The sequence below is a fragment of the Magnolia sinica genome, chromosome 19, assembly GCF_029962835.1.
Source record: "Magnolia sinica isolate HGM2019 chromosome 19, MsV1, whole genome shotgun sequence".
Taxonomy (NCBI): domain Eukaryota; kingdom Viridiplantae; phylum Streptophyta; class Magnoliopsida; order Magnoliales; family Magnoliaceae; genus Magnolia; species Magnolia sinica.
The window spans coordinates 30002033-30146211 of NC_080591.1; the positions used below are offsets into that span (position 1 = coordinate 30002033).

The following is a 144179-nucleotide window of genomic DNA, read 5'->3' on the forward strand; positions in this document are numbered from 1 at the left end:
TGGTTTAAATTTAATTAAAATCAATAGAACCCTTAACATTTTCTATCGGACTGAACATTCAACATTCAACATTCAACATTCAAAAAAAGCGGTTCTTCGACTACAACTTCTTCTACGGTGAAGATAAGTATACATTTACATTTTGTATTTAGTTTTTCTAAGATAGCTAGAAAATCTCAATGTTGATTTTTCTGAGATAAGCCAAAAAATCTCAGTGAAGGGTTTCTTTGTTTGTGATTGCCCGATAAAATCACAACTGTATCAAGTTTTAAGGTGACCATATGAAAACCTTATTCATAGTGAAAGCCAAGATTACGTGGTTAGTAATTCTTAGTGTTGTAGTGAATGCTTTTATTACTTTTGTAGTGAATGGTTGTAATTTCATTGTAGTACAAGTAGTGAATGTTTGTAATAGTTGGTTTTATTTACTCTTACTCAGTTTGGAGTTTTGATTCTTATTACATTCGTGAAATAAGGTTGTCCTACTTAAACTTGTTTGGGTGAAGGTTGTCTTACAAATCAGTTTGAATTAACTTTTCAATACTAGTGCAATTGAGATTTCTGATTTGTTTATTTATTAGCACTTTATTTAATTATTTGGCATAATCCTATTCACCCCCTCTAGGACTACTTCAGCACTCCTTTTCATAAATCCATTATATTAAGATCTCCCATTCTTTTTATTCCTATTCATTCTAATAGGGGCCTACCATTGATATCAATCTGTTTGGGTATTGATCCGATCTTCAAATATTTTGAATCTTTGTGATCATAATGAGAACTTTGAACGTCTTTGGAAAAATCTTTCATTTTAGAAGGTTTGTAAGAGACAACATTTATAAGTGTATCATATTCAGATCCATAATAGAATTTTTGCCATGGTAGGTTTTCTATAGACATGATGAGTATGCTGCCTCGTTTAAATGCCACGCGAATCACAACCACCTGTCATTCAATCATAAAGTCATGCATACGGTTTTGTGCCAATACATTATTAACATACATTATTAACAATAAATGTATTGCGTCGTAGAAAAGACACTGAATTATATCCATAATAGAGAGTACGATTTTACTAACATCAAACCCATAGTATTAACACATGGCAACTTCTTAATGGTCTAAGTCGGTGCAAACACAAGTTATGTAACATCCGCCCGTAGTGTGCATGTGAAATCCAGACCATGAATTTAGAGTGTTCAGAGTACATGCAAAGAGGTACCCCGTCCAAAACTCCGGCGGAACACACCACAAGAAACAACGAGCAATCACAACCAAAATTATATATTTACGTGGCGTTGCCCACCTGAGCTTTGGAATGTCCTGCATTTTTTTGTTTGCCTTTATCGTAGTGAAGCTCACCTGATGAATGGGTTAGATGGCATAAACACAGCACGTGGGACCTCATATTCCTCTTTGATGTAGCTCTGTTGAGTTGTGAGTCGGGACGAATTTTGGGATCGGGACCTTAGAGCGGGCGGAGAATCTAATAGACAGGTTGAATGGAACTCATATGTCACGGTGGGGCCCACACAGCTAGCACGCATGGTTATTTCCGGAAGCGGATTGGCTGGTGTACCATACACAAGCAACTAGCTGGTGTGGGTACGTGTCGCGCGAAGACGAGCGCTGAGCTACTCGCGCTCGAAGTTGTACGAACTGTTCAAAGGAGATCAAAGTTACATGGGCCCACAACGATGTATTTATCATATCTACACTGTCAATCCATTTAGCAAGATCATTTTAGATCTTGATCCAAAAAACGAGTAATTTCCAAACCTCAAGTGGACCACACCAAAAACAGCAGTGGTGACAATGATTTTCACCCTTAAAACATTTGTAGGGCCCACCGTAACGTTTACTTTCCATCCAATCTGTTCATAAGGTTACACAAGCCTAGATGAAGAGAAAAAAATAAATATTGTATTGATCCAAAATGTCTGTGTCTCCCAAAAGGGTTTCAATGGCAGGCGTTCAATCCTCCACTACTGTTTACAGTGTGGTCCACTTGATTTTTGGATCTGTCTTATTTTTAGACTCAAGCCTTTCGACTAGCTCACAAAGTGGACGGACGGTTTGGATATAACTTATACCTCATGATGGGACCACAGAACTTGATGACACATCAGCTACATCGGTGGTGTGTGGTACACCAGCCAATCCGCTTCCGTTATTTCCATGCAATCAGACATGTCCCATCATCCGCTAGATTCGGTAGTGACCCCTCCACTACCGGGTCGGTACTTTTACCCACAATGTTCATTCGTTTTACCCCCTAATTTTAGGGCATAAGCCCATAATAGAGGCAGATTGAACCCTCAGGTGTACTATGCGGTGGAAAACAGTGGTAATTAAACACCCACCATTAAAAACTTTTTAGGATTATATTTGCCATCTAACATGTTGATAAAATCATCAAGAGTTTTTAATAATGGGCTTCAATCACCTTTGTTTCCTGTGATGTGGTTCACTTAAGATTTGAATATGTCTCTTTTAGAGGTCATGTCCTTAAAATAAGCTGGCAAAATGGATAGATGGCAAGGATAAAACAAATGCAAGCATATAAATAAGTTTTCCAGCACCAACCTATACTCCCGTTGGCACTAAAGGGTCACTACCGAATCCCCTTTCTAACGCATTTCCAGGTATCATTCACTAAATTTTCATCGGGAGGGCCGCGGGGTTGCGTCCTACCCTGCCCGGCTCCAACTGGGAGCGGTCAGTGGCTTTGAGTGGCCACCATGATGTACGGGTGTTAGTCACAGTGTCTATTATTCTCACTGATGAAACTTTTCTAGGGCCTATTATGATGTTTATTTTCCATCCAACCTATTAATAAAGTTATATAACCCCGTATGAAGAGAAAATATAAATATCAACTCCATCTTAACTTTTGTGCCCCGATAAGTTTTCAACGGTAATAATTTAATACCCATCGTGTAGTCCACTTGAGCTTTAGATCTGCTTCATTTTTTAAATTATACTTAAAATGATATGAAAAAATTGGATGGATAGTGTGGATAATACCCATACATTACGGCTGCCCATTCCAGTTGGAGACGGAGGGTGTAGGACGCAATCCGCGTCCTATAGGGAGTGGAGAGCCGGGACTCACCCATGATAATTTTAGAGGATTATTTAAAAAAAAAATAGAGATCCAATTATCAAGTAGACCATATTGGGGAAAATAGTGGTGATTAACAGCTTACAATTAAAAATTTCCTAGGGATCACCTTAATGTTTCTTCTGGGTATATTTGCCATTGAATATCTTGATTGGGTCACATAAGCATGGAGGAAAAACAAAAATCAGCTTGATCCAAAACTTTTGTAGCCCATTAATGCTTAATCACCACTGTTTCCTATGTTATGGTCCACCTAATAATTGGTTATTGATTTTTGGAATAATGCTCTAAAATAATCTAAAAAAAATGGACAGACAATGTGGATACAAAATACATACATCAAAGTGGGCCTCATGTTAAGAGCCGCACAATCTCGTGTTAGTCCAGGGTCTCACCTAATCCTCTCCATGTTCTAACGTAGACTGCACCGAATCCTTACACACACGTGAGTGTTGCTGAGGAAGGTCTGTATTTTACGAGGACCACCATGTTAATCACATTGGAGATGAAACTTTCAGGCACTCAGAAAATTATACACGTAGCGTATATAATAACTCAAATAAAACCAACAAAATGGTGCGGCTCCAGATCAAATTTTGATCAAACAATCCTGACCTTTGATTTAGAGACTTGTTTGTGGAAATAAAATTGTTGGATATTTTTCACTGTAATTATTCAGTCGATCCAATAGTTAGATGATGAAATAAGTTTAATTTTTTTACCCATGATACATCGAAATTGCCAGAGAATGAAGTTCTTCCTGGAGTATTTTTATTTAGACTACTATTTTTTGCACACGGCGTGGATTAGGTGAGTCTTGTATAACAACTCAGTGGGTGAGCCCTTGACCATGTGACTCACCTTAATCTATGTGTTGTATAACGATTCCCTCCATCATTTTGCCGGTCCATTAGCAGATCTGAATCTCAAGTGAATCACGCCTCATTAAACAGTGGTGGTTGATCATTAAAAACTTCTTATGAGCTATAAAAGTCTTAAATCAAGCTGATATTTGAGTTTTTACTTCATTCAAGTTTGCATTACATTATCAACATATTGGATGATAAATAAACATTACAGTGTATCCTAAGAAGTTTTTAATATTATACATTCAATGACCATTGTATCCCTCGTTGTGTTCTACCCGAGATTTGTCTCTGCTTCATTTTTTAGAACGTGTCTTAAATTGAACCGGAAAAACATATACATCCAAGTAGGTCCCATGGTCATGGACTCACCCGGTAAGCCATCATCCCTAAGTAGGGAGCTTTAATTTATCATAATATTATTATATTTTAACCTGAAAAACCATCTATAAGTGAAAATAATTCATTTTTTTCAGTACATATTATATTTTAAAATTTATTTAATAATTCATAATAATACTTTTTAATATTTATTTCTACTAGAACGAAACGAATCAACTAACCATCCGGAGACAAATTCTGTTGGTGTTAAAAACTCAAAAGTGGGGCCTACTTTGGATGGGCCAAGTTGACTGGTTGCGTCTCCGTGCACCATGGCGCACGTTAGCTTTTCCGAGTGAAGACTCGAGAGAGTAGGAAATTGGAATATAGAAAGCGGAGTTCACGATACTCAGGCTGCGTTTTGCTCTTGATACGCAGGCACTCAGAAATTGTATACGTTGCATATGTTAAATCAAATAAAACCGTTGAGACTGTGAAGTCCACTGTCTCCAACTCACAATCCCACTACGAGACTGTTCGAACAATCCTAACCTGTGATTTGTGGACACTTGTTTGTGCGAATAGGACCGTTGGATATCTTGATTTTAACCATCTAAAATTTCCAACAATCTGAATATCAGATGATTAAATAACCTTGATTTTTGGTCCGTGACACGTCTACAATAAGTAATATGATGTGGACGGTCTTGTTTTACCAAATTGTATTCCCTGTGTACAATTTATAAGTAATTTTTAAGTGCCTGCGTATCATCTATCATACTCTGCTAGAGTATCAAAGTTTTTCTCTATCTTGCTATTTCCATGCACTCAGACCTGTCCCATCATCCCCAGATTCGGTAGTGTACCCATCATCTATCATACTCTGCCAATCTATCATACTCTGTTAGAGCATCAAAGTTTTCCTCTCTCAACTACGATGCGCCCAGACCTGTCCCATCATCTCAGGTTTAAATCCGGGATTGGCCAGGTACCAAGCAGACTCGATATAGCAATCCCATGGATCTTAAGACAATCCACTAACAACACCGCCGTTACCCTGAAATCCATGCCAACAATCCACTAACAACACCGCCGTTACCCTGAAATCCATGCCATCCACCCTAATACCATTCAATTCCTTCCAATCCACCCGGCCAAACAGGCTTTAAGGGGCCGGTACTGGGAGGTGCTGCAAGAGCTTTCGTAGGTCCATGACTATGGATGTGCTTTACGGACGCTGTTCATCCGTTTTGCAAACTCATTTTAAGGGCACGAGCCCAAGGAATAGGCAAATCCAACTTTTAAATGGACTAACCTCTAAGAAACGGTGGTGAATGAACACCCACCATTAAGAGCTTCTAAAGGCTCAGTGTAATTTTTATTTGCCATTTAACCCATTGGCAAGGCCACATAGATAGAGTTATATATGAGTTGAGTTAGCTCGCCAGCTCACTCAACTCAACTCGCTTCAGCTTAAAATTAGATTTGGACCAAGTTGAGCTAACTTTCTAAGCTCAAAAAAATTTCAAGTCGAGTTTGAGCTTTCCCGAGCTCGACTTGGTGACTTAGTTATTTTGGTATTGGCGTTGCTCGCGGAGTGTTTGAAGAAATAACTCAACAAAGTATTGTTTTAGGTGCGTACTTTTTCCACGGGATCGACTAATGGCGATGAAGGAATGGATATGAAACAAATCATTACAACAAAAAAAAAAAAAACTCTATAAGACAATCCTTATCTTGATTTTGATGCTACTCATCAGGTGTTGGATGAAATACCTATAAAATACTATTATTATTTTGCATCATGTGAGAAACTGAAAATAGACTTTATGTGTTTCAGAAAATGCGCACAGGCTCGAAGTGGCCTGAGCACCTAACTGAACGGAGTTGGGGTTAGCAACCGGCCGAGCCAAGTTGAAGTGTGCCAAGCTTGACTCGGTTCAACTTGTGTACAACTTTGCACACAGACATAAACAAAGGAAGAACACAAATATCAGCTTGGTCCAAAACTTTTGTAGCCAAAGAAATTTTTAACGGTCACCATTGTTTCCTATGACGTGATCCACTTAAGATTTGGATACATCTTTTTTTGTAGTGTCATGTCTTTAAGAAGAGTTGGGAAAATGGATGGGCAGAATTGATAAAACAAATACGGGCCCACATAGCCTTTCCAGCACCAACATGTAGACCTGTGGGTAGTGAAGGGTCACTACCGAATCCTCTTTATAACGCATTTACACACATACCTCACTAAATTAACAAAATTTCCAGATTTTAACAAGGGCTGCTCTAACGGAGCGGATTAAGTGAGAGCCGGGATTCACCTAAGATGGTGCGGTCCTTACTGTGAGGCCCACCTTGATGTGTGTATTTTGTATTTGAAGATATATTGTCCATTTGTTTTTTCAAATCATTTTAGAGCATTGTCAAAAAAAAAAATCCAATTATCAGGTGGACCATCTTGCAGGAAACATGAGTGATTAACACCCTACGATAAAAAATTTCTTAGGGATCAGCTTAGCGTTTCTTTAATGTTTATTTGCCATCCAATCCTTTGATACGGTTACATAAGGCTAGATGAAAGGAAAAACAAATATCAGCTTGATCCAAAACTTTTGTAGCCTATTAATGGTCAATCACCACGGTTTCTTATGGTATGATCCACCTAATAATTGGTTCTAATTGATTTTTGACGTAATGCCCTAAAATGATCTGAAAAATGGATGGACAACATGGATACATAATACATACATCAAAGTGGGCCCCATGTTAAAGGGTGCACAATCTTGTGTGTGTCCATGGTCTCACCTAATCCTTTCCCTCTTGTAATGTAGTGTGAATAGAATCAACTTGGCAGGTAGGCACTCAGGAAATTATACACATGACATATATGTTGACTCAAATAAAACTAACAAAATGGTGTGGCTCCGGATTAATATTTGATAAAACAATGTTGACCTTTGATTTATATACACTTGTTTGTGGAAATAAAATTATTGGATATTTTTCATTGTAATTGTTCAGTTGATCTAATAGTTAGATGATGAAATAAGTTTTTTTTTTTCTCTCTCATGATATATCTAAATAGCCAGAATATGAAGTTTTTCCAGAGTATTTCTACTTAGAATATTACTTTTTAAACATGGTGTGGATTAGGTGAATCCTAGGTAACAACTTAGTGGGTGATCCCTTGACAATAGGGTCCATCGTCCATCATTTTACTGATTCATTTTAGAGCATGGATTAAAAATGGAGCAGAGCCTAATCTCAAGTGTATCACACCAGAATTAAAAATAATTCATTTTATCAATACAAATTATATTTTAAAATTTATTAAATAATTTATAATAAATACTTTTTAATAGTTATTTCTACTAGATTTTCCTGATAATATCATTAAAAAAATGAAAATCTCCCGAGAAATTTCGAGAACGAAATGAATTCCAGACCAGATATTCAACTAATTACCCGGAGACACATATTCTGTTCGCATTACAGTGTTAAAAACTCAAAAGTGGGGCCCACTTTGGATGGGCCAGGTTGGCTGGCTACGTCTCCGTGCACTATAGGCGCACGTTAGCTTCTCCGAGTGAAGACTCGAGGGAGTAGGAAATTGGAATATAGAAAGAGGAGTTTATGATACTCGGGCTGCGTTCGACGCTTGATAGGCAGGCACTCAGAAATTGTACACTCTGCATATATTAAATCAAATAAAACCGTTGAGACTGTGAAGTCCACTGTCTCCAACTCACAATTCCACTACGAGACTCTTTGAACAATCCTAACCTGTGATTCGTGGACAGTTGTTTGTGCGAACAGGACCGTTAGATATCTTGATTTTAACCGTCCAAAATTTCCACCAATCTGAATATCAGATGATTAAATAACCTTAATTTTTGTTTCGTGATACGTCTACAATAATTAATATAATGTGGACCGTCTTATTTAACCAATTGTATTCCACGTATACAGTTTATAAGTAATTTTTAAGTGCCTGCGTATCATCTATCATGCTCTGCCAGAGCATCAAAGTTTTTCTCTAGAAAGAAAGAATCCAGTGATGGTCAATTTTGGATGCGCCTGCAAATTGCAATTAGATTATGTTTTTGTACCTAATTAATGTAATATCTAATCACTTACCGTAGTCTGCATGCTTAAGTGGTCCTGAACCGTGGATCGGTGGATGCCTGAATGTGGGGCCCATATTGATGTATTTAACTTATATCCACTCCGTCCATCCGTTTCGACAGATTATTTTATGGTATGATCACAAAAAATAAGTAGATAAAAATCTCGGGTGGACCACACCACAAGAAACGGTGGTGATTGACAATTAAAAACTCGTTGTGGGCCAAAAACTTAATATTTATATGATCCTTTCATCCATGTCTTTGTGACCTTATCTACGGGTTGGATGGTAAATAAACATTGAGGTATGGTGAGTATTTAATCACTTTTGTTTATGTGGTGTGGTCTACCTAAGATTTAGATTTGCTTCATTTTTTTTATCATGCCCTAAAATGAGGTTTCAAACTGGATGGATGGAATGGATGTAAGTAATATAAATAAAGGTGGCCCCCACAATCAGGGATCCGCCGACCTTGGAGGATCCGTGATCCACTGAAGCCGTACACGTGAATCCGTTCCATGCGAAAGGTAGGATTGCCGTCAACGGGCCGGGCGTGGGGTTGGCGGTTTTTGAACTGTTTCAAATTTTTGATTTTGATAGACCCGGGCCGGGCCCATTTACAGACCCTGGTGAATTGTACTTTTCTCGAAAATCAAGCTGGTCCATTCATTACGTTGGCCACACCTCTACGATGAATCTGACCATTGGTTGCCTACTGATTGAAAGGTCATTATTATTTTAAAAAGCAAAAAAATAAAAATACTTCCTATCATTTAATTATGGGATTAGATCCTAAGAATACAGTAATCCGCACCGTTCATTCATTTTGAGACTACAGAAATGGACCATAGACCAAAAATCTCAATGATGGACAATCCTCACCATTAAAATTAATGTATAATCAGTAGCCGCATTTTAACGATGCTTATCCGTTCATCAGGTGTGGCTACACTGGTCTGTTCCTCATACACATGTTTTACCAGCCCCATGGCTGGATCAAACCTCATGTTTGACTGAGTGATCTTCCTGGTGGGCCCATCCTTTTGGACGGATACAATGTCATACACGCATAACTTAGATACCTTGAGAGTTACAAACTAGTTGGACCATGGATACTAAGCCAAGTAGCTGACTTTTGGTTGGACACTGATTGCCTGCGACAGGAAGGTAGGTGGGGCCACAGTGATGTGTGTGAGAATCCACACCGTCCATCCGTTTTTCTAGATCATGTTAGGGCATGGCCCAAAAAATAAGGCAGATCCAAAACTTAAGTGGACCACACGACAGGAAAAGTGGGTAAGGAAATGTCTACCGTTGAAACCTCCCTAAGGTCCACCTTGATGTTTATATGCCATTCATACCGTTCATCAGGTCATTCGTACTGAGATGAATTGAAAACAAAAAATATCAGCGTGATCTATAACTTTTGCGGTCACACAAATGTTTCAACGGTGGAAGTTCAGTCCTCCCAATATCCTTTCCCGTGGCCTACTTAAGTTTTGAATTTGCCTCATTTTTCAGTCTATGCAGTGACATGATCGAATTTCTCATAAACATCACGGTGGGCCCACCTAACTTCGAGAACTGATCATATACATATGGTACTGTAGCTGCGTCACCCAGCTACAACTTTCCATGAAGAAGCCACTTGTGTAGGAATATGTACCATGCAAATTTTATACCCTACCTGATAAGGAAATCGTATGTCCACTAATCAGGTGGACCACATATTTGGAATCAATCGACAACCAGAAATCTGACTCAAGAGATAGGTATGGCCTACCTGGCCTGATTTCTGTGATAGGTGATGCCTATGCTGGTGTTGCCTCTCAATTTCAATTTCGATCACCTGGTTTGTGCATGTGTGCCAGAATCGGATAATTCAAATCAAATCTAACATCTAAGACCCCAAGCGTCAAGATAGGTAAATATATCCAAATCAACCGTATATAACAAAGATCGAATAAGGACGGTCACCTATTCAACCACTTGCACAATATTGTTTAAGATGATTAGGCGATTATTAGAGGGTGGGGTTCATTCGCTGAAAATGAATTATACTCTTGTCTTCCAAATGAAAAGACTTTTTCAATATACATAAAATAAAAAGAAAACTCTTACAATTAGCCGCAAAGAGTAACCGCAAAGTACATTTCTAAATAGAGAACTTGCTTGATATTTGAACTAAGTCTAGCGTGTGTGCGTAAACTCAGATTACAACTAAAATTGATAACTACTTAATTACTGTTACCGATTACACTAAGGAATGTAAACGGCTGATAAGGAGCACAAAGTAATTAAAAAATAGATTTGATTTGATTTGATTTGGTATGAGACGTCTTCTTCTATTCAATTCTTTTGTTATTTATAGTCTTACACTGACCATCTGGATGCTTCTCATGTTTTGACAATTATTGTAATCGTTTCAGTACTAATAGCCTTTGGAGATTGTTGAGACTCAAATATTGCATTTTTAACCCTTCAATCACATTAGTTTTCTTGACATTTAAGTGTTAATTCGATTTAATTATATACATTTTTATCATGCAAGGTGATTCAGAAGCCTAAGATGAATATATGCCTAAAAGAATGAATTTAGAGATCAAAAGAACATAATGATAATTTGGATATATAAAGAACAACATTGAGATCAAAAGAAAATAATCAAGATTTGAATCTATGGATAACAATGTTAAAGAATTCAAGTACTAAAGATCCAAGTAAACCAAGTGAGTAAGAAATGAAATTAAAGATTTGAAATAAAGAAACCTAGGAAAAATAATCCTTAAAATTTAAGATTAGAAAAATCACATTATGAAATTTCAGGACCAGAAAGACAAAATTCTGAAAAACTGCAAAAACAACCATTCGATGCCATCAAAGGTGCACGTGACTGCGTAAATTCAAAGTCAATTTGTAATTTTTTCAAAACAATGCGAAAGATGGAGTTCCAAAACTATAAATTTAGGTTCCTGAGACGTTCCAAACCATTTTATAGAGTTTGGAAAGAGAGAGAAGGCTTAGGTAGAGCGTCGATAACATTCTTCCGCTTCAATTTTTTCATGGGTTCTAATAGATGTTTTAGTTTTTCTTTTGTTTTTGAGTTAGTTAATCTCTTAGTTATGACTAGCTAATATTTTAGCTAAGACTTAGGGATGAATTTTGTAGTTAATTTCAGTATTTAGTTTATTGGATTCAATAACATTATTTTGAATGATGATATTAGATTAATTTTATTTGGATTTACTTTAAGTCTTTAAATTGTTCATGTCTGGATTTGTTATACACTTCGAGTACAATGAATGCTTTCATTTAATAATTATTTAGTCTGAATTAGAGAATGATTTAATCTATATAATTGATTGATCTATTATCATCTATGGGTACTTTAAATGCTTTCAATTCTCTATGATTGAGATTTGAATACTTCATGAGAGAACCAATCAATTGAAATCATATTCTTATTAATGTTTATGAATTATTTAACTAAATTATCCTCTGATTATATATGATAGGACTTCAATTTCAATTGAGATATACATTGAATTGGTAAATCGAATATTGTGATTGCTATAAGTGGATTCCTAGATCCCTAGTCTTTTATTTATTTATTTTAAAACTCTTTCCTAAATTGCTAAATTAAAAACCCAGACCAACACATTATATTTAGATTAGTTCTAAACCGTTTTTCCTATTCCATGAGGATTCAACATTGATCTTATCGAGTTATTACTACTTTGCAACCCTGCACTTGGGATTCGTGAACAAGTTTTTAGGGTCGTTGTCGGGGAGTGTCGCGAACACAATTAAGTTTAGGTTTATTAAGTCAGATTTTTTTATTTTTCTTAATTTTTCTAACATTGGGTTTTTAGGATTTATTTAATTTTTTTTCTAACATTACTAACATTGTTTATTGTTTCTATTTTATACGATTTTCACTCTAGTTCCTCTCTTCTGGTAACATTCCCCCTTATTCCATCTACTTGCTTTTCTTATTGCTGTAGGAATTTTCTATAGATTTTTTTTTTTAGTTTTTTTATTTTTTTATTATTAGGATTTCATCATGTTCATTTTAGAGTGGACACGTGAATACTCCAATCAACTTCTAAGAGACGAGAGATTGGTTGAAGGGTTGTCATATCATTATGTTACGAAACGCCCTATGGCTTGTAAATTAATTAAATCTATGATCGGGAATCGACCAGGATATGATAATTCACCAATTAAAAAGTCACTACGTAATTATAGGAGGAAGAACAACCATCATCCATCAGTTAAAAAGATAATACGTGATTATATTATGGGTGATAACGCTTACCAACAACCATTAAATATTACCACATATGACCCGTATGACTTCAATTGGTGAAAATATCAAAATTTAAATTGGAGAGGTGAACCAACCATGGATTCTAATGAATATCCCCTTGGATCCCCTACTTATAAGATTCCATCAGAAACAACCCAAGAGGATTCACCTTAGAAATTTATGGATGTTCAAGAACAATTCAACAAAAACACTATACAAACATTTACAAACATTAGAGTATCGTTGGAAACGTTTGAATCCTCCATTCAAAGAGTTCAGTCATGCCTCATTGATTAGGAAGAAGCTTGCCTAACCCAACCTCCGCCCAATCTAGAAATACAATACAAGGAAAGTGATCCCACATCGCTTGTTGAGTATACTGAATTTGAGAATGATGAGTTGAAATATGCTCAAGAGCTTACGATTTAGTTTTCCCAAGAGTCAATCTCAATTAAGGTACCAGTTAATGATCGAGAAGCACATGAAATTTTCAAACATAGTGATGTTGATCCGCTCCACCTACATTACATGTTTGATTTCAACATAGAAAGTGAGTCCCTTTCAACTGAATATCCCGACTCTATAGAAGTTTGTTTGGCGCAGTTTGAGGATTTTAATGATAATATGATTAAAGACATAATGGATGCTTTACAAGAATGTACCTCGGTAGTTGACACTGACCAAGAGAATCATTATTTTGAATAACTCATTTGTACAGATCCTGAATATTTACCATTAAAGGTGGAGGAACTAGAATTTGAACCAAAGTATGAAACTTTAAAATTTGTTGAGACTGCACTAGCTAAAGAAAATTTTTCTAATTTATAATTAATTGTGGTCTCTGATTCACCGTGGTGTACTAACATTAAAAAATTTTCTGCCACATATGAATATTAACCACTTTGGATACCTCAAGGGATTAAAATAAGATTTTATGCTGAAGTTCATAAAATTCTCTGAATGATCATGGTGCAAGACATCCAAGTCTACTACATAATAGATCTCTGGATGATCTTGTTGAAAAGTTTATTAAGAAAATTACTGAGATATTGGCCAAAGGAAGAACCGATGCTTATAGATGATTGACAGTTAGGATTAGAAATTTATTTTCTTTCTTAAGATTAAGTTGTTTTAACTTGTTTTGTTTTATTGATAAATCACCAATTTGATAGGAAGTTCGCACTCGCTTATCTGTATGTCACCTTTCAATTACTTTTCATCTACTTATCTTTATTTTCGTTGCTCTCAAGTTGCTCTTATTACATATGTTTATGCGTTGAGGACAATGTAGAATTTAGGTTTGGGGGTAGGTTTATTTTAGAAATTCTTCGAATTTTTTAACTATAATTTTTTTTTCAAAAATTTTAAAATTTTCTATAAATTTAAATAATTTTGAAGATAATACAAATATTAGAATGATAAGATGCATAATGTTAAGGATTTTTGAAATCTGGATTTTAGCTATTTAATAGATTTTAAAATTAAGTTTGAAGTTTTTAATATTTGAATCGAGAGTTTTAAATATTGACTGAGTAATGTAATTTATATATCACATTTATCTTACATATTAAAGTTTAAGTTTAATATTGAATTATTAACTTAATGATTATTAAGAATGAAAAGAACCAAACCTGAAGAATTTATCCATCATGCTCAACGAAAAGAATTAAAAAGCAAAAAATAAAAGAGAAGTAATACCTAGCTAAAAAACAATTGGCATCGAAAAGAGGCTACCTATTAAAGTTATATTACTGTAAAGAATAAGAGAAAAGAAAAGTGAAAATAGTGTGAAAGTCGTCGATGGAAAAATCAAAAGTTGTATGAGTAGAAGGTTGACCTATAAGGCAAGTAATTTTGAATGTTCTTTGGATCATTCTCTGGACTCTTCACAGAGACTTCTCGAATCCACAAGGAAAGAAAGTAGGAAATAGAAATAAATTCTAATAAATTCGAATTTGATTAATGAATGAATAAAAACGACTTCACAACCCTTTAAATAGGAGTACCAAGCAATGGAAAAGAAATCAGAATCAAACTACAACTAAAACTCCTAGAATTCGCGACTTACTATAAATAGTAAACTTACTATTTATAGACGGTCGGAATGTCTACTAGTGCGCAAGGTTTTCAGCCAAAAATAGTAAGTGTCCTATCTAGCTTCACCAAACCGTTCTCCTAATTATTCTAAGCTCTTTTCATGTTGGGCGCAACTTCTAAAGCCCGACGGATGAAGAGTTATAATCAAATTAAAACTTACTATTTATAGTAAAAACGAAATTAAAACAAGGAAACGACCATCGATCCAGGGGTTTTTTGCAATTCCGGGCTGCGTAACCCGGCGTAGTGGGGTTGGTTGGCTAAAGTAGCTCGTTCTACCCCAAAATCATATATTTTACGTCAGATAACTTATTCTGGACTGTGAGATATGCCTGATCTAAGGTCCGACGATCTGGATCACAATGGTAGAGTAGAAAAGTGAAAATAGTGTGAAAGTCGTCAATGGAAAAATCAAAAGTTGTATGAGTAGAAGGTTGACCTATAAGGCAAGTAATTTTGAATGTTCTTTGGATCATTAATGTTATCATGAAAGTAGAGAACTAAACCTTTTGTTGTGATAAGTCTGGACTTCACTATGTACCCATGAAACTCATTGTTTAGAAATTTTTTAATTATAGGATTAATGCTTTGAATTTAATTATGACATTTATAAAGTGCTAAAGTTTGGGAGAAAATAGTACTCAACATTAATGTATTTTGGATTTTTATAATCTGGATTATTTTTAGAATCGTTTGAACTTATTAAAAACAAAATCTATGAAAACAAAATGAATAATTCCCATAAGCACAGGCAGTTTTAAAAGCAATCTACAAAAGTTTTGGATTAAGTTGATATTTGTGTGGTCCATTCGCAAGGGTTTTCATTACCCGATCAATAGGTTGGATGGAAAATAAACATTCTGAAGGCTTCCAAGAAGTCGTTAACGGTGGGTGTATTCAATCACCATTGTTTCTTGTGGTGTGGTCCACCAAAGATTTGGATCCACTTCATTTTTTTATTATGCCCTAAAATAATCTTTCAAAACAGATGAACGGCTTGGATTTTAAAGCACACACATCAAGATAGAGGGATCCCATTGACGTTGGCCAAGGTGGGTGAGGCCCACCTTGATGTATGTACATTATATCCACGCTGTCCATTCATTTTGAAAAATCATTTTCTCCTGATCCCAAAACTAAAGCAGATCCAAATCTGAGGTAGACCATGATACATGACAGGGATTGCAACGGAGATTGCGGATGCAGATTGTCGTTTGATTGACAGTTAACGATGCCATTAGGAAGGTGGTTAGTGTATGATTATACATAGCCCCACCATGATGTATGTGTTTTATCCATGCCATCTATCCATTTTAGATAATTATTCTAGGGCATGAGTCCAAAGCTAAAGTAGACCACACAACAGGAAAACAATAGTAATTGAACAACTACCATTAAAATCTTTCTAGGCCCACTGTAATGTTTATTTGTCATCCAACCCTTTGATTAGGTCACACGGACCTGGATGGAGGGAAAACACAAATATCAGCTTCATCCAAAACTTTTGTAACACCAAAGGAGTTTTTAATGGTGAGAGTTCAATAACCACATTTTCGTCTGGTGTGGTCCCATGAGATTTGGCTCTGTTTCATTTTTTGGCTCATCCCCTGATATACAATGGAAAATTAGAGAGACAACATGGATTTCTCATAGGCATTAAGGTGGGCCATCTCATTTTTTTATGATGGCCAAGATGTATATACAATCCTTGGGCGGATTGCATCATCACAAGTAGAGCTGGGCAGAATCCGACCCGATCCGAAGGCCAGTATCGGGTCGGATTGAGTAGGCCCACTCAAATCCAACCGTACATCAATTCGAGTTAGGATCAGTGGCTAATCTAGACCAATTCGATCCGGTCAAAGTTCATTCAACACTGTTTCTTGTAATGTTGTCCACTTGAGATTGGGATATACCTCATTTTTGTAATGTTGTCCACTCAGATCCAACCATACATCAAGTCAAGTTAGGATCAATGGCCAATCCGGACCAATTCAGACCAATCCGATCCGGTCAACGTTCATTGAACACTATTTCTTATAATGTTGTCCACTTGAGATTGGGATATACCTCATTTTTTGTTTAATACCATAAAATGCTCTAGAAAAATAGATGGACGACATGGATGAAATAAATACATCATGGTGGAGTCCACATAGCACCGAATGGCTGGGAGCAAGGGGAGTAGCCAATCCATCCTCTCAACTCATGGCTCAAGGTGCATTGAGCACCGAGCTCTGACACAAGAAAAGAAAGCGGACTGGTAGGTGTATCAGCTACTGTATTGACGTCAGCAAGTTTTGTGGGTCTTATCATGAGGTATGTGTTATATCCAAACCATCCATCCATTTGGCGGGCTCATCTTAAGGCTTGAGCCGAAAAATAAGACAGATTTAAACATCAAGTGGACCACACTGCAAAAAGCATTGAGGTTAAACGTCTACCATTGAAACTCTTTTAGAGGTCATAGAAGTTTCGAATCAATATGAAATTTGTTTTTCCTCTTCATCCATGTAGTTGTGACCTTATTAATAGATTGGATGGAAAACAAATGTTATGGTGGGCCCTACGAATTTTTTAACAGTGAAAATCATATTTATTTTTAAAAAAAATTCAAAAAAAAAAAAAAAAAAAAAAACCCTTAACAGAAGACTCAATTCGAACCATACCCAACCCGATCAAACTCAGTTTCCCTAACTGAGACAGACTCAGTTCGTGCCAGGCCAGCAGTGCAATGGATCGGATCGAGTCAAATAACCCGAACTCAGTCCCAGATCGAATCGAATTCAGGTTAGTTCATTGAAAATTTCGGACCGAGTTGAGTTGGACCCAATCCGGTCCGACTCGATGCTCAACTCTAATCATGAGGGGATGGCACGTATAGGTTATTGAAGGGGCTCAAGTAGACTATTGAAGCGATTGAGTGAAGATACCTCGTTTCAACATTGAGGTCTTGGTATCGATTCCCTAGTGGGGGTGGCTAATAGTGAAGTGTGACCTGATAGTGGGGTGTACTAACAAGCTAACAGAAAGAAAAAAAAAAAAAAAGTGGATGACATCACAAGTAGAAGAGATTCAATTCCTATTTTTGAAAACTTTGTGATGTTTATTTGCCATCCAACCTATTCATAAGGTCACATAAACATGTATAAAGGGAAAACATAAATATCCATAATTAGATGAATACGATAGGATAGGAATTCAATCCTACTACTTTCTGTCATATGGTGCACTTGATCCTTTAATCTGTCTCATTTTTTGTATCATGCTTCGAAATGATTTGTCAAACTAGATTAAACATATACATCACAGTGGGCCTCACAGAGCACCTGCCAGGACTGTCCATTCCTAGCTAAGTCGGGTGGGAGTAGTACCCAATCCATACCCATATTTAGATCATACCCTAAAATGAACTTACAAAAACATTCAGAACGTCGTGAGATTTGTATCAATGTGATCCAAAACTTTCATGGCCCACAAAATTTTTTTAATGGTCATTGACCACTGTTTCCTGTGGTGTGGTCCACCCGAGATTTGTATCTGCTTCATCTTTGAATTCATTTCCTAAAATAAGCTGGCAAAAAAGATGGACAGCGTAGATATAAGATGCAAACACTGAGGTATGCCCCCACACACGCTTGTTTTGGGTCACGGCCAAGTCCCATCCGGTTCCAACTGTTGTGTACAGGCACGGGTTGCCTGGGGAAGCCTTCCTATCTGGACTGAAATTAGATGGGGCCCACTGTAATTTTTGTGTGAAATGCACCTCATCCATCCGTAAAACAGATAACGTTGGATCATGGGATAAAAAATGAGGTAGATCCAAAACTCAAGTGAGCCACATGACACAAAACAATAAGCAGGGAACCGTGGTGTTTTGCCATCCATACTGCTCATAAGGTCATTCCTACTAGGATGAACTGAAAACAATATTGAAGAGTATAGCACATGGTCTATCAATTGAGGTGTATGTATTAGGATGGGGTAAGGTAATAACACGTTGTTACTCATATTCAACAAAGGATAGAAATTGAGACAATAAAGACAAATATGATAAATTGCTAATTTTCAGAAATAAATCCAAGTCATCATGAAACTTATAGTGAGGACTCTGACTCAAGCCCAGAGTTCTAAAACTTGGTGACTCAACTCATAACTTAGTTGAGTAAACTCAACTCAATTAGAAATCAACTTGGTGACTCAACTCATAACTTAGTTGAGTAAATTCAATTCAATTAGAAATCAACCCAAGTCACTGTGAAACTTGGTGAGGTGTTTGACTCGACTCAAACTTAGCTTGAGTCATCGACTCAACTGGCCTACTTGGTTGATTCAATGTGACTTGAACCCAATCACTCATCCGAGTCAAAAGGACTTTAAAAGTAGAAAAGGAACCAAGTCATCTGAGTCAAGAGACTTCACGAAGAAGCTAGTAGCAGACAACATTTACCAGTTGACAGCTTAGTTATTAGTGTAATTAATTCCTGGAGACATGGCGCTTGACATGCGGAATTATTTAATACTCTTAACAGAGCTTGAAGCTTGATACTCAGGCACTTAGTAATTGCACCGATAGAATTGTGGACTTTGTTCATTGAAATAGGAACATTACATATTTTTTCATTTGTAACCAACCTAATAGTTGACTAATCAAATATTCAAGATTCATCTAAACTGAAACCCATAATTTGGACAGCCTAATTTTAATGATGTGTACGCCTACGTGTATACAATTTCCAAGTGCATGCTTAATCATCCATTCCGGCTAGGACCGGACGGGGGTTGGGTGATTGGGTCCTAGACTGGCTCCAAGTCCCTAAAGCCCTGGAGATAGCCGGTCCAGGGCAGGACCGGCCCTACTCAAAAAAGGGAGTGAAATGATCGACGGTTTGAAACATTCCAAACAAAGATTTTTCTTACAAGTACCTCTCCATCCACCACAGAGTCATCCAAACAGGACCTGAAATCCCAAGGTGTACATTGAATGAGAACTTGTCCCAAGTATCTTTAAACTGTGAAATTATTTTGTATAACTGTGGCCCACTTGATCACTGGACCAGGCCAGCGGGTTAGAGTGGACCATTCATCATCTGTCCAGCCCAGGCCAGGCCTAGACCAGCCCGGTCCATCACCACACCTAGAGATAAGCTACTGTGTCCGCAACGTACATCCTCTCCTATCAATTGGCACACCAGAAGGGGAAAAATCTCCACCGTTCATTGGTTGTGCATTAGATTCCCAGTTCAAGTTTTGAGAAAGCCGGGCAAAAGTCCCATTTCAAATGGGCATAGGATTCCTGCTTCCCACCAATGGACGGTGGGATATCTTGTTATAGCATCTCTTGTGTAACAATGGGAATACATGACTTGTGCTACTTCTTATAAAAGAATCTGACTTTGATCATTCCACCGTCTGAAATCAAAGTCAAAACGATTGCTATTATAGAAGATTTTCGGTGTGGAAACAAAGTCAAATTTGATTGCTCTTCTAGAAGGTTCTGCTTCTGAAATCAAAGTCAAAATGTTGAAGTAGCCTTTGGATCTGATGTCATCTTTCAATGGTCCAAACCATATAGGCCTCACCTTAAATGAATGAAGCCTACCCCAAAAACATAAAATAAATCATAGATGACCATCATCTAAGCCTTATCCTATCTAACTGGGGCCAGCTATACCAAACATGTTATATAGTATTTTACTCTATCAAAGACCAAATCCTTTGTAAGATTGTTAGGATTCATGATAAAAAGTTGAGGCTGGAGTTTGATAACAGCTACAGACCTAATGCAATTCTCCTTTACCGTTTGGATGCACCGTCGAAAGGGCTGTTTTAAGTCAAAAAAAAAAAAAAAAAAACCAATGTGTTGTGCGTTTGGATGCACTTATGCAAACCCACTTCTGAGTAAGCCGACTGAGCAAGTGGGAAGCACCTTACAAGGAAAACCCTTTTGCAGTTATTGCATCCAAACTCGGCCCTTATCCAGGCTGACTGGCATTGAGCATGTGTTTTACACACCATCTCTAGCATCCAATAAGCTCACATGCCCATCTATCTTAACCGTTAATTGGGATGTTTAAAAATAAATAAAATAAAATAAAACTCTTTAGATCGGAATGTTTAATCCTTTGATTGTTTTATTCTTTTCGTCTGAATAATTAAACGGTTGAAGTATATGATTCATAGCACCATTAATGCAATGAGCTTACACTAGCATTCTACATTAGCAAGTTTCCTCAATTATATGGATGTTCTAGTTTGGTTTGATTGCTACACAACTTATTGGAAGTCTTAATTTAGTTGACTTGTTACAGAGCTTATTGAAGTCCTAGGTATAGTCTCTATAAATAAACAACAAGGCTTCCCACTGCAATAGGTTGGCAAGGCATTCTATGCGAAGTTGAGTGTGATTAAGATTGCTATGTATAAGACCTATAAATAAACAACAAGGCAATAAAGAAAAACAGAGTTTTTTTTTTTTTTTTTTTTTTTTTTTAAAGGTCAGAAACATTGGAAAGGATCTCAGCTAAAGTCCTACTTCCCATTGCAATAGGTTGGGAAAGCATTTAGCAAACCCCATATTGCAGACCCCTAAATGACACTTCAATTCCCAAAATCCTCTCCATTCCTCCACTGTCCACACACTCTACAATCCAATGAGAAGATGTATTAGAAAATGCTCAGGAAGAGATTGTGCAGTAGGTTTGAGCTCTCAGATGTACCTGGTATGAATGGGGCCCATGAATCTTGATGTGAAGGGAATCACAGTCACGCAATGAAAATACCCATATTAGAAGATTATAGCCATAGGGTTTTAGGCCTTCTATTGGCCAATTTGGAACCGTTTCTATCATTTACTTAATTGTTTCGTAGTCAACTTCCATCTGGGAGATTGTTGGGCACTGGACCCCTTGAATTGGACCCCTATCCATCCATTGGAACAGCACCGCTATATTGATGCCCAGCGCAAGAATCAGGCTGACCGACTGGTCAGGTGGATCAACAGTTTGCAAAACAAATGTACGGCTCTGAAAAAACTTGGCTGAAGTTTTCTAGCAATTGTTTCCAAAATTGGGGCCCACGTGCTGATTGAACCAGATCTTATTTTTTGGGAAAACATGTACAAGGTTGGACCAACCTGATGGTGGATTAAATCTCAAATGACTGTGCCATGCTGGCACGCATATGGTGTGTACACCAGCTTTATTGCACTTGTGTGTGTGCTTAGCAAACCTACGGTAGGACAATACAAGGTTCTTAATTTTCTGATTAGTAGACAATTGCTCACTGAATTTGGACCAATGACTTCTTTCATTGTAACTGCCATGATAATGCCACCAATCAGGCAGTTCAGATCAGCGAATCAAATCTAATTTAAAGGCCATGCCCCATCTAAAGTGGACCAATGACTTGGATGGTTTCAGTTTTGGTACATATCTACCATGCATACAATAGCTGCATGCGCATGAGTATGGATCACCACTCAGGCAGCACATCAGTGTTTTTCTCTGAAAAAGAACAGGTGGTAGAGATCCTAACTCTTCATATAAAGCTTGAAATGCAAACATAAATATTATTTAAAGGACAGCATCCAGTTTTATCATGTGGATAACAGTCAATCCATCACCAAGAGTACTCCGAGGGGAGGATTGTAGTTTACCTGGAAGAACAGGGCAATAAAATACCAGAGCTTTTGATCATTCCAACATGAGGGCTGACCATTGCCAACTAGTGAATGCAACAACCATCCAAAGAAGGTGAAATTTAGGACTTTGGAACTGTCACATTCAAGATCTTCACATCTTGGTACGGCTTGTCCCCCTTGTCTGTCTTCACCTTCTCTATTCCCTGCCAAACAGAAACAGGGTCATCGGATTCAGCTTACTAGAAATCAGAAACATGAACAGGACCCATGGATGTGAGGTACTCTTTGTGCACGTGTACAAGATCTGTGCCATTCATCAGGTGCGCCCACGGGAAAATGCCCTAGCCCAAAACCAGGCCAGCCAACTAGCTGCGCATTGAATATGGCCCACTCATCTTTTTTCCTTTATAACTGTCCATTTTTATCATATAGCTGTGGGCCATCTAATGAATGGTGCGGGCCTCCCAATTTCTGCACCAGGGCATGTTCAGGGTGGGCCAAACCATATGAATGCCCAGATCTCATGCATGTGCCATGTAGGTAAATGTACTGAAAAGATTCTATCACATGTATGCAAGTCCCACTAGCATGGCTCAGTAGAAAGAGGCAGAAAAAGGCAAGGCAGGGTTGAATGAGATCACATACCTGTACAACATCCATACCCTTTACGACTCTACCAAAGACAGTGTGCTTATTATCTAGCCATGGCGTTGCCACGGTGGTGATGAAGAACTGAGAGCCATTGGTATTGGGCCCAGCATTTGCCATTGATAGAGTGAACGGTCTGTCGTGCCTTAAGCTGCGGCGGAAAATGCACCTAAATGTTAGGCATGCTTACATAGCTTAATATGTCCGTATCATGCAATTATACACCACTTGATTATCAAATATTTTCTTTTCCACTGAATTTTTCTTCCCGAGAGAGAATGCAAATTGAGCTTGGTGCAGGTTGGCCACCGTTTGCTGAAGTATGGAAACCATCCACCAAAAATATGGGATGCAATGTACCTAAATCTAGAACATCCAAATAGTGGGCCCCACTATGGACATAGCATAACCTGAAAACCAATTGACTGGAAAATCGTTTCCATCTAAAGGACAGTAGAAAAGGATGAGATCAGGGGCCCAAATTCAACGGGTGAACTGTTTTCCATTAACAATTAAAGTCAGATTTTTTCAACTACGTTGCACACACGATGGGACCCACAATGCACATTGTCTCGATTCACTTACACATACAAATGGTTGCAAACAAACACCATAGCACACCCCATGTAAAATTTACAGCAATATGATCAGTACGAGCTCACAAAAAGAGAGTTTTTAATAAATAGAAGTGTTATACAATGCACTAGTCAAAAAGGTTGTACAGTACCATTCGCGTTGAGTTTGTGCAAGTGCAGCCTATGGTTTAATGATTCAAACCATTGATATGATGGACCTCATTGTGGATGGAGGATGCACAAAAGAAGCCCTGACTGCAAGATCCTAGCTATATATATTTGGCCTGGATGTGAGCCATAGCAATATTTTCTTTCTACGCCACTATGTATTGGTTGACCACCCACCATTTTAATTTGCAGAACTTTGGTGCATGAGCCACCAAGTGCCATAACATCAACTGTTTGGATTACTGAACCCAAAACCCAGAAGATACAGAACTAGCTTGAATACTGAGCATTGCTTAAAACTCTAATAAATATGCAGCCATATCTAGGAAACAAAGCATGATGCCTCTTGGTAGAGAAGACATAAAACATGGGACTTGCAGTGAGCCAGAGGTAAGTAAATAAAACTAAGAAAGTTGGTAAAGCCCATGCGCACATATCCACATGCATCCCTGTATGCAGCCACATGTACCAACCTGCTTGTGGCCAGCACATGTTTGGGCTCATCCGAGTCATGAAACAGGTGGTCCAACTATATAGATGTTCTGGCCCATAATTCAGGCCCTCCCGCTAATAAGACAAGCCACATGTAAATTGAGAATGAACTGTTGGTAAGCTTTTCTAAACTATGCATTGTTTTTGTACATGTGCACCCACATGATGGGTTGACCTGCCTGATACTAAACCAGGTTATCTACACAGTGGGGTCCGCATGATGCCACATCAGCATGTGTGGCTGCCTGTAGAGGTGCCAGTGGGATCAGCAAAAACTCGGGGAAACATTGATATCTAATTGTAGAGATGACTTGAAACTGAGGCTCATATACAAAAATGCACTACGATGGAAAAGTGTGGATTTGCAGAGTTACCTTTTGTGAAACTCATCCTCAAACTCCCTTCCCCAAATGGACTGCCCACCAGTGCCATCTCCCAAAGGATCCCCCGTCTGTATCATGAAGCCTTTGATAACCCGATGAAAAATCAGATTGTCATAATAGCCGTTTCTGCAGTGGGTTGTGAAGTTCTCCACAGTTTTAGGGCACTCTTCTGGGTACAGCCTCATGTGAATGTCTCCCAGTGTAGTGTGCAAGATCTGATAAATATAAAAGATAGCCCAAGGCATGTTATTTGAAAAGGAAGCATATATAATTCAAGGTTATGCTTAAGTTGTGCATGCATCCAGCCAGCCAAAAATAAAGTACCACAAAACCTAGACACTACTATAATTCAAGTAATACTCCCAGATCAGGTAGAAAATCATAAACATTTATGTAATGGAGGAATTACAAAAGCATACAAATAATGTCCAGCTGCATCCTTATGTGTCGATTTCGTATAAGTGGGCACAGGTTTGGTCCCAACTACTGATCTGAGAAAGGCCAATGTTTTTCTTTTCTCAACTACTGATCTTATAAAGGCCAATGTTTTTCTTTTCTTGATTTGCGTTAAAGGCCAATGTTGGAGTGCCAAAAAAACCATCCAGTTTGGAGGTTCCTAGTCATCCAATTTCTGGACTTCTTATCGTTGCTTTATTTTTTTTCTTACCCATCTATCTGTTGATCACTGATTAATGGGTTAGGAACTTCCAATGTAGGCCATTTTTGGGGCATCACCTAGCCACATTCCATCACACCGATGGTCTGCATCACTGAACCACACTACCACAGTTCCACTTCTACAGGGTGGCAGCAACAGGACACTTAAAATCCTAGGACATCAAGATTCTATAATTCCTCTATTTAATGATTATTTGAAATTTTGAATCACTCTGGCAGTGCCACTGACAAAAATGGTAACAGATGTGGATTACTCATACACCATGCAAAACGTTAATATTAACCTTTTTTCCCGAGTTTAATCTCAGGGACACCAATAAGATTACTTACAAGCAATGAGATTGATACAGGGAAAAGGAAACATTACCACATTGTCAGGAAGAGATGTGGTGACAGCATTTCCAATATCCGAAACAGCCAAAAGTTCATCAGGAGGTGGTTTTTCATTGAACACGTCTCTTCCCTTGGTTGCATCTTCAGGCTCCTCTGGTTCTCTCCGGCTGTTTATACCATACCACAATGGTCATAACTTGGAATCCAGAGACATTCATGATTAGTGATGAATCGGGAAAACAAAGAAAACTATAGCAGTTTGGTACTATGGTTTCATCATTTCTACGTTGGCCGGACTCTGCATTTTTTACCATCTCTCATCTAACATAAAGTTCATATATATGCACCTCAATCCAGACCAAGGTTACCTGGATTGTGTTGTGAGTCGCTTCGGTACGTGGTACAGGAACGGGTATGCGGTACGCTGTGACACTACGTTCTCCAATATGTGGTGTGCCTAGGGGTAGGATCATGTGCATCACTCCATACATACATTGCGTATGTAGTATAGTTTTATATACCAACTCATATTGCTATTTATATGTGGAGGAATGTTATTGTTTCATACCCTGCATAACTAGTGTTATATTATGACTAAATAAATAAAGGTATAAATCTCTACATTGTAAACATAAATTTGCATTAACTTGATCAACAGTAAGAAGAAAGAGGGAAAATTCGGGTCACTGAAAATAGCAATCTGGATAGCAAATGGCCCATAATCCGGAACGGAAAATGCAAAGGGGTTTCGCGTTTTAGGTGACATCGATCCAGACCATCCAAAACATGGGGCTTTTGTGGATGGCCATAGACCAAAAATCACATTCATCGGGAAATCTTAATCATCTAATATTGGTGATTGAATTTAAACAGCTGATAATTTTCTTTTCAAGCTTCCATTTGATGGCCATGAACTAGATAGCTATGATCATCCAAATTGGGATATGAACCATCCATGACGGGCCCCATAATTTGGATCGTCTAGATAGACATACATGTTCACATCCATGTGGATCAAGGTATTCAAACAGTAACGGGCAGCTGTTGGACCGTCATGTTAATGGCCTGTAACAGTAGAAAAATTACGAGAAGAAAAGAAAGGTGAAAAATACGAGGAAAAAAAAATAAAAATGAGAGGATTCCAAACTTGTATTCTTTTCTGGTTTTGAACATGATTATGACGGTGGAATGGGCCATTCTTCAGTAAGAATGATGTCTCGAGCTAACTAATGATATTATTTATCTGACAAGCTTAGACTAGCTTCATAAAAAAATTCTTTCAAAAGGAAACGAAACTTTTATTGAAAAGAATAAGTGCAGAGATGGTGCAGACTAAAACACAGAAAGAAAAAATAGAAAAAATAAATAAAATACACTTTTTCAGAGCATTTAAGACAAGAAGCCCATTTAGCAACATGAAAAATTACCCTACTCGCAGCTCACTCCTCCCTATAGATATAAATATCGGTATCGTATTGTATCCGTATCTGCACGAGACGATACGCGATACGAGGTCATATCGGCCTGAGACGAAAAAAGTGACCCATATCGACTCGTATTGGCAGATATGAGGCGCATGGCACCGATATGGCCGATACAAGCTGATACGCATATAAAAGCCCAATTTTGATTTTTTTTTTTTTATATTATTATTATTTTTTTTCAAAATTTCACTCATTTCTCCTCTTCTTTTTTCATTCAAATCATGGACGAATGTTAAAAACTCATTTTAGGCTAGATCTAAACCTATTTTGGGATCAAAACAAATTATTTGAATGGGATTCGACATAGCGAAGCGAAGTGGACTATTATGAAGAAATCAAAAAGAATGTAAACTTTCACTTTCTTTTTTTATATTTTCATCCTCTTTTTGTTGTATTTCAATGCAATGGGCCCTAGTTCACCAAATCATGCTTGATTTGTGTTCAATTAAGCCCATTTAGTTGACTTCAACAAGTCAAACTAACAAACAACATTCCCATCAAGGAATGGTCTGATACACCATTGAATACATGGTCAAAACACACAAAAAAAGGATAGATTCCTGGATATCTCATTTTTTTTCTTATTTTTCTAATAGTTTTCCATATATTTTGCTTTTAAAATTTTTTAACTGATACGGGCCGATACAGGCCTGATACCAATACACGACACCGTATTGTATCATTTTCCTGCCGGGAAGATATGCTAACCGATACCGACATTCGGCTCCTCCCTCTTGCTTTCACTTCGCAAGCACCTTCCATTTCTTTCTCCCCAAATCCCCCACAAAATGACCAATAAGAAAAGCCTCCGCAAGACCACTTCCTTTCGGAGATCCACACCATGCCATGCTGTGAAAAGATCCCCAATTGAGAGCTGCATAGACCAGGCTACATTGAACCCTCTTAGAATTTCATTCCACACTTGGCACATGAAGGGGCAATGGATGACCAGATGATTGATTGACTCGGCAGTAGACATGCACATAAGGCAAATATTATGAATCATCAATTATCACTTTTGGAGATTATCAACAATCAAAACTCTTTCTCTTCCCACGAGCCACACAAAGGTCGCAATCTTCCAAGGATCTCCATAATGCCACGCAACACTTCTACGTAAGCTCCTTACCCATCTTCATGAGCATGAAATAGAAGGATTGGACCAAGAAGCAGCATGACTTATCTTTCATCTAAATCAACTTATTGTGGTCATCGTTCACCAGGCACAAAAGATGCAAACAGTCCATTAGTGATACAAACTTATTCGCTTCTTCATCATACAAGTTCTTGTGACAAGGCAGGGACCACACGACAGACTCTCCACATATTGAGAAGCACTTGGCAACCACTATTGTGATCCGGGCCAAGGTGGACCATTTTCGGAAATCTAACTTGTAAGGGTAAATCACCCCTCCAAGCATCCTCCCAAAAGTGGATCTTCTCACCTTTCCCTAAAGAGAAGCCAATCCCTTCTTTAAATTTGGCCTTAACCCTTATCACTAGAGATCCTTCTCCAAATAGTTGAAGCTCCACACAATGAAGAATCCCTAGTCCACCATCTTCTCAACGGTTATGATCATTCAAACAATCTTATTTTGGGATTGTGATTTAGCAACAATAGGCCCCCACATTTTAATGGCTTTAGTTTGATTTAATACATGCCATGTGTACAAATTTCCAAGTGCAATTGTATCAAACTTCATACACCACCAGAGTGTCGTATAACTAGAAAAGAGGTCTTAAGTCAAACAAGTTGGACCCAGAGCTATGGTCCACACGCTAAATAATTTCCAACTAAAGTGCATGTGATTTCCAATAGATTGCCCCCAAAATGAGGGTCACCTAGTGTAAAAATCATCCATATCTACTCGTCAAGTGGGTGGTGGGCCACACCATAGAAAAAATAAAATTCTAACCATTGATAAATAGCAAAAAAATACAAGTGTGGCCCACTCGATGAGTGTATATGCCTGAGTTTTGTAAAAGGTGATCCTCGTGATGGGGACAACCTATTGGATGCCTCACACAAAAAAGGTTGGAAGTTTTCCACTGCTGGACTATAACTTCTAGGTCAACTAGTTGGACCTTTTTTAAATGTTATCGCTTATATATAAAGAAGCCACATTATGGCATGGTTTTGAAAAGGCAGAGAGAGAGAGAGAGAAACGCACTTGTAGAGAGACGTATCCAAGAAGAATAAAGGAAGAGAGAGAGAGAGAGAGAGAGAGAGAGAGAGAGAGAACTTTCTTCCATTTCAGAGAAGAGCGTTGATGGCTTACCGCTTATAGAAATCGAGGACGGGAAATGGAAGGAGAAGAAGCAATAGGTATGCTTTTTTCTTCTTCTTTTTTTCATTTTCTCCTCCGGTTACTGTACGTAACGGCCTTACGCTTGGCCATAACGAACCGTTACAGGTCTATAATGGGCAATATGGCCCTGTTATGATTCATGTGGGGGGGACCGTTTCAACACACCTTGCATCCCACTAATGCATATCACCAACCGTTTGAGACCACTTCTCTCAAGAAATTTGAGGAAACTATTAAATTTAAATTGAGATAAATAGTATCGGGCCGATTTAGGAACACTCGAATGCCCCAAAAATGGGCCGAAGTTTATGCAATTTGTGGGATTCATCCCACTAATGCATATCCCTAAGCATTTGACATTATTCCCCTCAAGAAATTTGAGAATTTTTTTTTAAAAAAAAAGAAGTCACTATTCGTTGCAAAAAGACCCGAAATTGTGTCTAAACTCCATACATGTATTTGAACAATCTACACCAAATATTTTACAAAATTTAAAATTTTAAAAAAAAAAAAGTGAAATTTGCTGAAAATCATATAAAACCAGCAAAAATACACACACACAACAAAAAAAGAAAATTATACAAACGTGACCAAACTGAATACAAATCTAGTAAGATTTGATAATATAATGTTGAATCAATACATTTGCAGCGAGATTTTGCCTTCTTCTTTTTTTCCTAAATTCAACCCCAGATGTTCAGTTCAAAATGGCTTAAATCTTATGTTTCGATCTTCAAAATTTGCACAAATCTGATAAAAAAATAAGTTAGTCTCGCGAAGCAAAAGTGTCAAAAAGACAGAAATGGTGGAAATAGGCGTTAAGACCCAGTATTGCAAAATGGCCCATGCCATTACCATCACGTAACCGCCATAACAAACATTACGTGACCGTTTTTGCATACCTTGGTGTGGATGAAGCACTATTGTTTAAGAAACGGATGAAAATGCATGCAATAGTCTAGCCCTTTTCACTAGTGAGAATTTAAAAATCATCACTTATGTTCATGATTCCAAAGAAAATTTCTTCATTGATTGGCTGTCTTCTTAATCACTATAGTGCCATTTTGAAGATTCAAGGGTTACAACAACTGATAGCCAGGTAAGAACAAGCAAGTATAAATTTCTAAGAATGCAGTGCTCAGTCTTGTCATGTATACCCAGGAATCAGGATAACATAGAAAAGATCCATTACCTGAACAAATAAATTCTATGCTTCTTGAAAGCACAACATAGGAGAGTAGGATCTGTCAAGGGCTCTTTGCTCTCATTGGCATTTGCTGAAGCAGAAGGAATTTTTCTTACTTTTTTACTGCTTCTGTCACCTTGGTATAGGGCAATTCTCAAGAATCTATCATTGTTCTCCACCTTTCCTAGTATCCGGGCAACTTTATTCGTATGCAGATTTACAATCTGTGGCAAAATGATACAAAGAACATTTATTGAAGTATACAAGTGCAACTAATGGAAAATTCTGGCAATCATCATGCCAAGTAATCGGAGATTGGTCAGAGCCATGTTAATAGCCGAAGGCACAACCAATGCTTGATGCCAGTCTCCCTAGTGTTCGCTTTTGGTTTAGTGAGAGGAGTTTGTCTTGCACTTGCTCCCATGTGATGGACGAGCAACACACATGCCAACATCAGACAAGTGTCCAAGATCTGGGCCATTCAACTGTTAGGGTGCACTGTGAGTATGCCCTTGTCCAAAAATTAGGAAGAGTCCGCTCATCATGAAAGCCACTCATGTAAATTGGATATGAGCCATTCATCTTTTACCAACAATCCATTTGCTCACACCAGTGTGCCACACGTGATGAGTGGATCATACTGATTTTTTGGCCATGCGTGCTCAAAGTGCACCCAACCTGATGTGTGGCACAAATCTCGAAATGTGTGGTAAGTGATCTGCAAAGCCCTTTTCAATCCCACAGAAGCAAGCTCACTCTGAACTCACACAGTCACATGCAATAATAATAGAACTATAGGAAGTGGGGGAGCTCCCCCCCCCGCCCCCAAAAAAAAAAAAAAACTAGTTTAGGAAACAATGTCAGATGTCTTCAGAAGATACTATACTACATATTGAGTCTAAGGGGGCGTTTGGATCGTTAGTTACTAAGGATAAACTGCTTATGCCCAGTGTTTCCATTGTCGATGAAAATTCGATAATATCGCCGATATTATCGGTGTCGCTGGACCAGCAATACCGAACACCAAAAATTCGTTTCTCTTCCTAATGTCAACGAAATATCGGCGATATTTTCGATTTTATTGGAAAAAAATAGTTACCAACGACAACTCTCACTATTATTTCAAAAAAAACAAAATAGATAGATAGATAGATAGATATATATATATATATAATCTCTTACCTTTTTTTTTTCTCAAAATCTGCCTGCAAGAGTGGCTTTTGGATGGATTTGGTGGGCCAATCACGGTCGATAGCGCTGGATTTTCAGAGATAAGAAATCTCCTTTTTTTCTTTTCTTTTTTCTTTGAAAAGAATAGATTTGAAAGAAACCCAATTTCGGTGAGGTTAAAGGGGATTTGGGTTGGGATTTGAAAAAAAGAGAAATTTTGGGAAGAGATATTCAGGATTTTTTATCATCGTTTGAGGTTTTCCAGAGAAGATGAGACGGGAAGCAGATTGACTAGTGTATACACCAGCGTAGTTGTGTGGGTAGAAGTCATGCGAAGACGAGCACTGACGCTCCTCGAGTTCCGAGTTGTACGAACAATTCAAAGGAGATCAAAGTTAAATGGGCCCCAAAATGATGTATTTATTACATCCATACAGTTCATCTATTTTTCAAGATCATTTTAGAGCATGAGCCAAAAAATAAATCATATCCAAAGCTCAAATGGACCACACCAGAAATAGTAGTGGGTAATGATTTTCACCGTTAAAACATTCGTAGGGCCCACCATAAAGTTTATTTCCAATCCAATCTGTTCATAAGGTCAAAAATACCTGGATTAAGAGGAAAAACAAATATCATATTGATCCAAAACTTCAGTGACCCCCAAAAGGGTTTCAATGGTATATGTTCAATCCCCCACTGCTTTTTGCAGTGTGGTCCACTTGATCATTAGATCTGTCTTGTTTTTTTTCGGCTCAAGCCTTACTACGAGCTCATAAAATGAATGGACAGTTTGGATATAACACATACCTAATGATGGGACCCACAGAACTTGCTAACGTCAATACACCAACTATCTAGTACACCAATCCGTTTCCAGACAAGCTCTCTTTTGAGAGAGTGAACTCAGTGCAACTATGGCTTTACAAACGATGGTGCGGCCCTCACGGCGGGGCCCACCTTGATGTATTTATTTTTTATCCATGCCGACTATAGGTTTTTCCAGATCATTATAGGACACTAGCCCAAAAATGAAGCAGATCGAAATCTAAGCTGGACCATATTTTAAGAAAGAGTGGTGGTTGAACCTCCCATTAAAAACTTCTTCAAGCCCACATTAATGTTTTTATAATGTTTATTTGTCATCCAACCCGTTGATAAGATCACGTAAACCTTTATGAATGGAAACGAACAAATATTAGGTTGATCCAAAACTTTTGTAACCCATGAGCAGGTTTTAATGGTCAATCATCACTGTTTCTTATGTAATGGTCCACCAAAGATTTGAATCTGCTTCATTTTTTAGATTATACCCTAAATTGATTTTTAAAGATAGATGGACAGGATGGATATACAATAAATATATCAAGGTGGGCCCCACCATAAGTGTTGTACTGTCTTACGTCAGGCTAGTGCCGCACATAATCCACTCTACTCCCCTTGCACCACTAGGTGGGAGTCAGTAGGTTGGTGCTATTTTATATATATATTCAATTCATCCCAGCAGGAATGGGACATGAACGGTGTGAATGTGATATAAACATCATGGTGGACCAGGGAGGTTTCAACGGTATGCATTTTCTTACACACTTTTCCTTATCATGTGGTCCACTTGAGTTTTGGATATGCATGTTTTTAGGCTCGGGCCCTATCATGGTCTAGATAAATGGATGGACGGAGTGGATTTCTCACAAACTTCATGGTGGGCCCCACTGAGAGGATGTAAGGGTAAGAAGACATATTTACACACCCAAAAATTTAAAATAGGAGTTTTATTATACTCCACCTGCAGTTAACCCTTCACACAAAAGCACTCGAAATTGTACACATGACATATATTCATTAAAAAATAAATTGAATTGAATGAGTAATTAACGCTTGTTTATAATTATACAACCATTAGATTTATTAACCGTCCAATAAATGTCCACCAATCTCATACGGAAATAATAAGATATGATGAAGTTTGGGTCTACTCAAATAACTACAGTGAGTACTATAAATAGGACGGTTTAATTTGATTAATTGTATGCCATGTGTGCAACTTCTCAGTATATGTGTATTGTCCGTGTCACACACTCACAAACACTTTGCCAGTATTTAACCATTGATGGAACGATGTGGGTCCTGATGCCATGTATACTTTTTACAATTTTTTATCCCTAAATATGTAAATTATGTGTATTTAGGCATGTCTTAAAGTTTCACAAAAAAAAAATTCATCACTTTTCCATGTTTTCTCCTGATTTCCGATTATCAGCGATATTATCGACAATAACGATATTATTTCTTTATCTCTGGCCAGCGAAACTTATAGCGATAACGACAATTGAAACACTGCTTATGCCTCAAGTAGCTTATCTTGGTTTCTACTTATTAAGCTGAAGTGATTAAGTACCTTTAAGTAAAAAAAGTTACTTATTATTGATAATAAACCAAACTTACTTATCTCAAATAAGTTACTTATCTACTGTTGTAAGTAGAAAAAGTAACTTATTTGGTGATATCCAAACAGGCCCTAAAGGACAGATAAGCCAAGCCTGCAACAAACATCTTAACATGAGAAAAGAGAAATGGGGGATTTTACCTTTATACCCAAGAGAGTTGCATATATTAGGAAATTAGAGCTCTCATCAAAAATTGCATTTGGTTGGGGCACATTTTCTGTTTTCTCTATCTCCCTCTCAACAGCCATTCTTCGCCCAAAATCAATTGCTTCCAGCCGATAGAGTGGAGCATCACTTCTTTGCAGATCCTGGGCCACCTAATGAGCACAGGGCAGCAGTTATTGCAGAGACATGCATGAAACAAATAGTTCTAAAAGGATGAGTTATCCATAAGCCTTACCTCGAGGGATTCATCATACACTCGCCTTAATTTGCCTGTTTTGAACCAAAATACACGCATCCTACGATCAGGAGATGAAATAGCAAATTGCTGGCCATTGGGACTCACCTGAAACAACAGCGAAATATAGTTGCAAACTTGCAATTGTAGAAGGAAAAAAAAAAAAAATGTTTATATACAAGATCATGAACTGCCAAAAGACATAAAAAGCACTGCAAGAACCTAATGCACATGTGTTGCATTGGACATGGAAGGAGGTGTCTGGCAGACTGGCACACACATCTCGAAGAACCAGATATGGTCAAGCATCCATAATGACATATTATATAAGAACATAAAACTGTGGTTTAGTATAATAACACATGCAGAAACTTTATTTTTAAAATTATATTTTCTTGAAAAATAAGTGACAAAAGAAGAAAAATATTCTCTTCATGATTGCTACAGAAGGACCACTTGTCTGCTGTACGTCTCTGACAGTAATTTCAAAGGAAATGTAACATAACCCGTGGTATGCAAGTCCTGGAAGTGATGGTCCAAAACCAGTATGTTGTGTTCTTAATTTAGAGTTTCGCTAAGCGCCAACACATGTGCAATAAAGCTCATGTACACCCCATCCATGTGCCAGCATGGCACATAGGTGCAAGATCCAATCCACCCATCAGCTTAGTCCCACCGTATACACGTTTACCCAAAAATATATTTGGTCCATTCAGCATGTGGCCCCAATATTGGAAACAGGTGAATGGATTAGAAAACTTCAGCCAAGTTTTTCAGAGCCATATATTTGCTTTGCTAACTGTGTCTCACCTGACCGGTGGATTAACCTGATTATTCAGCCAGGGCATCAATATAGGTGCCATTCTGACAGGTGGATTGGATCTTGGACCTATCATGCTATGCTGGCACATGTGGCATGTACAAGGCTTTACTGCACATGTGTGGACCTAGCAAAGCTCATTAATTTATTACTAAGATAGACAAGCCAGAGGTTTTAGCATTTAATATACTTGTCATTGAATGAGCATGATGAATATCTTGTAATCGCATAAAAGAAGCTCCGGTTTGAAGTGGAATACGAATAATGCTAATAAAGCTGCCTCATCTTAATATTCTTAGTTACAGACATGGATTTTATTTTTTTATTTTATTTTTTTGAGAAGTCACGAAAATTGTATTAAAACAAAAACAAAGATACAAGGAAGAGCCTAGAACGATTGCTGAGAGAGCAGACAAAACTAAACTCCAAGAAAAAGAAGGTCATAGCCCTTCAGAACATCAACATGAGCAGCCCATTCTACAATTAGACGTTTTGCCTTGGAGGCGACCACGAAACTACAGTTTGCAGTATCCGTAAAACAACCGCCATTCCTTTCTTCTCAGACTGACCAACACATGGCGAGAATGGCCGTTCTCCATAGCTGAGTGCTGGGCTTGTCGAAGCAAACCTCATGCCACACCTTGAGAAGACGATCCGCCGAATCAGGAAAACACCAGCTGAAATTGAAGCAGCTGCAAAAATCAGACCAGATTGGAGAGATGAAGGGGCAATGAATCAGGAGGTGATAAACCGTTTCTTCATTCTTCATGCAGCAAAGACAAACATTAACCAGAGGCATCCCCTTTTTCTCAAATTGTCCACCATCAAAATCCTTTTCTTTCCTACCAACCAACCAAAAACACAGATCTTGGGAGGGACCGAATACTTCCAGATTTGCTTAAACTGAAGCACATCGATAGGAGCAGACCTCTCCAGGTCGATGTATAGAGTTTTTATAGAGAACTTGACTTATCCAGTCTCCACAATAGGCTGTCTTCAAGTAATGGGTTCGGCGAATATTTAGAAATGCAAGCGAGAAGGTCCACATATTCTTGTATCTCCCAATCTTGAAGGTTCCGCCTACATTCGACGTTCCATTCTACTGTTCCGGCAGAGATAGAGTAACAATCAGCTACACGGATTAGCTTGATTAGGAGCAAGAAAGAAAATATTCGGGAATTTTTCTTTCAAAGGGACATCATCCACCCATCTATCTTCCCAAAATAGAATGTTATCACCCTTTCCAAGCTCAAAACTGATACCTTTTAGAACTTCCTTTTTCATTGTAAGTATACCTCTCCACAGGGCTGAGGCCCTATAACGAGATGTGTCTTTGGTCCACCAGCCACCCTCGGATTTTCCATATTTGCTTTTGATGATCATATTCCAAAGACTCCTGTCTTCAGAACCTAGTCTCCAGATCCATTTTCCTAGGAGAGCCCGGTTCATAAGCTTTAAATTTTTCACCCTCGCACCGCCATGCTGAAAATACTTGCAAACTGAATTCCAATCCACGAGATGGAACCTATTTTTCTCCGCCTTGCCATGCCAAAGAAAATCCCGTCTCAGTTTATCTATGGAATCCAAAACAAAGGTGGGGCATCTGAATAGGGACATGAAGTACAAGGGAAGATTGGAAAGGGCCGCCTTGATGAGGGCAAGGCAGCCACCCAAAGATAAAAAGCGACATTTCCATTTTGCCAAGTATTTGTCAAACCTGTTTATAACCTTTTCCCAAGAGGACTTTGAGGGCACACCTATACACAGCGGAAGACCAACAAAAGAGGAGGGAAGGGATGCCGCCACATAGTCTAGAGAACTCGCCCATTTAATAATCTCACCTTCCTCCATATTCACCCCGAAGAGCTTTGATTTCGCCTAACTAACAGTCAAACCCGAGACTGCCTCGAAACACCGTAAGGCAGTGCGCAAGTTGTCTACCTTATCCTGAGAAGCTTCGCTAAAGACCAGCATATCGTCAGCGAACTGAATATGTGATATAGGGGAGGGCATACCTTTGATACCGATGCCTCTGAGGATACTTGAATCTTGTCCCTTATGGAGAGGGCCTCCCCCACCATGAGAAATAGGAACGGGGAAAGGGGATCCCCTTGTCATAGGCCTCTCGAGCTTTTAAAGAAGCCTTTCGGAGAACCGTTTAGAAGAATGGAGAATCGAGCTGAACCAATACATTCGCCTGTCCATCTCCTCCATTTGTCGCCAAAACCCATACGCTTCATCATATATTCCAAAAACCCCCTAGTCCACGTGAGTGTAGGCCTTTTCAATATCAAGTTTGCAAATGATATATTTCGCACCGGACCTATGGCTGGAATGCAAGCATTCATTTGCTATGGTAGCACAGTCAGTTATCTACCTACTTGGGATGAATGCACATTGATTGCCTGATATGATCTTACCAATCACCTTTAACAGCCGGGTAGTCAGAACTTTTGCCAAGATTTTGTAGGGGCCCCCAAGAAGACTAATCGGCCTGAGGTCTTTAAAGGTCGCTGCACCCGAAAATTTAGGAATAAGAGCGATAAATGAGGCCCCGAGGTCTTTGGAGAGTTTGCCTCTGTCGTGAAATTCGTTGAAAAAGCCATAACGTCACCTTGTAATACTTCTCAGAACGATTGAAAAAATAAAATAGGAAACCCGTCTAGTCCTGGGGCTTTATCGCCTCCTAACGCATCAATTGCCGATCTCACTTCTTCCATAATGAAGGGGGACTCAAGAGAGGAGGCTTCTTCACTTGAAATTGAGTCAATCTGAAGATTGTCCAAACGAGGCCTGTCCCACCCATCGTTCTTGAGAAGGGAACTGAAATGAGCTACTGCCGCTTCCGCTATTAGATCTTTGTCTTCAATGCGGACCCCATTGACAACAATGTCACTGATTTTGTTGATTCTGGCATGCATATTGGCGATGCTGTGAAAGAATTTTGTGTTTTTGTCTCCCTCCTTTATCCATTTTGCCCGGGATTTTTGTTTCCATGAAATCTCGTCTTCAAGAACCCTAGATGATAGAGATTGGATCAACTAGATTCTCTTGGATAAGATATCCAAAGACACCACCCCATCTTCAATGCCCTCATCAATCTTTGAGATCTGAGACGTTAACAGGTCCAATTCCAATTGCCTTTTGAACAACTCCTTTTACTTCCACTGTTTTATTTTTTCTTTTAAAAGTCTTAAGTTTTGAGCATATCCTGAAGCCGGCAAAACCTTCCACTTTAAAGCTACCCCACCATTCAGCTATCAAGAAACTAAAACCTTCGATTTTAAGCCAGGAAGAGTCAAACCGAAAGGGTTTCGGGCCCCAATTGGGCACCTCAGCTGAGAGCTGAATCGGACAATGGTCTGAAGTTGTTCGCGGCGAAACACTCTGAGAGACAGAGGGGAACGCATCTAACCACTCCAAAGACAACAAGAATCTGTCCAATCTAGACATAACAGGAGAAGCTCTCCCGTTGGTCCATGTGAATCGGGAACCAAGAAGGGAGAGATCTACAAGGTCTTGATTGTCGATCCAAGACAAGAAGGCCCTCATTGCTTAAGAGGACTTATTGCCATGGGATTTTTCTTCAGTGGATCTGATCATGTTGAAATCCCCCGCTAGACAAACAGGGCCAGAGAAACGCTGTCTAATAGCACTAAGTTCTTCCCAAAAATCTTTTCTGATAGCTTCAAGATTGGGGCCATAGACTGATGCAATAAGACACCGAAAATCTGATGAAACATCTCGCAAGATGATTGTCACCGAAAAAGTCCCAACCCGACTAGATATAAGGGACCATCTAGACGAATTCCAGGCAAGCAGGACCTCACCAACACTGCCAATAGCATCTAATGCCACCCAATTGTATCTCTGGACTTCCAGATAGAACCCAACAAAGTATCATTGAACTAACGAACCTTTGTCTCCTGCAAACAGACGACATCCAGGTTGCTTCTCCCACAGGAGTATTTGATAAGCCTCCTTTTATGTTTGGACCCCACTCCCCTAACGTTTCAGGAAAAGACCTTCATCAGGAAACCGACCTGCCCCGTCTTCCCTGAGTGTCGACTAGTAAATTACTATCTTGGAACATAACAGAATTCAGCTCTTTGCATTGAAGCTCTCTGTTGCTTGCTGATCTAACAAGACGATTTCTGGGGGATCTCACGACATGAAGAGGTCTACCGCGAGATTCCACACATTGGAATAAGGCAATATAGTCGTCAAGACAGTCTCCAAAAGATAGGTCAATGGATCTTCCAATGTGACCAATAGCATCTCTAATCCACTTCTTCTTCTGGATTGCGTCTATCAGTTTAGCCCTGAACAGAGCATTTTCTGCAATTTTTGCGTGAGCTTCCTCCTGGTACGAAGCTTTTCCGATCTGCACCTGCAATGGCTCTGCTTCCATAATCCCATCTCCATCGTCATCCTGAAAGAGGGAAATAAGCGCAAGATCTGGCCAATCCTGGTTAAGAAAATGGGAAGAGATTGGAGAAATGGGAGTGACCGGATTTTCAGACATCTAGGACTGATCGTCAAATTCCATGGCTTCAGCTCCCACAGCAGGGACGGTCAAGAGGCTAAGAATTCTCTGATCAGCTTGACCCCTCTGCTCCTGATCCCCTGGATGAGCAGGGATCTTCTGAGGAATCGATGAGGAGAAAGGAGAAGAGGGAAGTTTTCCATCTGCTAGGTTTAGAGCTGGAATTAGGTAACGATCGGATCTTGGGTCGGAAAGGGGTGCGTTTTCCGAAACATCCGAGCCAGAACGGTCAGCTCCCACTTTATTGAAAATGGGCGCGCTCCTGAGCCATCATAGTATTTTCCGAGGCTAATAGAAGGCTCTCCCGAGCCATCAACTGCACTGCCGAGGCTGCCACGTGACTTCTGCGACTAACCGCAATCGGTACTGAATGTATTTCTCGCTATCGATAATAGGCCCTGATGACGTGGCTCGATCTCATCCATCCACGTCGGAGCTTTGCTACCACGGTTAGCGCGGGGATCAAGCGCAGCAGGCAGGGCTCCTAAAGCGTCGACACGCGTCTCGCGAAAAGACTGAAGACTGACATCGTTATTACTGTGGGCAACAGGCTAACGCAGACTATTGGTCTGCACTCCCCAGGAGCATGGAATTTGTATACCTTCATGCTCTGATGGCAACGGAATAGAGGCCTGAGAGGAGATTCGGGGTTCCTTTGTTCTCCAAAGGTCACCCCATCTGGGGTAAGGTTCACCATTTACTTCTAGCTGGACTGGTAGAGAGATCGTTCTATTATCCACGGAGACATTGATCTGGGATGGCAGAGGGTCTCCTTTTTTTCTTCTTACCCGAGCTCTAATCACGGCCATTTCTTCTCCGATCTTCATCTTGGAGTCGAGTTCTACGAGTAAGCCTAACACTGATGTCGCATCGATGAAGAACTTGTCGTACCACAATTCCAGAGGGATTCCCCATATGAGAATCCAGACATTTTCCATGCCGAAAATGGAGAACTCCTCCCATTTCTAGACTTTAATGACCGGGCCATCCAGATGTAAGACTCCTGCTATAAGCAGGATGTCCGGTTGAAGACCAGGACAGCTTAATCCATAGATCATTATAACCTATGGGTTTTATAATGCATTTCTCGAGCCGAATTCCACAGCATTCATCGATCCATGATTGCACTTGTGAGATGGATGCTCCTTCTCTAGTAGACACCACTAGCGCGTCTTGCAGATCCCTTCTTAATCGATCCAAGAGGTCCTGATTGACTCGGAGAACACCGTCTCTCAATTTCTCTTCCGATTCAACGAGCTTCTTTGATTCTATTTCCTTTTCGCTTTGACAGGTGATTTTGTGGACCTGTTGGAAGTCCTGCCCCTCTGAGATCCTTGAGGGGTTGAGTAATACCTCGCAAAAGTTAAAGACTGGAAATAAAGCAACCAAAAAAAAAGAAAGAAAAGACCTGCAGCATGCACTCTTTATAGAAAAACGCAATCCTAACTATACCAGCACTGATATGGTACCAAGATCAACCACGCTATTATCCTTTGTAAGGATTGGAAATATTAATTTCCAGCATAGGTATGATACCAAGATCTATCAAATTCCTCAAGGTATCTGAGTCCAATATGATATAACATGGGAACGCACATCGCTTCATGCTTGTTAAGGGCATCATTTCAAGTTGACACGAAGTGGGTAATGGCATCGTTTCATATGGAGTACAACCCGCTTTGCTCTAGGTCTGGCTGAGCCTAAAGCCCCTCGGGTTGTGATCAGACTGAATTTCCATGACTGGTACCTAATATGGCTGAGCCTGGGCTTGAGTTTGCCTCTAGGCCCAATAGGTTGGCCTGGCCTGACTTTTTTGACATTGTTGGGATAAGCATTTGCCCAAGGAGCCTGGCCCCACCCATCCCAAGCCTGATTGTTGGCTTGCGGGCTACGATGGGCAGGGATTAGTGACCTTAGTTCATGGGTTGGGTTTGGACACGCTTCAGCCAGCCCAATTGCAACACTACCATCATGGTTTTAAATCTGCTATGATTCGGCCATATCGGCCAACTCAATACACAATATTGGGGTGAACCAGTCCGCTAAAAAAGAGGGAGGGGATGCGACTAGTACGGCCATAATGGCCCCATATATTTTGTGGGCCCAGCCGATACAGTCTGATGCCAACAGTACCATATGTTTGGGCCCAGCCAATACACCAACTAATAGTGCTATTCAAAACCTTGACTGGTATGTAAAAGTAAAATGATCACTCTACTTGTAAAAGATAGCAAGTGAATCAATCATCATAACCAAAGCCTTATCCCAACTGATTGCCCAACATTCTATGAACATGTTCTTTAACTGCGCAACATTATGTCCCATAAAGCATGGTTTATCTTAGAGCTATCTTATAAAAATTCGCCTTCAGTTTGATTGTTAAGAGTACACAGCTCTGCGTGTATGTACAGAGCACCATACTGTAGAATACACTGTTTTGTGTGTACATGTATGTGCAATTCCAACGCCATGTCAGTTAACCACCTATATATTCACTGTCCCTTTGCAAGCCATATATGGGCATCTATTCTCGCTAAGTTCAATTTGAATTGGGTCTATGCCCTTTGACATGGAAGACCTCCTTATGGCATGGCACAGGTTAGCTCCACACAAAAATAATCAGGCCACGTGGAAACTGTCTTCTCGCCAGTTTATGGTCAATTTGGGGTGAAAGGAACGGAAGATGTTTTGGAAATGAAAGCAGGAGGGTAGATTGGGCTGCTAGCAATGTATGGCTTACCGTTGTTGAGTGGGCGGTGAGTAAGGGATGGATGGGGAATTAGTAATCTTTTTTTCCTTTTTCTTTTTCACTTTGTTCTAGCTTTTTGTTTATACCCTCCCTTGTCTCATAATCGAAACTATGTCACCTGCAAACAACATACACCACAGGACCTCTTCTTGTAAATGCCTCATTAACTCGTACATAACCAAGTAACTGATAACAATAATAATAATAATCACCATGAGAATTGATTCTAGCAAAGGTATCCTCTTATATGATATGTCATCCAATTTAATTGAAGTGAATTCTTCAAAGAATCCTTTTTTATCCCAAGGTGAAAAAGGAAAACAGTCTTACCTGGGAATCCAACAACTAAAGATCATCAGAAAACTAACACTATAGAAAAAGTTCATCACTGCCACTTGATCCAAATAACAAACTTATTGGGGCACACTTCTCCACTTCGTTCTCTCTCCTCCTCCTTTTTTTTTTCTTTTCCTTTTTTTATTCAGACTTGGCCAGATCAAATAAACAGAAGCAGAACTGGAGATGAGAAGAAGTGAATTTAAATTCCTATATAAAACAAAAGAGTAAAATTCAAGAAATTTGTACACGATATACCTCAATTGCAGACACGGATGTCTTGCACTTTGCAATCTCAAAGAGATTTGTATCAGTTTTCAGTCTGAAACTCACCCTGCAAGATGTATAAGAAGAAACAAAGTATGACATAACAACACCATTTGCAATAAACACCAACAGCAAAAACATATGCTTAAATTTATAATACAAAGGACAGATGTTCAATAATACATGAGGGTATTTTCCATATGCACACAAACATATCAAGATCCCTAAAGGCAAGCCTATAATTATAGAAGTACTGACAATATCCAATTCTCAACGATTTTCCACAGGATAACAGTGATCACTAACTATTCAATTAATCAAAAGCTCTATGCACCCAGACCTATAGTTAAGGAGCAGAATATAGAATTAAAATTATTAATAATAATAATAATAATATTAATAATTAATAAAAAAATTTTAAAAATCTGAAAAGAATATGGAAAAAATGACCACCATATGGCCATATATATCACAAAGTTTCAACAAAGAAGAAATTTCTGGGCAGTATTCCAGTCCAAGCCTGCTTAATGGGGAATAAAACATGTCAATTGGCCTGCCGGCACAAGGACGTGGCTAATTTTAGAGTCAGTGGCTCAAAAACTTTTAGACTACATGTATGCAAATGCATGAGCAAGCTCTTCTATTCATTGCTCGACTACCAAAGCTGTATGCGAGAAATAAATATACCGAACAGAGTTAAGCAGTCTTAAGGAGAACCAACCAATTCTTGTTCTCATGCTTGCAAACTTGGCTAACACAGTTAGCATAAAATATAGTCAAACCTGAAATCAAACAATATTTACTATCATAAGAAAATACCCATTTTCTGGGAACTGAAGAGTGGTAGGACACCAATACTCTATGACCCCCTTGCCATCTGCAGATATCACAATGTCAGATATATGGTTGAACTTCATAACTTTTATCGGGCCCATATGAATCTGCACGCAAAGGATAATGAAGTTGGAAAAAAGGCGAACTTTTTATTTTAAAACTTTTGAGGAATGAGAAGAATATTCGTGTGATGAAGATCGTAAATCCCATTTGTGACACATTTACATATGCATCCAGGCTGTTTCATCAGGCAAACCCACTTTGAACATGCCAAGGCCAAAAGATCAGGTTGGTCTGCTCATTGGAGAACATTTGTAAGACAAATGCTAAACTTCAGTCGATTTATATTAACCATCCATTTTTCATTGAACAGTTGCAGCCCACTACAGAGCAGGCAGGCATTTTTTTACCAAGTAATGTTCACAGTGGCGCCTACCTGATGGATGTGCCTCAAAGAGGATTCTCAATCCTCTTTGTACCAATATCCTTAGCATGGCTCTAAACATTTTTAAGAACTTAATAAAAAAATCAACGGATATACCTCTTTTGAAATAATAGGTTCATTCGAACCAGCACGTGCATCATATATGTGAACATAGGCCGAGTTCCGGTCACTAATGGCAAGCTTAGCTTTGACATCTCCAGGCTTGTAAACCCATTCAATTGTGCCAGGAACAAATGGTAGACGCATCATGAACATCATATCATAGTTGACAACATCGTATATCTTCACAGAATGGTCGTTTGAAATTGTACAACAAAGTAAGCCATCAACACTAACCTGCATTACTGAACCACATCAAGGTTGACAGCTGCTCATGAAATAAGAATAATTTGTCAACGGAATAATTGAATATTATTATTTACAACACCGGCTCACATTGAAACACACATTCTCTCATAATACATGAGAGGAGGATGGTCAAGGAAAAATGAGCATGAAATAAATATAAGGAGAATAAGACAAGTAACCAAACAGCAAATAAGGGAGAGATGAAGTGTTGGTTCCGGTTTGGAAAAAGAATAAAAAGGGAGAGGGAAGCTACTTTTATATGGAAAAGAAAATAGATGTGTGAAACAGCTGGTAAGACTTGAGAAACAAATAAGGAGAAATGATATTTCCTTTGCATGCTCTGATATAGACATCAATCCTATTGTCCAGTGGTTGCTGGTTTAGATCGCATGTGGAGTTTTGAAACTATACCTGAGTCTCAATTAATGTGGGTTACATTTCAACGTCTTCTTATCTCTAGTTGAATGTCCAACATTGGATTACATTTCAGTGTCTTCTTATCTCTATTCAAATGTCCAACATTGGTGATTGGGCGCATTGAAGAAACCTAGTGAGATTTTTTATGGCAAGCAACATAGTCTAAGCACAGGTTTCATATTCTCGATGGGAAAGAAGTATGCGAGCCAATAACGCAAGGAAGGGCTGGTATTAGACCGTTAAAAGCAACAAATGATGCTCTCTTAAGCAAGTGGATATGGAGATTTGCAATAGAAAAGGAAGATTTTTAGAGACGGGTGATTGTGGAAAAATATGGGTGTCACGCCGAAGGTAAATGCACCCCTCAATCCAGTAGATACAGATCCTCTGGTTGCTGGAAAAGCATTATGGCTACGAAATATGCAGTCTTACAAGGGACAGTGGTGCAGATAGGCAACGTCAGAGATACTAGCTTTTGGTGTGACGGGTGGTACACAAAAGCTCAATTGCAGATTGCTTTTCCTTGTCTCTCTCTACTCACAAGCGGTTCACAAGGATGCAAAAGAAGCAGACTACTTCGAAGAAATGAGTGGTACGATCGATGTTGTTAAATCGCATATGCGATCATGTGCAATCGCACAATCACATATGCAACTGCATTTTTTTTCGGAAAAAAAATATATATATTTAAGACACAGGGTGTCCCCATCCCTTTTTTTTTGAAGTGAGACTAATCCCTGCGGATACACGCAATCACCCACAACCACGTGTATCGGGTAAAGCCAAGGAGGGGAGTCGAACCCTCACCTATAGGGAGCAAATGTAAAAATATAAGTGTGAGAAAAATAAAAATGTAATATATATATATATATATATATAAAAGAAATTAGGGGGAACTTTCCTAATTTAATGAATGAATGTAGACTAGAGAATGTAGAATGTAGAGAAAGAGAGATAGAAATGTATAGAATGATTAATGAAGATTAGAAATTAGAACGTAGAGAAAGAGAGAGAAATGTAGAAACTAGAAAGAGAGAGAAATGTAGAATAGCTCCAATAGAATGAATGTATAGATTATATTAGAGAATGTAAAATGTAGAGAGAGAGAGAAATGTAGAAAGAGGGATAGAAATGTACAATAGAATAAGAATGATGAATGTAGATTATAGAGATTAGATTGGAGAGTGTAGAGAGAGAGAGAGAGAGAGTATGTAACTATGCGACTAATTAACTATATATAATGAATGAATGTAACTATCTAGAGAATAAATGTATGAGAGAGAAATGTAGAAACTAGAAACTTAAAACTAGAAAGAGATGGACGTAGAATGAGAAAGTTGAAACTTGAATGAGAGAGAAATGTAGTCTTCTTGTAGAATCTTCAATGTATTCTTGCTTTGGAATCTTGATTCTTGATTGGAAGTTTAAATTGAAAATAGGAAAGTTGGAGCTTGGAGACTTGGAAGTTGGAACTTGAGAGTTGAAAGATGGAGAATGTAAGAGAGAATGAGGGATTTGAAAGTATGAATTAAAGAATATTAGAGTGAATGTAAGTTGCAAATGGGAGGGATTTGAATGCCATTTCATAGGCAAGAAGTCAATTTTTTGCAAAAAAAAAAAGTTCCAATGGTCAGATTTTTAACCGTTGGCATGTATGCGATCACATATGTTGTATGCAACTGCATACATCGCATATGTGATCACATATTTGATATGCGAACGCATATGCACAGTGGTCGCATATGCCATCATGGCATATGCGATTTCCTTGGGAATATGAGCATATGCAATCACATATTCGCATATGCGATCGCATTTGACAGCATTGGGTATGATTAACTGGAACCCAGTGGTCAGAGATGTCACGGAAGAGGAAGAACCAGAAGTTTTGGAGCTGATGAATCGCCTGTCATCAATTATGGAGAAGGATGATTTTCTTCTTTGGAGATGGGACCTGTCTAAAACCTTCTCGGTTAAGTTGTTGGCCCAAAGATTGATCCCTGAGAAAGAGTCCAGCTCCGATGGGCTGGGTTTGGAAATCTACGGCCCCTCCCAGGGATATAGTGTTCCTGTGGCTAGCTGGTCATGATCACATCTTAATGGTGGATCGCCTTCAATGCCATAACATGACAATAGTCAACGGGTACAGCTTATGTTTGAGGAATGCTGAAAATGTGAACCATCTCATCCATTGCTGTTTCTCACAATCAGTGTGGACGTGGCTGTTGCGGCAGTTCCAGGAGGTTTGGATCATGCCAAGCACAATCCAACAACTGTTCGACACTTGGATAATTCAGCATTCGTGTAAAGGGCGCAAAGGTGGCAAATGTACTTCATTGCAGTCCTATGGGTGATATGCAAGGAGCAAAACAATTGCACCTTCAAGGGTCTCTGTTCTTCAGTTACATTCATGATCTGTAGAGTTAAACATCTTGTTTTCCCATTGGCAGAAGCAGTGGTTTTGCCTCCTCCATATCGTCTTGAGGAAGGCCCCCTCTCTTGATTGGTCTGCAAGTTTGTAAGTTTCTTCCTTTGGGCCTTTTCTTGCTAAGAAAAGTCCTTATTGCCGATCCAAAAAAAAAAAATTGTCTTCTATACGTGGCAGGTAGGATTTATACCATTAAAATGGAAAATGGCATCCGAGTGCTCTTTGGAGCAGAGAAGGCGGGAAATAGAATCTTGCATTATGCTTTGACGCTTCCCAAGCAGCCCAAAATGGATTGTGGCACACATTTTGGGACTTCAAAAGGTACCCATGCCACTCCGATGATGAGCAACATATGTGAAACTTAAATAACAATTTATGATATGAATAAAACACAATTATGACAAAGATACCCAGAAAGAGTGGGTAAATATATTTACACAGTGGAACATAAACACTCCCATAAAGGAATAAGATATTAAGCACTCAACAGAAAATTGTGTTGTTAAGAAATACCGAGGCAGAATGAGTAAAATATGACTATAAAAATTAAATATAAACACTTAATATGATATAAATACCCCAATGCAGAGTCGTACAATGACAAAGCTAACCGTAAAATATGAGTACAATAATGAAACAACATATTTAACAAATAACAAGAGGATTATCACACTGTCATCATTTATTTCAAGCATATTCAAATTCTAATGGAAAACAGGCTCAGTAAGATAAAGTAATGCCAGAAGGTAAGGGTCCAAAATATGTAAGATTTCCTGAACTCCATGGAGGAATAAACAATCCATTCAGAAATACAGGGTAAAAAAACAAAATATATGACAAATCACAAGTATGAACAGGATGATCACTCACAGCCAAGCCTTCAATGGCACCAAGGTGAGATCTGAAATGTTTAGCAAACTCTATGCCAATAGACTTTTTCTTCCAGAACTTCAAATGACCTAAGAAACAAAGAGTTAAAAATAAGTACGCTAACAAGAAACAGTCTGGCAACAGATACATTTTTATTTTTATTTTTTTTAAGGGCTTCTGGCAACAGATACATGAACGAAAATGCATAAAATAGAATTTCCTGGTTAAAATTATTTTTTGTAAATTACTTCTACTTTCAGGAAGCCTCGTGATTCCATCAAAATCAGTGACAATAGCTGCATTTATCCAAAAATAAATAAATAAGTTGCCAATTTAAACATGCAAATCTTATTTTTTATTCATATGAAGCATGCCACCCCTCTCTTTGTCGATACTAATAACTGCAGAGTATTAGAATCCCATATCATGTGCTCATGATTTGACTCAATCTTGTAATAGTTCCTCAAGGTTTTTTAAAATTTTGGAGGGAGAGAGAGAGTAAGATATCAATGTTGTCAAAATCATTATCGTATCACAAATCGTAATAGTATTAAATCACAGATCTTATCATAAATTTTAAGATTTTTTCTGATTTTCTTAAAAAATCAAAAAAATACAGATAGGTCAGCAAAACTTAAAAACTCATCAATCATCTATTTCGCATCAATATACACCAAGTAATACATATCATGATAGTGTTAAAGACTTCTAGTCTTTCCTTTTTTACCTTAAAAACATACAAGAATCATTTTAATAATTTATCTTCTTTTTACCTTTCTTGAGTGAAAAATCGTGTTGGAAAAAGTGGGATTTGATTTAGTGGACCAATGAAAAACTACATGTTGATTTCTAATTATCATTACCATAATACATATAGGTAAACATGTTCACAACCATCCATAAAATCATTTCAGATAACTCATAGATCAATTTGAGAAAAAGCTCCATGAATTAACGTTGAAGAAAAGATCAATAATTTAATCTCTTATAAAGAACAAAATAAAATAATTGACATGTTCCAAACGATTCTTAATGCCCCTACCAATTTAAAGATACAAAACGAAAGCCAATTTAGAGAGAGAAGGAGAGAGAACAAGTATAATTTGAATTGTAAATCGGTGTTTGAATTGCAAATCATAGAATCGTAGGATTCATCTAAAAAGGGATTCAAGATGGGATTCAAATCGTCTTGCCTAAGATTCAACTCAAATCTCCAATCGCGAATTGAAAATCATAGGATTTTGGCAACCGTACATCCTTAAAGATCATCACTTCAGGCAAACAAAATCATGAGTACAGTTTCTCAGAGCAGATTACCAATCAACATTAACCCAACCGAATCAGCACTTCAAGATGAAACCTTCATGAAAACATTTCATTTATTGCACAGAGTAATGCATTCTAGCTCCCTATTAGTTTTTCGAGATGAAAAAAGTTGCCCAAGGGCTGGAGGGAAGTGCTCAGTCTTGAATGCTTCATCAATTACGACACAATTGGTAAAGCGAGTAGAGGAAAGAGGGCTAGATCGAGGAAGGCACATTCTCAATGATTTTTTTTTTTTCTTTATTGAAGGGTAAAGTATAAATTTTATTCAAAGAAACTTGAAAAACAAGCCACAAAGACAAAAAAAATGGACTAATTACAACCTAGAATGGAGCATGCAACTGAAATATCAACATTACAGCAACTAGAAGCCCATTCTATGATATCCCTTTTAACTTTCCAACAGGATTCCTCCCAGGGGCTATCATGGAATGTCAGAGAGCTGGGGAACAAAGACAAAAGGGCTCAGGTAAGGAAAGTTTGTAAGAAATCTAAGGCGGAAATTATGAGTCCGAGTTTCAGACAGTGGACAGGAGCTTGATAGATTCTATCTGGGGTGTCGGGAACAAGGAATGGGTCACAGTGGATGCAATTGGGTCTGCGGGAGGCATCATTGTTGCGTGGAATGCTGATCTTTGGAAGAAGGTGGATGTTTATACTGGTACTTTTTCCATTTCTATTCAGTTCCGTGAGATTTCTTTTGGATTCCAATGGGTTTTCACAGCATAGTATGGTCCTTGCACTCCTAGTCTGAGGGATAGTTTCTGGCCTGAGCTGGACAGCGTTAGTCAGAGATGGACTGATCCTTGGTGCATTGGGGGGGATTACAATGTCATCAGATTCAGTCCTGAGAAATCAAATGGAAGCAGAATCACCTGTGGTCTGTCTAATTTCGCAGATTGGGTGACCCATAATGACCTAGTGGATCTTCCTTTGGAAGGGGCTAAATATACTTAGGGCCTGTTTGTTAACGCTGAATGCACTTAATGCGGAATTGGGAAAATGTTCTGTGTTTAGTGGTGTTTGTTAATGCGTCGTTAATGCGGAAGAAGGAAAGCGCTAAGTGGTTTTTCACTGAATTATTTCTAGGAATCTTGCTTAATGGTGAATGCGGAATGCGCTCAGCGAATTTTTCATTAAACAAAAAATTTTGCTCCCAAAATTACCCCTTTCAAGTTACTAAGGCAATTTTTTCTCTTTAAATTGTTTGCACAATACAAAATCAACTTTTAACCTGTGAAACTTCTTTATGCCCCACCATGATGTATGTGTTTCATCCATTTTTAAAGATCATTTTAGGGCTTCATACCAAAAATGAGAGGAATACAAATCTCAGGTGGACCATACCACAGGAAAACAATAGTGATTGGATATCCACCATTAAAATTCTCCTAAGACCCAATGTACCGTTTATTTGACATCCAATCTGTTGATTTGGTCATATAGACCTGGATGAATGGAAAAAACAAAGATCAGCTTGATCCAAAACTTTTAATGGTCAACGTTCATTCAATACTGTTTTCATGTAATGTGGTCCACTTGAGATTGGGATATACCTCATTGTTGGTCTCATACCATAAAATGATCTGGAAACATAGATGGACGGCATGGATGAAACACATACATCTTGGTGGGGCCCATAGAGCAACCACCATCATCCACTGGCTGGTGGTAGGGGGAGTAGCCAATCCGCTTCGGACGCAGATTGGATACTGACAAGTTGCGTAGCGAGACTCGCTATTGAAGTGATGTCATCAAGTTTTGTGGACCCGATCATGTATGTGTTGTATCTATATCGTTCATCCATTTGGAAATATAATTTTAGGTAAAGATCCAAAGAATGAATCAAATCCAAAGCTCCATTGGACCTCACTACAGAAAACAGTGGGGAGAGTGACGCCCACCATTAAAAACTTAAATAGGCCACAAAAGTTTTTGTTCAAGCTAATATTTGTTTTTTCCCTTCTTTCATGTCTGTGTTAACTTATGAACAGGTTGGATTTCAAATAAAAATCACAGTGAGCCTTAGGAAGGTTTCAACAGTAGGCATCAATCTTGCCACTGTTTTTTTGTGGTGGGGTCAACTACATATTTGGATCTACCTCATTCTTTAACTCATGCTCTAAAATTAAATCTCCAAATAGATGGACGGTGTAGATAAAGCACATACATCATAGTGGGCCCACATACATCATAGTGGGCCCATGGACGTCACTTCGGTAGTGAATCTCGCTATTCAACCTGTCAATAGCTAATCCGCGTCCAAGTAGGATGCGGATTGGTTGGTATACCTCACACCAACTGTATAGCTGCTGTATTGACATCAGCAAGTTCTGTGGGTCCCTTCATGAGGTATGTGTTATATCCAAAACATCCATCTATTTGGCGAGATCGTATTAAAGCTTGAGACGAAAAATAAGCTACAAAAAGTAGCGGGGGATTGAACGTCTAACATTGAAACCCTTTTTGGGGTCACGGAAGTTTTGGATCAATATGATTTTTTTTTTCCTCTTCATATAGGTATTTGTGACCTTGTGAACATATTGGATGGAAAATAAACTTAAATAGGCCACGGAAGTTTTGGATCAATATGTTTTCACTTCATCCAATTGGGAATGACCTTATAAACGGTTTGGATAGCATATAAATATAAGGTGGGCCTTATTTGAAGGTTTTGTTGCTACTGGTGTTCAATCCTATACAACACATAGTGACAATCTTCCCACTAAGAGGAATTGAGGGCCTTATGATGATATTTTAGTTTTTTATTAAGTATTTTAGTTTATTTGAATTAAATATAATGATTTTATTTTCATTTAATAAAAAATAATTTCTTTATAATGTAAAACATTTCCAAACGAGAAATAGGGGCAAATGTGTCAAATTAACATATTTCAGACATTTAAGATGTTTGTTAACAAACAGTTTGTTTCAGATTCAGTACTTAATTTTTAGACTTCAACCATAATTATCAAACAAGTTTTTTTACTTCAGATTTCAGATTCAGGTTTTAGATTTCAGATTCTGGTTTCAGATTTCAAATTCGGTCTTTAAACTTTAGATTTAACAAACGGGGCCTTAGTCCAACGGCCACCAAAAAGCAATTTTGCGAGAATGGACAGGTTTTTGGTTTCGGCTGCATGGATTGAAAAATCCCCGCTGGTATCTCAGCACAGCTTGCCTAGGATCATTTCCGATCATCGTCCCATAATTCTCGATTTGGGGGAGGACGATTGGGGGCCAAGACCTTTTAGGTTTGAGGCCGCTTGGCTGGAAATTAAAGGCTTCAAGTACCTGGTAGCTAGCTGGTGGAATTATTTTGTGGTGGAGGGATATGCGAGATTCAAGATCGCCAAGAAACTCCCAACTATTGAAAAGCAAGATTATTACTTGGAAGAAGGAGGTCCTTGGAAACCAAGAGGCGGAGTTCAACAGGATCTTAGAAGAAATCCATGAGCTTGAAGTAATAGAAGAGGGTGGTGGCTTATCCACGGATCAAAGGGGCAAAAAAGAGAAGCCCTTTCTACTCGTTATGCAAAGCGGGTAAGAGAAGAGGAAATTAGGTGGCGTCGGAGATCTAGAGAGATATGGATCAAGGAAGGAGACAAGACTACTCACAAAGTCTCCAATATCTTTATAAATGGGAAACGGACGACATATAAGAGTAGAATTTGTGATCCTATGGTTTGGTTTTATGAGAACCTTCTATTAGGAGATCAGTGGGAAAGGCCACATTTGGACAATCTTCAATTCCAAACTCTTTCATTTAATGATTCCTTGATGCTCGAAGCGGATAGCGAAATAGTAAATAAAAGCATCCTTAGATTCGATGTGGCGAGATAAGGCGCCAGGGCCTTACGGATTCCCTATGCTTTTCTTTAAAAAGTTTTAGTAGTTAAAAAAGGATGTCATGGAATTTATCTTTGAATTCTATGAGCGAGGCCGGCTTTCTATTGAGCTCGGAGCGACCTTTGTTGCCCTTATTCCCAAAGTTGCAAGGGCATAACAACTTAAAGACTTCAGACCTATTAGCTTGATGGGGGCATTGCACAAGATTTTGGCCAAAGTTTTGGCTTTGAGATCTATAAATGTGCTTGGCAAGGTTATTTCTCAGAACCAGGGAGCATTTGTTGGGGGAAGACAAATCTTAGATTGCGTTCTTATCGCCCATGAGTGCATTCGTGCAAGGTATATGGAGAGAAAGATTGGTATTGTATGCAAGTTGGAGATCGAAAAGATGTATGATCATATCGACAGGAGGTTCTTGGATTACATGTTGGATGGCTAGGATCCCACCAAAGATGGAGAGGGTGGATGCGGGCTTGTGTACATTCCGCATCTTTCTCTATTTTGATTAATGGGTCTCATAAACTTCTAGGGGCCTAAGACAAGCGAATCCTTTATCTTCGTACTTATTTGTTGTTGTTGGGGAAGTTCTTAACAAGATGCTCATCAAGGGTGAGGAGAACAAAGTCATTAGTCGATTCAAGGTTGCTAATAATAGTTTTTCTTTTTCTCATCTACAGTATGCAGATGATACCCTCCTATTTTGTGATGCAGACTTGGTTTCAATAGATAATCTTCAAAGAATTATTGTTTGTTTTGAGGCGGTTTCGAGTTTGAAGATTAATGATGCAAAGTCGGAAATGTTAGGAATTCATGTGAATAGTTGAGATCTCCTTCCTTTTGTCAGATCCTTTGGATGTAAGATAGGAGACTCCCCATCAACATACTTAGGTTTCCCGTTGTGCATTGGTAAGGCTCCTATACATCATGAACCAAGGTTATTGAAAGAATCGAGAGGAAGCTTGCTAGATGGAGAACTCACTATCTTTCATATGGCAGTCATCTAACCCTCAAGATAACCTTCGCTAACATGCCAATCTACTGCTTGTCGCCTTTTAAATGCCCTCAATTGGCCCTCAAAAGGTTAGAAAAGTTAAGAAGAGATTTCTTTTTCTTTTTCTTTTTTTCTCTGGGGTGGTGTGGAGGGAGCTCATTGCAAGTATGGTGTGCCGCATGGCGGGTGTTTCGTTAGAACATCCTCACTTTATAGAGCTTCATCCATTTGGAAGGCAATTGCAACAACTGAGCATTTGGTGCAAAAAGGAATTACTTTTTCTCTTGGCAATGGTCATCACATCAAGTTTTGGGTCGATATTTGGTGTGGGGTTAGAGCATTACAAGATCTCTTTCCTAGACTGGCCCGTATTGCTCTTGACCGATTTGTGTCTATAGCCGATTGTTTCTCCTTGTGCGACGACTCCATTGTTTGGAATCCTCCCTATCGCAGGAATTTGACGGATTTAGAAACTGAAGATCTACTGGACCTGATCGAATATCTAAAAAAATTATGCCTTCAAGTCAATATTCCAATTTCCAACTCCATGTAATGGACTGCTCATAGTTCGGGTAAATTTTCGGTGAGAACGCATTATGATCTAATAACTACGCCTAACAACTCTTGCGAACCCCCTCACCCTTTCCACCATTAATATTATGGTGCCCCTCCTATTGTTGTGTTCATTTGGTTGGTGGGTAGGAGGATTCTCACCATTGACAATCTTCAAAGACGATCCCTTATCCTGCCAAACATTTATTTGATGTGCATGCGAGAAGCGGAGTCGATTGACCATCTCTTTATTCATTGTCCATTTGTGAGAAAGATTTGGGACTACTACTTCCTTTCTCTCGGCGCTATGTGGGTTATGCCAATAGCTGTGGAGGATCTCCTCTGGGGGTGGCATGAGGGAGAATTGGGGAAATCTAGAAGATTCAAATGGAGACTCCATATTATGGCCATCATGTGGGTGGTTTGGGGAGCTAGAAAAGCATGTTGCTTTCGCAATGAATCTTTATCAGTAGAGGAGGCCATTTGCAGAATCAAAGGCCTTGCTTCAAGATGGGCAGCCTATGTAAAAACAACCTAGACTTTCTGGGGGGTTTCTTTTCTTTTTGCTTTGTATTTTCTTTCGCATCTTCTAGTGTGTTTCTCAATAAAATTTACTGTTATCTCTCAATAATAATAATAATAAGCGGCTGAGGAGATGGAGAGTGTACCATTTTGGAACAGTACTTAAGTGAGATGAAGTTAGAATGTTTCATGTCCCCTAGTAGTATAATGTTACCGGACAAAATAAACCTCAATGGAGATGGAAGCAGGAGTGCATGTCAGCATATGGCAACAGTGTTGCATAGAAGGGAGATGAGCATTAGTATTAGAAACACATTGGGAATGCCTGACTTAAGACACCCCCACCTAATTCAGGTTGCTAGGGTAATTAACCCAGTCAACACCCAAGAAATTGTCTTGTGGTAATTTTCTGACATTTGCACAATTTTGGCTAGGTTCCTTTACTCAATTGAACCCAGACTAGTCCCATACCTAACCCCAAACTACACCACCCAACCACTGGAAATGCTAAAGGTTTGTTCTTTGGGCTAAATTATGTGGGCTGGATTGTATTTGGGCCTAGGCAGGCCCAATGGCATTATATTTAATTTCTTGGCTATGAGAATAAAGAGAGGAGGGACGTCTGGACCCTAGAACATCTCTCCTTCTTGTCTCCCTCATTTTCATCCAATCCGCATTCATGCTAATTCTCTTCCTAGTGCTGGATTTTCGCATGGTATCAAAGCATTGATTCATACTCTTGCATAACTCAAAGCATTCAAACCTTGCTGGGCTGAAGGGAATCAAAATTTGGTTGTTCTGAGTGGGGTAAACCTGCTCATATTTTTACAGATAGAGAACCAGTTGGGTTCTCCCCTGATTGTCGCATGTGGCTGTGAAATTGATCCTTTGTGATCCTCTTTCCTTCTCGACCAGTTGAGTCGAGATCTGGTAGTGGAAACCAGATTTCGTTGGTGATTGAATCGGTTGGGTCCATCATCTGATGCAGAATATCTGGCCGTTGGAACCAAAACTGTATGAGAATGATGTATGGTTTGAAGACTAGTTAAGGCTATGATTTTTCCAGATTTGCACAAGATTTTTCTTTTTAGAATTGATTGTTGATTGTGGAAGAGAATTCTTGCTGGATTTGTGTGCTATTGTGGTTAATCAGGAAATTACATATTACTAAAGTATCTGCAATCATGGCTGCTCATGTGAGTTATTCAAAACCGGAATTCAAAATCAACAACCAACAATGCCTTCTGTCAAACTGAGAGGTGCTGAAAATCTCGCCTAGGCCCGCTCCATGAAGATTTTCCTCCAATCCAAGAAAAAACTAAAACATCTAACAGATGTTGGGCCCACAGACGATGATAACGCATACTTGCTATGGAAGGAAGATGATTGCCAAGTCATGACCTGGCTATTTCATAGCATGGGGGAGAATGTGTACCGCAATATCATGTGTGCGGAAACTGCTGAATGAGATACTCTTCAACAGTTGTATTCCAATGAGAAGAACATCCAATGGCTATATGACATATTCAGAGAATTTCAGACCATGAGATAGGGGGGAAATCTTCACAAGCACTGTGCACGATTCTGTGGATTATTTGATGAGTGGAAATTGCACCATCCACTCACTCAAGGCATCGCCCAGCAACAGCATCAGCGGGAGGAAATTGGAGTTTCTCTTTTCCTCACTATCATTCCACCCATAGGCCCATCTCCAGGTGAGTGAGTGTGTAACTCCCTTGTCCATGTCTTTGTTGGAGTGCTACATGTCTCAGCGCCTTCATCCTCATCAACGCCACCATCATCAAGTGAAAATGCATCCTTAATCACTGCCAAAGGAGGACGAGGTAATGGACGGGCTGCTAGCCATGGTGGCCGTTCAGGAGGAAGAGGACACGGACATGGTTTCCCTGGTGACTCAGCTGGACAACTGGCATGCCAGCAGTTTGTATCTACTGCAAGAATATGAATCATACAATAACAAGGGTTGGGAACTTCTTGGCAAGGCTAGGGTACCCCAACCTCACTGAGCATATCCCACACTATACACCGGTGATGGTCCTTCTGCTGGTGGCGGCTCTTCTAGCACTAATGACTCCAAGATGATTCCATTCTTCCAAGGCGACTACTAGAAACTTCTTGGGGAAACTATGACGATTGACCCTTCTTCCACCTCGACTTCTCTCACCAACTCAAGTATGTCACCTTTGATGGTTGATTCCAGGGCCACCGATCACATGACAAATACACTTTCATTACTCTCCTCCCTAGACACCTCAGTTTCTTTGATGTAGGACGAATGGCCTAGATTAATATGCAATAGCAAGATCATAAAACAGTTCAATTTAAGTAACCAAAATACAAATTTCAAGCTTTTCCTTCACCAATTAAAATTTTTAGATTTACACTAAGGCATAAGTTCAAACCATAAGCATCCCACAATGCACGTGGCTATAAAATATTGTTAGGAAAAGCCCAATGGGAAGTAAAACTCCCCATCTAGCATAATGATGGGTTTATTACAATCCCACGTTCATATAAAAGACATGCACCAAATTAAGAGATTTAAAGGTATAAGGTTGTCTGGTTATTGTAGGGTGGTTTTGAATGGATGGGGTTCGGATTGGAGGGAATTAGAGTGTGGATGGCTAGGTTTAAGGAGGATAGAATTGGGGAATTAGGCTTTTAGGGATAGGGTTTGAAATTGGGAGTGGGAAATTTAGGGGTGTTGATGTAGGATGGAGGAATTAGGGTTTTGGATGGCTAAGGGTGATGAATTTGAAAGATGAGAAATTTGGGATTTGGGAAATTTGGGGATTTGACAGATTGGGGCAAATTGGAATTCTAGGTTTAGGGGTTTTAAAGAAGGGGTTGTATGGGTTTAATGTGCGAGGTATGGAGAAGGAAATGAGAAAAGATTTAAGGGAAAAGGGAGCCCACACGTGGCTAACCATACGGACGCACGTGCGTGCGGATGTGCGTGGGGAAAGAGGGATGGAATGGGTTTGGTTGTTGATGGAAGAAGAAAGAAGGAAAAGAAAAGAAGATGATGACGAGAAAAGAGGGATGAGAGAGAGAAGAGATATCTACCTTGAATCGAAGAAAACAAAAGAAAAATACTTGTAGACTCACTCCACGTGGGTCTCACACCCTCTCCAATCTTTGGAGATGCAAGGAGGCTTTCTCACAAAGCCATGAAAGAGTTCCTCTTTCTTTTTTTCTTTTCTCCAAAACTATGGTAGAAAAAAAAAAAAGGCCTTCTCTGCAAGGTTGATGCATGTAGACTTCCTCTGCAAGGTCCCCATGGATAAATGCATTCTTAACATCAAGTTGAAACAAGGGTCAGAATAAATTGACAGCCAAGGAGATCACAACACGAATAAAATTAAGCTTAGCCATTGAAGATAATGTCTCGAAGTAATCCACACCATGAGTTTGCATGTAGCCCCTAGCAACAAGACAAGCTTTATAGCAATCAATGGAGCCATCTAGAAAGAACTTGATCGTGTAAACCCATCAACATCCAATAGCTTTATGACCTGAAAAAAGAGGCACAAGCTCCCAAGTATGATTCTTCTCAAGAGCAGACATTTCTTCTATCATTGCCTTTGTCCAGTCACAACTTTGAATAACATGTGAGAGAGATCGAGGAATGGTCTGTGACGAAAGGGAAGCTGCAAACGACTGACAGGACGGTGAAAGATGATCATATGAAATAAAATTACTAATGGGGTGCTAAGTACAAGATCGTGACCCTTTGCACAAGGCAATGGGAAAATCCAGACTCGAGATAAGAGAGTCACTTGAGCCAACATCCAAGGTGAGTGGAAGGGTAGATGGCTTAGCTTGTGAAGATTTATCTCGACAATGATACACTCGCAGAGGCTTAAGGTCACCCAAATCACCACATGATGTTAAATGGATGGGAGAGGAGTTTCCCCATGATCACTAGTGGAAAGAGGAAGAGGATAAGAGTCATGCTCCGCCTGACTCGCAAGAGGATCACAAAGGGATCGACCAGGAGCTGAGAAAAAATGAACATCCTCAAAGAAAGTCACATCGACAAAGACATTTCTTGCAAGTCGAAGGGTCAGAACATTTATACCATTTCTGGCTCTGAGTGTATCCTAAGAAGACACATTTAATTGCCCTGGGCTAATTTTATCATTACTTCCATTCAAAATTTGAACAAAGCATGTGCAACTAAAAACTTTAGGTGGTAGAGAGAAGGCATTGTTATGAGGATACAGTATGGTAAATGAAGATTTATAAGACAAGATATATGAGAGTACAATTAATAAGAAAAGTAGTTGTTAGAAGGGCATCACCCCAAAAATATTTAGTTAGATGCATACCAAGGATAAGGGTGCGGGCAACTTTAAGAAGATGACGATTCTTTCATTCTATGATACCATTTTGTCACGACATCCGAGACAAAATACCATGCTCTTGCAAGGAACTCCCCCTCAAAGGAAAAAATAATAATAATAATAATAATCAAAATAGAGGGTTTTGATTGAACATTGAAACTGAGTGCACATTAAACGCTTCACTTTTACATTTCAAAAGATAAACCCAAGTCATGCGTGAATATAATCATATCACTAAAGGTAACAAAATATCTAAATCCAAAAGTGGAGGTAACTGGGGCTGGTCTCCAGACATCCGAGTGAACTAGTCCAAAAGGTTGAGGTTTCCTCCCAGAAAAGCAAAAAGGAAACATAGCACAATGATGTTTAGAAAATTCACAAATATCACAACATAAAGGTTTAGTGACAAATAATGGGAGAAATAAAAGTCTCGATCTAACTAATGATGGGTGGCCTATGCAGCAATGTCACCATGTCATAGACGCGATCCAAAGAAAGGGTACTATAAGTGGCAATGGGTGTATTATTGAGAAGATAAACGCCTCCTCGCTCATGCCCCCCACCAACAACTCTCTTCGTATGTAAGCCCCGGAACAAACAATGAGAACGGAAGAAGGTAATGGAGCAATTCAATGATTTAGTAAGAGAGCTATCAGATAATAAGTTTAATAGAAAATAAGGCACATGCAAGATTGATGACAAAGGCAAAGAAGGAGAAATAAGGATGAAACCAATCCTAAATATGATAGTTTGGGTTCCATCTACGACTATGACATACTGAGAGTGGGGAGAATGAGAAGAAGAAGAAAAGAATAATGACTTACCAATCATATGGGAGGATGCTTTAGAGTCTATGACCCAAGAGATAGGAGAGGATGACATAAGGAGAGCGACACCTGACTGGGCTGAAGTTGCGTGAGAAGGTTCAGGAACATCATGAACATGAAGCCGGATCAAGGCATCATATACAGCCCAAGAAATGATGAGAGACTCCTCTGAAGAAGATTGCTCAACTGTTGGGGTGGAAGATTGTCCCTCAAGAGCAATTGTGGAAGTAACAGAAGCAGTGGCACACGTAGGACGACCATGGAGCTGCCAACAATAATCAATGATTTGATTGGTTCCACCGCAATGTGAACAAATGTGGAAACCATCATATCCCCGTCCACGTCTACCACGACAACAAAGATTACGATCGCCACAACTATGGTCTCCCTCGCGGCCTCTATCACGACCATTATAACCAAAAGTGTGCCCATAACTCAAGGATGGTGCCCGAAGGCTAGGAATAAGAATAAATTGATCGCCAGCAAGATGTATCGAATGCTCTGGTGGCATAAATGAATGGGAAGGAAAAGAAAAGACAGTAGCGAGCTTGCACATGGCATAGATTATCGTCTGTTGTCAAGGGGGGAAGATGATCCTTCACAACAACCTAATCCCAAACATTAAGATAATCGGAGTTCAACTCAGCTAGGAACTGCATGATACGAGTATCATCCCACTGCTTATAGGCATGTTCACAATCGTCTTTACATTTGGAAGGAAGAGGCTAATACAGGTCCAGCTCATCCCACATGCCCCGAAGTGTTGAATAGTAATCTTTTAATAATCTTGAGTTTTGTTGGAACCTATCAATTTCTTAAAGAGTGGGAGAATATATCATAAAGCATATCCCAAATGCCTTTAGCCGAGGATAAAAACATCACTGAGTGGCTAACCGAAGAATCTAGACTATTCAACAACCATGCAATAACTTGATAATTCTCCTTTGTCCAAGACTTGTAGCTAGCATCTGTAGAGCTTAGGGGATCATCCAAAACATATGACAGCTTCTCACGGGCTCCCAGGAACACTTTTACAGATTGCGCCCATTGAAGATAGTTGTCACCATTCAACTTAATGGAGGTAATCTGCAGGAGATTGGATTCAAAAGAGCACATGCCAAGAGATGATGGCCCTTTGTCGTCCATAGGAGACTCCAAGTAAGAAAGACTGATTCAAACAACTCTTTCTCACTCAATCCTTCAAGGGAATGAGAGATAAACTCCAAACAATCAGTAATCCTCCAAAATAACAACAAATTCAGTCAAATCTGACTTAAATGAGTGAAAAACAGCTTGGCCTCACGTCTATTTTGGGTTAAATCCCACTCAAACATGAATCATAGTTAAAAAAATACTTCATGATTATCTTGAGAGGAAGATTTCGATCCATCTTAAGCAAAGAAACCAAGGAAAAACTTACCGATTTGAGATAGATCAAAGAAAATCTTAGTAGGGGCCCGGTTTTCGAATTTCTCTATTTCGGCCAAAACACCATGAAAAGTCTCAAAATTTCTCAAAAAAATCTCAAAAAAAAGAAAAAGAAAAAAGAGAAGAAGAAGAAGCATGAAAAATCTTCTAAAATCAAGATCTATCAAACCCCTAAACTTTTAGCTCAAATGGGGTCCATGCGTCCGTGCAATTCTGACACCATTCGTGCGGCTGTTGACGTCAACAAGTTGACGTGTCGCCTCTCAACCTGTTAGATGCAGAATGCCCTGATCTATACTCCGATACCAAGTAGAAGATGATTTGATGATTATGGTGTGGACAAAAGAGGAGAAGAGTAAGAGAGAAGAAGATGAAAGGAAAGAGTTTGGGGAAATGTTGTGTATAAGCCAACATACCCTAACAATATTTTATTAGAATAGAGCATATAGTACACTATAGGAGGAGGAAAGTGTGCACATGCACTTACATTCAAAGAGCTACTAACCACACACACTATACGCTAACACTCTCTAAAATAAGCGGGAATTGTTCAAGCATCCAAAGAGGTACACAAAGGTTGTGGGAAAGCTCATTTATCTTACCATTACTCAACTAGACACCTCTTTCGCAGTTAGTGTAGTGAGCCGATTTATGCATTAACTAAGGGTAAAATATTGGGACATAGTTTTGCATATACTTCGCTACCTAAAAAGAGCTCCATGATAGGTGTTGATTTGCTGATCACATGGGCATCTCTAGTCAAGTCCTATGCAGATGCAGATTAAGTTGGTTCCACGACAGACAAGAAATCTACTGTGGGGTATTGCACCTTTGTTGAAGGAAACTTAGTTCTAGAAAAGCAAGAAGCAGAACATCGTCGCTCGATCTAGTGTTGAGGCCGAGTACAGGGCCATGGGCTATGTTGTCTACGAGCTATCGTGGATCTAGTCTCTACTTCAGGAACTTCAACTATTCAATGGAAGAACTAGGACTCTTTACTCTGATAACCAAGCAGCAGCCCATAGTGCTAGCAAGTAGCATCCAAGTTTTCCACGAGAGAAGGAAACACAAAGGTTGATTACCACTTCATTAGGAAGAAAGTAGCTTCTAAGGACATCATCACAAAGCACGTGCAATCTAAAGCTCTGGCAAATATTTTCACAAAATCCTTACCTCACACACAATTCTCATTTCTTAGTGGCAAGCTCAGCATGATCAACATTTATGCTTTAGCTTGAGGGGTAGTGTTAAGGGCATGTTCTTTATACTAGATTGTATCTAGGCTGGTTGTATTTGGGCCTATCTAGGCCTAATGGCATTATGTTTAATTTCTTGGCTATTAATAATAAAGAAAGGAGAGACATCTAAACCCTAGAACAACCTCAACCCCCCCCCCCCAAAAAAAAAAAATTTATCTCATTTTCGTCCATCCACACACAAGCTAATTCTCTTCCTACTGTTAGATTTTCACAAGACCCAAGATCAGTTAGAGGTGCAAGACCCATCCCAATCTAGGTATGCAGCCCATACTCCTATATTTTTTTGGAGATTTCCCTAGGGCATGGAAAAAGTTTTTTATTTAAGATTAACATCAATTTAGTAGAAAACCACCAGAGGCAGAAAAGAAGACAAGCGGAACCTACTATAACCCAAAAGGACTAAATAAAATACAGGGATCGATCATCAAGGAGGTAGGACAACCAATTTGTCACCTCCCTTTTGATTGAGCAGACGACCCAAAAGATAGGAGAGGAAAAACTCCAGAAGCAACGATTATTCCTCACTTTCCAAATAGCCCAAAGGGTTTCCATAATGACCAGCCACCAAATAGCTTTGAAATCCTTCCTAACATCTCCCCCATGCCAAGCAAAAAGGAGATCCTCGACGGTACTAAGCATACCCCAATGGGTTTTAAAGAGAGAAAGGATGCAAAACCACACTCCATGGTTGAAAGGGCAATGGATAAAGAGGTGGTTTGTCGATTTTGTGTTATCAATGCACAGCATATGTAGCTACGAGACTAAGAGTCATCGCCCTTCGCTGCAAATTAGTGCTAAACTGAAATATGCGCAAAAACCAATTGACTATGACAATGTAGGAAGTTGATTCAACCCATATCCCTCTAATCCTTGGGAGTTTTACCCAAACCAAACCATTAGCAAACGCATTAACTTAGCTTCCCAACATGTAATCAAACACCCAATGCCGAGATCCAATGGAAAATTTGAGAGGTGAAGAATAGGTTGAATTTCATGTAGGATACAGCGTGAGAAATTAGCATAATTTCCTTCCCTTGCACAGAAATAACATTTGACCAAAAAACAAAAACATTCCATTGACCCTTCAACCCTATTTTTACTAAAACACCCTAACAACTCTTTGTTATAACCCATTAGTAAAGCTATCCCCCTAACTACCTTGAATTGGAAAACCCAAAACTATCCCCCCTAAGTCATAGGATCTCCCAATCAACCCATAAGTTGACACTTGGAGCACCCCCTTCTTTTGTTCCAAATTACAACTCTCTCTCTCTCTCTCTCTCTCTCTCTCTCTCTCTCTCTCTCTCTCTCTCTCTCTCTCTCCAAAAGAAGGTTATTGACTCTTGAGAATTCTAGGGCCAACAACATGAGAACCAACCTTCTTCAACACTTTGGCAATTTTATGCAAAAATAAAATAAAATCAGAAAAGAGAAAACTAGAATAATGAAGAAGAAATAGATCAAGGGTGTGGAGACTAAGAGCTTGGGAAACTCTTCCCTCTAGTCCCTAAGGAGCACAGCTCTACTCTTTGGAGTGCTCAGCATCAGCTCCAGTAAGCATTCTCTTGCTCTTGCTCTCCCCTCAATTGTCTTCACGATCAAGCACAAGACAATACCTAGGAGAATCTTACACATCTCACTCAATCTCTCTACTATCTTCTTCCCGCTCTTCAAATTTTATCTTATTTTTTCTTTTAAGCCAACTTCAGCATTGTGCAGTAATTCCTTCTCAGAATTTCACGTCCCCCAAGGTAGAGATAGCAAATCGTGCAATTGGAGAAGGGCGCTTCACCCCTTCCTCCATAACTGAATCCCTTACCCGAAATCTCTAGTTCATGGCTAGTTGTGACATCAATTCCTGCAAATTGAGGAAGAATTTTTTTCTTTTCGACTTTCAGAAACGTTGAATCAAGAGGAAGGTTTCTACAAACCTTCAAATAGGCTAATGGTGACTCCAAATCAAGCCTCTACTTTCCCGTAGAGTTGCCTGTTCGTCAACGCGGACACAGTTATCTTTTCCTACGACACTTCAACATGTGTTATTCTTCTATTTACTAAGGATGGGCCTTCATGTCTACAAAGACATAAATCATCAGCATCGTTGTCATCCTAGTCGTCTAGAAGGGTGTAGATATCATTGGACAGCTCAAGTCCCTGAAACAACATAAATAAATAACAACATTATGTTCAGATTTTTTGAAAAAATGCTGCCAAGAGGGAAGGTTGGGGCCCATCCATGCATCTTTCAGTGAGAATGCTATTTAATTGACACTTTAATAGGAGGTTTGCATTGTCAGCCAAGTTCCCAGCTGTTGCTCAGCGTGTTCTGTATCAGACAGTTGGCCACACATCCATAAAAAGAAGTAAAAGTATCTATGCAACACCACATGACAATAGAGCAGTTTTTGCTGTATCCATTAGTCCAACTAGGGATTATCCAAGTTTTAGATCGACTGGACAAACTAGCAAGAATTCCAACAAAACGATGACTTTCTTTAGGCATGAGATAATAGAAAAAAGGCCTTCTCATGATTCAAAGTTGCATAATCTCATACATCTTTGCCTGTCAAGTTGCAAGCGTCAACTGATATAAGCAAAACTACGTGGGGCTTTTTTATCAACAATTACACCTGGCAATATAAAACACTTTTCAACAAAAATGTAAATTTTCTAGAGAGAGAGAGAGAGAGGTTGCTGATAAAAATCAAGCATTCCTATCGAAAGAAAGAAAGATGAAAAAAGAAGAAGAAGAAGGGAAATTTCCCAGGGAAGAAGGAAAGAAACATTGCCATACCATCGATGCTTCCTGTTATGAAAAAATCCGCTGCTGACACGGCAACATGTGTGACCACATCACGATGCATGTAACTTTTCTCGTACCTATGAAAAAATTCAATCACCCTTTATCAACAATTCAGCAAGCATTCAGCATATATTTCATTGCCAATTCAGTATGTATTCAATAATCAAATCTTCCCATAAAAAACAATTACAGCATTAGTGTGTCACCATGTATAAGTTACTTGCAATCAGTCATCATTAGACCCAAAACCGTCCAAAAGCATATTGTTTATCACAAGCACAAGTGCAAAAACAACGCAAGAGTCCCCACCATGCCAACCGGGGATACATTGCACTCTTCATGTGGGCCGTTCATGTACAAAAAAATGGTGGTCAAAGTCAAGCAGTTAAATAGAATCCTGTTCATCAGCAAATGCAGTGCTTGCTGATGTGCAGGACTTCATACATGTGGGTAGTGGGGACATGTTTCGAATATCCAAACCTTTTACATTGGACCTCACCATGGATGGATTGCTCAAAAAGTTCTCCCAAATTGTTAAATTTCAAACCTTTGATTATTGAACCATTTATTTTGAATATGGATTGCCACCTAAACCATCTTTTTGCAGGCTGTTGATTGAAGGGTTAGGATCTTCCAACCTTGAAGATTTTCAAGGCAGCCCCCATCAATTGTATGTCATCAGATAGACGGTCTTGATCACCAAACCATGACCAGCACACTGTAAGTTTGCTGATGAGCAGGACCATATACAATTCCTCTATAGTCAATATATAACAGTCCACATTCAATGTGCATGAGTGAGCTGACCAATATTTTCGGGTGGGGCACATTCATTGCAGGCCTGCCTGATGAACAACCAGAACTTTCCCACATGTGCTGCAATGCCATGTTGGCATAGGTTTTTCAATAGGTCAGGCCTGTGCAGAAAAATAAAAATTTTGAATAGGCCCAACTCGACGGCCTGGCCCAAACAGTTCAAAATCTGGGCCCAAAACAACACTATGCCCAGCTAGGGGTGTACACGAACCGAGCTATCTCGGTTAGCTTGCTCGACTCAACTCGAAAAAGCTCGATTCGACTCGGTTCGAAGCTCAGCTCGACCGTTTGAGCTTGAAAATGAGTTCGAGCTGGCCCCAGCTCGACTTGACTTGGATCAAACCCAACTCGAAACGAACTCGGATCGAACCAATTTGGTGACTCGGTTACTTTGATATTGATGTTGCTCACCAAGTGTTTGATGAAATGACTCAACGAAGTGTGGCTGGTGGCAAGGAAGGTATGTATATGAAACAAATACCATTTTTTTCTTGATTTTTATGTTGCTTAGAAGGTGTTTGATAAAATACTTGTAAAACCACTGTTGTTGTTTTACATACAATGAGATTTTGAAGGTGCAGTCCATGTGTTTGTGAAAATGTTGCACAGGCAAACTCGGCTCGTATTGCGCAGCACGCCAACAACGCAGTGAACCGAGATCCAATATCCAGTCTCACCCACAAACGATAAACAGAAAGAAATATAATCTAGAAGTAGAATCAAAGCATAACAAACAAACTACAAGACAAGATATACGTGGAAAAACCCCAAACAATGGTAAAAAACCATGGGTGCAAAACTTCCACTATGAAGAAAACGAGATTACAAGCAATATGTTAACCTTTTCCCTTGGATGTATAGAGAAAACCCTTTGCCCACACTTTAGAATAACTGTCATAACCCTAGAAAAGCCCTAGGGACCCCTATTTATAGTTTAGGCAACTTCCCTTTCGCACCTCTGCGAAAATTGACTCAAAAATCCGCAGTCCGTGCAAAATCCGGAAACGAATCTGCGTAACCTCAACTGGTTGAGCGGACCCTCGACCGATCGAGCAGGGGCCTTGACCAGTCGAGCACATCGGACCCAGAAAACCATAGCTCGCTAGACTTTGAGTCGAGCCAACCCTCGACTGGTCAAGTGGGCCACTCGCCCGGTCGAGCAGGGCACTCGACCGGTCGAGTAGCCCTGTCCAGATGTGACTCCACATCTCAACAATCTCCCACTTGGAGACACATTACCATAAACCTTCGTCTTCTACATCCGGAGTGCACCACATCCCTATCTTCAAGCCTGAAGACCAATCAAAGTTGAACAGAGCTTCAGCTTCTCCCATGTGACCGCCTTCGTCAGCATATCCGCAGATTCTCACTTGTATGAATCTTCTCTAGAGCAATCGATCCATCTTCCAGTAACGAACTTATGAAGTGATATCTGATGTCAATATACTTGGTTCTTGAATGAAGGGTTGAATTCTTAGCTAAGTGTATTGCACTCTGACTGTCACTGTACAGCTTACAATCTGCTTGCTTCTTACCCAACTCTTCCATGAAACCTTGCATCTACACCATCTCCTTGCATGCTTCTGTAGCTGCAACATATTCTGTTTTCGTTGTACTGATAGATACTATCTTCTGTAATTGAGAGACCCAACTGACTGCAGCACTACCCAGAGTAAAGACATAACCTGTAGTGCTTCTTCTGCTATCGATATCTCCTGCCAAATCTGAATCTACGTAGCCTTGTAGCTTGATTTCCAATCCACCATAGCATAGCCCTATATCCACAATACCTTCCAGGTATTGAAGGATCCATTTCACAGCTTCCCAATGTTCTTTCCCGAGGTTGTTCATGAACCTACTAACAACTCTCACTGCTTGAGCAATGTCTGGCCTCATGCTCACCATAGCATACATGAGACTCCCAATAGCTGACGCGTATGGGACCTTAGCTATGTAGTCTCGTTCCTCCTGCGTCTTTGCACCTTGCTCCTTAGAAAGCTTGAAGTGGTTGGCTAATGGAGTGCTAACCGGCTTAGCACCTCCCATATTGAATCGATCAAGTACCTTAGCTATGTACTCTCCCTGTGACAAAATCGGTTTTTTGTTTTCCCTGTCACACTTTATCCTCATGCCTAGAATTTGTTTTGCAGCTCATAAATTCTTCATGGCAAATTCTCTAGACAGTTGTCTTTTGAGATCTGAGATGTCCTTCATGCTTGAACTGGCCACAAGCATATCATCAACGTACAGAAGAAGGATGATGTACGACGTATCAAACTTCTTCAAATAGCAACAGTGGTCTGCATGACATCTCCTAAAACTATTTCCCAACATGAAACTGTCGAACTTCTTGTACCACTACCTCGGGGCCTGCTTCAGGCCATATAGACTCTTTTTCAATCTACACACCTTGTTCTCCTTTCCTGGTGCCACGTATCCTGTCGGCTGATGCATATATATCTTTTCTTCAAGGTCCCCATGAAAAAAGGTTGTCGTAACATCTAGCTGCTCTAGATGTAAGTCCTCTGCAGCCACTATACTCAAGATCATGCGAATCGTAGACATTTTCACCACTGGTAAAAATATTTCAATGAAATCGATACCTGCCTTTTGTTGAAACCCTTTCACAACCAATCTAGCCTTGTACCGTTTCGAACCATCATACTCCTCCTTCAGTCTATAAACTCACTTGTGATGAAGAGCTTTCTTACCCTTAGGTAGAGTGACTAGCTCCCATGTACGATTTGACTCAGGAGAATCTATCTCATCATCCATGGCCTGCTCCCACTTAACCCGTGTATCTGACTATAATGCCTCTTCAAAATATTCTGGTTCACCATTATCTGTCAGCAGTAGATAATGTAAGGAGGGTGAGTATCGGACCGTGGGTCTCCTCTCCCGAGTAGACCTCCTTACAACCGGTGTCTGTGGCTCTACCTCATAATGCTCCTGTGCATGATCATCCTGTGGCGCTGTAACACCCTTATCCGGTAACTCTTCCAACTCTACGAATTCTTTCTCCTCGGCCTTATTTTCCTGCACAGTCCTTATGCATCACTTTTTCATTGAAGACTACATCTTTGCTTCTGATGATTTTCCTGTTTTCTGTATCCCAAAACCTGTAGCCAAAATCATGCTGCCCGTAGCCTATAAACGTGCACCTCCTGGACTTCGCATCCAGCTTGTTTCTGTGCTCTACATCAATGTGAACATATGAAGTGCAACCGAACACTCTGAGATGTGCAAGGTTCACTTCTTTCCTAATCCACGTTTCTTCTGGTAGCCCACCATCCAATAGTGATGAGGGACTTCTATTGATGAAATATGCGGCAGTATTCACAGCATCTGCCCAAAAGGTCTTGGACAACCCTCCATGTAACCTCATACTCCTAGCGCGCTCAAGGATGGTCCTCTTAATGCGTTCAGCCACACCGTTTTACTGCAGTGTCCCTTGAATCATTTTCTGATGTTTGATTCCATTTGTTACACAATACTCCTCAAACCTCCTATCACAGTATTCTCTCCCATTATCTGATCTGAGGCATTTTACTGTTTTACCTGTCTCATTTTCTACCATTATTTTCCACTTCTTAAATACATCAAATACATCAGATTTATGCTTTAAGAAATAGACCCACAGTTTTCTACTAGCATCATCAATAAAAGAAACAAAATAATGTGAGCCACCAAGATATAATACCTGTGCCGGTCCCCACACATCAGTGTACAAGCTCCAACAGATGTGTCTTTGGAGCACGTCCTGTCTTCTTGAAACTTACCCTCTTCTGCTTGTCATACACGCAGTCCTCGCAGAATTCTAAGTCAATAGACTTCAGCCCTAGTAGCTTCCCTTTTGACAATAGCACTTTCATCCATTTCTCACTCATATGTCCCAACCTCTGATGCCATAACTGCCCATTCACTCCAGGTGATGCGACTACGAGTGAATTATACAATCCTGAAGTCACGTACAAAATAGCTTCCTTCTTGCCTCGAGATATTACCAAGGCACCTTCTGTGATCTTCCAAGAATCACTAGTGAATGTCGTCACATATCCGGTATCGGTCAACTGTCCCACTGAGATCAAGTTTCATTTCAAACTCGATACATGTCTGACATCCTTCAATTTCAAAGTCGTTCCGTCTTTCTGATTTATATGAACGTCTCCCTTTCCAACAATACTGCACGGCTCATCATCACCCAAGTAGACTCTCCCAAAGTCACCTAACACATAATCACGCAGAACTTCCTTACACGAAGTGGCATGAAACAAAGCACCCGAGTATATGACCCAAGAATCATTCATCGCATTAAGAGACAAGATCAACACCTCTATGTCACTCTCCTCAGATAAATTCACTAAATCCTTCCCGCCTTAAGAGTTTCCTTCTTGTTTCATAAGCGTCCTGCAATTACGTTTCTTGTGTCCCTTCTTGCCGCAATGCCAACACTTGTCTTTGTCTTTCGGTCCCTTGGACTTCTTCCTTAACTTAAAACGTCCGTATTTATTGCCTCCTTTGTTCAGCGATCTTTCTCTTCCTTCAACGTTTAGAGCATTCTCTGAATTCCTTGAAACTCCTAATGCCTTTCTTCTAGATTCTTCACTGAGAATTAGACCAGCCACATCATCAAATTTCAGCTTTGTCAACCTTGAAGAATTGCTCACAGCAATCACCAAACATTCCCAACTGTCTGGCAAACTGGACAAGATCAATAACACCCTAACCTCGTCCTCAAAAACAATGCCAACGGATTCCAACTAGCTCGTGACTGTATTGAACTCATTTAGATGTTTAGCCACGCTCCCACCATCTGACATCTTTATGTTGAATAACTGTTTCATAAGATGAACCTTATTGGATGCTGAAGGTTTTTCATACATTGTAGCTAGGGCTTCCATTAATTCTTATGTATTTTTCACCTTGGATATATTGAAGGCAACGCTCTTAAACAAAGAGAGTCGAATCGTTCCTAAAGCCTTCAGATCTATTAAAAACCATTCATCATCTGTCATCTTTTCTGGTTTTTTCTCTTTTCCTCCTAAAGGAATATAGAGGTCCTTCTAGTATAGATAATCCTCCATCTGCATCTTCCAGAAGGCAAAGTTTGAACCATCAAACTTCTCAATTCTAGTCTTCCCTTCTTCCGTCATCGCTCCCAATAGAACTAAACCAATGGCTCTAATACCAGTTGTTGCGCAGCACGCCAACAACGCAGTGAACCGAGATCCAATCTCTGGTCTCACCTACAAACGATAAACAGAAAGAAATATAATCTAGAAGTAGAATCAAAGCATAACAAACAAACTACAAGACAAGATATATGTGAAAAAACCCCAAACAAGGGTAAAAAACAACGGGTACAAAACTTCCACTATGAAGAAAACGAGATTACAAGCAATATACTAACCTTTTCTCTTGGATGTATAGAGAAAACTCTTTACCCACACTTTAAAATAACTCTCATAACCCTAGAAAAGCCCTAGGGACCTCTATTTATAGTTTAGGCAAGTTCATTTTCACACCTTTACAAAAACCACCTCAAAAATCCGTAGTCCGTGCAAAATCCGGAAACGAATCTGCGTAACCTCGACTGGTCGAGCAGGGGCCTCAACCGGTCAAGCACCTCGGACCGAGAAAACCATAGCTCGCTGGACTTTGAGTCGAGCCAGCCCTCAACTGGTCGAGTAGCCCTATCCAGATGTGACTCCACATCTCAACAGCTCGAACTGGCCCGAGCTACTAACCGAACCGAGCCGAGCTGGCCAGTCAGGCTTAAGGACCAAGCCGAGCCGAGTTCGAGCTAGGGTCAGCTAGTGGCCGAGCCGAGTCGAGCTGAGGCCAGCTCGACTCGGTTCAACTCGATGTACACCCCCATGCCTAGCTCTTTGACAACCCTACACCGGCATATGCACCACGCTTGCATTTAACATTTTCAGGGAGCTTGCATTTGACATTTGCAGATGGATACACACGTATGGCATTTGCAGAAGGGAGACTACAGATGAATAATTACTCATCTCCGCCCACATCTCAAGTAACTCTTCTCCTTGTGTATAAATGCATATCTTACATTCCGTAATAAGAAAATGAATGGTTCAAATTATGATCTTTCCTTGGAAATTATGATCTTTCCTTGGTGACCGATGAAGATTAGGCTGGACCCAAATGGATAGTTGAGATTTATTGATTGGAATTAGCAACTTATCATATACGACTAGGATCCAAGTAGTCACTGGTTGATTGGGGAGCATAATAAGTTGATAGCACTCCTCTCCATGTCGCATGCAACACCACCAGTCGAATCAATTGATCTGGAGGGTCCATTAGGCCCCGCCCGTACCATAGTTCAAAAAATAGCCTCGAATGGATGTGTAGTAAGTTTGAATTGACTCAAGGATCCAATCAAGACTATATTGATTCAACTAGATATGTAATTAAATTAAATGGAGGTGGGAATAATAATGATGCATGTAAAAATCATAAGACATAAAATAGGCAAAAACAGCAAAAACATTGTGTTTGGGCAGCTGGTTAGAGGTCTTGAGTTCAAATCTCATCTTCAGCCTTTTTTACTTTAACTATTCAATATCCATTAACCGTCTGACTCTAATCGAGTTGTGTCGAGTCAGCTGAGTCAGCTGGTTGAGTCAACAAGTTTTGTCAAGTCAAGCTCAGTGGCAAGTTTCCTATGACTAGGCTTGAAATCTGGCTGAGTTGACTTGGGAGAGTTTCGAGTCGAATCACCAAGTTACAGGACTATGGCCCATACTGCACGGGCCATCATGCCAAACAAAAAACACCAATAGATGATCCCACCCATCTTCTTATATCAATCCATTTTCCATGGGATGATCGAAGTGATTATTTAGAACCATAAGCAAATCATGATGGGCCCCATAGAATGGGAGGTTCAAATTGCTGATTGAAACCTATTTTTCTTGACTCCCCATTTTAAAGGCTGTTAATTGGACGGTTAGAACTGTCCCACGTGACTTTTGCCCATTGGCAAACGAAGAGTGAGCTAGACCAAGCGAGGGTCCAGATCAATTGATTGAACCCTCTACGTGTCCCCATCCAAATACAGATCATTAAAACTTACAGTGCACAAAGAGCACTGAATCACTTCGCCGCTCCATCAAAAATACTGTAATTTCCCACAAAATTAAAGCAACCAAGCCAAATTCCCAAAGCCAGTGCGGATATCGATTCCAAGCTGCAAAAAATAAGAAGTGGAGGAAAAAAAAATCGATTTCTTATAAGAAAAAAAAGAGGCTTACATGTTGGCGGAGGGAAGGGAATCGAGGAAGGCCTGCTCGAATTGCAGAGGCCGCTTGGGGCGAGAGCGGACGGCGGGGCCCGGTCCAATCATCGGCTCTTCTTCTTCATTCTCCGCCGCTCTCACAGCTTCCGTCCCGTTGATGGAATCTTCCATTAGGGTTTTGTGGAAGGGCTGAAAGAGGGAAAGAAACACAACCCTAGATTTTCTGCAGTTTGGTGTTCAGAGAGAGAGAGAGAGAGAGAGAGTTTAAACCCTATATTTTCAGCAGATTAGGGTTTTAAGTAAGGAGAGAGGAAAGGGAAATGGCGGGAATTCAAGAACTAGAATTGAAGCATCTGGATCCAACGGAGAGCATGTCTGGACTCAGATTGCGTAGTGTAGAACACAGCAGCACCGACCTCGATACTGTGTATACGTGGCAAAGCTCCGTTGGCCCACCATGATGTATGTTTTTATCGGAAATGGATTGGCCACTCCCCCTGCCACCAGCCAATGGCTGGTGGTCAGTGCTCTGTGGGCCCCACCATGATATATGTATTTCATCCATGCCATCCATCTATTTTTCCAGATCATTTTATAGAATGAGTAAAAAAATAAGATATATCTCAATCTCAAGTGGACTACGTTACAGGAAACAGGGTTGAATGAACGTAAAACATTAAATAATTTTTAAGTGCCATGAAAGTTTTCGATCAAGATGATCTTTGTTTCCCTTCATATGGTTCTGTATGACCTAATCAACAGATTAGATGTCAAATAAATAATAAAGTGGGCCTGTCCAAATGAGATTTATATCTCTCATTTTTGGTATGACACCCTAAAATGATCTGTAAAAATGGATGGATGGAACGGATGAAACACATAAATCATGTTGGGGCTCACAGAGCACCGGCTACCAGGCCTGGGCCGGTGGCAGGGGAGGAGCCAATCCGTTCCCGTTTTATCCAGGCCGTATGTTCATTTTTCAAATAATCCTATGAAACGCAGATTGCGCCCTAACTACGTCACACGCCCCGAACGGGCAGCTCCTTGGGCGGGCCCACTGTAATGTATCTGTTCATCCAAGCCGTCCATCCCTTTTTCAGATCATTTTAAGGCATTGAGAACGTAATACGGTAGATCCGGGGCCCAAATGGACCACACCACATATTACTCTTGCATTTAATGCAACCGACATTAATGCCTTGTGCATTTAATGCAACCGAGCTTATTATTTGGTGTGGTCCACTTGAACGTTTTATCTGCCTTATTTTTGTGATGGACGGGTGGGATAAATTGATACATCACGGTGGGGCCACCCACATACCTAGCCGTTCGAGGCTAGAGACGGGCGGGAGTAGGATGGAGAAATTTACGACTGTGGACCCCACCTTTTTTCCAGCGGATTTTATGAAGCAATGCAAACTTAGAATACGCACTTGGACCTCCTTGTACGGAGTCAGAATTTCAGGACGAAAATACCCCTCCTTTCACGGTTGTGGCTTTTCCTCTCCTATTTCCACTGCTTGCTTTTCCTCTCCCTTTCCACCGTTGCTTTCACTGTCGTTGCTTTCAACCCCTTTCCTCATTGCGTTTCTTGTAGAAAGACCCCAAAAAACTCTTTTTGTGGGCCCCCCTCAATCACATTTTGTCTTCTTCTGAAAATGGTTGGTAGAGTGAAGAAAGCACGCAGTACATGTATAAACTCAGTTGGGCCCACATTTAATGTATGTAGTTCCATTTTTATTTTTGCACTAGAGGAAAAGGTTCTATACGGTCGAGCTCATGGGAACTCCCCATGGGGTCGAGCTGTGTGGGCCCCACCATGATGTATGTCCAACATCAACACCGTGAACTTGATGGGTCCCCTTTAAATTATGGGATAGCAGAAAAATCAGCCGTATACGGAACTCAGGTGGGCCATACCATCTAAAATCATGTGAAGACATGCCTAAAACATATAAATTTATTTGGTGGGGCCCACCTAAAATTTGGATGTGTCTGAAACTTGGCCTGACCCCTCATCCAAGTGGGACACACATTATGGATGGGCTGGATTTGTGAAACAGATCTCGATGGGCCCAAAAAATAAATATGAATGTTTTAATGGAAAGTAACCCCTCTCAAGTTTTGTACGTGGTGTGGCCTACCAAAGTCACGAATTAACTTTATTTTTAAGCTCTAGGCCCACCATGGAATGGTGCATCTGACTGATGGGGTAGATGTTTGACATACTTCATGATAGGGCCCACACAGCTCAACCTCATGGGTAGTTCACATGAGCTCGACCATATAAAACCTTTTCCCACACAGACGTTTATATACACACGACACATGTACATGTATGCCCGCGTGTGTATATATATATAAGGCGTTGAGCCCCAAATTGAAGCATATCAAAAGATCAAGTGGACCATACCACGGGAAACAGTAATCATAATGATTTTTCAATTTGCCCCACTGAATTTCTAGTTTGCCCCGTTGATTATCTAGTTTGCCCCGCTCAATTTCATGCTTGCCCCGCTAATTTTCTAGTATAACCCATTTTCTGGGACCCCCTTCCTTATCAGCATTGGATTGCATCCTCCTATACATCAGTATTTGGTCTTTTTCTGAAAATGGTCGGTCTAGTGAAGAAAGCACGCATCACATGTATATTTTAAACTCAGTTGGGCCCACATTGAATGTATGTAGTATATCCACGCTGTCCATCCGTTTTTCCATCTAATTTTAGCGGTTTAGCCCCAAATTGAAGCATATCAAAAGATCAAGTGGATCATACCACGGGAAGTAACGGGGCATAATGATTTCCACTGTTGAAACCATAGTGGGCCCAACAGTGATGTTTGTTTGTTATCAAACCTATTCATAAGATCATACAGATATGGATCAATAGAAAAAACAACTATAAGCTTGATCCAAAACTTCTGTGGCCCCTAAGAAATGATCAACATTAGAAGTTCAATTCAAATTTTCATTTGGTGTGGTCCATTTGAACATTGGATATGTTTATATTTATCGACTCAAGCCATGAAATTATCTGTTAAGTTTGCCCCACTGAATTTCATGTTTGCCCTGCTCATTTTTATGTTTGTCCCGCTGATTTTCTAGTTTGCCCCGCTCAATTTGTAGTTTGCCCCGCTAATTTTTTAGTTTGCCCTCCTCAATTTGTAGTAGGCCCACGTCTTAGCAGCCTCAGAAAAGGGATGAAGAGGGCAACTCTCTTCCATTGAAATACAGAAATAGGTTGATGAAGAAATTGTGACCATTTCATGAAGAAAATGTGGAAATTTTGCTTGCATTTCCATAACATCTGTAGAAGATGTTTGCTGGTAGAATCAACCAACATGGAATCTTTTCCAGCCCATAAGGCCAAAAATCCAGATAGTTCTCTCTCTCTCTCTCTCTCTCTCTCTCTGAGTATATTGAGAGAGTTCACAATCCAGATGAAATTTACTGGTCTTATTTGTTTGTTAATACCATTTTTTTTAGATGGGCCCGTGTCTTAGCAGCCTTAGAAAAGGGATAAAGAGTAAATCCAATATTTAAATCTACAAAGTTTATGATCCATGTCATGACCTTAGAATTGTTAATGCTCTGTTCAATTGGGCTTTTTTTATCAGAAAGTTTAACCAATGAACCATCTAAAAACCCAACCCCTTAGCCTTAATAAAGTGACGAAAACAGAAGGCCCATTGAATAGAATTTTTTGCCATAGAATTTAATAGAAATTCTCTCTAATCACTAGCAGCCATTAAAAGAAAAAATCTCGAATGTTGGAGCAGAGAAAAGAAGATTTTCACGTGTTGGGAGGAAGATAATTTAAGAGATTCAACCTCTTCAAGAAAAATGTAATACAGATCTGAGTTCAAAACAATCTAAATCAGTATCTAGTAAAAAAGGAGACTCTATCCACGAGTTAACAAGATCTAAATCTATATCAAGAAAAAATTGCGCAGATCACACTATTCACGAGCTGACTGAGATGTGGATTGATATACAACAAAAAGGGAGGGCAAATGATGGTATTTAATTAACTTAAATGAGTTTTTGCCTCAAAAAATGAATGGATACAGATCTAAGAAGAGAGATCTTCAACCAATTGAGAGAAAACGGCCGTTCCAGCAATCAATAAAAGGAAACTGAAAACAGCCCTTCCAGCAGTCAATGTCTAGCTTGCCCTGTTCAATATCTACTTTGCCTCGCACAATTTGTAGATTGCCCCGATCAATTTATAGCTTATGTTGATAGTTTGTCTCGCACAATTTTCGGTATTTCCGCACTCAATTTCTATTTCTATTTCATATGAAGCTTGTTCAAATTAATGAAATGCTACATTATTTTCAATTATGTCTGATTTTATACACTGTTTATTTTGTGAATTTTATGTTTGATATATTTTTCAATTCATCTCTGCAGGCAACGAATATTCTGCCGTTATCTCCAACCCAACATCTAGGTGTATACTGACATGGTGGTTTGACAAGGTAAAGGGTGGAGTGGAGAAGCACAATAGTCGCATAAATCTATTTAAGCAACCCCCCTTCTCGTTTCTATTGCATGTTACATCTTTTAGATTTATAGGGGCTCTATTTCACGTTCTTTTATTAAGATACAAAGGTGATTCAGTATTTGAGATCGGGGGAAGGCGAGTGCAGTTTTCAGAGATGGACTTCGCCCTCATTACCGGTTTTAAGACTGGAGATCTTACTGTACCGAAAAATCGTTGCACTACGCGTACACTAAGAGACAAATACTTCAAAGAATATCCAGTCTTAAAGAAACACTTAATGGATGTGTTTGAGAGATTAGTTGACACCAATAAGCATGAGGACGTCGTGAAGGTTGCCCTACTTCTAGTTGCAGAGTGCTTTCTTAGGGGAACCGAACCGAAAACCATGTGCAACTTGGATTATATTCACCTGGTGGACTTGTTAGATGATTTCTATATGTATCCCTGGGGTAGTTTGGGATACTATACAATGTCGCAAGAAATCGAATTTGCCATTGCCGCATCAAGTTTGCCCCGCTCATTTTCTAGTTTGCCCCACTCATTTTTTATTTTCCCTTACTCATTTTCTAGTTTCCCCTGCTAATTTTCATGTTTCCCCTACTGATTTTCTTATTTGCCCCGCTGATTTTCTAGTTTGCCCTGCTGATTTTCTAGTTTGCCCCGCTCAAAAGATCAAGTGGATCATACCACCCAATACATTACCATTTTCTTCTGCCCCTTCAAGAAAATCAAGACTCGTAATGGGTGGAATAACATGTCCTCTAACTCACTACCGTCTCCCTCCCCCCTTCATGTAAATAGAGATTCTTAATTGGAAGATGGCAGCCCACCTCCTTCACTTCAAATCCTCCACCAGATGATGAAACTGGCCCTTTCTCTATTGATGAAAATGATGTCTCCAAATTCGCTTCAAAATAAGAAGCTCAAATGGGTCACGTGATAGAAAATAGTGCAGATTGAAATTTGACAAAATGAAAAATAGACGGGGTTGACCGGGTCTGACCCGATCGACCCCAACTCGCTGGACAGTTACCCGGTCGACTCCATTTAGGTGAAATTTATCTAAATGGGGTCGACCAAGTCACAACCCAGTCGACCGGGTAACTAGCTGACCCAGTTTATCGAGTCCCTAGACCAAGGCACCATTATGGGGCGTAGCAAGCGTAATCAGATTGCGTGCTGAGTTAGTCAGTACGCTCCCATTGTACTAAGTAAACTCAGTTCGGCCCACATTGAATGTATGTAGTATATCCACGCCGTCCATCCATTTTCCCATTTATTTTAAGGGGTTTAGCCCCCAAATTGAAGCATATCAAAAGATCAAGTGGATCATACCACGAGAAACAGTGGGAATAATTATTTCCACCGCCGAAACCATAGTCGGCCCAATAGTGATGTTAACAGTGATGTTTATTTGTTATCAAACCAATTCATAAGATCATACAGATATGGATTAATAGAAAACACAATTATAAGCTTGATCCAAAACTTCTGTGGCCCCTAAGAAATGATCAACATTAGAAGTTCAATTCAAAATTTCATGTGGTGTGGTCCATTTGAACATTAGATATGTTTAGATTTTTTAGCTCAAGCCACGAAATTATTTGTTAAGTTTGCCCCGCTCATTTTCATGTTTGCCCCCTTGATTTTTCAGTTTGGCCCGCTCATTTTCATACTTACCCCACTGATCTTCCACCATTATGGGCCCACATTGAATGTATGTAGTATATCCACGCCGTCCATCCGTTTTTCCATTTATTTTAAGGGGTTTAGCCCCCAAATTGAAGCATAGTTGACCCGCTCATTTTCATCCTTGCCCTGCTCATTTTTTAGTTTGGCCCACTCATTTTCATGATTGACCCGCTCATTTTCATCCTTGCTCTGCTCATTTTTTAGTTTGGCTCACTCATTTTCATGATTGACCCGCTCATTTTCATGCTTGCCCCGCTGATCTTCTAGTTTGCCCCGCTCATTTTCTAGTTTCCCCCACCGATTTTCTAGTTTGCCTCGCTCATATTTCATGGGAAATGGGAAATGGGAAATGAGATGTTTTGATCTTTCAATAAAACAGATTTTTTTAAAATGATTTCTTGAAAAATCTGATTTCATGGGGTTTACAATGTTTAGACTTCAATTATCCATTAAAACTCTTCTTCAGGAATTCCAACGAACGAAAGAAGTCTAACCACCATATTCTGTGGCTAAGTTAAAGAAGTCTATGCTTTTAGCTAAGCATCCAAAATAGCTCACAAGAACCATTTATTCAAACTCAGTTGTATATTTATCCAAGTCATTGATACGGAGGAAACCATCATGAATGGGTCATGTCTAGTTTACATGTCTTGTTCCTCGTATCCATACCTTATCTGAATTACACAAGCAGGACATCTAGAGCTTGTAGTGCTAGATGAGCCCGCTAAGCATGCATGCAAATATGGCACTATCTAATACCAAGTGAAATAGGACATTTTCGAGTATTTATTGCCGAGAATAGGGCATAGCTCACTGATGCATGATTACACCACTCACATGTCAGCAAAATCATGCCTAAACTGGACTTGAGGTCTAACTATTGCACATTATCTGTAAATAGGGCTGTACATCGAGCCAAGTCGAGTCGAGGTGGTCAAGCTCGGCTTGATTCGTCCATGCTATGCTCGAGTTTAAGCTCGAGCTCAACATTGAGGCTTGGCTTGTTTGCCAAAGCTTTCGAGTCGAGTTCGACTCAAGCTAGTGGTTCGAGTCGAGTCGAGTTTATCTTGAGTTTTGAAACTCAATTGAGCCATATGCAAACTAAATTGTCTAAAAGTTATGTAACTTGCCTGTAACGTTGGGTTAGATGAATTCTCTATAATCCAAAGGGATGTAGATTGCCCACAACAACTTAGGGTAGGAATTCCTTACTATTGAAAGCTATGTAGGTCTCGTGTTAATTCATTTTGACTACTTTCGTTACGATATAAGACAAAAAATGAGACAAATCTAAAAAAATGAATGGACTACTCTCATTATGAGATAAGATAAAAAATTAGACAAATCTAAAAAAACAAGTGAGCAATACAACCGATCCGGTCGACTGGGTCCCATTTAGCTGACCCAGTTTATCAGGTCCCTGGACCAAGGTATCTATGGCTACGGATTCATGGTACCTATGGCTATGGTTATAATTCGTAGCCATAGAGGCCACTAAAACCATAGCCATAGGTTGCCTTACTTAAAAACAAAACCAGCGAGTTGGGGTCGACTGGGTCAGAACTTGGCCTATTGCTACGGATTATAACCGTAGCCATAACTGTAGTGCTATACACTTTTTTCTCTTTTCTCGTTTTATTTTTTTATTTTTTACATGGAGAGCATTTTCCCCCTTACATTTTTCTATAATACATAATTATGTAAATATGTATATATAAGTATATAAAAAAATTTTTCTATCTTTTAATTCATTTATTTGTCTATTTATTTAACAAGCATATCTCCTAAACTAGAATGATTTACTTAACTTACCACATATGATTTTGGGGTAGGAGAAGCTAATTTAGCCAACCAACCTAGTTATTTTTCAAGATTCCATCAGGTCGACAATGGTCATAAGGTTCGTGATCATCCTATTTGTATTTTTTCGGGTATGGATCATCCACAGTGGAGCCCATCTGGCTAACATTCTAGATCATAAGACCATAGCCTCCACTTATACGAGCTCATGACACAAGGATACTACTTTGAAGGAGATTTTGCTAACAACATTTCATGTGTCTCCTTTGATTCTCATTTGTGGAACGATGTTCTATTGAAATACAGAAACAACTTGATGTTCATCAGGATGTTTATGTTAAAAGATGCCGTAAGAATGCATATTCATTTAGAGTGTATTATTCCAAACCTTACTCATCTTCTAAACCCATACCTAAAGACACATATTACCCAAAACCATGTACATTGAGTCTGGGGCCTACCAAAACCTTATTTCATGAGTATGGGGCATTCATTCTCCACTGTTTTCTATCATGTGGCCCATTGAGCTCTGGATCTACATCATTTTTGGGTACATGAGAGTGAAGTATAATAAACTACATGCTGGATCAAATCCTAACCACCACACCATAGTAACCATCGAGTATGTAGAGGCAATTGTATTATTAATTCCTAGGTCCATGAGTACTTTGGCCACCCATCAACACACCCCCACAAGAGCCTATGTGGCAGATAAGTTTAATATCTAAGCCATCCATTTTTCCATCTATTTTAAGGGATTGAGCCCCAAATTAAAGCATATCAAAAGATCAAGTGGATCATACTATGAGAAACAGTAGGCAGAATGATTTTCATGTTTGTCCCGCTCATTTTTATGTTTGCCCCGCTGATATCCTAGTTTGCCCTGCTGATTTTTCAGTTTGCCCCGCTGATTTTCTAGTTTCCCCCGCTGATTTTTCAGTTTGCCCCGCTGATTTTCTAGTTTGCCCCGTTGATTTTCTAGTTTGCCCCGCTGATTTTTCAGTTTCCCCCACTGATTTTCTAGTTTTCCTCACTGATTTCTTAGTTTGTCCCACTGATTTCCTAGTTTGCCCCGCTAATCTTCTAGTTTCCCCCGCTGACTTTCCAGTTTGCCCCGCTGAATTTAATGATTTGCCCTACTGAATTCCATGTTTTCCCCACTGAATTTCATGTTTTCCCCGCTGAATTTCATGTTTGTCCCGTTGAATGTCTAAGTTCTCTCCGTCAATGTCTAGGTTCCCTTCCACATATGGGGTTTTGGTGTATACATATTGCGATGAAAACAGATGAGTATTACATAATCCGATGAACATGATGTATTACAAATAAAACACCATTGTGGGGCATAGCAAGCGTAATCGGATTGCGTACTGAGCTAGTCAGTACGCTCCCATTGTACTGAGTAAACTCAGTTGGGCCCACATTGAATGTATGCAGTATATCCACGTCGTCCATCCGTTATTCCATCTAATTTAAAGGGTTAAGCCCCAAATTGAAGCATATCAAGAGATCAAGTAGATCATACCACGGGAAACAGTGGGCATAATGATTTCCACCGTTGAAACCATATTAGGCCCAACAGTGATGTTTGTTTGTGATCAAACATGTTCATAAAATGATTAAAACGTTGAGTCCCTGTTAAATTCAAGAGCAACTAATCAAATAACAAGCCTTTCTTGTTGCATGATAATATGGAGTGTTACTGAAAATTCAAAATAACTTGAAAGAGTTATGGTGTAATATGCATACTTTGGCATGTCACATCTTAACTTGATAGGTATCATTTTTACATTGATTAGTGGATATTGTTAATACTTCTCAACTTGATTCGGAATTTTAAAAAAAAAAATTGCAATGGAATTGGATGGAATGTGTTGTTTGGAATTGGATTGAGTCCACTATCTAAATCAGTCCTATATGCATGCGTAATTTCATTTTGAAATTATATTGATTCACGAGGTGTAGTGGGTTTTTACTTTACATCATATCCTACACTATTGCTACTGAAACGATGTCTTGGGTTTTTTGTAATTTTGAAAATAATTTGAGGACTTTTTCTCTTTCATGGCAAGTGATAGGTCTTAGGTGGCCATGATTGTTGGCTATGAAAAAGATGGACTTCTTCGGAATCTCAAGAATTGCATCGTGTGATCGCCATATACAATCAAAACCGCATGCCTGTATTTATATCTATATGAGCATATGCATATCTATATATTTCTATAAGTATGTATGTTTGTATATGTGTATGAATTTACAAATACATCATCATCACCATTATTATGTTAGTCTTCTCCTAAGAATTTGGGTTGGCTTTTAGGAAGTACATGGCAGAGGTTTCTACATGGAGCACTCTTTATAACCAACTCCAACCATGTGAACTACCAAAGCAACCAGAGCAACATTCATCACATTGGGCATTTATTGAAGCCAGACAGCTGCAATGTGCTTATTGAAACGAACATTTCGAGCATGATTCAAAGCATTCCTCAGAAGATCCATAAAGTATTCTTTTGGGACACCTCCATAGTTTAGTTGTAAGACCCGTATTCTTGCCCGTACCGTCCCATAGGCTTCCGTGGTCCTCCCGGTAGAATTTCGGCGACCCGCGATCTTTTATTGGCAGTTGCGCGTGACCTCGAGTGGTATCCCGTATTCCAGAGTCGGCTCGACCCGAGACCTATACCCTTGCGACCGTGCAGTCGCTGCGATTCCGACGCCGCGTCTCGCTCGCCGAGGCGATACTCAGGCCAGGAAATGTGGGCCCGCGTTCGGTTCGAGAAAACGCCGCGCGTTGCAAATACCGAGAGAATCTCTATGAAATATCACATTAATCCATCAATCAATCAAAGTACTCCCATCACCTCTCACCCCATCCCCAAGTACAACCACCCCTCCCCTAAAGTCAATATTCTCTTACAACCAAGTACACTTACCCATCACTCACCATCCCTCTCTCCCATCACTCCTCTCCCATCATCTCTCTCTATCTCTCTCTCATTCTCTCTCTCACTCTCCCAAGCAATCCCAAGAGAAGAATCGTCCATGGCTTCCATGGAGAAGCCATGTGTGGCCCACCTTCCTATCACCCAATCCCAACCTCTAAAATCGATCTCAACCGTTGAATTTTGTTCCCTTGAAGCTCTACAACGTGTTGGTGGAAGAATGAAGAAGAAGATCCTAAGGTGGGTGACCATTTTGTGTAGATCTTGACTTTTGGATCATAGTGGGACCCGTTTTGATGAATGTGATTTAGATCTTTGAGGGGCCCATAGTGGCGGGGCCCCTCCACCATCCGATCCTTCTCTTCTCTTCTCTTTCCCTTTTTTTTTCTTTCTCTTTTTATGTTGATGATGTTTGTGGCCCACTTGATGGCCTATTGGGGGTCAGGCCGTCCAAGGCATGGACATGGCCCACCTTGATGTGAAATCCACACCGTCCAGCAAATCTGGACAGTGAGACCCATGATGAATGTGTTTCATCCAACTGTCCGTGTGGGGCCTACCTTGATGGATCGTTCAGATCATGGACCCCATTGTGATATATGTATTTTATCCATCCATCCATTCACTTGTGGGCCCCACTCGCTGCACGTGTGTAAAACCCACACCGTTCATCCATTTCAAGTGTGGGATGCACCGTAACAGCAGCCGTGTTGCTGCTGACCATGAATGAAGAGAAAACATAAATATCAGCTTTCTTCAAAAGCTTGTGGGTCCACACGTGTGGACCCACCTGGTGTAAGTGTTTCATCCCAACCGTCCATCCAGTTGACGGTGAAGCCCATCTGTGTGGACGCACCTGGTGCAAGTGTTTCATCCCAACCGTCCATCCAGTTGACGGTGAAGCCACCTGATGTATGGATCTCGAACACGGATCCTCTGTTTGGGTCAAGCAGGAAAAATTGTGATTACTGCAATCTAATTTTGGACTATTGAATTTGCACCGTTGCTTGATACGGACCAACCACTGTACAGCAAAGGAGGAAAAAAAAAAGAAGAAGGAAAGTCGTGGTTTTGGCAACAGAGGATCCAGACTCACGGATCTCAATCACACCGTCCAGCTGAGGACGGTGTGGCCTGCAAGATGTAAGTGTTATATCCTAACCGTTTAGATCAGGGGACCACCGTGATCTATGTGATCTATCCCAACCGTCCATCTTCCAGACGAGCAGCGTACAGGTGCTGTATTTAATGCCAATAAGTTCTATGCGTCTGACCAGGAGGTGCGTGTTATATCTAAACCATTCGTACGGTGGGCCAGCAGCCCACCCAGTTGAGGTCGGCAAGACCAAACGGTCCAGCCACACCGTCCAGATGTGTGGACGGTAGGGCCTATCTTGATATATGGGACCCACCAGGTGTTTTGATCCAGACCGTCCGTCGGATCATGGAAGGTGGGGTCTGATGCATGTGTGGCAGTCCACACCGTCCAGTCCACTGGACGTGGACCCCACCATTATGTATTTATTTTATAACCACGCTGCCTCTCCAGCACATGAATCACCTTGGTCCACACGTGTGGAGCTTGCCTTGCTGTATATGTTCATCCCAACTGTCCATTTTTTTTGGGGCCAACCATGATTTATGTATTTTTCCACACCGTCCAGCCTGCTGGACGGTGGGACCCACCTCCCCTTTTGTATTCCAGCCACACCGTCCGTCCATTCACCTGGACTGGTGGGCCACACGTGTGGACCCACCTTAGGATGGAAGCTGATTGGCTGGTGTACTTTACACCCGCCATATAGCTGATGTATCGACGTCAGCGAGTTCTAGGGGTCCCATCTGGATCATGGACACCACCATGATGTATTTATTTCATCCACACCATCCAGATTGTGTTGGATGGTGCTGGACAATGTTTGTACAGTGCTGATTTACTTGGGCAATGTTTGGGCGATCCTGATCTTCATTAGAGAGCCATGTGTCCCATAGAATGATAGTGTACAATGATACACATGTTACATCTACAACTATTGAAATGATTTTAGATGTAATCCAAGCCCTCACCGTAAACTGCAAACCCTCCGCGACCCACATCATAATGGGACCCACCATGATATATATGTTGTATATTCACATTGTCCATTCATGTGGCCCCCACATGATGTACGTGTTTGATCCAAGCTGTCCATTTTACACGTCCCATTATGATATATTTCCAGCCCATTTGGTAAGGCCCACTATGATGTGTTTCTGGCCCATTTGGTAAGGCCCAATGAGAAATATTTCCAGCCCATATGGCGTGGCCATTGTGATATATTCGTAGCCTAAGGGCAAGGCCCATTGCGATATGTATTAGGCCCATGATGTGTGGCCCACTTGATTCATTCGAGGCCCAAGTACATGGCCCATTTGATGTATATGAGACCCATGTGTAGGGCCCGCATGCTGTGTATATGAGGCCCATGTGCAAGGCCCACATGTCGTGTATATGAGACCCATTAATGCGGTCCACTTAATGTATATTAAAGCCCATGGGTTATAACCCATTCTAGTATTTGAGGACCATGGGTCATGGCCCATGGTGATGTATATTAGGCCCGTGTATTCGGCCCATTGTGATGTATATTAGACCCTCGTATGAGGCCGTGGGCCCACTGTATGCTCGGCCTTATGTGGGCCACTCCTTGGGAGTAATGTTGGTTGAATGTCCACATTGATGGGCAATGATGGTTGGACGTCCACATTGTAACCTTCCCTTATGCCTTGTCAGGCCACTCTCATTAATGATCAATTGCCGATTCTGATTGACGTGACCGATTTGACGATTCTGATTATTGATCGATCCGATTGTCATGACCGATTTTTCCGATTCCGATTATCGATTGATTTCGATTGTCGTGACCGATTTGGCGATTCTGATTATCGATCGATCCGATTGTCGTGACCGATTTGCCGACTCTGATTATCGATCGATTCCGATTGTCGTGAACGATTTTTCGATTTGATTATCGATCGATCCGATTATCATAACCGATTTGCCGACTCTGATTATTGATCGATTCCGATTGTCGTGACCGATTTTCCGATTTGATTATCGATCGATCCGATTGTCGTAACTGATTTGCCAACTCTGATTATCGATCGATTCCGATTGTCGTGACCGATTTTTCGATTTGATTATCGATCGATCCGATTGTCATAACCGATTTGCCGACTCTGATTATCGATCGATTCCGATTGTCGTGACCGATTTGCCAATTTTGATTATCGATCGATCCGATTGTCGTGACCGATTGCCGATTCTGATTATTGATCGATCCGATTGTCATGACCGATTTTGCCGATTCTGATTATCGATCGATTTCGATTGTCGTGACTGATTGCCAATTGATATGACCGATTTGCCGATTCTGACTATCGATCAACCCCGATTGTTGTGACTGATTGCCGATTGACGTGACTGATTTGTCGATTCTGATTTGTCGAGGCCAATTGTATAGGCCGATTTTGATTGTCGAGGCCGGTTCCAAGTGTCGAACCTGATTGTTAAGGCCGATTTCGATTACCAAGGCCTATTGTTGATGCCTACATGATGCATATGCGACCAGTGGTTGAGGCCCATTGTAATGTATTTGAGGTTCATGGGCAACGCCCATTGTGATGTATTCGTGGCATATGGGCAAGGCCCATTGTAATGTATTCGAGCTCCGTGGGCGTGGCCCATTGTGATACATTCGAGGCCCTTGTATGGAGCTCGATGTGATGTATGTGAGGCCCATGAGCAGGGCCCGCCTGTTGTGTATATGTGTCCCTTCAGTAAGGCCCATTGTGTTGTATATTAGGCCCTTGTGTGAGGCTGTGGGCCCATTATATATTTGACTCTATGTAGGCCATTCCTTGGGGGGCAATGTTGGTTAAATGTCCACATGGTCGAGGTCGATTATCGATGCTGGTTGTGGATACCGGTTATGAGTATGTGACAGCATAGCATCATGATACATGCCCATATGCATCATTTGCATGTTTGTTATGAGATATGGTTGATCATTGCATATGTCATTGAGCATGTTGTTATGAGACTCCCTGATAGGTGGAGGTTATCTCACATGAGTGCATGGTATGCGCAAGATTGATGCATGAATAGATTGTTTGACTTATGCATCTTGTATTATGATTACTGTACGCCCTGGCGACATCAGGGTCGTAGCCTCCACAAGCATATCGTGGATGGCCAAATGGGACACCAAAAATGTTTGGTTTTAGCATACGGGCGCCATAAATGTCCCTGCGTGAAAATTCCTAAACTTCCGGGTTAGGAGACGCCCCAACGTCGAGGCCGAGTGGATACATGAGCGCCTGAGTATCAAATACCAGGAGGCCGCGTCTCCCACTATGTCATGGTCGATTGGGAGGGAGTGTGGCCTTACTCGCCTGAGTGAGGGTGCAATATCTAGGTTGAGTTTGACCAGCTTGAGGAATGGGTCCACTGGGTCCACTATCGACGAGCCGGGCTCGATATTGGCAGGCGGATAGTGAGGTCTCTTTCACTTACCCCGTTGTGCGTTCGGATAGTGGGTGGCAAGCTGGCGTAGAGTATAATAGACCTCGGTGATGATCCTAGAGATGGACAGTACTGATATGTGAACTTATTGGGCAGGAGTTGCATACTCATTCATTCATTCATTCACTAACCACTCGAGCTGGTGGTGCGCAACTATTTATTAAGTGTGACTTCGCAATGGCCAAGATTTCGGTTGGGGTGCGTGACTAACCTGAGATAAGGAGTTTACCACATTGAGTCTGACTATCCAAATTTAGGTATGGGACTGGTTTGGATAGAAGTCCCTTATGATGGACCCCGTAGCCTGCGATACTACGTACTATCATCCCGACTTCACACTCCGGTATGGTCATTTCATTCGCATCGCATATTACATTGCATCCGCAGTACTTAGCATTTTGGGCTATTGTGTCTCTGCATTTATATGGTTTAAGTACGGCTGACGCTATTTGTGTTACCCGTCAGGAATGTATATTGTATTGTATCCTCTGCATCTAATATTTGGCGATCTATGATTCCTCATTTGCATAATAGTTCTATATTGCATATTCTGACATTGATTGACTCATGGACTTGTCCGTATTTTCGCTTACTCTGTTATCGTATGATCTTGTCAGTAATCCTGCTTATTCTGATAATTCATGATCTTATCAATATTTCTGCTTATTTCGATATTGTATAATTTATGGATTACCAGTATTTCTGGTCTTATATGATGATGTCATTATGTTGAATACTTGGCACTTACCTTGTACACACTTACACCACCTCTGAGCTTTTTATAAGCTTATGCACGATAGATGCGTGCAGGTGATGTTAGGTTGCAGTAGTGTTGAGCTTGGAGCGTGCGGCGGTCTTCTGGAGCTTGGTTTTTAATTATGTATTTCCTTTCAGCATTGTACTCAAATGATTATATTAGTGGATATGTGATGATAATGTTGTCTTTGTGAATTGGATAATCTTGTGGTTATGCTTATTACGAGTTAAATGTATATATATATAAAAAAAAAACCTCTTTGTAGGACCCTAGGATCGGAATCTGGCGTATGGACGCTGGGAGCCGAGAATGGGGTACTACGGAGGCTATCAGCACCGGATTCGGCAATCGGGATTCCTATGAATCCGATTTCAGGGTTTGGGGCATGACATTAGTAGTGAAATTAAAGTCTTATTTAGGTAATTTTCCTTAGTATCGATCCCTAGTGGGGGTGGCTAACATGGAGGGTGTGTACTGGCATGGGTGTTTACTAGCAAGCTAACCCACATTTCCATGCATTTCATGGTCAATTTGCTTCACTTCATGGTCATTTCCATGCATTTCATGCTTGCCCCACTCAATTTCATGTTTCCCCCACTGATTTTATAGTTTGCCTTGCTCAATTTCTAGTTTGCCCAGCTCAATTCCATGTTTGCCCCGCTCAATTTCATGTTTGCCCCGCTGATTTTCATGTTTGCCCCACTGATTTTCTAGTTTGCCCCATTCATTTTCATGCTTGCCCCGCTGATCTTCTAGTTTGCCCCGCTGTTTTTCTAGTTTGCCCCGCTCATAATTCAGTTTGCCTCGCTCATATTTCAGTTTGCCCTGCTGATTTTCTACTTTGCTCCATTCATTTTCATGCTTGACCCGCTCATTTTCATGATTGACCAGCTCATTTTCATGCTTGCCCCGCTGATTTTCTAGTTTGGTCCGCTCATTTTCATGCTTGACCCACTCATTTTCATGATTGACCTGCTCATTTTCATGCTTGCCCCGTTGATCTTTTAGTTTGCGCCGCTGATTTTCTAGTTTGCCTCGCTCATATTTCATGGAAAATGGGAAATGGGAAATGTGATGTTTCGATCTTTCAATAAAACCGATTTTTTAAAAATGATTTCTTGAAAAATCTGATTTCATGGGGTTTACAATGCTTAAACTTCAATTATCCATTAAAACTCTTCTTCAGGAATTCCAACGAACGAAAGAAATCTAACCACAACATTCTATGGCTAAGTTAAAGAAGTCTATGCTTTTAGCTAAGCATCCAAAATAGCTCACAAGAACCATCTATTCAAACTCAGTTGTATATTTATCCAAGTCATTGATATGAAGGAAACCATCATGAATGGGTCATGTCGAGTTTACATGTCTCGTTCCTCGTATCCATACCTTATTTGAATTACACAAGCAGGACATCTAGAGCTTGTAGTGCTAGATGAGCCCGCTAAGCATGCATGCAAATATGCCACTATCCAATACTGAGTGAAATAAGACATGTTCGAGTATTTATTGCCTAGAATAGGGCATAGCTCACTGATGCATGATTACACCACTCACATGTCATCAAAATCATGTCTAAATTGGACTTGAGGCCTAACTATTGCACATTATTTGTAAATAGGATTGTACATCAAGCCGAGTCGAGGTGGGCCAAGCTCGGCTTGACTCGTCCATGCTATACTCAAGTTTGAGCTCGAGCTCGAGCTTGCCCTCGAGCTCAACATTGAGGCTTGACTTGTTTGCCAAAGCTTTCGCTTTCGACTCGAGCTAGTGGTTCGAGTCGAGTCGAGTTTATCTTGAGTTTTGAAACTCAATTGAGCCATATGCAAACTAAATTGTCTAAAAGTTATGCAACTTGCCTGTAACCTAGGGTTAGATGAATTCCCTATAATCCAAAGGGATGCAGATTGCCCACGACAACTTAGGGTAGGAATCCCTTACTATTGAAAGCTATGTGGCTCTCATGTCAATTCATTTTGACTACTCTCGTTATGATATAAGACAAAAAATGAGATAAATCTAAAAAAAATGAATTGACTACTCTCATTATGATATAAGATAAAAAATGAAACAAATCTAAAAAACACAAGTGGGCAAGACAACTGACCCGATTGACCGGGTCCCAACCCGGTCGACCCCAACTAGCTGACCCAGTTTATTAAGTCCCTGGACCAAGGTACCTATGGCTACGGATTCGCAGTACCTATGGCTACGGTTATAATCCGTAGCCATAGAGGCCACTAAATCCGTAGCAATAGGCCGGCTTACTTAAAAATAAAACCAACGAGTTGGGGTCAACCGGGTCAGAGCTTGGCCTATCGCTACGGATTATAACCGTAGCCATAGCTGTAGTGCTATGCACGTTTTCCTCTTTTCTCTTTTTATTTTTTTATTTTTATTTTTTACATGGAGAACATTTTCCCCCTTACATTTTTCTATAGTACATAATTATGTGAATATGTATATATAGGTATATAAAAATATTTTTCTATCTTTTAATTCATTTCTTTGTCTATTTATTTAACAAGCATATCTCCTAAACTAGAATGATTTACTTAACTTACCACATGATTTTGGGGTAGGAGAAGCAAATTTAGCCAACCAACCTACTTATTTTCCAAGATTCCATCGGGTCGATGGTCGAAAATCCATTTAATTCAGTTCGTGGTCAATTTCAATTACTTCGCAGTCAAACTAAAAATTCGGTGGGGCGAATTAGAAATTTAGTGGGGCAAACATGAAATTGAGCAGGGCAAACATGAAATTAGGGCTGAAAGTTGGGCGGGTTGGTTCGGGTTGGTGCTTAAGCCTAACCCAACCCAACCTAAGTTTTATCGGGTTGGTGTTTGTATAGCCCAAACTGGAGATCGGGCCCGATATATTCTGCCCGAGCCCAACCCAATGTCAGGTCGGTCGGGTTGAACCCGCTCAACTTTCAGCCGTACATGAAATTGAGCAGGGCAAACTAGAAATTCAGTGGGGTAAACATGAAAATGAGTTAGGCAACCATGAAAACAGCGGGGCAAATTGAAATATGAGCGGGGCAAACTAGAAAAACAGTGGGGCAAACTGAAATATGAGCGGGGCAAATTAGAAAAACAACGGGGTAAACTAGAAAAATAGCGGGGCAAATTGAAATATGAGCGGGGTAAACTAATTATGAGCGGGGCAAACTAGAAAAACAGCGGGGCAAATTGAAATATGAGAGGGACAAATTAGAAAAATAACGGGGCAAATTGAAATATGAGCTGGGCAAACTAGAAAAACAGCGGGGCAAACTAAAATATGAGAGGGGCAAACTAGAAAAATAGTGTGGCAAACTGAAATATGAGCGGGGCAAACTAGAAAAACAGCGGGGCAAACTGAAATATGAGCGGATGCAATGCGCGTCTAATTCTAGTGCATGAAGCCAGGAAGCGGATTGGCTGGTGTACTGACGTTAGGAAGTTCTATGGGTCCCATCACGAGGTATTTATTATATCCAAACCGTCCTTCCATTTGGAGAGCCCCTATTAAGGCTTGAGCCTAAAATTAAGACATGTAAAGATCAAGTGGACCACACTGCAAAAAGCAGTGGGAGATTGAACATCTACCATTGAAACCCTTCTGGGAGTTACAGAAGCAACGGATCAATAACAAATTTGGTTTTCCTCTTCATTCGTGTATTTATGACATTATTAACAGATTAGATGGTAAATAAACATTATGATTGGTCCTACTAATTTTTTAACTGCCAAAATCATTATCTCGCTACTCTTGGTGTGGTCCATTTAAACTTTGGAGATGATTCATTTGTTGTCTAATGCCCATAAAAATGGATCAAAAGTGTGGATATAATAAATACATCATTGTTAAGCCCATGTAACTTTGATCTCCTTTGAGCCGTTAGTGCAACTCTGAGCTCGAGCAGGGTCCGCAGGAGACAGATTGGCTACTCCCCCTGATACCAACCCCATGGCTGGTGGTCGGTGCTCTGTGGGCCCATCATGGTGTATGTGTTTCATCCATTTTTACATATCATTTTAGTGCTTAATATAAAAAATGATAGGGGTACATATCTTAGGTAAACCACACCATTGGATAAAAATAATGATTGGATATCCACCATTAAAATCCTTCTAAGGCCTACTGTAATGTTTATTTGACATCCACTCTATTGATTAGGTCATAAAGATCCAGATGAAGGGAAACAATAAATATCAGCTTGATCCAAAACTTTTATGGCCTCAAAAGGTTTTTAATAGTCAACGTTCATCAAACATTATTTCCTGTAATGTGGTCCACTTGAGATTGATATATACCTCATTTTTTTCTTTCATACCATAAAATGATCTGTAAAAATAGATGGACAGAATGGATTAAACACATAAATCATGGTGGGAGCCACGTAGCACCAACCATCAGCCCATGGATGATGGCAGGGGGAGTAGCAAACTCTTCCGTTCGCATGATACGCATCAACACCAGATATATTGCTGGTGGTGTTACACCAGCCAATCCGCTTCCAAAAATAAGGCCGATTGATGTTGGCAACACCACGGGAAGCGGATGCGGATTTCGGAAATGTGTTGGCTACTTCTCTGACGGTAGCCGGTCGCTGGTGGTCGGTGCTATGTGAGCCCCTATGATGTACGTGTTTTATCCATGCCGTTCATCCATTTTTACATATTCTTTTGTTTTAGCTTAAAAATTGAGCTGACGATAAATCTCCCGTGGACCACACTGCAGGAAAACAATAGTGATTGGATATCCACCATTAAAATCCTCCTAAGGCCCACTGTACTATTTATTTGACATTCAATCTGTTGATTGATTAATACACACTCAGATGAAGAGAAAAAACAAAGATCATCTTGATACAAAACTTTTATGGGCTCCGAAAAGTTTTTAATGAACAACATTCATTCAACAATATTTCCTGTAATGTGGCCCACTTGAGATTGGTATATACCTCATTTTTTGTCTCAATTCCTAGAATGATCTCGAAATGTAGCAAAAGGTCGGATTGGAAGAAACACATGTATGATGATGGGCCCACAGAGTACCAACCACCGGCCATTGGCTAGAGGCAGGGGAGTAGCCAATCCATTTCCACATGCAGGAAGTTCCTGCCTTGGGAACCTAGGTGGGGCACACTGTGAAGTTTGTGAGAAATCCACTCCGTCCATCCATTTCGTGAGTTCAAATTAAGACACAAGGATAATAATGAGCCGGATCCAATACTCAAGTAGGTCAAAAACGTGAGGATTAATCCTCACAACCGTGTTGAAATATTCGTGGGGCAAGTTCTGAATAATGTTGATGTTTGTGTTTTTAGTTCATCCTAGTAAGAGTGATATTACCAATGGTATGGATGGCATGTAAACATCAGTATCGACTCCAAGAAGTTTGAACATAGAAATTTCCATAAACACCTTTTCTTTTAGTACGGCACAATTTCGGTGATGTATCCTAAGATGAGCTCACAGAACGGATGGATGGTGTGAATTTATCACAAACATCATGGTGGGCCCCACCTAAGTTTCCGGCATAGGAACTTCCTAGGAATGCTTAACAGGAAATGATTTCCTGCCCACAAAAGTGGGACAACAAAGACCGTCATTGAAACCTTCCCATGATATTTATTTGTCATCTAGCCTGTTTATAAGTCCCACCATGAAATCTATTTGCCATTCAACATGTTTATAAGGGAAAACACATATATAAGATTTAATTGCATACAATTCCCACTGCTTCTTATGGTGTAAGGGTGCACATTGAACTGATAGAACTGTGGAACCAGACCAAAAATGACCAAATTGTACGGTTTGGTTTGGTTCTAGAGTGCATTGGTTCCTATTCCGGTTTCAAAAATCAAAAAACCAATTAGTTCGGCTCGGTTCTCAGTTTGAGGGTATGCCGAACCGATCCAGACCGTGAACCGATCCATAGAACCAAACCATATATTAAATAAATAAATAATAATAATAATAATAAACTAAGTTCACTTTCACTTTGCTCTTCACACCGCCCCTGCTGCGACTGCCCCCAATCCCCATCCATTCCTCTCCCTCTCTCTCTCCCTCTCTCTCTCTCTCTCTCTCTCTCTCTCTCTCTCTCTCTCTCTCTCTCTCTCTCTCTCTCTCTCTCTACATCAAGAGCACTATTTATTAACAAGCTATACAAATACATGCTATTAGGTTCCGATTCTCCTGCAACCGTTAGGAACTGTTCGGTTCCAGTTTCACCCCATAACTAGACTGAACCGACCCATGTGCACCCCTACTATGGTGTGATCCATTTCAACTTTAGATCTGTCCATTTTTGGGCTCTAACTAAAATTTAGATTATCTTGTAAGATGACTAGACTATGTGGTACACAATACTAACCTGGACCTATTGTTCTGCATTAAGCAATCCAAGTCCAACATGTTCTGACATCTCTCCATCGCTAAAGTGGGTCACATGGTTTTATGAGAAGACTACAGTTAGGACAACATGTAAATGTGTGGAGGTAAATAGATAATAGTAAGAGTTGGCCGGGCTGGACTCAGGCTGGGTAGAACTCGAGTAGACTCGGCAGAAGTGGAGTAGGCATATTGAATAAACTTTATGGGGCCATCATGATTTATGTATTTTATCTACTCCATCCATCCATTTTATAGATAATTTTAGCACATGATCTTAAAATTGAAGCGTATCCAAAGTTCAAGTGGACCACACCACATGAAAAGTGTGAATTGAATGATTGGGGTTAAAAACTTCTTGAGGCCACTGGAGATTTAGATCAACCTGGTAGTTATGTTTCCTAATCCTTTTAAAACCAGTTAGCTTAAGGCCTAAGTAATTTGGAGTAGGACGTCAAGTCGGACCATTTCTCACCATTCGTTCGTAATGAAAATTCGTGTAATTGCTACAATCATTCAACTACGTGTTTGTACAAATGTTACGACTCAATCGTCGAGGACATATTGTACATATCGCAGATGGTGTAAAACGCACCCTACGTATCCATCCATCGTGAAAATTGCATACGTAGCTATTGTTCGTCAAAACTATGTAAGACAACACATTGGATGGTGGAAATACCACATGAACGAGACCAGAATCGAGTTCCGCCTTGAGTCCAAACGAGGGATGACGCAACCATCAAAGGGATTGGCTGGCCACTCAAAGTGGGTCCCCCTCTTCTATAATGTCAAATCCACTCCATGCACCAACTTCGTCAAAACTAACTAGTTTATACAAAAATCTAAGTGAACTACAACCTAGGTGGGCCATTTACGTAAAAAGCTGGATAACCATTGGCTAGAAAGTTGACCTAGGACGGTCCAATAGTTACATAGAACTACACCTTGTATATGGATCGAAAAAGCCGTTTTGTGAGCATTTTGGATCCCGAATACAACAAGTGAGCTACGCTTACTGTAACACCCCGTACTTTTCAGTACTCAGGTGTTACCTTAAAGATCTAAATTAATTATGCGTTCATGGGATCACGCGTGACTCACCTTACGCATCATCATCCAGTGGTCTTCAATCTATCCATCTGGACCATCTAATACAATCTTCATTCATATATTGAGTCATATAACCGTTGATTCTCAAGAACAAACAATCATCTCATCCCAAAAGTGACATTGATCTTTAGGGACCCACTGTGTTGCTAGGATCCAAATGGTGATAGAAGTCTAACCCTACCTTATTAGACAGATTGAGCCATACATTATTGATCGTAGACCTTAGATCATCAGATCCACATTTGTTGGATCTACAACGTCCAACTTAAAGGTCTGCCACCTGGCCATCACAATCAAACCATCGGACCACCAATTCAACCATGGATCTTCATTTAGACAGATCTTATGACCCTTAGCACTGTTAGAAGAGATCTCCATCCTTAAATCAAATGATTCATCCGCTAGTTTTAAAGATGGACCATTGCACCTTAGTGGAATCGATGTCAAACCTCAAAAGCCTAATTATGAGAATTTGATCGTGATGAAATTTCACTTAATACTTTATTAGAACAATTGAATCATACATCGTTAGTTTCGGGACCTAACTCAGCAAATACACCATTCATCGATCCACAAATCCAATTTAATGGTTTACCACCTAAGTGCTACATTTAAGTGATCAATCCATTAATCCATCATTTTAATTTCACATAGGCGGACCCTAGGGTCCATGTAGCTGCTGATGATTAGATTGAACGTAATCTAGTCATAAGATCGAGGCAAGACTACACATAAAGGATATAAATCTAAATGTATGGCCCACTTAGGCTTTCGACCTGCCTGACCTATGGCCAAGGGTCTTACTTTGACCCATGAAATTTGATGAACTTATCTGATTTTGTGATGCATCAATGTGGACCCCACTTTTACTACTGTGAGTGCACCAAGGGGGCGTGCACCTGTTGTGCACTGTACATAAAATCGAGTCAAACCAAGTTTGACCCGATGATTTCCGAAGAAGGAAATATTCTTCCTTCCTTTCCCGCCAGCAACTGTTTTAAAAAGAAACACATCGTCCGTGTGTTTGTCTTTGTGGCCCACCAAGATCGCTTGTCTCAAAGATTTGAACCGTCCATTAGGTTTGGCCCTCCATTTCGGTCCAACCCTAGTGATTTTTACATGCTGGTGGGCCCGCGCGTACACACTGCATCAATCACAAGAAAGCTGGCATGCAGTAGAGTTATGTTTCCAACCCTCTCAAAACTAACTATTTGTGATCAAGGTGGGCGACCTTGAGCTAATCCAAACCGTCCATCACGTTCAGGGGCTCGGGCTCAACCAAAACCCAATCCATCTCGCATGTTGGAGTGCACGCTTGTGGGCACAAATCCAGACTCACCTGGCCTATGTGCAACCATTTTCCCAAAATTGGGAGGTGTGCCTTGGTACTGTCAGGCTGATGATCTGAGTGAGGAGGAATCCTCAGATCCCATCCCTCCGCCCTGACAAATCCTAACCGTCCATTCACTGCTCACATGTTAGGGTCTTTAGTTAAAAACTGACGCCAAAGCTTCCTTTCCATTGGTTGTTCTTGGAAGCTAGACGTCGGATCAAATCCTGGCCACCCATTATCCATCTGAGGGTTGTGAGGGAGCTAGGGTTGCTACAAACAGGGAGAGAAAACAGCTCTTCGCCTACCTTTATAAAAAAAAACCCTAGAAAATGATCGCCATCTTCCATCTTTGAACCCACCGCAAGCTCCCAACGTCAAACCCACCGGTCCAGTCTCCTCCAAACTTCGATGAAGCTTGTTTGCAAGCTTTCTAGGGCCCCATACAGATTGTCCCCAAGGACTGGATCAGAGGAAGAAATCGGGAAGCCAAAGATGCCATTAACGATCATCTTCTCCTCCACCGCTGTTGTGACCCACATTGAGTCATTATTGCGAGTTTATTTGAGTTTGGACTAATTCTAGAGCTCTGCAAAACTCTAGGAAGGAAGGAAATAAGAGAGGAAAAGAGTAGGGGTGGTGCGGCTGCACCATAACGCTACTCGGCTACACCAAGATGCTGCCCGACTCGGTTGGGTCGTGGCTAGGTTGAGTCTAGTGGTGTTGTTGGCCTTCAAAGAGAGAGAGAGAGAAAGAGGGGGAGAAGAAGAAGAAGAAGAAGAGAGAGATCAAGGGAGAGAGAAAAGAGGGAGCGAGGGTGAGTCGAGTGTGGGTTGCTCGCTGACTCGATTGTTTTCTTCGAGTCAAGCTGGGTTGGGTAAAGTGGGCCTAGCTTAATCCAGCCGCCTTGCTGGGCATTTGGTTTTGGAAGAAAGACGTAAAGAGAGAGGAGAGAGACGCTATCCTCTTCACGGGGCTGATGTCGAGTCGGCCCGCTGACTTAGACGAATCGCTAGCTCATATGGGACTCGATCAAGCCAAGTTCAATGTATTGAGGGTCAAATATTGCATATTAGACCCCATTTATTACATGGATTTACAAACATGGTACTGTTTAACGGCTCAATTTAATCGTGTTTGTGATGTAAGGTGTATTTACGAGCTTGGACTGAAAAAGGGTGTTAAATGCATGAATTTGACGCTCCAGAATCACCAAGGCAAGGGATGGACCCCAGGGGAGTGAGATCGACGGATTTACATGCCAGAGATCCGAGAAAATCGAGAAACTGAAGCTCAAGTGGCCCGAAATTGGTCAAGAATGCAGGATCATAGGGTTTCTGCCATCCGATTGGCTCAAAACTTCATACATGGCCTGATGACCATGAATTAACCGTACATGTCAAATTTCAATCGTTCGATCCCTGTGGAAGTGACCCAATGGACAGATCAGCCTACAAAACAGCGATTTGGGACCCACCTGCTGTCTGGATATGCTCCAACTTAGGTCCCCACGGTTAAAATGAGATGGGGAACAAGATGGATGGTGTGGATTTCTCATATACATCAAGGAGGGACCCACTTTACATGATGCATGTGCATAACACACATGCACTGGACGTGCACCGATCGGGCAGCCCGGTCAAAACTAGGCTGACCCGATCCATCTCCTACACCAAGACAGCGAACGGATGCTGTCTGTCCGTTTTGTGTAGTGGGGCCCACCCAGCTCACATTTCGTCAATCCTAACCGTTCATTCGTCCTGGGAGGTGGCCACGAATCTCTCCAAGGTGAAATTTTGGCCCCATGAAAGCGTTCGCACGTTCCCAGCCGTTAAACGCAGAATGAACGGCGAAGTAGAAGATCTCGTGGGCTACACCGATTTCACTCTAAAAACACTCATTCCCGGATGGTTTTTCATCCTGAAACCAATGGACGGAGTGGATTTTCCACTTAACTTCAAGAAACAGACCAACGCAAAATTGAGTCGACTTGCACGACTCTGTTTCGCAACAGGGACTTGCGATCAACTCTTGTGGGCCACCATCAGGTATCAATGGTCCGATCTGGACCGTCCATTAGGAGCCCAAGGACCCTCTCGTTCAAGCCCAGGTGTCCTTGTATTTTCATGCACACGAGCACGTGTTAATCATGATCAAAAGAAGGATGGACGGCGGAATGAATTCTTCCCTAAGCAGGATCGACAGACAACCAAAATCGGCTGTCTCCACTGAAATTTCGAGGAGAAGCTGGTGAACGGAGTGGATCTCCTGTTTGACTCAAGAAAGGGCCCCCAGAGAACATCAGCGTAAGTAAATTTGTCTTCTGCTAAAACAGGGAGTGCGTAAGAGCCTCTTATGCACTTCCAGTTACCGATTGGAACATCCTATAAGTGAGAGAGAGAATGTGAGACAGAAGGGGGGGCTGACACACAGGAATAAGAGAGAGGATCTAGCTGGAGAACTTTCTAGGGGATCAAGGAGCTCGGGTTTGAACATGGATAGAGAGAGAGAGTGAAGGTGGAAGCCGGCTGGTTCTTCCTTCCTTTTCTTCCTTGTTTTTAGTTTATGTTTAAGTAAGAGGATTAGCTTAATCATGTCTATTCTAGGCTAAACCTCTTAGCTAGGGCTAAGAGGTGAAGCTTGTAGCATGATGGGAGATTTTTACTTGTGCCTTTTGTTTAGACTGAACTGATGTTGATTTTAGTTTAATTAAGGAAATGGTTTTAGTTTTTAATGGTCTGTTGTGACTAAAATTACGATGGGTCTGTGATAGCTTTGAGCATGTTCCTTTCCTTTTTATGTTTATGACGTCAGGAAGACCTATTGTTCACCATCGTCTCCTGGGCATGGTCGAATGACAGTACCCTTCCTAACCTTCATACATTGTTGATTGGTTGGTAATTAGTTTAATTCTGTTGTTTACTTTGTCTCATGGGCATAGTTTGGTGATGGAATCCATTCTAATTCATATACCTTTCATCTCTTGAAAACTATATCAAAGGAAGTTCAGTTGATTTTCATGGTTACACCCTTTAACTGGATGAAGATGGGACTCTGAGTCTAGTTGAGTTCTTGAAACAGGCATAAGATCTCTCCGATCTTTACAAGTGGATCATCTGAATCCCTAGTTTCCTACCTCTAAATTTCTTAAGTTTTACATTAATACTTCACCATTATTCCTCAAACTGTAATCAATTTAGATTTCATCTTAGTCTAGTTCTAATTCTACCTAGTTTCAGATAATGTACAGGTTTCAATCCCTTGGGATTCGACCTCGGTCTCACCGAGTTTATTACTACATCACAACCCTATACTTGGGGAGTGAACACAATGCTGGCTTAGTACAAAAAGGAGAAGAAGAAGAAGAAGAAAGGAAAAGAAGAGAAAAGAAAAGGAAAGAATGAGATAGGAAATGGAAGAAGAAAGAGAGGAAGCAGAGAAAATGATGAGCAATGCGACTATGTTGTTGACTTGTCATGACCATGTTGACTTTGCTGAGGCGACTCACTGAACTAGCCAGTTGGGGCCGAGTCTTGGCCAAGTCCAATTTGGCACTAGACTTGCACGATGAAGCAGGGAAGGAGAAAGGAAGGAAAGGAAGTAGAGGAGAAAGAAGATGGAGCACGAGAGGAGTTGTGGTCACGTGGGGCTGTTGAAAACAGATTGGGTTTGGAAGCCCAACTCGCTGTCAAGTCAACAATGTGAGTTAGTCTCCTCTCCCAAAGTAAGTTGTCTGAAAAGATGAGTTAGTTTCTAAAAACAAGTTAGGAAAGTAAACTAGTTTCTAAAAAGGAAAATTTCTAAAAACAGAAAATAAAAAGTTTCTAAAAAGAGAGAAGGGAAGTTTCTAAACCTATAATTATAAGGTAAATCTACGAAAGTTTCTAAAAAAAATAGCTTCTAAAATAGTTTAGAAAACCCTATTCCTAAAAATAGAAACAGGAAAAACCCTAATCTTAAACTAATTCCAAAACTAGCTAATCTCAGAAAAACTCAGTCGTCGGTCCCCGGCAATGGCGCAAAAAACTTGTTCACAACCCCAAGTGTTGGGTCATGATGTAGTAATAATCTCAGTGAGACCGAGGTCGAATCCACAGGGACTGAACTTGTGTGTCTTCTGAAAGTAAATAGAACTAGAACTAGAAGAAGATGAAAATCTAAATATGGAAGTATAAAGAGTAATTGTGAGAGATTTAATGAAAAACTTAATAAATTCAAAGGTGGGAAACTAGAGTTTCTAAGGATTCACTTGTACATTATCGGGATGCTACCTTGCTTGATTCAAGGACGAAGAGATTTGTTAGATCTTTAAACTTCTTATGGATCTAATCATCAATGGATGAGAGTTGTGATGATTTGGAAGCGATTCCATCACCTAACCATGCCTATGAGACAAGGCAAACAACAGGATCTACTAATCACACAACCAATCATAAGGGAATTATGAAGATAAGAAGGATTCCATCACCCAACCATGCCCACGGGATGATGGTTAACAAAGGGATTTCCTAATTTCACAATCTCAATACATGAAAAGAAGATATGTCAAGCTATCGCAGATTTATTGCAATTTGAGTCACAACAAACCATTAAAAACTAAAAATATTCCTTCATAATCAAGCTATTATCTAAGAGAGTTCAATAAAACATGAATAAAAACAAAGAAAACATCCCAATCACACTATAATCTTCACCGCTTAGCCCTAGCTAAGAGGTTTAGACGATCATAGACATGATTGAACTAAAAACTCTTAAGAAAAGCATAAAAAACAACTAAGGAAAGGGAAGAAAAACTCTTGGTGACTGCTTCTCCACGCATTTGCTCTACTCCTCAAACCCTAGATGATGCCCAGGGGTGCCTTAGGGACCCCTATTTATAGTTTTAGGTCTCAAACTTTCGCATCGAGTGGAAATTTTTAGAAACCGTCGCAATTTTACGCAATCCGCGCAAGTTTTGCGTAACCCTCGATTGGTCGTGGGTCATCCTCGACCGGTCGAGCAGGATGAAGTTTTAGAAGTTTTGGTCACTGGAGTTCAAGTCAAGGCACCTTCAACCGGTCAACCTTTAACTGGTCGAGCATAATCCAGGACTGGTCGGGCCAGAGCCAGGACTAGTCGAGAATCACCGAATTTCACTTCAAAATTTTGATTTTCTTCATTCTTGACTTGGTTTTCTTGGATCTTCAGTATATGCATTCTTCATTCTTGGTTTCATCAAATCCACTCCTGTCTTTGATGATTCTTGAGCGTTAAATCCATGTTTTTAACATCATTTTCAATCCAAGCTCTTGAATTCACCTTGCAACACAAACATGTAAAATAGAATATTAAACATTATCATATTTGTAAGACCCATATCCTAGACCGTACCGTTCCGCAGGCTTCCGTAGTCCTCCCGGTCGAATTCTGGCAACCCTCGACCTGTATTCGACATTTGCGCAAATCCTAAGCCGAGTCCTGCATACCGAAGCCGACTCAACTCAAATCTTGTACCCTAGCGACCACGCCGTCGCCGCGGTTCCAACGCCGTGACTCCCGCACCGATCCGATACCTGGGCCGGGAGATGTGGGCCCTCGTTCATTCAAAGAAACACCCCGCGTTGCGAATTTTCAAAGAATCTCTATAACATGTCACATCCATCAAGTCAAGTACATCCTCCATACATCAACGCCACCTCACCCTATCTCAAGTACAAGCATCCATTCCTTCCTTTCCACAAGTCAACTCTCTCTCCCTACCCATCCCTCTTTTACCAAAAATTCAAACAAACCCATGCTTTCCCATCCCCATTCCTTACAACACCCATTCCATCCATCGCTCCTCTCCCTCCCTCTCATTTTTATCTTCACTCCCAACTCCCAAGAGAAATATCCTACGTCCAAGTGCCCCAAGCTTTCCCAAAAACTAAGTATGGCCCACTTTCCCACTCTCTCATCTCCCATCTCAACCTTCCAATCTCCATTAACCTTCATCAAAATTGAAGGCAAGGGGCATAGGAGTCCAAGGATCTAAAGAGGGAGGCCACATGTGGGTGATGTACCGTTGATTTTGATTTTTAAGGGCCCATTTGTTGTGGGACCCACCGTACCTACAGCAGCTATCTACCAGCTATATTAACATCAGCTGTAGCTGACATGAGGAGAGGTCTGGACGGTGGGATTCCTGCTGATGGATGGATCTCATCCAACCGTCCATCCATTTGGCTTGGCCGGTTTGGTGGGCCACGTTCGTTGACCCCACTCCTGATGTATATGATCCAGCCCAACCGTCCATTCTTCTGGCGAGCTTGTCTCAAGGCTTGAGACTAAAAATAAGATAGATCTAATATCATGTGGACCACATTGCCAAAACAGTGGAATTAAATGCCTACCATTAAAACTCCTTTTGGGTTACAGAAGTTTTGAACCAACATGATATTTGTTTTCCTCACAATTCAGGTCTTTATGACCTTATGAACAGTCTGGATGAGAAATAAATGCTATGGTGGGTCCTCTAAATTCTAACAGTGGGAATTATTATCACCACTGTTATGTGTAATATGGTCCAGATGATCCTTTGCATATGATTCATTTTTTTATATATAATGCTTTAAAATGATCTCTAATAATGAATGAATGACCCATTTGACTCGGCCCGTTTGATTCGGCCCATTGATTCGGCCCATTTGATTCGACCCATTTTGATCAGCCCATTCGATTCGGCTCATTTGAATTAGCCCATCTGAATCAGCCCATCTGAATCAGCCCATCTGATTCAGCCCATTTGGTTCGGCCCATTTGATCGGCCCATCTGATTCGGCCCATTTGATTCGACCCATTTGCATAGGCCCACTTGATTCAACCCGTTTGATGTAATTGAGGCCCATGATGATGTATATTAGACCCTTGTGCTAGGTCATGGGCCCCTATCCGATTGGCCTTATGAGTGCCATTCCCTGCGAGCAATGTTGGTTAAATGACCACATTGATGGGCAATGATGGTTGGACGTCCACATTGTGACCTTCCCTTAGGCCTTGTTAGGCCCTTCCTCATCATTCTCTCGTGGGTTAACCCAAACGCTTGGGCCCCATTGATTTTAATTGGACCATCATTGGCTGTCCATCTATGGACCCCGCCTTGCATCAATGGTGATTATCGATGCCGATTGCCGATACCGGCTACTGTTGCCGATTATGAGTTTGTGACAGCATAACATCATGATACATGCCCATACGCATCACATATATGTTTGTTATGAGATGTGATTGGTCATTGCATATGCCACAGTGTACGTGATTTTTGGGACTCCCTAATAGGCGGAGTTACCCCATATGAGCGCACGGTATGCGCATGCTTGATGCATGATTGAACTGTGTAACTCACACACATTGCATTTGTGTGATTGTGATTATTGTGTCTCCTAGCGACATCAGGGCTGTGGCCTCAACAGACACATCATGGGTGGCCGGATTGGATACCGAAAATACTATTTCTAGTATCGGGGCGCCATAGATGTCCCTGGGTAAAAATCCCTAAACCCGATAGTGCCAGAGGATGACTCCAACGTCGAGACCGAGTGGATACATGAGCGCACGAGGGTAGAATACCAGGAGGTCACGTCTCCCACTATATCGTGGTCGGTTGGAAAGGGGTGTGGCCTTACCCGCCTAAGCGTAGGGGGGATTACTAGGTTGACTTTGACCAGCTCGTGAATGGGTCCATTATCGACGTGTTAGATATGTACTGGCAGACTATTGGCTAAGCGGATAGTGAGGTTTATTACGCTTATTTGGGTTGCGTGCCTGAGAAAGGGGCAGTGCCATTTGGAGTGTACTAAACCCCGGTGATTATCTAGAATGAGAACTGTACTGATATTTGATGCTATAGTGATGAGCCGCATTGATATGTGGATTTGGATGAGGAGTGGCATGCTTGATTTGCATCTCGCATCTCATGGCCTCGATATGTCCAATAACATTCATATCTTACACCGCATAGCCTTAGTACAGCTGATTGCATTCACGTACTCATCGGCATGATTCCGCATGATTCTCACATTGCATTTTGAGCACGCTCATATTATGGACACACTTACACCACCCTCTAAGCTTTCTATAAGCTTTGCACAATTGATGCGTGTAGGTGACGTTAGGACGCAGCCGTAGCTTCGCCGTAGTAGGAGCGTGTAGTCGAGTTTCAGGAGTTTTCGTTATCATTTTGTATCTTCCTTTATACACATTGTATCTTAAAGTCTTTTATCATAGTGGATTGTGTGATGGTGTTCTTGTAGTTATTATTCGTGGGTTATGCTTATGCTTATTACAAATCAAAATCATGTTTGAAATCCTCTTTATAAAATTCTAGGATCGGAACCTGGTGTATGGGTGTCGGAAGCTGATAATGGGGTACTATGGAGGCTATCAGGGCCGGATTCGGCGATCGAGAATTTTGTGAGCCCGGTTTCCAAATTTGGGGCGTGACAATGTTCATAAAACCAAGTAATAAATGGGGTCCAATGTGTAATATTTGACCCTCAACAGGTTTTCGGATGGTGGCACACTAGTGCACCTGTGATCCCAGGCTATATTTGTTGGTAAGAATGGTGGCCTGAACTTAATCTCTCTAATGTTATATATTAACGCACACCTAGTCGTAATTAGCTAGTCGAGTATGGCCCTCGAGCGGTCCTATTCGTGGTTGAACTCAGGTCTCAGTACAAACTTTTCTAAGACATTACAATCTACCCCCTTTAAAAGAAAATTTCATCCTCGAAATTTATACCTTCTCATATTCTTTAAGAATTTGTGGATAGTTCTTGCGAACCTCAGCTTCCGTCTCCCGAGTGACTTCCTCCTCGATGTGATGCGTCTTTCCTTAATTCTAGAATATGTGTGGGTCACAGTACATAGGTAGCGTCTTCCCTTATTTCTACTTGCTCCCACTTGATGATATGAGTAGGGTCAGGAACGTATTTCTTAATTATTGACACATGAAACACGTTGTGCACGTTCGTGAGTGGCGTGGGCAAGGCTAGACGGTATGCCTCGACACCCACTTGGTCCAAAATCTGGAAAGGCCCAATGAATCTCAGTGTGAGTTTTCCTTTCTTGCCAAAACGGAGTACTCCCTTCATTAGATAAACTTTGACGAATACATGGTCTCCAACTTCGAATTCCAAATGTCTCCGTCTCGTAACTCTTTTGCCTACTCTGGGCCGCCAGGAGTCGACGCCTGATAATATCTATTTTTTTGAGGTCTCCTAAACCAAGTTTGGGCCAACTAAGTTCCTCTCGCGAACTTTCGCCCAACAATGTGGGGCCTGACATGGCGTCCATACAAAGCCTCATAAGGAGCCATGTCAATGCTTGCTTGGAAGCTGTTGTTATAGGTAAATTCGGTCTAAGGGTGGAACGCAGTACTGAACTTCAACTTCACCCCCATCGCTTATTGGATTCGGGTCCAGAAAATAGACGTGAACCGTGTGTCTCGGTCTGACACAATCTCTATAGGGACTCCGTGTAATCGTATTATTTATTTGATGTACAGCTTGGCTAGCTCATCTGCGAAATTAAAAACTCGAATCAGAAGGAAATGGGCCGATTTCATCAGCCAGTCCGTAACCACCCAAATCGAGTCATGCTCTTTTCTTGTTCTTGGTAATCCGAAAATGAAATCCATATATATATGAAATCCTACTTCCACTCGGCTACGGGCCTGGATTAAAGTAGGCCCGGGGGTCGGCGGTGCTCGGCCTTGACTTGGTGACATGTAAGGCATCGGGACACGTAATCCGCTATTTGGGCCTTCATGTTGTCCCACCAGTATCAACACTTCACGTCCCGATACATCTTCGTATTACCCAGGTGCAACGCTAACTTGGAATTGTGAGCGACGTCTAGAACCTCTCTCCTCGGATCGTGAAGGTTCGGGACGTATAGACGGCCATGATATCACAAGCCTCCTTCCAAGCCAATCCTCCATTTGGATTCTTTGCCGTCACCCGCCCGCTCTTTCATCCTCAACAATAACTTATCTTCTTTTTTAGCTTAATGATTCGATCATTGATTAATGGTTGTGCATGAAGGTGCGTAATGCTCTCGAATGGCTCCTCCACCGTCAGTCTCTATTCAAAATCTCACACGAACTCTACCATATTCCACTCTCTTATCATCAGTGGGGCTGCAAATTCCATGGTTTTCTTGCGGGTCAACGCATCAACTATAAGTTGGCTTTGCCAGGATGGTAGGAGACTTCAAACATGAAGTCTTTCAATGTTTCCATCCAATGGTGTTACGTCATATTCAGGTTCCTCTGTGTGAAGATGTACTTGAGGCTCTTATGGTTGCAAAAGAGCTCGAACTCTTCTCTATAGAGGTAGTGCCTCAAAAGCTTCAATACGAAGATGACCGCCACCAATTTTAGATCATGAGTGGGTAATTTTCTTCGTATTTCCTCAACTGTCGAGAGGCATCGGTGATCGCCCTATCATTCTGCATAAGCATACACCCCAAACTGACTCGAGAGGCGTTGGTGTAGATGGTGTATTTGACCCCTTGTTTTGGCAACACTAGTACAAGCGTGGATATCAGCTTGTCCTTTAATTCTTGGAAGGCCGCCTCCGCTTTCTTATTCCAAGTGAATTTAATGTCCTTCCAAGTAAGTTGGGACAATGGTCGGGCTATCTTGGAGAAATCTTTAATAAATCAACAACAATAGCTGTCAAGTCTGAGAAAACTCCTCACTTTTGTAATTGAACCGGGCTGTTCCCAGTCATGTACCGCAGTTACCTTGTTGAGGTTCATGGCGACTCTTTTCAAAACTACATGATCCAGAAACTTGACTTATTCTTTCCAAAAGTCACGTTTTCAGAATTGCACAAACATCTGAGTTTGCCGTAGAGTATCAAAGACCGCTCTAGGTGATCTTCGTGATCTTCTCGACTTTTCAAGTATATTAGAATGTCATCTATGAACACGATGACAAATCGGTAGAGATATGGCTGAAACACTCGGTTCATGAGATCTATGAATATGGCTGGTGCATTTTTTTGTCCAAACGGCATTACGATAAATTCATAGTGCCTGAAGTTAGTCATGAACGCCGTTTTCTGCACATCTTCCTTCCTGATACGCAATTGATGATACTCGGACTACAAGTCTATCTTGGAGAAGTATTGGGCCCCCTTCAATTGGTCAAACAGGTCATCTATCCTTTGCAGAGGATACTTGTTTTTCACTGTAATGTGGTTTAGCTTGCAATAATCGATGCACAATCGTAGTGATCCATCTTTCTTTTTTACGAATAATACCGGAGCTCCTCAAGGAGATACACTTGGCTGTATGAAAATTGAGTCTAACAAATCATCGATTTGCTTCCTCAATTCCTCCATCTCACACGGAGGCATGCAATACGTCAGAAAGGAGATGGGTGTTGCGCCCGACACGAGGTCGATAGTAAAGTCGACTCGCATTGAGGAGGTAGTCCAGGGATCGTCCTGAACACAACTATGAAATCCTGGACTACTGGCGTGGCCCCAAGTGATAGACCATCATGATCCTCTAACTGGGAAGCATAACAACGGATCCAAAAGGGATGACTAACTTGAACTGGGAAGGTGAAGGATGTGCCCTCGGGCCCATGGGCGGTCACCAATCTAGTCTAACAATCAATCACCACCTTCATCCTGGTGAGCCAATCCATGCCGATGATGACGTCGTAATGGTAGATTTTGGTTACAATCGGGTCAATGTGCACCACTCTGATCCCTAAGTTTATAGGGCAACTCGTACAGAGTTCAGTGGCATCCGAGAAGGTCCCTACTGCGACGATGACCCTCACCCCAGTTATAGGGGTGGTACCCAACCCTATGCACTTGACCGTGGAGCATGATATCAAAGAAACAGTGGACCCAATGTCCGCTAAAAGAAACACAAGTATACCTTGGATGTGGGTCGTGACTTCGAATGCTAGTGACTTCGCAGCCACCAATTCGGCTGCCTCAACGGCCAGTGCATGTACACAAGCCTATTGCGGACAGTTAGAAAGTGTTGTCATAGGCCGTTGGGGCAGCCTATTTCGGAATGCAGGAGGCCGATTGAATTGTTGTGATGGTGTCATGACTTGCAAAGGAGGGGTTGAAATAGCGTGCAGGGGTTAGCGGTTGATCCTTTAGGGTGGCATATAGTCATTATCCCTCATCTTGGTGAAGCAGAATGGGTCAGTGTGGCCCACTTTATTGCAGTAGGTGCACATGTGATCGGACCTCCTTTGTTGGGCCGGCGGAGCCATTAGCCTTGGAGGTGAGCTCACACATGGCCTCTTGCCGAGAAGCGACTGAGTCTGCAATTCGGCCCTAGGCCTCGAGCCCATTGGTAAGTGTGCTCAGGACACCCACTCACTATCTTGCTCAGATTACAGGGACATGTTTACCAGCTCAACATACGTGTGAATACTGACACAACACATCTGTCAGCCAGCAAACCTTTAGAAAATCATCGCATTCTCATCGGCTCATTTGCGACGATTAAGGGAGCATATCTGGATAGCTCCGTGAAGCAGTTCTCGTACTCCAACACTGTCATTCCTCCTTGTTTGAGGCGGAGGAATTCACCCTCTTTCTCATTGCGACAAGTGAGAGGGAAGTATTTCTCATGGAAGCGTGTCTCGAACTCGTCCCACGTTCACACAAATCTCACGGGAACGGTCCTTAGAACACTGTCCCACCATATGCCAGCCTCTTTTTCGAACCCGTAGGTGACGAGTTCTACTTATTATGCCTCAGAGTAGTGTAGTGGCCTTATCATCTTGGATATTCGGTTGAGCCAATACTTGGCCTCCTCAGGCCGATGGGTACCCGCAAATGTGGGAGGACGGAGGCGTTGAAAACGCTTAAACAGCCTGCATGCGGCTGTTATCCTGGAAGCCTGCACATGTTACACCGGTGAGGCCACGTTCATGTTTTGCGCAATGGCCCCTGTTATCGTTGCTAGGACCTGTTGTTGCTGTTGCATCAAAAGTAACATTTGCCCCATCATATCTGAGGGTGGGGTTTCTCGAGGCACAGGCGGCGTCGAAGACAAGGTGTGGTTCTACCTTAGAACCAGTGGCACATCCGGCATTGGCCCATCCGTAGTGTCGGTGGCCAGTTGTGAGTCCGGCATTGTCTCACTATCTGGACCCAAGTTAGGGCCTTGTTGGCTATCGTTCGAGGGAGGGCCTCCGTCGACCAATCCACCATGTGCAAGACGTTCCATGGTCCGATTACTCTTAAGAGGTATTCCCTATATTCAACATAGGGCACGTTAGGTATGGCTAAGGAATCACATGATATCACATGGCAACACATGTGATTTACTTTCATGAGGCAAGCAATCACCGCAAGTTATAGCATGCTCAATCATCCATTCATAAGAATTTGTTAACTACAACATTTCATTCATAATACGAGGCTTTACATTACATCGACCGAAAAAATTGACGCAACAAAGACCTCCCGCATACATAACATAGGAAGGAAATAAAACTGCAACTACGACGAACTAACATACGTAAGAAACAAGAAAGGAAAGAGCAATAACTTCTTTAATCCTAATAATGCTATGATAACTAGGGTTGGGGCCTATTGGCCCTCGGAGTCAGGCGAATGAGGGGATGCTCCCTCCTTTTGTATGCAGCACAAGATAGCTTTCATTGTGTGGTACAATTTCTTGCTCAATTTCTCCTGCCTGTCAAGCCTGGCCTCAAGTGCATCCAGGTGCTTTGGCATCTCTTGTGGGGCAAGGGGTTCTTCGCTCGTTCCTCCCTTCCCAGCCTCGGTTTCCTCTTCACTTCTGTCTTTTTCCTCGCTCTCCTCTTCCTCTTCCTCATCAACTTCATCCCCAAATTCTTCGAGCCTAACTTGCTTTTGCTTTGGGCCCACCTTCATGTGGCTAAGTGTGTTCTCATTGATGACTTTCATCGGTTCGGGGTCCCCATTGGATCCTCTGATCTCATATTTACGATTAATCCTACAAATCAAACGACCAAACGGAAGTCCTGCATTCGCCCTAGTTGATGTCATTGCTTTCACAATTTGGGTAAGCATGATAGTGGGGAGGCATATTTGTTCTCCTTGGCTCACTTGATAAAGGAACTCAATTATGTAGCGGTTGTACTCTGTACGGTTGCCCGTCATTGGGTATACGTTGTACGTACAAATGTGATGGAGCAACCAGTACGGGCTGATCAAGTTCGAAGCAGACATATTGCTGTCGCATCTCCACTCAACGAGTTTTCCACACAAGTGCATGACGCGCTCATCCCCAACTCCGCTTCTTCTTTATGTTATTCACATCAATATGCACCTTCCCTATGGCCGTGCCGGGGATTTTTGAGATAACTTCTATATCATTACGGACCGATTGTCTGCCGGAAGGGATGTTGAATCCTAAAGGGTCGGTACTTGGCTTACGAATCGGGGCATGGAAGGACTTTACCAAACCCGCATCGAAGCGATAAGTACCCCCAAACATGTGTGCCTAATCGTTGTGCAATAGGCGATCAAGCAACACGAACTCGCCAAAAAGCTTATCTTCGATGGAGACCTTAGACACGACCTTCCGATTTCAAAACCTCCCTAGGTTCACTTCGGGATGCACGGGAGGAACCACTATTGCTCTTTCGTTGTGACTTTGCTTCGAGCGTCTCTCGCGGCTTGGCCCCGCCTCGTTGGGAGCTATTGCCAGCTGTGGCTCGCTCCCTTTTCTTGCCCATCCACCGTGGCTCAGCCTCGCCTCGTCGGGGGCCGCCTTTATCTTTCCCATGAGGAAAAGGATCAAGGAGAATGACAAGAATGAAGCAATGACTCCTATCTCATATGATCGAGAGAAAGTAGAAAGAAGGATTCAGAGGGAGTCTTGTGTGAGACCCACTCACAAGTGATTGGTTACAAGTGAACCCCATGGGCCCATGTCTAATGAGAGATATTCATGGACATGGGCAAATGTTTCGATGATCCAAACAGCTTATATGATGCGAATTGTTACAAATGCATCATGCCCCTAAAAAATTTATCAAATGGAAACATTTTAAACCTTTAATCATTTAACTCTTTTTATAGACCAACTCAGGCTAGCTTGACAATACATTTTCAAATCTTATTAGAGCGAGTTAGGATAAGGAGTAGGGAATAGGGTTAATGAAGCTGGGAAGGACATGAGGTCGAGCATCATCTTCCTCAGGGGGATAACTATTCTGAATCCGCAGAACTTCTTTAGACTCATCACAGAGACTTCTCGAATCCAAGAGGAACGGAATAATAAAATAGAAAATAAATTCTATAAAATTCGAAATTGATTGATGAATATTTATCTAATGTGTCCCCTTACACCATTAATAAAGAAAAAATAAACTAAAATTCATAATTACTAAAAATAACAAAATTCTGACTCTAATAAAAATCATAATTCTAATAAAACTCTTCTAAAGCCTAATTTATAAAAATAAAAATTCTAAATAAACTTTTGCTAGAAGAGTCCCAGCATAACTACAAGTAATTTCAAAAAGGTGAGAAAATCTAAAATTAAAAAAAATAGGAAAATATTAAATAAATTCAGACTTACTAAAAATAATAATTTTTTTTTCTTCTAAGAATTTGTTTTTGAGTTAAAAGTGTGCGTTTTCTGACGAAACGGGCAAATGTGACATACATTGTGGGTTGGTTCATCTCAAATGACCCGTTTCAGTAAAAGTTGATAGGTTGTGCGCCCTGTAACTATGCCCGAATCAAAAGTTACGGTCGATTTATAGTCTACCTTCTTTTGGCCCAACCATGCAAGGAACGTATCTGTGATACGATCTACATCAGTTAACCTTAGCTTTACCATGGCCACCCTTAACTAAAATCAATACTATTCCATCAAGGAAACTTTTGATAAAAGTAAAGTCACAAGGACATTCCAAGTTACAATGAGCCCCGTTCGTGCCAAAGTGCCCGGGTAGTAACAATCCATATGAAAAAGCACTACAAGAAAGCAAAAATTCCACCGAAGAAATGACGCTAACCGACATCAGGTAGAAACAGATTAGGCGTGACCCCAACCCCTTAGGCAGGCAGTGTTGGGCACTGTGGGGTCCATCATGATGCATGTATTTTATCTACACAACCAACCTGTTTTGCCAACTCATGTTAAGGCATTAATCCAAGAATGAAGCAAATCAAAAGCTAAAGTGGACCACGCCATAGGAAACAATAGTGGTTGAATGCCCACATTAGAACCTTCCTGAGGGCCACAAAAGTTTTGGATCAAGTTGATATTTATGTTTTCCCTTCATTAAGTCTACATGACCTTATTAAACAGTTAGATGGCAAATAAACATTATGGTGGACCCTAGGAAGGTTTCAATAATGAGTGCCATTATCCCCATTGTTTCATGTGGTGTGGTCCGCTTGAGCTTTGGATTTGCTTAATTTTTTTTACGCGTGCATTAAAATGAGCTAGAATAGGTGTTGGGATCACCACCCTGGAAACCGAGGGTGTGGGTGGTACTCTGATTGTGGGGCCCACCTTGATGTGTGCATTATGTACCTATACCCTCCATCCATTTTGCCAACTCATTTTGTGGCATGGAACTCAAAAAATGAAGCACACATAAAGTTTAGGTGGACCACACTGAGAAATTGTGGTGAATGATGGTTAAAAACTTTTTATGGGCTAAAAAAGTTGGATCAAGTTGATATTTATGTTTTCATTTTATTTATGTGGCCAGTGAATATACATTACTGTTATTGTGAGGGGTGTTAATGAGCCAAGCTTGGGCCTGAAAAATCTAATTTTTGAATATAGCCAACCTGACAGATCAGTCCGAACCAGTTCAAGATTTGGGCCGGGACCTACCCAGGCCCAGCCCATTGATAGCCCTAATTACATTGGGCCTTGGGAAGTTTTTAATTTCTTACATCCAATGATCATTGTTTTATATAGTATATCTCATATGAGATGAGATTTGTATCTACTTCATTTTTAAGCTCATACAATAAAATGAGCTAGCAAATTGGATGGACAGTGCAGATATACAACGCAAACATTGAGGTGGGCCTGACGGTCAGGGTACCACAACATCCGTGGTCTCCATCTAGAGATGAACAGTCCTGTCAGGGGTTCTATGGGGCCCACTGTGATACATGTCTCTTTTCTAAGCCGTCCATTTATTTTGAAATATCATTTAAGGGTATAAACCCAAAAGGATGCAAATCTTAAGGCTTGAATGGATCATGCTATAGGAATTAGTGGGGATTAAATAACTACAGGCCAAAACATTTTCAGCCCCATGGAAGTTTTGGATTAAGCAGAATATCATGTTTTCCCTTCATCTAAGTCTAAGTCTACGTGATATTGTGAACAGGTTGGATGGAAAATAAACATTATGGTGGGCCATATGAAGGTTTCAACGGCAAGGTCATTGTCACCACTGCTTCATGTGGCGTGGTTCACTCGAGCCTGCGATCCAACTCCTTTTTGTGCTCATGTCCTAAAATGGTCTGTCAAAATGAAAGGATGGTTTGGATAAAATACATATATCACGGTACACTTCACGGAACCCTAAGAGGACCGTCATGCTCTAGATGGGTCTTGGTGGGGTTATTACACAATCCCTGTACGGTTCCTTGTCCGGTTCCTGGTCCTAGCTAAGTTGGTTCCTGGACCTAGCTAAGTTGCACGGGACGAACTTGCTTGGGCATTTTTCCTCCTTAGGCTGCGTTTGGATGCTTGTAAATTTTTTAAGTTGTAAGTTATATGTAACTTATTTATATGTGAAAGAAAGTTATAGATAATCTTGTCTAGGTGTAAGTTGTAACTAATTTACAGGTAACTTAGTTTCCGTGGATGAACAACATAGATAAATCATATACAAGTGAGTTTACTTAGCACTATAAGAAATCTGATTTCCTTATCAATAGGTTGGATGGTAAATATGATTGCATACTGAGTTACTCATTATGCTCTCATCGTATTGAGTAAACTCAGTTAGGCCCACCTTGAACATATGTGGTCCATCCATGCCATCCATCCGTTTTTCCATCTAATTTAATGGGTTAGGCCTAAAATTGAAGCATATATAAAGATAAAGTGGATCATACTATGGGATAGTTTGGAAAATGATTTCCACCTATGAAACCTTTCTAGGCTCTATTGTAATGTTTATTTGTCATCCAACCTTTTTATAAGATTATACAAACATGGATGAACGGAAAACAAAAATATAAACTTGATCCAAAACTTCTGTGGCCCAAAGAAAATTTTAATGGTAGAAGTTCAAGTCAATTATTCCATGTGGTGTGGTCCATTCGAAAATTGTATATGTTTTGTTTTTGGGCTCAAGCCTTAAAATTATATGGGAAAATAGATGGACGGAGTAGATAAAATACATGAATTATGGTGGACCTCGTAGGGTTTACTAGCGTAGTGAGTTGCTCACCAGGCAAACCGCTTCCCTTGGATGGAAAATAAATATTTTAGTGGATCCACGATGTTTTTAGCGGTAGGAATATGGTTAAGATGGTTTCTTGTGGTGTGGCCCACTTGAGATTTGGATCACTTTCATTTTTTGGATCACGTCCTAAAATGAGCTTTCAATACGGATGGACGGTGTGGATGTAAGGAAAGTGCATCACTGTGGGCCCCACAGTTAGGCATCCGAAACCGCCCCTGCCAAACAGCCCCGTTCCGCACTAACGCAAAAGAAAAAGAGGAGAGGCAAAAAATACAAGAGAAAAACATTAAGGGTCAGGGCTTCCCTTGCCAGAGCAGAGAGAGGGAAGGAGACGTTGAGAGAGAGAGAGAGAGGGAGAAGGAGACGTTGGGTCAGAGCAGGTAGGTGCCCTTTCAATGCAGCCGCGTTTCCACCACCCTCTCCCAAATTCGAAATGGACAGCCGTTGCCTGTAACAAAGTAACCTGTGACTTGAAAAACACCTAATTCCTCTGTTACATTTCTTGCAATCTTACCTGATAGAAAGTTACAGGTTGAGACTTTGTTACCTGTAACATTTCTCCCCCAAACACAAACTGTAAGAAAGTCACCTGTAACTTTCTTACATTTTACACAAGTTACGGGCATCCAAACGGCCCCTTAAACCCTAAACCCTCGTCTCTCGCTCTCTCTGTCTCTCTCAATATCAGTCAATCCAGCCTTCAATGGCGGAGCTGAAGCTTTCCGAAAGCAGGGATCTGACCCGGATCGAGCGTATCGGGGCTCACTCTCACATCAGAGGCCTGGGCCTCGACTCCTCCCTCAACCCCCGCTCCGTCTCCCAGGGCATGGTCGGTCAGCCCTCCGCTCGCAAGGCTGCCGGTCTCATCCTCAACATGATCCAGCAAGGCAAGATCGCTGGCCGCGCCGTTCTCCTCGCTGGCCAGCCCGGCACCGGCAAGACCGCCATCGCCACCGGCCTCGCCAAATCCCTCGGCCCTGACACTCCCTTCGCCTCCATCTCCGCCTCCGAGCTCTTCTCCCTCGAAATCTCCAAGACTGAGGCTCTCACCCAGGCCTTCCGCCGTGCCATTGGCGTCCGCATCAAGGAAGAGACTGAGGTCATCGAGGGGGAGGTCGTTGAGGTCCAGATCGACCGCCCCGCTGTCTCCGGTGCTGCGTCCAAGACCGGCAAGCTCACCCTTAAGACGACCGAGATGGAGACTGTCTATGACCTTGGTGCCAAGATGATCGAGGCGCTGGGGAAGGAGAAGGTCCAGAGCGGGGATGTTGTGGTGATCGACAAGGCGTCAGGGAAGATCACGAAGCTCGGTCGGTCCTTTGCTAGGTCAAGGGAGTACGATGCTATGGGCCCACAGACAAAGTTCGTGCAGTGCCCTGATGGGGAATTGCAGAAGAGGAAGGAGGTCGTGCACTGCGTTACACTGCATGAGATTGATGTTATCAACAGCAGGTAACAACTAAGGTTTTCTGCTTGGGGTTGGGGGTGGTTGTATGCTTACATACATATTTATTGATATTCACACACACACACTTATATATAGACGTGACTCTTCGACAAGAATGAAGTCAAGTACTGGGGCATACCTGAGGACATTGTGAGCTATAGGACCCTAGATTCACAGGCCGGTTTTGGATGGAACTGTTCGACATTGTTGGGGATTTACACACATAAATACACACACACATACATATATAGACAACACACGGGTGTTGTGTTTTCACTGGTTGCATTTGGTACTATTGAATTTGTCGAATGCCACTTTGTTTATTGACTCCTTTCCTTGTGTTTATTTCAGGAGTAAAATTCTTGTATACAAAATGGTTTTTTTTTTTTTTTTTGTTGGTTGTGGTAGTTTAAAGTCTATGTCAGTAATTGTGATGAGACTTGGGTTGTGATGGGTTCTATTGTTTTTAATTTTTAATTTTTATTTTATGTTAGGAGGACAATCCCCACTTTGATTTCATTTTCTTTCGTTCTTTCTTTTTTGCTTAGTGGTTGTCTGAGAGTTGGGTTTTTGATTGGTTCTACATAGCTTTGTTGGATGCCACTGTTCTAATGAGTTTTTCGTTTGCTTTGGTGTTAGGAGTGCAATTCTCTCTCTCTCTCTCTCTCTCTCTCTCTCTCTCTTTGTGATTATGGAATGATTTTATGAGAATTGGGTTTTGATGGGTTCTATTGAATTTGTTGAGCTCACTTTGAGCTAGGAAAATGCTGGTTTGACCATGCTTGGGTGGCCATGTAATACAGGGGCGTGCCTACTGCTTCCATGGGGCAAACAACTTTACGTGCCTGAGATTGACACTGCCCCTTAGGTGTGCCACCTAATGTTTGGCCTTTCACCCAAAACATCACACCAATCCAAATCTCAGGTGGGTCTCACCATAGGAAACGATGCAAAATCATGCCTAAAACCTGGTGTGGCACAAAGTTTCAAAAGAATGTGAGTTTTGGACTATCCCTTCATCCTGGCGATTTGCATCAGATGAGCTGATTGGATGGAATATTTAAAACCATGGTGGCCTCTCGCTCAACAAATGGTGGGTGTCCCATCCCAACTCTCCCCTAAGGTTTGGCTACCTGAGTTTTGGGCCGGCCTGATTTTTAGGTTCATGGTTTCCACAATTTTGTTGAATGTGACATTGCCTTTCGAGTCTTTCAATTGTTTTGAGTTTGGGAGTAAAATTCTCCATTTAAAGTTCGTTTGTTGAGAGAGACAAGTGAGTTTCCAATTACTGGAGGCTTACAATAGGGGTTGGCACTAAGACAAAATCTTTTTGAATTGATTATGGATGAGTTAACAGGGCAATAATAAGAGATCCCATGGAGTGTGTTGTGTGTAGATGGCATAGCTTTCATTGATGCGATGAAGGAGGGTGCAAAGCAAAGCTAGTACAGTAGAACCACATGGGATGCCTTAGAATCTACAGGTTTTAAAGTTAGTTGTCCTAAATCAAAATATTTAGAATGTGATTTTAGTTACTCTAGGACTAGAAACAAGGGATTAGTTAAGATTGGTGACCAAGAAGTACCCCAGAGCTATTCCTCTCCTTTGCCAAGCTGGTTCTACATGGTTTCTTAACCTCTAAGTCAAGGATTCGAGTAGTTGGTGCCATCATCATAAAAAAAGTACCCTAGAATGAGCATTTTCGATATCTTGATTTAGTAATTCATGAGATTGGAGAGATTGCGAAGGATGTTTCTTATAGAATTCAAGTTCAGTGTAAGAGTGGAGATGTGCCTCTGCAATTTAAGTTATTATTGCGTACTAATCAAACTGAAGGGAAAATTGTATGGGTAAGAGGATAGCTATAAGACCAGCCATGCTTTGTAGTACAAAATATTGGGTAGTTAAGGAATAATGTGCTCATAGAATGAGCATTGTTAAAATGAGGATGTTGAGATATGTGAGTGGTAAAACAAGCATTGTTCGAATTATCCTCGATATTATTGAAAAATTACCAATATCATCTCTATCTCTAGCTCAACAACATCGATAACACTGGTAGCGATACCGATAACACTAGTAATATAAAAAATTCCAGGTAGCGGCAATGTATCACCAATCTATCGATATCGCCAATGTATCATCAATATTTCGACTATGTAAATTCCAGGTGTGACTTGTATCGCCAATGTATTAATATCTCCAATGTATCACCAATATTTTGACTTTATATATTCTAGGTGTCTCTTGTATCGCCAATGTATCAGTGATATTTCAATAATATCGCCAATGTATCGATGTCACCAAAAATCTGTGTATTAAAAAAAATCCATTTTGAATTTATTTTTATGGGCGATGTCAAGACCACATTCTTTCGTCTCCTTTTCAATTGTTGATGATTTCTCAACGAAATACATGTTGTCGATATTTTGAAATACCGATGGATGTTTGGATGGAAAGCAGAATGCTTGGATGGATAGATGGGATTGATGGGATAGTTAGACTAATTTCTTACAACAACACATGCTTTTAAGCCCCCCATTAAATGGAAACTTATTATATTTGCATTCCTTTTATAATTTTTTATTCATAAATATTCAAATATGTGTATTTTAGCATCTCCTGAAGTTTCAATGAAAATTTCCACCGTTTCCCCATGTTTCCCCATCAATGTTTCCCCACATTTTTGGTTATCGGCGATATTACTGACGATATCGATATTGTTTCCATATCCTAAGCCAACGAAACTTGTAGCGATATCAATACTTTAAACACTAAATACAAGGAAGGATAGTAATAGAAATGAATGCATTCAAGGAAACTTAGGAGTAGCACTGATAGGTAATAAGATGATGGAAATTAGACTTAGTTAGTTTAATTGGGTGCAATGGAGACCAAGAATTGTACCAGTTAGGAGTGGGGTGATGATGGTAATTGCATGAGACTTGACTTTTGATGGAGTTTTGTTGTTTCCAAGATATCCCAAAATGGTTATGTAATGGTTGTAACAACCGTTACTAATAGTAACGGTGGTAACCGTTACACGTTATGGGGTCGTAATGGCCATAATGACTATTGCAGAAAAATTGACTCGTAATGGCCTATAACATCCCCTAAATGATTCGTTATGAGGCTAATATATATATATATATATATATATATATATATATATATATATATATATATATATATATATATATATATAAAGCTGTAATGGCCCGTATCGTAACAATAACGACAGGGGCTGTCACTACCACCATTACTGTTATGGAATACCTTGGTTGAACTTGAATCAATTGATTTTTTGCTCATTCGAGCGTGGAAGTCACACTAGTGGGCTACAACCTCGTCTAGATGGATAGAGAAACCACCATCGCAGTTGTAGCTTGTGCCATGTGGTAGTTGAAAGAGATGGTTTCTATCCTTCTGTTTAATGTTTCATCGCCTAAGCACGAAGCCTTCTGTCATGTGGTAGAAGTTGTAAGGTTCATAGTAGAGCATGGGGTGGAGATGAGTGCAACTTACCCCTTTTCCCTGCATCGTTGCTTCCTTCACAAACCCTCACGAAGATGAGAGGGACCACTGCTCGACTGAGTAGGAGAAGGGGGAGGGGGAAGGGGAGGAGGAGAAGGGAAAGATCTTCCTCCCATTATAGATGACAATGTTAGTTGAGAACCTCTTAATAAATGGTGGTCTAGATAGCTTGAATTAGTGCCACTTGTGATGACCATGAATCACTGCTTTATTACATTCCTAGCAAAAATCAAACTATAGTCTCTGCGTCTTCCTTCTTAAAAAGGTGAGTACAACTTACCCTTTTGCTTAAAACCTTGCTTCCTTCAAAAACCCTCACGAAGATGAGGGATCACCACTCAACTTGGTAGCTTGCTTGTGCAACAATTAGTACATTGGAAGGCTATTAGGTAAGTGGCACTTCATCTTCTACTTTCTGTTTCTTATTGTTCCACCCGACTACTGAGAGCTTGAAGGGCATTCTAATGGCAGCTGGGAAATTGTCGATTCTGGAGGCATATAATTTGTGTGAAGATGTAGATGTTTTTGTTTTTTGATGATAAGATGGGTAGAATGAGTTTACTCTTCAAAAAAGAAAGAAAAAAGACAGAAAAAAGAAGGGTAGAATGGGTTCGATTTGATCATGTGGTTAAGTAGCTTCTGTTTTGTGGCTTGAATGTGACAGCTCTGGCTATCACATTCCATTTTGGGAATTTGTATGGTTGAAAACAATTTTGTATTTTAACTATATGCTTGAGCCTCAACCTACCTTTTGTGACTGTTCTTATGCGTGTTTTGAATGGGTCATGTGGTTTCCAAGAGTCCATGTTTGTTGAGTGGCTGACTTCTTGGATTCCATTTTGAATAGATGGTTGTTTCTAGCAATCCATGTTTGTTGAGTGGGTGAGTGCTTGGATTCTGTTTTGAATAGATGGTTGTTTCTGGCAGTCCATTTGGACCTTTGAATGGGTTTCTTGTTTTTGAATGTGTTTTGAATGGGTGGCTGTTTGGAATGTTGCACAAATGGGTGACTCTATATGAGGTAGTGCATTTGTTTGAATGGGTGGCTATTTTTATTAATGTTTTGAAAATGTGACCGCTTGAAGCAGTCCATTTGTTTGAATGGGTGTTCTCAATGGGTGGGTGTTTATGTCATTGTCCATGTGGTTATTTCAAGAAATGAACAATGCCCTGAATGTAGAAGATATAAGTTGTTTCAAGTTTGGACAACCCTACACCAACTCTTATTAGTGACCAGGGGCACACATTTAGTTTTTATGTTGCTTCAAAACGAAAGAAAATAGAAATGTAATAATATTATAACAAGCACCACCAATAGCTGCTGGAGCCCTAAATGGCCCAAAACAGCCCAAAGCAGATAATCCCTCCCTAATTACACTCTTCCGAAATCCCTAACTGAAATTCTTCACATGGGCATCAACAATGTTATTCGCTTCTCCCAATGTGCTGAAATGAATTAGGGTGGCCTCTACATAAGTCCAGGACCTCCAGGATAAGATCCAACTCTCTCCATATGCACATCAACCAGAAAACACACACTGAATAACAATTTTGGAATCACCTTCAATAATTGCGGGCAACAAACCCACTGGACACCACCAACTTAGCCACTTGGAGAATAGCAGTAGCTCGCGCAAAGTTAGAACTTTGGAACCCAACAGGCCTAGAAAATTCTATTAAGATTTTTCTTTTGTGGTATTGCAACTGCCTACCCCCGAGAAACCTGGGTTGCCAAATGAGCAGCCATAAAAAATTGCTTTGCATTGCCCGGGGGGTGGGGAGGGGGAACCCAACTCTCCTGAGAATTTTTTTTTTTTTTTCTGGGAGCACTTTGCACCAATCTCATGTGAACAAGAGACAGGTTATAGACTTAAGATACGTGATAGCTCTGCTACGATTAACCAAAATGCTGCTAATCTTGTCCACTACCTCCTAAATCTTCAATTGTTTCCCCCTAAAGACCCTACTATGTCTCTCCAGCCAGATTCCCTAAATAATTGCAAAAGCTGTAATTTTCCAGAAAGATTTACCCGCAGATCCCCACACATTGCCCATACTATCCTACGACTGCATCCATAAGGGCCTGTTTGGAACCTGAGATTAAATGGTATTGAATTGCGTTAGATGGAGTTAACACCATTATTGCACAATGATTATATGTCTGGAAATACCATTGTATTTTGGATGTCCAATCCACGTTTGGGATCAAATTCTTCCTTTAGGGCATGTTTGGTATGTGGGCTTAGATGGGATTAGGTGTGATGGAATTGCATTTGGTCCTGTGCAAATTCCACCCGACATTTGGGGAGGACGGGAAGGGTTGGGATTAGGTGGGATGGAATTGCATTTGGTCCCATGCGGGATTTCTGGGAGATTTTGAAATCCACTACACATGTGGGCCCCACATTGGTGCATGTCTTTTATCCGTGCCGTCCATCCATATACGCCCTTTGCACGTGACATTCTAGTTACAGACGTGTACAAGTGACTGGCATCCGTTGTGAATTTGGTTCGTTGATTACAATTCCCACCAAACGGGGTTTTGCTGAATCTAATGTTTTTCCCTTAGCAAGAATTTTATTCCAAACATGGGGATTGGATAGCCAAAATACCACGGTATTTTCAGATATGCAATCATGGTTCAATAATGGTGTTAATCCCATCTAATACAATTCCATACCATTTAATCCCACGGACCAAATAGGCCCTTAGGGAAAACCACTGTATTAAGTGAAACTTGTGTTTGTTAGACCATGGAATTGTAATCAATGGACCAGATTTCATAACTGATGCAGGTCACCTATATGCATATGCAACTCGATTGTCACGTGTAGAGGGCACATATAGATGGACAATGTGGATTAAAAAAATGCACAAATGTGGGTCCCCCATATGTAGTGGATTTCAAAATCCATCAGAAATCCTGCCCTATCTCCTGTTGGGATTGGATGATATCATACCTGGATTAATCCAATCATTTTCATCTTTTCCAAACGCCAGATAGAATTCACATTGGACCAAATGTAATTCCATAACACCCAAAGTATTCTGTAATGACAACGGTGACTATAACGGCCACCACCATTACCTTTACGATTTGGATTGTAATTGTTGTTACGGCCCCCGTAATGGCCACTACGGTCTTTTATTTATTTATTTATTTTTAAATTTTTTTTTATAAATGATTGAAAAAGAACCCGAAGTACCTATATTGGCCTTGTAATGGACCATTACGGCCTTTACAGGATGCGTAATGGGCCGATATGGGGGTGGTAACGGCCTTTACGGGTCATTTTTTCCGTATCAGCAGTTACGGCCTTTACGAACCCATAATGTGTAATGGTTGCCAATATTACCTTTAACCGTAATGACCTTTACGGCACACCCAATGTTGTCGAATCGCATATGCGATCATGCGCGATCGCATATGCCTATCGCGCAATCGCATATGCGATCGCATATTTAATTTATATATATATATATATATATATATATATAAAATTCAAAAAATTGTAAAAAAATATAAGAAATCGAGGAGAACTTTTCTAAGTTAATAGATAACTAATTTTACATGTTTAAAATACATTTGAAAGAGATAAAATCAATTAAACAATGAATTAAACATCAAGTTGTCCACATTTAACAATATAGTAAACAAGAAGTAACAACAAAATCAACAAGCTATTTATTTATTATGGTAGAAAATCAACAAGCTATCTTCTTTGAAACTTAAAAGTGCTTGAATCTTGATCTTCCAACTTCCAAGAGAGAGGGAGTGTAAGAGAGAGAGAGATAGATTAAGATCACTTGGAAGTAGGAAATACAAGAGAGGGAGATTAAGACCACTTGTAATTAAGAAATGTAAGAGAAAAATAGAGTAAGAGAGTTTTGGAGTGAGAATATTGCAAATGGAGGAGATTTGGAAGCCTTTTTATAGACAAAATGTTATATTTTTTGTCTATAGGTGAGGGTTTGATTCCCCTCCTTGGCTTTACTCGATACACGTGGTTGTGGGTGATTGCGTGTATCCACACTTCAAAAAAGAGGTGGGGACACCCTGTGTCCTCAATATATATATATTGCAAAAAAATAAAAATAAAAATTCAATGCGCCATGGCCAATATGCGATCGCATATTTTCGCATATGCAACATATGTGATCGCATTTGTGCCAGATTGCATATGCCATGATCGTATCTGTCATGATCGCACATCACAACAATGGGCACACCATGATACCACCTAATCCCACCTAATTCGATGTTCCAAACTAGCCCTAACCGAGTTGCATCACCCAACTCATGCTATTCTTTTTCAATACCATCAACCATATTTCTCAAGCAAGAGGACAAGTAACTAGTAAGTAGCAAATGATTAACCATCTCGTTATTTTTGGAACACATCACACAATGATTCACCATCTCAATGCCGCTCTTTCCAAGTTTTCAATTGTGACAATTTTCCCCCATACAAGCCACCTAAACAAACGCCTTGACTTTCAGGGGGAAAACATTCCAAATATTTTTAAGACCGGAGGAGCAAGGATCGACCATCAAAATTGAGCAATAGACCTGATAGGAAAAACCTCATTTGTTTCCTTCATCCATATCCTCCTATCAATGCTGTGGAGAGGAATATAAACCAGCTCTAACATCCTCATTATCCCGATCAAGGCGACAAACTCCTCTCTAAGATTTTGGTGGAACATTGGCCTCCATACGGCTCTAACATTAATCCTTTAGAAGTAATCTTTTACTTTAGTATCCTTATTAATATCGATTGCATACAACTCTTCCAAAGTTGCTAAGCGAGGACTCTCCACACTACTAGTCCTTCCAAAATCTAATCTTCCTGCTGTTACCCACTGTGAAGTGCATATAGTAGAAGAAAATCAGCTGGACCCATGACACTCCCTCCTGTACTAGTGCTCCTTTTAGATGCACAATGGATATCCCAACCATTTTTTGCGACACCATACTTGGCAGGAAGCACCTTCTCTAATAGAGAAGAATCCCCCATACCTATTCGCCACCACCATTTTCCCAACATCGCCATGTATGATGCCGTAATATCTCTGATATGTAGACCCCTTGAGATCCAATGGCTCATAGACTTCCTTCCAGGAGACCTATTGATATTGATGATGATATTCATCATCATTACATAAGAACCTTTTTTGGGAAGATTGTAGTTTGACCATAATCTTGATTGAGCATCTAAACATAGACAACATATAGATAGGAACAATGTTTGAATTATCTCCGATATTATCTTTATCTCCAGGTCAGCGATACCAATAACACTGGTAGCGATACCGATAACGTTGGTAGTATCAGAAATTCCAGGTATTAGCAATGAATCACTAAGTATAGCCAACGTATCAATATCGCTAATGTAATCGCCAATATTTTCAACAGTGTAAATTCTAAATGTCGTTTGTATTGCCAATGCATCAATATCGCCAATATTTTCGACTATGTAAAATTTAGGTAATGCTTGTATCATAAGTGTATCAATGAAATTTCAATAATATTGCCACATATTGATATCATCAAAATTTTGTTTATTAGAAGAAAAATTATTTCATTTTTTTTTTTCATGGGCACATGGTTGTATGTAGTGTTCAATTTGTCATTGATAATATCTAGATATTATCGATATCGCAACATGCGCGACGTTGAGACTGCAATCTTTTGTTTCTTTTCCAATTGTTGATGATTTTTTGGTGAAATATCATGTGTTGTTGATATTTTTCAATATTGATGGATGTTTAGATGGAAGGTTGGATAGTTAAATAGGCCGGATGGGATGGTTGGACCGATTTCTTACAACAGCTCATGCTTTTAAGGGCCCATTAAATGGAAACTTGATATGTATGCATTCTTTTTGCATTTTTTTTTAAAAAAAATTTCTAAATATGCAAATATGTACATTTTAACATCTCCTGAAGTTTCGCTGAAAATTCCATCGTTTTCCTCATGTTCCCTGCATTTTTGGTTATCAGCGATATTATCGGCGATAGCGATATTGTTTCCGTATCCCTGACCAACGAAATTTGTAGCGATACTTCGAACACTTTATAGGAATGCTTGCAAGAATTGCTTTCATGAGTGTGGTCCTACTCTTGAATCAAAGCGTCAACCCTTTCCAACTCCAAGCTTTTTTTGAACTCTCCACCACTTTTCACCATTCCGTTACCCTCCTGCCACTGAATACAATAGGGATGCCTAAATGTTTCATCCTCTCTCCCTCCTCCTAGCACCTGATGTTTCTTGCAATGCCTGTAACATTTTCTAGACTCAGATTGATTCCTACTAGAGAGCTTTTAGCCATATTAACCCTAAAGTTAGAGACCACAAAACATGTCAACATATCTGAAAACATCCTTCTTGTAACGAGCCATCTCCTAAAAGCATCATGTCATTTGCATATTGAACATGTGTCACCTTAAGGATACCACTACCCGGCCTCATTCCATTGATGAGACCTGCATCCACAGCCTTGTACAGGACCTATGACGGGCCCTGATGGGGACATCTTGCGCACACGCATGCCCCCCCATGCACGTATGCAAGGAGGAGGGCCCCACCATCGATCTGGATCGATGACGACATCCGTGGAGGGCCTCCTAGTTAGAGGACTGTATTTTGGTTCCTTGGAGTGGACCCGATCATCATGTGGATCCCACCATTGGATCTCATGATTGTGGCCCACTACTCTAGATGATCTAGGATTTTGAGTGTTGCTTATTATTGTTATTAGGAACATCATGAACGATTTATATTGCATTGATTAGTTGTTATTTTTGTTGCTTCGTCTTTAAGTAATAGGTGCGCACATGGCGCGACTTTTGGGGTATAGGGTCTTCTTATAAATAAGCAATCCCTTGTAGGGTTTTTCTCATTGAAGATTATGAATAAAATTCTGCGTTTTCCTGCCTCTCTAATTCTCTGAGCTGTGGAAATGTAATTGGGTGCGAAACCCTCCATTCTTCGAAGGGCTAACTACTGTGGTGCGAAGCCACACCCATCCCAAATCGCCCCCCACCTCCTACCCTCAATATTAATCATCTCCCACAGCCATCCCATCATCAAATCCACCCCCTTTTGCAGCCGATCCTTCTTCTACAACATATTTGCATAATCAGGCCCTGTAGGAGGGCTGAAACTTCGGCGGAGCATCGTGCACAAACCAGACATCCGATCGGCATGAAGGTGGACCTCCCCTGGCCGACCAACACTTAGCTGGCTGATTTCAGATTCATGAGCCCCACACACGTGCGGGCAAGATCCCACACACGTGCGTCATGCCCGGGCCATTGTCCACACGCGTGGATCACCTTGGGTTCATCTCTCTCCTCTATTTCACCCTTCTCTCACCTTATTTCCCTAACCCTAACCCTATGTAATCCTAAATCCCAAGTTCTATTCTACTTTTGCAAATCCTAGGCCTTTCCGATTTGAAACATGTGAATCCCTTGGGTTGAGAAATAATCCTTTGCATGTGTGGATGAATCTACTTTCCTTTGAGCATTGTTTGGTTTATAATTTTAACTGATTCAGTCCTAACATATGTAAGCTTGAACCCTCGTAGATTCCCCTTGTTGAATGCTTGACTTTATGTGGGATGTTGAATTTTTGTGATTGTTTCAAAATTAGTATGATTTAAAGTTTGAAATCTTGCATATCATATTTAATTTTCATGTCCTGCATCAAATTTGGTATCAGAGCTTAGGTTGTTCATAGGGGATTGCATTGCATGTTTAGGGTTTAGTCTGCTCATGTTTATTTTGCATCAAATCTCATCATATAGGGCTGTTTAGGACCCATCATTCACAACATGGACTGCTGAATTTTTCTGTTGTCAGAAAATTCTCAATTTTCATGGCTGAATTTTCTGTTAACAAATTATTTGGGCAGTTATGTTGCTGGAATTTTAGTAGCGTTGTGTAGTTTCCCTCATATAGAGTCATATAGGATCATTTAGTCTCATTTAGACACGTATAGTTGCATTAGAGGATCTTTGAGTGAGTGGTTGTATGCCCACACGTACTTGTCGTGGTTTTGGTTTGCACCCTACACTAAACATGGAGCAATTGCAAGAGTCCGTGAACGACCTAACCCGGTAGTTTGAGTCTTTGGGTAAGCGCTTGGAACAACTTATTGACCAACGCTTGGATCAGATCAACGTGCGCGTTACCCAACTAGAGACCTCCGACCGGGCAAACCTCGCTATGGGGGAAGATGCCTAATCTCAGGCAGGTGGTCAGGAGGACCGACAAAGGAATGAGGGTGGCCAAATGAATGGTCATGGGCGAGCACTCGTGCACCCACATCGCGAGGGGCATCATGATCATTATGACCCAGAAGCGCAACTCCTCAAGGGAGTTAAAGTAGAGGCCCCTACGTTTGATGGCCACTTGAACCCTAAAGCTTTTCTAGATTGGTTGGTGGATATGGACTACTATTTTGAGTGGTATGATATGTCGGATGCTCATCGAGTTCGATTTGTCAAGATGAAGCTTGTGGGCTAAGCAAAGAGGTTTTGAGCTACTGTGGAGTGAAAGAAAGAAAGGTCGAGGGAGCCCAAAATAGTTTATTGGGGAGAAATGAAAGAAACTCTTGAGGAAAAGTACCTCCCTTTCTTTTATCACTTGAGGTTGGTTGAAGAATGACAGTCTCTTCGATAAGGTTTTATGAGTGTGACTGAATACATTGAGAAGTTCGAAGAGTACTTGTCCCGATGTGAAGTTGACGAGGATCCCGTACTCACTCTTGCTCGATTTAAGACGGGCCTCCGTTCTGATATTAGGAGAGAATTGCTCGTCAAGGACATAGACACTCTTAAATAGATGTATCAAGTAGTGTTGGAGATCGAACAATACCTCAAAGCATCTGTGGGAAGACAGTTTGAGTCTCGTGATTCTGGCGCTAAGGTCAACCCTTCTGGGGATAAACGTAGCACTGGATATCAGTATAAGCCTTCTATAGTTCTCAGTTTAGGCCCAATGATGATTAGGGTAAAGAAGTTGTCGGATATAGCTCGCGCAGAAGCGATGCGATTGGGCGTTTTAAATGTCAGGGGTTTGGTCACTTTGCCTACTAGTGTGGCACGAAAGAGGGCACCAAGGTGTTCCTTATTGAGGGGCAAGTGGAAGTAGTGCCCCCAGAAAGTGATGGTGATGAGGAAGAATATGAGCCAGCAGAAACCCGTAGTGATGAGGAAGAGGGAGCGCAAGAGTCCGCGACCCTTGCAGTTGTGTGTTGCACCTTTGCACAAGCAAGGAATACCGACGATTGACGCTGCAACACGATCTTCGATACTTGTACAAAATGTGGTGATAAGAGCTGCAAGATAATCATTAATAGCGATAGTTGTGCCAATGTGGCATCAACTGGCACTGTGAGCCGTCTGGGCTTGAAGCTTGAAGCCCTCTTCCCAACCCTATAGAGTGTCTTGGGTTGATGAAACTTTCATTCTTGTCTCGCATTGTTGTTTTGTTCTTATTCAGTTTGGATCATATAAAGATACATTTTGGTGTGATGTTATTCCTATTCAGTTTGGGACATATAAACCTAGGAAGTCTATTGATCTCGTCTCTATGTCCCTGTCCCATAGGCCATCAGAGTGTGTAGAGTCCTTTGCAAATCATGTTCATTCATTGCATCAAGAAATTAGGCAAAAGATCAATACTAGTAATGAACACTACAAAATTTCTGTAGACCAACATAAACGACTCAAATGTAGGGGACTTTGTGATGTTCCGCATCAGGCCAAAGCGGTGCCTTTAGGGAGCCGTTCATAAATTACAAGCGCGTAGCGCTGGACCATTCAAAATTATAAAATGAAACAGTCTCAATGCATATGTGGTAGATCTTCCCCCTTTTATGGGAATTAAATTTACATTCAATGTGGAGGATCTAGTTACGTTTCAGTGGACCGCTGATACATTGTCCAGCCCCTCACTTAACCATCCTGATTCCCTATACCTTTTCCTTGATCCATGACCTATTCCCGAGTCTTCTTCCCAGCCTCTAACTCCCATACCTACCTTTCTCACACCCAGGGAGGAGATAGAGGATATTCTGGACTATCAGATAGTATCAACATCGGACGGCGGGTTTCAAAAGTACTTGGTTAAATGGAAGTCACGCCCAGCTTTAGATAGTACGTGACTCACTGAGAAGGAGCTTCAATGAGTTGATCTTGACATTTTGGAGTGGTTCATGAGTTTTGTTTTGCCAGTGGAGAAATCTTTGCAGCCGGGGAGAGTTGATGAGGACATCTCGCGCATACACTCCCCCCCCCGGATCCATAGCCTATTCCTGACTCTTTTCCCAGCCTCTAACTCCCATACCTACCCTTCTCACACCCAGGTAGGAGATAGAGGATATTCTGGACCATCAGATGGTATCAACATCGGACGGCCGGTTTCAAAAGTACCTGGTTAAATGGAAGTCACGCCCAGCTTTAGATAGTACGTGACTCACTGAGGAGGAGCTTTAACGAGTTGATCCTGACATTTTGGAGTGGTTTAAGAGTTTTGTTTCGCCAGTGGCGAAATCTTCGCAGCCGGGGAGAGTTGATGAGGACATGAAGCGCATACGCCCCCCCCCCCCCAAAAAAAAAAAAAAACGTTCGCAAGGAGGAGGAGGGTCTCACCATCGATCTGGATTGATGACGACATCCATGGAGGCCCTCCTAGTTAGAGAATTGTATTTTGGTTCCCTGGAGTGGACCCGATCATCATGTGAATCCCGCGTTGGATCTCATGAGCGTGGCCTGCTACTTTAGATGATATAGGATTTTGAGTTTTGCTTATTATTGTTATTAGGAACATCATGAACGATTTAGATTGCATTGATTAGTTGTTATTTTTGTTACTTCATCTCTAAGTACTAATAGGTACATGCATGACGCGGCTTTTAGGGTATAAGGTTTTCTTATAAATAGGCAACCCGTTGTAGTGTTTTTCTCATTGAAGATTATGAATAAAATTCTGCGTTTTCCTGCTTCTCTAATTCTCTGAGTTGTGGAAATGTAATTGGGTGCGAAACCCTCCTTTCTTCGAAGGGCTAACTACTGTGGTGCGAAGCAAAATTGCCCTCACCTCCTACCCTCAATATTCATCATCTCCCACAGCCATCCCATCATCAAATCCACCCCCTTTTGTAGTTGATCCTTCTTTTATAATAGATTTGCAGAATCAGGCCCTATAGGAGGGCTGAAACTTCGACGGAGCACTGTGCACAAACCAGACATCTGATCGGTGTGAAACTTGGCGTGAAGGTGGACCTCCCATAGCCGACCAGCACTTAGCTGGTTGATTTCAGATTCATGGGCCCCACACACGCGGGCAGGATCCCACGCCCGTGCATCAGGCTCGGGCCAGTGTCCACACGCGTGGATCACCCCGGGTTCGTCTCTCTCCTTTATTTCACCCGTCTCTCACCTTATTTCCCTAACCCTAACCCTATGTAATCCTAAATCCCAAGTTCTATTCCACTTTTGCAAATCATAGGCTTTCCCGATTTGAAACACGTGAATCCTTTGAATTGAGAAATAATCCTTTGCATGTGTGGATGAATCTACTCTCCTTTGAGCATTGTTTGGTCTATAATTTTAACTGATTCAGTCCAAACATGTGTAGGCTTAGACTCTCGTAGATTCCCCTTGTTGAATGCTTGACTTTATGTGGGATGTGGAATTTTTGTGATTGTTTCAAAATTAGTATGTTCTAAAGCCTGAAATCTTGCATATCATATTTAATTTTCATGTCCTGCATCAGGCCCTCACCCACAATTGTGAATAAGAGGGGAGAAAGCGGGTCTCCCTGCATAATACACCTCCTACTTCTGAAGATTTTTTGTGGGGATCTGTTGATCGACACCAAAAACAAAGGAGACATTACACATGCACACATACCCTAAAACCATCTTGAGCAAAATCCCATATGCCTAAGCAGATCAAACAAGTATGCCCAGTTGACATTGTCATAAGCCTTTTTAATATCGATTTTGAAGAAAACCCTTCCCTCCACATTCGGAATATTCATCAACCAATTAATTGGCAATGATCATACCATCCATTACTGGTCTTCCTACCACAAGTGCCGATTGAATGTCTGACATCATCACCGGGATCCCCTTGGGACATCACTTCTGAATAGATGCCACCGATAAAGCTAATGGGATGGGAGTCTGAGACTGACTCCACACAGTGTCTTGGGGATTAAGGGGATGAATGTTGCCGCGATTGGTTTGTTGAGAATCTCATCTTCATGAAATTATTTAAACACCAACATAAGATTTTTGATAATATCCCAATGCTGATAAAATAAAATTGAGAACCTGTCCGGACCTGGTGCCCAGTCCCCTTTCATATGGAACACAATGGCTTTAACTTCTTCCTCCTCAAAGCCCCTTTCTAAATAATCTGCTTGATCTTGGGAAATATCATAGAAAATAATAATTTTCAGCAGAGAACGATTAGGAAATTCTTCTGTGGAAGATTCTTTGAAATTAGAAACAAAACAAGCACACACCTCATCCTTTGATGAAAGAATTTCCCCATATTTCTTGACAGAAGCTGTGAAGTTAGCCCTTCTTGCATTAAGCGATTCTGTGAGAAAAGGCCGTGTTGCCATCCCCTTCTTTAACCCATTTTTCCCTTGAGAGCTACCTCCAATAAATTTCTTCTCTCCTTGGTGAATTGTTTAGCATCTCAAAAACCTTCCCCATTTGGCTGCTTTTTTTGTAGGGGAAGCCCCTCACTTCCTCTTCCTCGTTCTCTAACTTTCAAGTTCATTCTGCCATTTAGCTATGGTTCCCTCAAATCACTGAACACTACTATGTTCCACGATCTGAGACGCTCTTCCAACAAGTGCAGCTTCTCACTAAATTGCTATCCAGCCTTCCTAGTCACTGAGAATCACGACTCCTAGTCACTGAGAATCACGACTGCCACTCTTTGATAACATTCATACACAATGGATTCTCCAATTACATACTCTCAAATCTGAACAGTTTGGGCTCCCATGATTCCATCTTCGTGGAAGAGCCCGAAGGTTAGCTTCTGGGAAAGCCATCTTGCAAAGAAGGTGACACTAAAAATTTTTCGAGCTTAGATATGACTGGATCATCCTGTCTGTTAGATCATGTAAATTTTGCACCATGCATGGGCATATCAATGAGCATGCAGTCCCCGATAACCCTGCATGTCCCCGATAACCCTGCATACTCCTCCTGACCCTGGGTCCTCCATTCTTTTCCTTCCAAATTCTTATGACATTGAAATCTCCCCCTGGAGTGATACGGACCAGTGCCAACTAGTAAGTCCGCCCTCTTCATGATCCGACCATCCCTCATCCTAAGAATACCCTTGAGCTACCATTCGACTAAATTCACTCCTAATTAGAATTGTTGTTGCCTGACAACTCTTACACCAATGAGGCATCATTAGCTTCTTTCTTTGTTTCCTAAACAATGAGGATATTGATCTTGTTTGCCTTGATCAAATCTTTCATTGTCCTATTCAGAACTGCAGCACCTAGACCCCTCAAATTCCATTATAGGGTATAATTTGAACATCATAGCCAACCGACCCCAACCCATCCTCACCCTCCCCTACTCTCCTGAGATTGTAATTTATACTACATTTCAAATTCTGCAGTTCCCTATAACCACTTGGTCTTTTAGGAGATTTCTTCACAATTACCGACCCTCTTCTTTTCTCCTCTATTCTTCTGAGGATCACCCTGTAGTTTTCTTCCTCTTCCACTATACCCACCAAGGTATTCCATAATGGTAATGGTGGCTGTGACAACCACTATTTAAGGTTGACAATGTAATCACAACCTCATGCTGACATCAATAATTTGAACTGCAAGTCCCGATACTTACAAAAAGGGGATTGGAGTTGCTGTATCTTATTTTGGGATTTTTAGCGAATTTTCTTTGAATATTCAGAATGTCTTTGGTTGGTTTTTGGAGACCCAATTTTGGGAGGAAAAATATGAGAAGTGGTTCCTTATTTTTCTTTGGTCTTTGGGCTCCTTCCTCTCTATGTGAATATGAGAAGTGGGAATCTCTAGGACTATCGTTTGACTGCCACAGGACTGTTTTGCTTCTCTCTATCAGGGCTATTTTGCTTTCTCCCTATCAGGACTTGTCACTGGGTTGTTTAGAGACTGTTTTAGCCTTTTAGATAAGATAAAGGGGTGACATTATGTCCAGATTTTGTATTTCCTTGGTTATTACAAAAGGTTGTATGTGACTTTTTTTTATTAGTTATTGTTATTTTGTGCAGTGGAAGTTGTTGTGGAGCCTTTTTTTTTTTGAATGGCTAAATTTTATTTAAAAAGCCAAGAGGCAAAAGCTGAACAAAAAGGTGGACAAGAAGACGAAACATCTTGTGCTAAAGAGGGGAACTAATGCCCCAAGATACATCAAAGGAATCCCTATTACAATTGAGAACAACTTTCAACCATAGCCCTGAAAATTGCTCTATTTCTGGCATTTAGGAACACCTGCCTAGAAGACAGCCTTGTTGCAAAAAGACTGGTTATTTCTTTCTTTTGAAATCAACCAAGGCTTGCAAGAAAGTATCAGCTCCATAATGGTCCAAATCCACCAGGTGGACGATTTGGATATTTGCACCTGTTTTCCACATTGGAACACTCATGTGGGCTGATCAAACCTTGTTGTAGGAGAATGTCCCCAAACATGTATTCGGGCAATAGTGAATTGTGTTGACCTCTGGAATTGGTAATTGTCAAGTGTGCTTTAAATCAGCTAGCATCATCATCCCTCTCCACTCTATCAGAGTGGGACTTGCTGCTCAAATTTAATTGAAATTGCAAGTTCTTATTTCCTTTCCAATAACCTCACGTTTACAATAACCTCTTGTGTGTCTGTGTGCGCCCCTCTGCTTGCTCCAAGGAGCTGATTTTTGGTTTATCCAGTTCTGATATTTCTGGATTGCAGGTCTTAATTGTCAACCCCTGAAATTATAAAATGCTTACTTCTGGACACAGAAAAAACTCAGGGAGAAATACATACACTTTCAGAGGCATTGCGCAGGGGCTGTCTTCTCACATTCGACATTAGTTGACTTCAATTGTTCTATGAGTGAAAGTTCTGATCCCCTTTCTTCCATGATCCATCCTTTCTTGAGAGATGCTATTGTGACTCATGCTTCATAGAAGTTGTGGGTCGTTGTCCTCTTGATTCAAGTGGCAAACATGTATGGTGGTGATTGGGGATGTTGATCTGTTGGTCTACGAAATGGATGGGCCATAGCTCAAGAAGTGCAGTGATTGGACATCTTGGCCATCAAATCTTGTAATCTGTTTTGACCAGTGAATCGGTATCTCTGCACACAGCTTTGAGTTAACATCCATTTTGCCGGCCAGTGCTCAGATGTCGACCAAAGTCTGGTGACATTACCTTTTGGGCTATCGGCCATTCCAATGGTGTCCACCTAATCACAGAACTGACTTTTGTACAGAAACACCAGATTTATGTAATTTATTCGCACTTACATGGGACTCCACAAAACCTGCACATCTAGTGGCATTCCTCATCATTTATTTATTTTTGTTTGGGGGGGCGTGTTCTTTGTGTAAATCAACTTTCCTTTTGAGAATGCATGAACAAAACTCTCAAGCATTTCCTTGGAAAACATCTTTTACATCTCCCTCGTCTCTTAATTCGGCTTCAAATTTCAGAACGCAAGGATTTTTAGCGCTCTTCACTGGTGACACTGGTGAAATCCGTGCTGAAGTGAGGGAACAGATTGACACGAAGGTTGCAGAGTGGAGGGAAGAAGGGAAGGCCGAGATTGTCCCCGGCGTCCTATTCATTGATGAGGTGCACATGCTCGACATCGAGTGCTTCTCGTTCTTAAACCGCGCATTAGAAAATGACATGGCCCCCATCTTGGTTGTCGCCACCAATCGTGGGATCACGACCATCCGGGGCACAAACTACAAATCCCCGCATGGGATCCCGATCGATTTCCTTGACCGCCTCCTCATCATCACAACACAACCCTACACCGAGGAAGAGATCCGTAAGATCCTCGACATCAGGTGCCAAGAGGAAGAAGTGGAGATGTCGGAAGATGCAAGAGTCCTACTAACAAAGATTGGCGTTGAGACCTCTCTGAGGTATGCAATTCATCTGATTACGGCAGCGTCATTGGCTTGCCAGAAGCGGAAGGGGAAGGTGGTGGAGATGGAGGATATTAGCAGGGTGTATCAGCTCTTCCTCGACGTGAAGAGATCGACTCAGTACTTGGTGGAGTATCAGAATCAGTACATGTTCAGTGAAGTGCCGAGGGAGGGAGAGGAAGACGATGCCATGCATTCATGATTTGGGTTTTGAAGCAGATGGTGGCGCTTGCACGAAGCAGGGGTGATTGGAGGTTAGGCAGTAGAGGTTGGTATATACTTATCACTGTTATTTCTTTGTACAATGACTGATACTGATTGTGGGAATTGCGTTGGCAGAAGATGCATGGAAATGCATGGTGTGAGATATTTTGGGGTTTTCCGATGAGTCTGCATCGTTCGTCTCTCCATCGGTTGTTGCTAATTGTTGCTAAGCGAAAGGCGGAGGGTAATTATCTGTACTTGCACAACTTTGTTTTCCATGTATGATAATGTGGCATACATGTGATATTAGGGCAGCATCATTCAGGCTTAACTTTGTGCTCTGGCCCAAGATGAGGTGGTTCTGCACATCGGTGGGCCCCATCTGCATTTCGATCTGTAAAGCTGGTCCAGTTTTTTTTTTTTTATTTTAAATCTAACCCTGTTTTTTTTGGTACCCATGTGGTATGCCCGGTGAGCAAGTTTCCATCTGGTAATTATTTCTTAGTGGATGAATGGTCTGAGGGGATGCACCGAATGATAGAGGTGGGTGGGATACCTGACCGCCCGGGGCCATTGTTTTGAAATCCCATTTTAGGGCATGATCCAAAAAATGAAGCAGATCTAAATCTCAAGTGGACCAAAATGCATGAAACAGTGGTAATTGACAATTAAAAACTTGTCGTGATCCACTTGGATCAAGCTGATATTTGTGTGGCTTATTCATCCATGTCCTTTTGAGCTTATCAACAGGTTGGATGGCAAATTAACATTCTGGTGTTCCCCATAAAGTTTTTAATGGTGGGGATTCAATCAAGTCTCTTTTCTGGAGTATGGTCCACATAAAGTTTGGATCTGCTTCATTTTTTGGGTCATGGCCTAAAATGAGCTGTCAAAATGAATGGACGATGTGGATGTAAGGTATATACATCACAGTGGCCCCACAGTTAGGCATATACATCACAGTGGGCCGCACCATAGAAGTCATTGGAAGGTCGACAACACAATCATATAGGTTCGACCCACCTGCTGACTCGATGTGCATTATTTTCATGACAGGTCGTCTTCAGGGTATGGCAGACCATTTTGCATGGCTAAGGTGTCCAACACGTGATAGTGGACCGATTTGTGCTGCCTAAGCACATTGTTTCTCGCCCATGTTTTGGAAAATCCTAATCTTGCATAAGGTTGGCCCATGATAAAGGTCACCTAGAGCTGAAAATAAAGCTGATCCACTCATGTCAGATGTTCGGCTGTTCGCTTGGCTTAATGTTGTGGCCCACCTATTACTTGAATGAGCCTAACTTTTGTGGTATATGATATCTATGGTAATGTTGCAGAATAATGCCTGTATATAATTGATGCAAGCATAGCAAAATCACATAGAAGGAAAAATAAATAAATCAAGAACCTAAGGCCAGAGAGAGAATCAGAGAGGACTTACATGATTCAACAATCAACCTAATTGATGCAAGCAAAGCAAATTCACGAAAAAGAAAAAGAAAAAAAACCAAAAACCAATGGCAAAGAGAAAGAAGTGGGGAGGACTTACATGGTTTAAATTTTCACAGTCCAGCTTTTTTATTCACTAAAACAATAAAAATCTAAGAATACAAGATTTACTTCTGTCTCACTTTCTCACCTTACTAGAAAGCTCTAGTAAAGAAATTGTGTTTACGACAAATGGAATACGACATTTAAGAAAAAATGACGGCTTCTACGAGTGGCTGGTTATGCCATTCGGTCTCAGAAACGTGCCTAGTACTACGACCCTACCATTTTATTGGTAAGTTTGTTATTGTCTATTTTGACGACATTATTATTTATAGTAAGTTAAGAAAGGAGCATCTCAATCATTTAAGCTTTATAATCAAAATCCTTCATCACAAGTGCTTTTACATTAACTTTAAAAAGTATACCTTCATGAGTACACCATTGGTTTTCTTACGATACATTATCTTGTAGCAAGGTGTAGAGGTACACTTCGCTAAAGTGAAAGCCATTATTGATTGGCCAACACCTACTATTATCTCTGAAGTTCTTCGTTTTCATGGCCTCATTACATTTGACATGTTTTGTGCGGAACTTCAACAACATTATGGCTTCGATCATTGATTGTATGAAACAAATGGAGTTTCGATGGACGAGAGCAGCAACACGAACGTTTGATAAGATCAAATATAAGATGACCAAAGCTCTAGTCTTGCACTTTCTAGACTTTAAGGTATTTGAGGTGAGCTGCGATGCTTTCGACATTGGCATTGGAGTTCTCACTTAGGAGGGTCATCCACTAGTTTTCTTTAGTGAAAAGTTCTTTGATAATAAACTGGTGCAACCGGTTGAAAGGAAGAATATGCTCAAGTATAGTCACCTTCAATTTAAGCATGAGAGCTCAAACAAATATAAGAGAATAACTTTAGAAATTTGATTCAATTCAAATGTGCCTTGATACTACTTATCCCAAACCTTATATAAGCTTTTAAAATGTACATATAAGAAAAACACATAATGAAATTGATAACCAATGACTTGTTACAAATATGAAAAATAGATAAAACATACTAAAATTTTGACTAATGAATTATTTTTAGTTAGCTGATTGATTTTTTCTAGGTAATTACCTAAATAAGCTAGCTACCTAAAAAGGAACCTTTGGCCTCCTTATTGGTGGGTCAACTATTGGGCTTGGGCTTAATGGGTTGGTCCATGAATCGTGGGCCAAAATCAGCCTATATCATCATCTCTATTCATGCATTTCCCTTTTATAGATGACAAACCACTAGAGATAATAAGCTAGCTAAAAAGCAATCACCTCCATGGATGGGGAGCTAATTAGGTGTTTCCTAGGTAACAGCTTAGTAGGTGTTACCCCTACGGTAGGGCCCACCTTGATGATGTGTCGTATATCTACGCTATCCATCCGTTTTTCCAGCTCATTCTAGGCTGGGGTATAAAAAATTATACATATCCAAATCTCAAATGTAAACACCACAGGAAATAGCGGTGATTGAGTGCCTCACCGTTAAAACTTCTAAAGGGCCCATCGTAAGGTTTTTGCAATGTTTATTTGCAATCCAATCTATTAATAATGTCGAGAAGACATGGATGAATGGAAAATAGAAAGATTAGATTGATCCAAAATCTTTTGTGGCAGGTACAAAGTTTTTAATGGTTATTCATCACTATTTTTATTGATATGGTTTACTCGAGATTTTGATCTTCTCATGATTCAGGATCACATTTAAAATGAGATGGAAAAACAGATTGACGGCATGGATAATATATATATATATATATATATATATATATATATGGGTGAGCCCCACACAGTTAGGGTAATACGTATTAAGCTGTTACCCGGGTAACACCTAATCCGTGCGTAAGGAAATGGATTGGGGACTTGCTTGTGTAAGGGTAATGATTTTTTTGACAGTTTGGTGTTTTCATCAACTTCAAGTAGTGGAAGGCGATGGTTGAAAAATAGCCAAGGTGAAAGTGTTGAGGACAAATAACGGTGGAGAATTCGCTTATAGGGAATTCAATCGGTATCGTAAGGACAAAGGGATCGTGAGGCACAACACATTGCGCCATACACTAGAGCATAACAGTGTTGCCGAGCGGATGAATCAGACTCTCTTAGAGAGGTCCCGATGCATGATCAATAATGCTAGGTTGGGCAACGAATTGTAAACTGAGGCCATTAACATGGTTGTTACTTGGTGAATCGATCCCCTTCTATCGTTACTGAATGCAAAATTCCAGAAGAAGTTTGGAGTGGTCAGCGAGTAGACTATTCGGGACCGCGTGTATTTGGTTGCGATACTTACTCTTATGTACCATCAGTTGAGAACGATAAGCTAGACCAAAAGGGGTAAAAAATACATCTTTGTCAGCTATGGTAACAATGTGAAGGGGTACATGTTATATGACCAAGTCACATGGAAAATCATCCTTAGTCATGACATCAATTTCGATGAAGAATCCTTGTTCCGTAATGATGAGCATAAGGAAGCCAAAAAGTTGGTTATGGACGTTCAAATAGATAGAGATCAGGAATGGGTTGATACCGAGACGTGGATAATGATATAAGAGCAGGTGGAGTAGCCACGTGTGAGAAGGAATCCTACATGGTCTAACTGACCGTAAGATTATCGTTATTGGTTAATGGCAACTCTGGTCAAATATAACACCCTTTTACCCTCAAACAATAGCTCTCGAGCGAAGCAACCAGTGGAAAAGAGAATTGATCTTCCATCCCCAAAAAAATCCACTCTCCAGCTCCACACACTCTTGATCCACATCCTACATCAATATGTCACAGGTACCGATGTGACACAAATTTCGTCACCCCTCTGTAAGCATCATAAGCTTGCCACATTAAAGCTTTAAGTGCCCTTCACGTGCCACATGTTCCAAGTTGTACTTGTGCCACATGGATTATATGTCCACCATATATT

General features: G+C 40.7%; 2 protein-coding genes across 4 annotated transcripts; one reads left to right on the top strand and one right to left on the bottom strand.

Annotated features, from left to right (window-relative positions):
* Positions 1 to 22366: 22366 nt before the first annotated feature.
* Positions 22367 to 75235, bottom strand: LOC131234341 (peptidyl-prolyl cis-trans isomerase CYP71). 2 transcript variants are annotated; one of them, XM_058231149.1, is made up of 13 exons: positions 74839 to 75235; positions 66734 to 66819; positions 48822 to 48910; positions 44855 to 45094; positions 44299 to 44420; positions 43471 to 43546; positions 34762 to 34869; positions 34502 to 34678; positions 30751 to 30968; positions 25800 to 25932; positions 24746 to 24969; positions 23134 to 23287; positions 22367 to 22691 (listed from the first exon to the last, which is right to left on the bottom strand). In XM_058231149.1, the coding sequence occupies exons 1-13, from the start codon at positions 74991 to 74993 to the stop codon at positions 22608 to 22610; spliced, it is 1866 nt and encodes a 621-aa protein (XP_058087132.1). In that variant the 5' UTR covers positions 74994 to 75235; the 3' UTR covers positions 22367 to 22607. The 2 variants fall into 2 exon arrangements, with proteins under 2 accessions (XP_058087132.1, XP_058087133.1); XM_058231150.1 differs by lacking the exon at positions 74839 to 75235 and having other exon boundaries at positions 44855 to 45102; positions 66734 to 66752.
* Positions 75236 to 118649: 43414 nt separating this feature from the next.
* Positions 118650 to 140056, top strand: LOC131235041 (uncharacterized). Of its 2 annotated transcripts, none has more exons than XM_058232132.1 (3): positions 118650 to 118750; positions 119059 to 119822; positions 139078 to 140056. In XM_058232132.1, exons 2-3 carry the CDS (start codon positions 119074 to 119076, stop codon positions 139721 to 139723), a joined length of 1395 nt encoding a protein of 464 aa, XP_058088115.1. In that variant the 5' UTR covers positions 118650 to 118750; positions 119059 to 119073; the 3' UTR covers positions 139724 to 140056. The 2 variants fall into 2 exon arrangements, with proteins under 2 accessions (XP_058088115.1, XP_058088114.1); XM_058232131.1 differs by having other exon boundaries at positions 118661 to 118750; positions 118902 to 119822.
* The last annotated feature ends 4123 nt before the right edge of the window (positions 140057 to 144179 follow it).

Coding starts and splice junctions, on each gene's coding strand:
- LOC131234341 (XM_058231149.1), bottom strand. CDS start 74,993: ATGGAAGATTCCATCAACGGGACGGAAGCTGTGAGAGCGGCGGAGAAT. Junction 45,095..48,821: donor GTGCCATTGAAGGCTTGGCT/GTGAGTGATCAT, acceptor TCAGTAATGCAG/GTTAGTGTTGATGGCTTACT. Junction 25,933..30,750: donor CATAGAATTTATTTGTTCAG/GTAATGGATCTT, acceptor TGGTATAAACAG/CCGGAGAGAACCAGAGGAGC.
- LOC131235041 (XM_058232132.1), top strand. CDS start 119,074: ATGGCGGAGCTGAAGCTTTCCGAAAGCAGGGATCTGACCCGGATCGAG. Junction 119,823..139,077: donor ATTGATGTTATCAACAGCAG/GTAACAACTAAG, acceptor TTCAAATTTCAG/AACGCAAGGATTTTTAGCGC.